Consider the following 144,179-nt stretch of genomic DNA (forward strand, 5'->3'; position numbering starts at 1 on the left):
TGTAGGAGTAGTCGTCATTGTCTTGTTACTGATAGGAGGGGGAAAGCTTTCAACTTCTCACTATTGAGTATGATGTTACCTATGAGTCTGTCATATATGGCCTCTATTATATTAAGGTACATTCCTTCTATACTTAATTTGTTGAGAGTTTTTTTTATCATGAAAGGATATTGAATTTTATCAAATATCCTTTTCCATTTATTGTTGTCATATATTTTAGTGTTATATTAAAACATTACAAGTTGTATCTTTTAGGATGTCGAAGTCTGTTTAGATTTTTTAAGATATTTACCACTTTCTTTGCTGCTCATTCCTTCTTGAAATTAAGACTTGTATTTTGAGAATTCTGTCCAAATTATGTTATTTACATATTTTTTAGTGGAAATTTGTTGGTGGAAAACCTTAAACTTTTTATTTTTCTAAAATGTCTTTATATCTCGCCATTCATGAAAGTTATTTTGCTATGATAATTTAAGACAAGAGTTATTTTCTATCTTTATAGTGCAAATATCATTCACTGTTTTCCTTCCCTGTGGTTGAAGAGAAAACAGCTGTCAGTCTAACTGATGCTCTTTTGAATGCAATCTGCCTTTCGTCTCTGGCTGAGTAAGATCTTTTAACATTCTATAGCTTCAACATTTCTCTTTCTTGAGATTTTTTGGGTTCTTGAATTTGTCATAGTACAAACCCTTAGTTTTGAAAAGTTCATAGCCATTATCTATTCAGATATTACCTTTGATTCTATCTCACCTCTTCTGTTATAACTCCATTAGGTTGTGTTAGATGTTCCCATTTTATCATTCATGTCTCTTGACATCTATTTACCCCTCTCTGTTGTATTCTGAACAATTTCTTCAGTGCTATTAATCAGTTAATTGATTATCTTTTTTTGCTAAGTATAACCTGCTTTTAAGTAAGTTCCTTTAGTTTTTATTTTCTAGTATATCTTGATTTTTGGAAGTTTAAAAGTTATTTTTCAAATTATTTAGCTCTTTACTAATAGTCTCAAACTTTTATTTTATTTATTTAAACATAGTAAACATAGTGGTCAATATATTATTTCTGCTAATTTTAGTATTCAAATTCTGTTTGGGTCTAGTTTTGTTATTTTTCTTTTCTGCTTGGCTCTGCCTTACAATACTTTTGCTCTTGGGTGTTTACTAGCTGTTGAGCATCAGTTACATTTTTTTCTGTGGAAATTTTTTGAGGTATTGGATCAAAGTGAGCTGCTCCATATATAACTGGTGTTTGCTTTAGCCAGATATCTGGAGGCTTTACCAGTCTAAGACTACCTCCAACAAAGCCCTGGCTTGAAGCTCTTCTTACCACCAATGCAGTATGTACTCAGACTACAATGTGAGGTCTGAATCTTGGTTATAATTTCTCAAGGAAGATAGCTTTTCATTCACTGACACAAAGTTTTAAAACCATCAATATTTTGTTTTTGTAGTCTGTTGAAGCGGGGGGCAGTACAATGTTGTCCTTTGGTGATTACTTTTTAAAAGTGGGAGGATCGTCTTTTAGAATCTGTACCTTGAATGGGTCTTAGAATTCTTATTCCTATGCCTCAAGTTTCATAAGGTGGAAAAACCAAGGCTTAATTTCCTGTTTTTGCAAATACTCTCAAGCAAAAACTATTTTAAATAGTCATCTTATCTCCTTAGATTCCTCCTTGACTTTGTTTTTAACCCAAATGTTCCTTATGTTTTTGTTAATTAGTGAATAAAAGTGATTTTTGAAGACTTTCTGTCAATTTAAATAGGTTTCAACAAGATGACCTATCCAGGTCCTTAGCACACCATATTTCTGAAAATAAAAATATAATAATTTTTATTTTCAACAATTTTAAAAAGATTTATCGGCCTTCTCTCTTATGCCTGCCATTGTGAAACGAACTTGGGGTACAAATTTAATACGTTGCAGACCCTAACTTCAAGTTAATCATAATTTGCAAGGAAAAGTGTTCACATAATTATAACACTTACACATGGAACATAGTGAAAATTTTTTTTCACAGAATGTTATAACATGAAAGCAGATCTACCTGCCTTGTTTTGAGCTAAATCAGGTGGCTTCTGAGACTGAATTTTGAAGAATGTAATTTCTGAGGAATGTAAACAGGATGGATATAAGCGTCATGAGGGCAAATACCTGACTTGACTTTGTCAATTTTTTTTTTTTTTTTTTGCCTAGGACAGGTGCTTAGTAAATATTTGTTGTATTAACAAATGTTTGAATAAGATACAATTATTGTCTTTAAAGACAGTAAGATAACTTACTGTCTTTGCCTAAAAGAATCATGACCATTGATAAATCACAGTATGTCTTTAGTTTTCTAAATACATCTCCTAAATTTCTTTAATCTTTCCCGCCCCATGTAAGAAAGCATGTGCCTACTTGTGTATTTCTTAAATATGAAAGAGAAGAAGAATAGAAGAGTGAGAAGTGGCTCTGAAAATCAGAAGGCCTAAGACATATGACAGAGTAAGTTATTTGCCTAGTCCGTGTTTTTTATTATTTAGTATTTCCATTTATCCTTGACCTGCCTTTCTTTAAAATGCATTTTGACTCTTGAATTCGCATTTAAGTGTTTATGTCATAATGGAAATAGCTTTGGAAATTGAGAATTCTTGTTTTAAATTTCAGTTCTACTACTTGTCAGCCACATGAACTCTCTAAGACTCATTTTCCTTATATATTAAATAGAATTAATAAAACTTCTTTGCAGTATTACAACTTTTCAAAATAACAAATATAAATAAGATTATATGTAATATACATATATTATGTAAAGAAAAAGAATATATAATGTATAAATAATATACATATATACACTTCCAAGCACTTTAATGTATGCAGCATTGTTTTTATTATCTTTATTCTTATAATACACCTAAACATTTTTTAGCTGAACTTTCTCTACCTTTTCTCTATTTTCAACTTTATTAAAATTTATGTGTAGATTAATGGTTTCGGAGGTTTTCAGACTTTCCTCAGATAGTCACTATGAGTTTTTGGTGCATAGATCAAAAAATTTTGAGCTACAAAAGTTGACTAAAATCTTGCTACTCTCTTGATTTCCCAAAAAATGGTTTTGGGACTATGTATGGTTTCATATTTCATCTGTATCCATCTGTCTCTCACCAGAACTTTTTCTCAGGGACTCTTCTTCTTTCTCTTTTGCCTCTCCTCAATGTTATTGTTTCCTTTTTTAGTTCTGGAAAGACCTATCATTAATTAGGGAATCCACTCTTCCCCATTTCACTATGCCTGACATACTTGAAGACTTCACATTTGAGGTCAAGGAGTCACAATAAAGAAAGGTTCTAGCTGGTTCTAACCTTCACAAATGAGATTTGATGGCATAGAGAGTTTAAACTCTTTTAGTGGGTGAGACTGATGAGACAAAGAAAACAAACAGAGGAGAAAATAAAGTCAAGGACAGAGCCTTGGGGAATGGTTATTTTTAGATGATGATGAGAGGACAAAGAGCTTGAGAAGGAGATAGGACAGATCAGAAAAGTAGAAGCAGACCTAGGGACAAGGAGAGTCATGGAATAGGAGGGCTGAGGGAGTTGCCAAAGGCATTGCTGGTGAACAGGGCTGACAGCATCAAGGCAGTGATAAAAGAAGCCCACTTAGGAAAGCGACATAGATTAAGAATAAATTTAGCAGTGCTGTGAAGTGGGGTGGGGAACAAATTTTAATAGATGCCAACAGGTTCAAGCCAGGAGATGATGCCAAAGAAACAGAGGTAATTCCTTCCCAATATGATTTCTGGAATGTTGGCAGTAAATTGGAGAGATCTAAGCAAAGTTGTTGGAAGAGAGCAATGGGCCAGGGGAAAGTGAGACTGAAAATGGAAAAGATCAAAGATGAATGTATACAGAAAACACAGACATGAAACATGTCGTTATGGCAGTGGGAGCAGAAAGCTTTGGAAGGAAGACCAGACAACAGGAAGAAACGAGAGAGGGAAAACCAAGACAGAGAGATAGTCATGGTGGAAAATGGTAGGTTGAAGGCATGTGGAGCAAAACAGTGTGCCATAAGTGGTGAAGAGTGCCCTGGGAACAGACCCTCACACTGTCACTAACACTGAGATCTTGTGCATGTCACTCCATCACTCTGAGCCTCAGTTTCCTTTATCTTTCCCCTCAAATGAAGGATAAAGACAACACTTACAGAATTGGAGTAAGAACTAAATGAGATAGAACTTAGAACAGTACTTGGGCTATAATCATTACTAATTCTAACATGAACAACATGGGTGTTCTCTGTAGTAAAGTTTGCATTCAGAACTTCATGGAAGAATAAAGGTGTGAAGGTAGGGCCAGGGGATGAGGATCGTCTGAAATGTTGGATAATGCACTCTGAATGAGTAAAGGGCCAGATGGAACAAGAGCATCACTGAGATCGGGTTTGAGGATAAAGAGATGTGAAAGAACTGGAGGCCAAAGGAGAAAGAAAAAAATCTTATACCTTATACAATCATGTATGTGAAGTAAATATAAAAATGGGGAGCAAATCATCTGCAATAATAACTGATGGATGTTTATAAGTCAGGTAGGCAAAATACTGCCATTCTGTGAATTAAAGATTGTTCAGGGTCTGTCTAGGGGTAGCTTCTCAAATTTCTTCCATCTTGGCTATTTTTCTAAAGAGACTTAAATTAACAGAGAGCACCAGGTAGCTGCTGACCTAATGTGCAGCATAACACTGGAATTCCCCAAGCCCTATGCCAAAACATAGAAGGAAATATTATAGAGCCTCAGGGTTGGAGGATGCCTTTAAAGTTGCCCAGTAAAATCAACAAGCTGATACTCGAGTCCTACATCATTGAAGCAGGTGTTGGTTTGGTTGTTTATTGTTTGTTTATCAGTCTCTGCTTTTAAACTACCAGCAAGTGAACTAATTGCTCTGACTGTTAGAAGGAAAGGGCTAAAATTTCCCTTTAGGGTTAAATTGTCTTTCTATAGCATGTACCCATGGTCATAGTTCTTCCATTTGGCATTCAGTAGAATAGGTGCAATGTGCTTTCCATTGCCAATTTGTTAGCTATTTGAACACAGCTATTTTTTTCTTCATGAATCTTTACGAGGAAGAGAGTAGTGGTGAAGTGGGTTCGACTTACTGCATCACTCTTTCCCTAAAATATTTTGAGTCCCTGTGTTGTTGTGGCTACTTTGAACCACAGTTGGCTTCAGTGTTCTACAAAGGTTGTCCCCAGGAAGAAGAGGATAAAGACAGTGCACAGGTCAGGTTTGATCAGTGAACAGGAGAAGAACTCAAATCTACATTTGTGATATTTGGTATAAAACTTGGCTGTTGACCAAGCCAGAACAGTTGGTAAACAGAATGTTTATGAGAATGTAATTTCCTTACCTGTGAAATGGAGGTGACTGTGCTTACCTCTTCGGGTTGTTGTAAGTAATAAATGAGCCTACATCTTAGAGGCAGAGACAACATCTTAGAGGTACTCCTTAAATAACATATATTATGGTTATTATCATATATTAGCATATATTATGGATATTAACATATCATATTAATATCTCATATTCAATATTGGTGTCACCAATAATGAAAATTAAATCTATTTTTTGTCTGTACATTGAGTAAATTTTAATTCTTTTCTATGTTATCAGTATAGAGATTATATGCATATAAATCCCTTATATATTTTATGGTGTCATTTAATTGGATGTGTGATATATTTCATTTAAAATGGAGATTATTTAAAAAGTGAATGTAATGTATCATCAGGCTTCTTGTTGATCTTCATGTTCAAAATTGGCATCTGTGGGATAGATCACGTTGCCGTTTACATTGGTATGTGAAAGGAAATGGCAGTTCTGTATTTATGACAGCCTGTTTAAAATGGGTAAGAAAGAGTCTCTTATAACAAGGTTATATTGTACTGATTTGCCATTCAAGTATTTATTTATTTATTTATTATGCCATTTCTGGAAAATGTAAAGCACAACAAAAATTCATGGTTATTTCCAGCTTCCGGGGATCCGGACAGATGTGAGAGTGTATTTATGGGGTATTTATTTTCTAATATATGCAATGGAGTTGATCCTAAATGATTTGACTTTAAAAGCAGAATATAAATCTCTACAGGCACAAGTAGAGTTAAGATTTGTACTAAATCTTTGCCTAAAATACTTCAAAGCGAGTTATTAAAAAATTCCTTTCCATGCATCAAATTAAAACTAACCTTATTGGGCAACCAGTGATAAAACAGGACTCTCAGACCACTCTGCATGGATCACCGCATTCATCACCAGTTTATATTTTCTTTGTAGAGAAAATATCTTATTTCCCCCAGTCTGATGCACATTTTTAAAAGACAACATTTTTGGTCTTCAGTGCACCCATATAAGTAAATCTATGTGGGAATAAACTACCATTTATTCAGCTCCTCCACTGTGCCAGGTACTGCTCTGGGCATTTTGATATCGGGTAACATTTCTGTAATGCTTACTATGTGCTCGATACTGTGTCCCAAACGCTTTCTGTACATTATGTACTTAATTGTCATAATCACCATATGACTAAATCTCATCTTCCCCATTTTCCAGATGAGGATACTCAGAATCTGAGAGACTATGGAACTTACCCAGAGGTAACCAGGTTATAATTTGAATCCAGGCTAAGTAATCAGGTGGTATTGATTGAAAGGCCATCTCTTTCCATTATTCCCCAAATTGTTGCTTAACAGCTTTTATCTACAAATGAATATAAATGAGAATTTTGAGAGAATATCCTTTTTCTGTTTTGGTAAAACATGAAAAGCCTCACTTGCTTCATACAGCAAATACTAGTTGCCAGCTTACTTTATACCAAACATTGTGCCAGGACCTGAAGATATAGAGACAAAAGATTGTCGCCGATCCTCACTGACACAAGGTCTTTAGGGAAGACAAACAATTTTAAAAAGTACAATATGGTGCTGCTACTATAGAAACCTTAACAGCTTGGGGCTGCAGGAAGGTTATCAAAGATACAGCAGAGTGGCTGACAGCCAGGCTGTCTTACAGACCTGGAACATTGCAACATGAGAAGGAGTTGGGGGACAACAAACAAAACCTCCCTTTTTTACCCTCTCATTTTAATTAAAAGCTACTTTCAACTCATTCATTTGCAACCCATAGCAGTAGCTTGATGTGAGAAAATCTCTTGGCAGGAGAGAGAAGAAAGGAGAGAGAGAGGAGAAAGGAGAGAGAGAGAGAGAGAGAGACGGAGAAACCCTTCTGAGATTTCACTGTAGTGCTTCAGTTTGGCATTGTCTTTTTATCTGGTTTGGGAAATTATACCCTTTCTGAGGAACTGATTGTCATTTTTGATTTTCTGTAAAGGAGGTTGACAGTTGAATGACTGCTGAACTTTTCTGAAATTCTGCCCTGTCACTTGTTCTCTTCTCCTGCAGTCCTTAGCTCTCCTAGATTGACACCATCAGCCACTGCAAAGGGAGATGCTGATTTCCTTAATAGTCAGATTGGGATTTGACACAAAGGCTGCTATGGATCAGGGAGGATGGGAAGAAATGACCAGCAAGTTAAACAGCCACCTAATTGCATATATTCCTCGGCTCTAGGTTAAACCAGAGTAGTTGGAGAGTGAAATACAGGGTTTGTTGGAAGTGCTGTAAAAGTGAATTACAGTACAAGTGGAGGGCTATAAACCCTCTGCAGACCTCAAAGCTGGCAATTGCCAATCATCTCAATCACAGTGCAGCAGACTTTGCCAATGATAGTACACCCAGCAAGGGGACCTTTTCCTTTGGAATGTTGTACCTAATGGTACCGATGTAAAGAGTGTTGATTCTATGAGTATTGCCATTCAGAGCATTGTCTCCAAGAGCCATTGTTGCTAAGTTCATTGATATTATGTGTTTCATTGCTAGGGCATTGCTGTAAAGTGCCAACAACACTGTTGCTGATATCCTTATTGCTAAGGAGTCCACCCCAAACCCTCCTCTTGCCTCCCTCCCCATCCCACAGTAACTAGTAGAGAGTTTCACATACAATGTGACCACAAAAGATGTGTGCTCTGATAAGTTTTACACCTTAAAGAAAGAATGACAATGCTTCTGGGAAAATGGGAGCATTTTCTTTGCCTTCTTCTTCTGGTTCATTCCCATCTTAGTCCAGCACTGGCACAGATATTCTTGTTTTTACTTTTCCCATGCCTGGGTTTTTTTTTAGGACTCTCATGACAGACTAAGTATTGTTTTCCCTTAGTTCTATTCTTGTTGACTTGCATATTGTCTAATGCAAACCTTATCCTCTTAGGACACCGCAGTCTCTCTTCCTTCTCGCCCCCTCCAGCAGCCTTCCTTCTCTATATTTACACTTTCAATTATGAGCAGTTTTCCTACCTTGTCACAATCCCATGTAAAGACACATTAACTGTAGCATCTGTGTGAATGCCATTGTGAGGTTTTAAATTGCCTGGATTTTTCTCTGAGGCGTAATAATTTTCTTAAGATTTTGGAATTTGCAACATTTGTCTTCTTCATAATGATTTCATTTATTCCCACTTGTTTGCTTTGAATTCATCCTAATGGGTGTTTACTAATAGTTTGACACAACTGTGAAATAGAATGAGAAAGCTGGCTAAGTCATCTTCCCCTTAGACAACACTCCTGCCACCCAAATGCTTTCTTCCTAGGACAGTATTTGGTTAAAGGAGAAAAAATACTATGGGAGAAATATCTTAGGTCTAGGATCCTGTTAATTTTGAAGACAGCTAATTTCAGATGAACATGCAATTTTCTATATTTTTCATACCTCAATCACAGCTTATATCAGATTGTATGTCAATTATTAGAGCAAGGTTCTATCTTTCTGCATTAGTGTGTACTTTAAGCACAGAAGTTTGCTCTTATTCACCTTTGTGTCTCTAGCACCTAGGATAATGTCTGGCACATAGCAGCCCTGTAAAAAGATTCTTGAAAGTATCTTTAATCATTTCACAGGAGTACTGGAGTTTTAATTTTCTCCGTAAATATTATACAAAATGTATACTATTCAGTTTAAAATCATACTTTGTTGATTTTCATTGTAGTGCGAAAATTAAAGCAACTGTTCTACACACACAAATGCCCTTTTAAATGGTGAATATGTTTTGCACAAACACATACTAGAACATGAGAGAATGCATTTGGAAATATGAGCATATGTGATTTAAAAACAGAAAGGTAAAAATTAGCATCTCAAATCTTCTAAGGAAATAAAGTATTTAAGAGACGGATTGTGAGTGTATGATAGCATGTAAAATGTTAAGAAGAATAGTTCAGTCAAATATTTAGATTCCTTACTGTCCTTACCCAAATTTTTATTATTCAACAAATGCCAAAACCTTCAAAGCCAATACTGATGGATTAACTAGCTATTCTGATTGTAACTATCCATCGAAGGAAATGAGATATCCAAATATATTTTTGTCCACTGATTCACCTGGGACAGAGGGCGAGATGAAAACTGTGCAAAGTCTGCATATCACGCATAAGTGTAAAAATGCTATCCTTGAAACACAGAGGTAGAAAAACTGAATAAGAACCCCAAATAGCATTTTCATGAAGACAACAAAAATGCTGCAGTATGAGGAGGAGGAATTCAAACTGAAATGAGCTGGCAGAGGAGCTATGCCATGGAAACTCCTCATCTGCTTCCTGGAAGAGATCTTCAGAAGCCCTAAAAAGGAAGAAAAAGTATCTTCTGTATAAATATGATTTTAAAAATAGAGGGAGAAAAAAATTAGAAGCTATTTGTAAGTAGACATGCATGTCCAATAAGGGAAAGGAGAGGGATTCAAAGAATGAATTCTAGAGGAAGTGCTTTTGGAAAAGACTAAAAGATCTAGATGGCAGGGTACTCCCTTGTCTAGACCATGGTTCTATGGTCAGCTTCTTAACACATATTGCCTGAAGTAGTTCTCTCCAGGTCTTCCGTGGTTTTACATCTTAACTAGGAAAATTCAGAAACAATCTTGTTCTTTATATGCCTTTAGAGTTTTATTTACACAGTACTAAAAAGATCAAATGACAAATGAAAAGCAAGCCTGAATAATTTTCTCCAACTTGCTGATAATAAAGATAGACTTAGGGCCGGGCACGGTGGCTCACACCTGTAATCCTAGCACTTTGGGAGGCTGAGGTGGGAGGATCACTTGAGGTCAGGGGTTTGAGACCAGCCTGGCCAATACGGCGAAACCCTGTCTCTACTAAAAATACAAAAATTAGCCTGGCATGGTGGTGGGTGCCTGTAGTCCCAGTTACTCAAGAGGCTGAGGCAGGAGAATTGCTTGAGCCCAGGAGGTGGAGGTTACAGTGAGGTGAGATTTTACCACTGCCCTCCAGGCTGGGTGACAGAGCGAGTCTCTGTCTCAATAAAATAAAGTAAGAAAATAAAGATGCATTAAGAATGAAGTTAGATGGGTTATTTGGAGTTCCTAAGGGTGGGATTGGGTTATGGAAGAGAATGGAATGTCAGAGTAACAGCATCTTCTTTCTATGGAGTCAGTGGGCCTTTATTTGTTCATTCAGCAAATATTCACTGAGAGTTTATTATAGGTTAAGTGTTGTGCTGGGTTCTAGGTAAAGAATAGAGAATAAAACAGACAAGGTCCCTGTCCCCGTGGCACTCATGGATTAGTAAAAGAGAAAAATCATTAGAAAATAGTCACTGAATGAAGGTACAATCCCGTTTTACTAATAGAATCAAGAAAAAAATGTATCAAGAGAGAAAGACATGAAGGTGTCTGAGGAATTAAGAGAAGTGCTCTAGTTCCTTTTTTGCTGGTTACTTGTGTTTTGATAATGAGAAAGTTACTTAATGCCATTGAGCCTCAGTTTTCTCATCTGTAAAACAGAGATTAAAACAGCTACTTTATAAGGTGTGAATAAAGTAAGAGGAGAGGGGTAAAGGATCTAACAGAGACCTCCTTCGCGTCTTATGAATAACTAAGATTTAACTAGAAAACTAGCTATGTTGCCAACTATCTAATCTATATTTTCCTCTCTTCCCTAAGTAAGTATCATAGGAACTGATTCAGACTAGATTGGTGTCAATTCCTAACAGCCGACCTTCAAGGTCAATTCTATTACCTTTTCCTGTGCTCTTCGTCTAAACTACTGTTTTGTCATGACCAATTAATCATGAATACAATTTCTATATCAAAATGTATCCCAAATCTCTTTGTAATTACTCTGTTTTATCACCAGTAAACAATCCAGTCCTTATTTTTTGAAGTGGTAGAAAGAACCTTAGCTCTCTATTTGTACCAGTATTCTGATTACTCTGTCAGTGGCCTATGTATTTCATCTTTTAAACCACCTCAGGCACAGGAGGTTCATTCTTGGTGTTGGGCATTCTGGAAGACCAGGAGTCCAAGGCTGTCTGCCATAGAGAGGAGTGTTAACATTTTGGGCCTAACGATTAACATGGTGAGGTAAACATCACTGAACACTGCTTTGAAGATTCAGAGTCCTGCAGTGCCCTAGGGTCAACATGCTAATGAACTGATAATCCCTCACACCAAGAGCTGAAAGTGAATGCGACACAAACCCTGGACCATACCTCCAAAGCTGATTTCTTTACAATGGAATCCTTAGATGTTTTGATATTTAATGTTTTACCTCTTTTTCTTAAAGGAATAAATTCTGGTTTATCAAGGGATCCAGAAAATTGAATTCTGATTATTTCAAATTGTAAGAATGGACTTTGAATGAATCTCAGCATTTAAAGCGAAAATTTTTGATATGTATATATACTTTCTCAACCCATGCTTTAGGGACCTATTTTAATGGAAGACACTGTGGATTCAGAGTGAATTTTTCCTAACCTGGAAGTCATTCCTAGTTCAGGCACTGCAACTTACAAGCAGATTAGGGAAGCAATGACTGCCAAATCTTACTGCACGTCATCCAAGAGGAGCTCTAAAAAACAATACTGCTTCCTGGGCTCTGTCTCAGATACACAGAATGATAAATTCTAAGGTTTTCAAATGAAGGATTAAATAAAAAAACAAAAAAGGAGGGAAATTCTAGGGATATCAGGTTCAAATATGTAATACAAAAAAAAATTCTCCAGGTGATTCTGGTTCGTGAGGTTTGTGGATATGCCTTTGTAGCAGAAAGCAAGTGGATAGTGGCTGTGAGTGTTTGTGTTAATGTGATTCCTTTTTGCCCACAGGTACATTTCTGACAGTCATTACAAGCATAATCAATGATTCTGCTGATTGCAGTGATTCCTCTCTCTCTCTCTAGTTATGCCTCAGATGTGTTGTAATTCAAAAATGAAGCTCTATCTCAAGTATTGGGAGGGAAGTTAACACTGCTTACTTATAAATATTCTTTTTTTTTTTTTTTTCTTTTGGTAGTACTCTGCTGACAAAATACCAGAAATAGGGTGTGTATGTGTGTGTATTTGTGTGCATATGAGTGTGTGTGTGTGTTTTTCCTGGAATAACAGCCTTGATGAGAAGCCCTTTCATTAGGATTATAGCATAAGGGGCTATAAAAACATCCTTAGGTAAATTGCCATTTTGTAAGCTTCTCAGTTTGAATTATTCAGCTGTGGTTACTATGGAACCGTGAGCCTTGTTCACTTTGCAGAGGAAAATTTTAATGGTCCCCCAGTGTCCCCAGACTGTGGAAGAGCTCATTAAAGGAAAAGTACTACTCTCCCTGTTAAAGACACAGAAACCAACCACAGAATGTCCACATCAGTGTTTTAGGTGTATCTTCCATTCAGCAGACCTTGCACTTTCAGATGGGGGTTGTTCTTTGAAGTGTTAAGATGCCTCCTTGCTGAAAATAGTTATAATGTTTAGGTCAACTTAATCCTAGGGATTTGACATTTTGGAATAAAGAGCCTAGCTTAATCCTTTTTTATGCTGAACAAGATGATAATTTTTAACCCTTTATTTATTTAACAATTGTTATTTTCTCCTTACCCTGCTAGTGATTTATGTATATAATCTCATGTAATTCTCCTGATAACTCTAAGGAAGGATTACTCCGTTTTACAAAGGAGGAAACGCAGACTCAAAGCAGTCAGGTAAATCACGCAAGTAAGTAAAAAAGCCTAAATTTGAACCAAGTTCTAACTCTAAATCCTGGACTTCACCACTATGTTAAAATATATGGTGTAGGCTTACTGGTATAGAGGTCCTTGATTGCTATTACCTAGTTATTCGTCAAGAACCAGGGGTATAGTAACTGTTCCAGCTAAGGGGAGATTGAGCATATTGTAGCCAGCAACACCAATTCCCTCATCCCAGAGCTGGTGCCAGGAATTTGCAACCCACTAAACGATCACTGCTCTGCTCTCCTCATTTGGGATTATAGAGTCCTGGGACATTGCAAGGAAATGGGTCTGTGCTCCCCCATCTCCCACCCCTACAAAGTAAGTTGGGTAGAAAACAAGCAAAGTCTTGAGGCATGGATGGGCTAACATTGACCTTGAAAGCAGTCAGTCATCAAGACTTGGTAGGGTAAATGTGAGGCAGTCTGCCTAGCTAGCTCAATCTGACTGGTAAGAGATTGAGGCAAAGGGAGTTGAATTTTTCAGGTTTACAAATGAAACTAGCAAAAAAATTAATTCAGCAATGAACTCAAAGCTTCTTTCTGATTCATTTTGTAAGACTAAAACTATTTTATTGACTAAAGAGACTTAGAGATAATCTAATTCAGCTTTATATTACATGGGAAGAAACTGAGGACTGGATAGATGAATAGATGTATTTGAGGATCCAAAGGCTTGGAGAGTGGTGTTGGGGCTTGGTTGGAGAAAGGAGTAGAACCCCAAGCTCCTGCCAGCAAGACCAGCCTTTCTGAAGAACATCATGTCTTTCTGTTATTAGGGGACAGTCTGCCTGAGAATGTGCCCAGATAAGCAACCTGGGCTGTGGGGAGGGAGAACTGGGAATGGAGTGGTGGACTTCAGAAAACAGCAGGAGATATTGAGGAGTTGGGGGAAGCCGAATGTAGATCAAGGCAAGGGGATCCAGATGGCAGGCAAATCGTGCCTATCATTATTTCCAGAGTTGCCTTAGGGGCTGGGGTGATACCTGTGAATTCAAGCCTCCAGGAGGCTATGAAACCTCAGTTAATGAAGCAAATTGCATTCCTCAGAAGAAACATGGAATTATTGTTATATTTTTTTCTCTAGGTTTTATTGCCTCAACTTTCACCTTTTATATGCAAAAGCATCTGCTTAAAAGCCTGGGAGGTTGTCTACAATTACTTTTGTGTCTGTGAGCTGCTTATTTACTTATTTTTTAAAAATATATTTATGTAAAACTGACACATAATAATGTTTCAAATAGCTGGAAGAGAGGATTTTGAAGGTTGTAACACAAAGGAATGATAAAGGTTTGAGGTGACTGATATGCTAATTATCCTAATTTAATTATTACATATTGTATACAAATATCGAAATGTCACACTGTAACCCGTAAATACGTGAACTGCTTTTAACTTCAAGTGTCAGTTTCTGACAAGGTTTCCTCCCAAACATTAAAGGCAGTGCCTCTCCACAAGAGGCTCTGGGTCTGTGTTGCTGAATTGGCTGGTGTCCTCAAAGCACGTTCCAACTTTCAAGGGGAAAATGACAAAGTGGAAGATGAGCAATGAACTGAATTGCCTAAGGTACTTAGAGATGCTATGGGGAAATAATTCTCAAATTTGGGTGTGCATAACTGCTTAGTGAACTTGTTAAAAATATGCATCCCTGGGACCCACCTCCTGACATAGAGTTTTTGATTTAAAAAACCTGGACTCAGAAATCTGTCTGCTGAGGAGGGGCCCCAGGTGATTCAGCTCCAGAGTCCCTGGGCTGAGTTTTGACAAACACATTATTTGTATTTATAGTTTTATTTATATTTCATAATAAATATTGTGTATATTTAAGGTATACAACATGATGTTTTAATATATATATAGTAAAGCTGGGAGTGGCGGTTCACACCTATCATCCCAAGACTTTTGGAAGCCAAGGCGGGAGGATCAGTTGAACCCAGGAGTTCAGGACTAACCTGGACAACATAGAGAGACGCCTTTCTCTACTGAAAAAAAAAAATTAACCAGGCCCAGTGGCATGTGCTTGGGGCCCCAGCTATGCTGGAGGCTGAGGGGAGTTTGAGGCTGCACTGAGCCGTGATCACGCCACTGCAGTCTGGGTAACAGAGACCCTATCTCAAGGGGAAACGAACAAACAAACAAACTGTATATACACATATAGTTCCAATAGTGAAACAAATGAACAAATCCTTTGCTTTACATAGTTACCTATTTTTTCCCATGTGAGGAAAGCAACTATATGTACTTATTTAGCAAAAATTCTGACTATGATACACTGTTATTAACTATAGTCATCAACGTTGTACATTAGATCTTTTCACTTGTGACTTGTTCATCTTACATAGTGGCTATTTTATATCCTTTGACATACATCTCCTCATTTCCTCTCTCCCCCTTGACCCCGGTAAGCACTGTTTTATTCTCTGTTTCTATACTTTTGACCTTTTAAAAAATATATTACATAAAAATGAGATCATGCCATATTTTTCCTTCTGTGTCTGGCTTATTTCACTTAACATAATATCCTCCAGGCTCTCCACGTTGTGGCAAATGGCAGGATCTCCTCCTTTTTAAAGGCTAAATAATATTATATCACATATATGATAAATATGATATTAAGGATACATATGATATATATAATATATATCATATATATATATGCCACAGTTTCTTTAACCATGCATTTATTGATTGAGACCTAGGTGTTTCAATGTCTTGGCTATTCTATATAATACTGCAATGAACATAGGAGTGCAGATATATTTATGAGGTCATGTTTCCTTTCCTTTTGGTTTATTGTCAGAAGAAAGATTGTTGGGCCATATGGTAGCTTTAGTTTTAATTTCTTTAGAAACTTCCACACTGTTTTCCATAATAGCTCTATAAGTCTACCATATTAGTCAGTTCTCATACTCTTATAAAGAACTGCACGAGACTGGGTAATTTATAAAGGAAAGAGATTTAATTGACTCACAGTTTAGCATGGCTGGGGAGACCTCAGGAAACTTATAATCATGGCGCAAAGTGAAGAGGAAGCAAGACACCTTCACAAGGCAGAAGGAAGGAGAAGTCCTGAGAGAAGGGGAAAGAGCTCCTTATAAAACTATCAGGTCTCAGGAGAACTCACTCACTATCATTAGAACAGCATGAGGGGAAACCAACCCCATGATTCAATTAGCTCCACCTGGTCTCTCCCTTGACATGTGGGGATCATGGGGATTACAATTCAAGATGAGATTTGGGTGGGGGCACAAAGTCTAACCATATAATCTACATTTACACCAACAGTGTACAAAGGTTCCTTTTTCTCTCCACCCTTGCCAATACTTGTTATCTCTTGTCCTTTTGATAACAGCAATCATAACAGGTATATGGTGGTATCTCATAGTGTTTGCTTGTGTATTTATTTATTTATTTTGAGACAGAGTCTCTCCGTGTCACCCAGGCTGGCGTGTAGTGACGCGATCTTGGCTCACATCAACCTCTGCCTCCCGGGTTTAAGTGATTCTTGTGTCTCAGCCTCCTGAGTAACTAGAATTACAGGCATGCACCACCATTCCTGGCTAATTTTTGTATTTTTAGTAGACATGGGGTTTTGCCATGTTGGCCAGGCTGGTCTCAAAACTCCTGGCCTCAAGTGAATCACTCACATTGGCCTGCCAAAGTGCTGGGACTACAGGCATGAACCACCACTCCCAGTCTCAGAATGGTTTTGATTGCAGAGAAATACTCATTTAGAGTCTTGCTACTCAAAATGTGGTCCTGATCATCAGTATGGCTATCACCTGGGAGCTGATTCAAATCCAGAATCTCAGGCTTCATTCCCAAACTTCCAAATCAGATCTTCATTTTAGTAAGATTCCCGGGTGATACTTGTGCACCCTAGAGTTTGAGAAGCCCTGGATTAGAGGGTGCACTCATTTGCTAGGGCAGCCATAACAAAATACCACAGACTTGGAGCTCAAAGAACAGAAATGTATTTCTCAACAGTTCTGGAGGCTAGATGGTCAGAAGCAAGGTGTTAGCAGGTTTGGTTTCTTCTGAGGCCCCTTTCTTTGGGTTACAGATGCCTGCTTTCTCTTTGTCTTCCAATGATCTGTCCTCTGCACACACATGTCTGATATCTGGGTATCCAAACTTTCTCTTCTTGTAAGGACACCAGTCAGTCCAGATTAGGGCCCAGCCTGATGTCCTCATTTTAACTTAATCCCCTCTTTAAGGCCCCTCTCCATATAACGTCACATTATGAGGTACTGCGGATTAGCGCATCAACGTAAAGATTTGGGGGGCATATAATTAAGGCCGTAACCGAGGATATGGTAAGTGTTAGTAGCTCTGCTTATACATCATTCTGTCATTGAAAAGAACCCTGAGAAGAATTAGTTTATACATTGGGATCTAATGGGGCCCCGGACCCTGTAAACCCATTCTTTATCTTCTGTTCGTCATCTTGGTAAATAACACTATTTTTCACTTAATTTGTCTAAGACAGATACCTTGGGACCTAGTGCTCCCTCTGCCTTGCCATTCATATTTAATTAGTCGTCACATCTTACCATATTTACCTCTATGATTTTTTTTTCAATAAAATGATTCTGATTTCCAATGCTCTGGTCCTTGCCTTCTCATCTCCCATCACACTAGGCACACTTCTCAACCCATACTGGAAATATTAGCTCACCTCTCTCACTGATATCTTGGTCTCTAGTCTTATTTTGTGAGTCAAGTCCATTATTTCCATTAATGATAATGTTTTTTATGAAAAATTATGCCATTTCATTTTCCTGCTTACAATCCCTCATGGCTTGCTTTGCCCTAAGAAGAAAATGCTGTCTTCCTAGCATAGCTTACAAAGCTACTTATGACCTGGTACATGCTTCCCTTGCCAGTCTAATCCCTCCCTTCTGCCCCCTGCACCCTCCCCACCAACTCCATTTCTTCATAATAATCTGTTCTCCAACCACACTGGACTTTTTTACCCTATAGCTTCTCATGTCTCACATTTGAGCCTTGCAAAAGGCCTCTGCCTGAAACTCCAAAATTTTTTTTCTTCCCTCACACCACTCCTCCCATTAATTTTTTAGTTATCTTTGAAATCTCAGCCATTATGTCACTTTCTTCCTAAATCCTATTTACCTTGATTATTCAGCATAGGTGGCTTTTGGGCTCCTGTGTTGCTCATCACACTTTTTTTTTAACCTCTTTATTTCCTGCAGTTGACTAAAAATTCCTTCAAGGCAATGTAAACACACTTACGACTGTATTTCTGATACCCATCCAGTGCCTGACAAATAGCCAGGGCTCGTATGTTCTTGTTGAATGTGTTAGTGGAGTCGTTGCTTATATGAAGGCCAAAAGTCTAGGGAATGGAGAACCTGAATGCAAGTACAAATAATTACCACTAATGTGATATTCTTACCGAGAAACTTCTGATTAGAAACAGGTGTCAGGGAAGTGCTCAGTATTCTCCTGAAGATTCAGACAATCTTTGTGCCCTCTAAGCATGTGGCTTTAGAACCATGAATGCATTTATGGGGACAAAAGGACCAAATATTTGAAACAAGGATGAACATTGTGCTACCGTAGCACTATGCCATCCCTCAAACTTCTGTCTCCTGTGAACATCTGAGGTCATCTTCCTCACAGAATTGCTGTGAGTCGAGGCCTGGCCCTCTGTCATCATGAGGTGGCACAGAGAACATTTTATCAGGCTTGCTTTGTCAGTCTGTCACAGCAACACAGAGAAAATAGCAGTTTAGTAGGAATCCTTGCTTTTTCCTGGACCCTCTTTCTAGAACTATTATAGTAACTGGATCTGAGATAGATTGTAGTTACCAATATCTCTGTGGAGCAGGGCCTTAAGATATGCTACAAGGTTTAAAATGTAGTTTAATAGCTTTTTCCCAAACAATACCTTATACAATTCTTACAACAGTTACATAGGAAAAGTATTATTACCCCTGTTTTAAGTTGATCAGGATTATATGGCTAGGAAGAGTCGACATTGGAGCTCAAGTCTCTTACTCTGAGGGCTTACTGTTGCTCCTGCTTGGAATGCTGTTCTCCATGCTGTCCACCCCACCTATTTCCCCTTCTGCTAATTCCTATTTATCCTCAAGGTGGAAGTTTAAATATCTCTTTATCAATGCAAAGCCTTAATGTCTAATAGGCACCTCACCCTTAACATGTTCAAAAGCAAAGTTGTGATTCCTGTCCTCTCCCTTATAACTTATCCCCCGCCCCCATCATCTTCCCTAACTCCATCTTTCCTCCACATTTTTGTCCAGATACAAGAATAACCCCTAATAAGGTCATAGTACAAGGGTTTTTATTAAAAGCGTTATTTCAGTTGCTGAGCCCCTAAACCCTGTCATCTCTCTCTTATTTCTTTTTACTGACTCATTAATGAAATCCTGTTACTTCTGCCTCCAACATATATCTAAAATCTTGTGTCTTCTCATCTCCATTGTTAACATCATTTCTTCCTGGAGATGACTGCACTAGCCTTCCAGACTGACCAATTTGCTTTCACTCTTGCCTGTGTCCACCTTACCTTTAAGGCACAGAATAGGAGGAATTTACATTACTTTTAAAAATGTAAGTTAGATCATTTCACCTTCAGGAGCTCTCTCACTCAGAAAAGAAGCCAACTCCTGACGAAAGTCCACCATCTGTGGCTCCTGGGTGCCTTCCACCTCTATTATCCCCTCCCCATGCACTCCTAAATTTGCCTCCTCCACACCAGCCTCTTCCTATTCCTCAAGCACATCAAGCACACTTCTGATGCAGGACCTTTTGCCCTTGCTGTTTCCTCTGCTGAAAGGTTCTTCCTGCAAGTATCCACATTTTTTTTATTTTCTTCAGGTCTATGTTCAAATGTGACCCTATCAGAGAGGTAGTTTTCTGAGCAATCTATATAAAACAGCAACCTCTCCCATTCATCTCCTGTACTTAGCTAGTTTCTTCATAGGATTTATTTCCATCCAGTATACTAAATATTTATTTGCTTATCTCCCTCCACCATAATGCTGGCTTTCCAAGGGCAAGAACTTTTATTGTTCTTTTCTGTACCCTTAGCACCCAAGAGAGTGCCCAGGAAATATCATTTAAATAAATGAATGAATAAATGGCTTTCCTGAGCCTCAAAACTAGGGTAGGTATTTCCACCTTACATTCCCAGTGCACATACCTTCTTCATTTCATTCTTTGCATCATTGGTCATACTTGTTATTTGATAATGGTTCAGAACTATAAATTCCTTAAAGTCAGAGATCAAGTCTATCTTGTTTACCAATGATTAACTAGTTGTTAACAGAACTAGTTAAACACAATGCGAGTGTGCAATAAATACTGAATAATTTTAAAGACTTTTTCTTGGACAATTGGTGGTGATGACACCACTGACCAGGGACAGAAACTGAAGGAAGTACATGTCTGACGAGGGAAGATGAAGCATGGAGACAGGCACACCACAATGCAGACCCAGAACGTAAGAAATATCATGGCCCTGGAGAGATAGGGGTTTAATGTCATGTAATATTGCTGAGATGGAAAGCTTTGGGAAAGTCTGAGGGCTTACGGGGAGGACATATTTAGCCTGTGTAGATAATAATAGTAACATCAACCAATACAAATTAAACATCTGCCATATGCTATGCACTATTTTAGGTGCATTACAAATATCAACCTATTTAACTCTTTCAAAAACTCCATGCTGTAGGTGCAATTAGAGGTTCCTTTAACATATGAAAAAATGGAGATAAAAAGATGTTAAAGCAGTTGTCCAAGTCCACACAGCCCTTTGGTGGCAGAACAAGCTTCAGACTTAACCAGTCTGGCTCATAAGCCAAGATGGCTGAAGAGAGAACAGGGAGGAAGATGGTTCCTCCTATTTCCTCCCATCATATTTTAGTAAGTGTTGATGAAAAAAGTCATCTTTCAATGAAATAATGAAATAAAATTTCAGGGTTTGAAACCTGGTTCCAGCAATGTTTTACTCTTATTCTTATTGGGTGCAAGTCTATGGACTGGCAGTAGCTTTGCCTAAGCGGCTCCAGTTACTGAAATGGTCCATAGATAATGTGATAGCAAAGGCTTTCTATTAAAGCACCTCGAATTGTTCTTGGCAGCTTATCCTCTGAAAGGAAGAAGCAATAGGAAAATGAACTGAAACATGCTTTGCATTGCTATGCCAGCTGCCTGTCACAGTCCAAAATAGCTGAGACTCTCCAGAAACTGTAAAATTGTCTTAAAGGTCCAATTACACTTTTGGCTTATCTGGTTTTCTTTTTTAAAATGTAGTTTAATTCATTCAATGTCACTTTTCTTTAAAAAAAATCTGGTACTATATTCTATTTTGAATTAAGTTAGTACTAATGTAGGCTAAGTGGACTGCATTCCTTCAGGCCAAATCATGAAACTGTTTGAAAGCACCTATTATCGTATTTAAGTCCCAACTGATGTGTGCTTTAATTTTACCCACTTCCTATTTTCATGTTATATATTGGTACACTTCTTGATACCATATTAGATGGTTCCTGTTCCCAGAAGAGCAATAAATACACTGAATGGAATGCTTTCCTGTCTGTATAGTTGAAAATACAGATTTTTGATAGTAAATCTTCTGATCAAATTTTAAGAGAAACACGGTTTTGTTGAAGTGCAGCTTCAGATAGATAGCTTCTCAATAACTGCATTAAGGGGAGAAAAAAACCCTTCAAATATTTGAAGACTGTGGACATTTTAAAGTAAGATTCACAGAATCTGATTTCTTAAGATGTGCCTGGTGAAGCAGACCAGCATGACCACCAGCTTTGTACCTCTTAGAAGATTTTTAGACAGAATCCTGCACCAGGGAGCCTCAGTCAACTGATTCTCCAGTGAAGACATGAATTTTAAAGCATCCTCATATATAGGCTCTAGTAAAATTGGATTTGATCTTTAGTCAGGCTTTTTAGTTAGTCATCCCTACCCAGCAGTCAGTTTTATCTGCATAATTGAGTGATTATTTAAAGAAGGTTTCATTGTTCATCTTTGTGTGTGTATGTGTGTGTAAGAGAGAGAGAGAGAGAGAGAGAGAGAGAGAGAGAGAGAGAGAGAGAAAGAGACCACCAGAAGTCTCAAGAAGAAACGGTAAAAATTGAAAGTGAAAGTCTATCGCTACATTTGTTACCCCTGCTTCATTTTGAGGATCTCTTTATTAATAATATTTAGGTGGGCAGAAGAATGACCACCCAAAGACCTCCCTCTCTTGGATATGAAGATAATAATATCCCTGCAATGAATATGGCGAATACTGCAAAATTCCCACTGTGTTGTTACTAAGCTTAGCTTGCTCTTTCTTGGGGACTTGGAGAGAAGCCTATTTATTCACTTGAGCATTCTGGATATCATTGACATTTTCTTTGACTGCGCCTCAGGCTATTGTAGTGTGAGGACTTTTAACAAGAGGGTTAACTGCCTGAATGTCAGAAAACTTCAACATCCACATGCTTTACCAGCAAATAAATGCACGTGTTTTTATACTTTCAGGTGGATCTGAGAGCAAGTCACATATTAATGAGTTGTGTATGGGGATGGGGCGGGTGGAGTGAGGTCCTGAGGGAAATTTCTAACTCCTGCTGGTTTCCCTACATTTGAGTATTGTTAATTAGATCCCACGTAGGGATTATGGTGATGGGGGAATGGATTGAAGGCTCACAGAACAACTTTGGTAATTATATATTTATACTACCTTATATTCTGTGTACTTCAAAGCCTGAATTCACATCCATCAAGCATTGGTGTCAGGATGGAAATTGCTGGATCCATCAGAGCTCAACTATTCTGGTCTCCAGATTCCTTCTGGCGATTAGAAATGAAGCTTAGCTGCCAGGTTTCTCTTGTTGATTGCCACAGTGTCCTCAACTGAAAAAATAGAGATAATAATAGTACATTGCTCAGAGAGTCGTTGAGAGGATACATGAAGATAATGCATGTAAAAGACTTAGATCACTTCCTGGCACAGAATATGTCTTGCTCAAAGTGTTCTCTCACTATTATATTCAGCATCAGTCATAATTTTATCTTCCTGGCTTTGGCCCAGTCTGTATAGGTAAAGTGGGGTTACCCCTAGCCCCCGACTCTTTAGGTAGCAGAGTGGAAATGACTTCCTTTCTCTTGACATGCACCTAAAATGCTGAGTGTGATACACCGAGGGCTATAAATGAGGTGAAAGGTGTTGGTAAGGAAAACAGGTCTGGTATAGTAGAAAAAATTGTTAGAGGTGAGTGACATCCAGTTTCTTTTCCTGGTTCTTATGTGTGACCTTAGAAAGGTGAAAGTGGAAGGAAAGTATAAGATATGGGAACCCTCTATAGGTGACGTGGTGTACTATTGTTCTGTTTATGTTCTCACATATCATATGTTCCTTTTAACAAAGTTATGAGGTTACTGAACTCCATGAGGTTAAAACTACTGACCCAATTCTCTTGCAGAGTCAGACCTACTCACTCTCCCAAGGTCATCTCTTGGGTGTTTTTGTTGGGAGAAGGGAGATGTTCAATCTAGATATTTCAAAGTGATTCTCAGATGTGCTGGAGGAATTTTGCAAGGTCAGCTGGGATTTCAGCACCATTTAGTAGAATTCCTTTCCCACTCCACATACATGCTATTTTAAAACTTTATTTCTCTCTTATGCCCCACATTCAGAGATGACCTCTACTACCTGAGCTCATGATGCTGCCTCCAACTTCACTGAGCACATTTGCACTCTCAGGGTAGTTACTTTAATGTTCCAAGTCATTCTCATATACTCATCCCTGACTATATACCTTATGATTACCTTCCTTCTAATCTCAGAGGCAAAACAATGTCAAACACTATAATATTTATTGACTTCTCACTATGTGCCAGGAACTTCACATATATTAATTCTCACAACACTTTGAAGTAGGTACTGTTCCTATTCATATTTTATAATAAGGACACAGAACGTTTGTTATGGACTGAATTGTTCCCCCACTCTGCGCTCCACCCAAATTTATCACGTTCATGACTTTAAGCCCCAACTCCCAACTTGATGATATTTGGAGATGGGGCCTTTGGCTGGTAATTAGATTTAGGTAAGGTCATGACAGTGGGCCCCTCTCATGATGGGATTAGTGTTTTTATAAGAAGAGACACCAGAGTGCTCTCTCTCTCTCTCTCTCTCTCTCTCTCCCCCTTTCTGTACCATGTTATGGTAAAGTAATCCCTTACTGGGGAACAGAATTGGCCAGCACATTGATCTTGGACTTTTCGGTCTCCAGAACTGTGAGGAATAAATTTCTATTGTTTAAGCTGCCTACTCTGTGTGATATTCTGTTTTGGCAGCTCAAGTAGACTAATATAGAGATAATTTGTCCAAAGTTAAACAGCTATCACATGGAGAAACTACCACTCAAATCCTGGTCTAACTTTAATCACTCTGCCACATGGCAACACAAAGAGGTTTTTTTTGTTGTTCTGATCAGTCTGAGGCCTCTACCAGGGTTCTTAATCTCCAGTTCATCTTTTAGCATCTTTTAGAACTTGCACTATCATTTTCTTTCTTGCATTTTCAAGTTTACTTTCAAGTTTCTCCTTCCTTCCTTAGACATATATACTCTTCTCTCTCTCATCTTAAACTGCCTCACAGTACTCTGTCCCGTAGCAAGCTCTCTTAATTGCGAAAATCAATGCATTTTGTTCATTTGCTATGTTTAGTGATATCATTTTAATGTTTGACAATGTTCAGTTCATTTTGGGGGAAACACTTCTCTTGAGTTACTAGCCAAGCCATTATTCTCTGCTGATATTCCTCCTTTTTTGTTTCTTGGTCATCTTTATTCATCATTCTTAAATATTAGTGTTTCCCAGGATTTGGTTCTTGGTCCTCTTATCTCCTCTTTTTTACAGCCTCAGCCTCAGAAATCTCATTTTCTCTCACACCACTATAGTGCTGATACTCCAGGGTCTATACATGTGATCCAAACTAATGTGCAAGTGTGGCTTGCTCTCTGTCTTCATTCAGGTGTGTTTTTGTTGTTGCTGTTGTTCACATGATAGCTCCTTATATGGTTTGACTTTGTGTCCCCACTCAAATCTCATGTTGAATTGTAATACCCGATGCTGGGGAAGGGACCTGGTGGCAGATAATTGGATCATGGGACTGAATTTCTCCCTTGCTGTTCTCATGATAGTCAGTGAGTTCTCACAAGATCTGGTTGTTTAAAAGTGTGTAGCACTTGCCCCTTTACTCTCTCTCTCTCTCCTATGGTAAGACATGCTTGCTTCACCTTTGCCTTCTGCCATAAGTGTAAGGTTTCTGAGGCCTTCCAGCCATAGTTCCTGGACAGCCAGTAGAACTGTGAGTCAAATAAACATCTTTTCTTCATAAATTACCCAGTCTCAGGTAGTACTTTATAGCAATGTGAGAGCAAACTAATACAGAAAATTGGTACCAGAGAAGTGAGATATTGCTATAAAATACCTGAAAATGTGGAAATGACTTTTGAACTGAGTAATGGGCAGAGGTTGGAACAGTTTGGAGGGCTCAGAATAAGACAGGAAAATGTGGGAAAGTTTGAAACTTCCTAGAGACTTGCTGAATGGTTGTGACCAAAATGCTGATAGTGGTATAAAGAGTAAAGTACAGGCTGAGATGGTCTCAAATGGAAATGAGGAACTTATTGGGAACTAAGTAAAGGTTACTTTTGCTATGCTTTAGCAAAGAGACTGGCATCATTGTGCGCCTGCTCTAGAGATCTGTGGAATTTTGAACTTGAGAGAGATGATTTAGGGTATCTTGCAGAAGAAGTTTCTAGGCAGCAAAACATTCAATATTTGATGTGGCTGCTTCTAATAGCATATGCTCATATGTATTTGCAAAGAGATGGTATGAAATTGGAACATATTTAAAAGGGAAGCAGAGCATAAAGGTTTGGAAAATTTGCAGGCTGACCATGTGGTAGAAAAGAAAACCCGTTTTCTGGGGAGAAATTCAAGGCTGCAGAAATTTGTATAAGTAAAGAGGAGCCAAATGTTAATAGCCAAGATAATGGGGAAAACACCTCAAGGGCATTTCAGAGACCTTCACAGCAGCCCCTCTCATCACAGGCCTGGAGGCTAGGAAAGAAAAAAATGATTTTATGGGCTATCCCAGGGCCCTGTTGCTCTGTGCAGCCTTGAGACATGATGCTCTGTGTCCCAGCTGCTCCAGTTTCAGCCATGGCTAAAAGGGACCAAGATACAGCTTGGGCCATTGCTTCAGCAGGTGCAATCTTCAAGCCTTGGCAACTTCTCTGTGGTGTTGGGCCTGTGGGTGCACAGAAAGCAAGAGTTGAGGTTTGGATCCTCTGCCTAGATTGCAGAAGATGTATGGAAACACCTGGATGTTCAGGCAGAAGTCTGTTGCAGGGGCGGAGCCCTCATGGAGAACCTCTACTAGGGCAGTGTGGAGAGGGAAGGTGGGGTTGGAGCCCTCACACAGAGTCCCCACTGGGACACTGCCTAGTGGAGCTGTGAGAAGAGGGCCACCGTCTCCAGACACCAGAATGATAGAACCACTGACAGCTTGCATTGTGCACCTAGAAAAGCTGCAGGCTCTCAATGTCAGCCTGTGAAAGCAGCTGCAGGAGCTATATACTGCAGAGCCACAGGGGCAGAGCTACCCAATGCCTTGGTAGCCCTCCTCTTGCATCAGTGTGCCCTGGATATGAGAAATGGAGTCAAAGGAGATCATTTTGGAGCTTTAAGATTTATTTACTGCCCTGTTGGATTTGGACTTGCATGGAAACTGTAGCCGTTTTATTTTGGCTAATTTATTTCTTTTGGAATGTGAACATTTACCCAATGCCTATACCTCCATTGTATGTTGGAAATAATTAACTTGTTTTTTATTTTATAGGCTCATAGGTGGAAGGGACTTGCCTTGTCTCAGGTGAGACTTTAGACTTGGACTTTCAATATAAGCTGGAATGAGTTAAGACTTTGAGAGACTGCTGAAAAGGCATGACTGTGTTTTGAAATTTGAGAAAAACATGAGATTTGGGAGGGACCAGGGGCAGAATGATATGGATAGGCTTTGTGTCCCCATCCAAATCTCATGTTGAATTGTAAACCTCAGTGTTGGAGGAAGTGTCTTGTGGGAGGTGATTGTATCATGGTGGTGGATTTCCTACTTGTAGTCTCGTGATAATGAGTACATTCTCACAAGATCTGGTTGTTTAAAAGTGTGTAGAACTCCCCCCCACCTTTTCTCTCTCCTGCTCTAGCATGTAAGATGTGCTTGCTTTCCCTTCATCTTCCACCATGATTGTAAGTAAGTTTCCTAAGGCCTCCCAACTATGCTTTCTATACAGCCTGTGGAACTGTGAGTCAATTAAACCTCTTTTATTCATAAATTACCCAGTCTGAGGTAGTTCTTTATAGCAGTGTGAGAATGGACCAATAAAAATCCTCACAGAGGAATTCTCTGGCTAGGTAATAAGAAAATAACACCACTGCCCACTGCAAATTTCTCCTTTTTTTTAAAGATGTACCACCACCTGACTTTATAATCTATATTCATTTCTTTATTTATTTGTTTTCCATTTCCCCAACTAAATGAATGCTTCAGGAAGAGAGTACAATAAAGTGATTAAAGACATAGAATCTAAAACAAACCGCCTGATTTGAATTTCACCTTTGCCACTTACTAACTTTATGAACTTGGGCAAGACACTAAACTCCATGAAGTTTCCACATTTATAAAATTGAATAAGGCCAATATGGCCAACTAGAAACAGCTATGATCAAAGACTCCCACCCCCTCATGAAACCACGCCACCAGGGCCTTGGGTCCCAAGCACAGAGCTGTGCAGATTCTCAGTGACCACTTGGCTGAGGACTACCTAAGAGAGTTCCCAGAGGAGGGGCAGCAGCCATCATTGTGGCTGTCTGCTGCCTAAGATAACTGAGCTCCCAGAGGGAGGGGCGACAGCCATCACTGCAGCTCCAGTCTGCGTTTTTTTTTTCTGCTAGTACTAGGGAAGCTGGCTCGTTCAGAATCAGGAGGAATTCCTCACACTGCAGCACAGTGGCTGTGGCAGATCATGGCCAGATTGCCTCTTTAGGCCAGACACTGACCCATCCCTCCTCACTGTAAGGGGCCTCCCTGCAGGAATTTCAGCACTCCAGCCAGCGGTTTAGGAAAAGAACTCTGATCTCCCTGGGACTGAGGCCCTGGGGGAAAGGGCAGCCACAGTCTCTGCAGGTCAGGAGACTTAGGCTTTCCCCCTGCTGGTTCTGATGAATCTGGGCAGTTCAGATAAGTGGAATTCCCCCTATGCAGTGCACCCTTTCTGCAAAGGGGCAGTTAGAGTTTTTTGTTAAGTGAGTCCTGGATCCCGTGCCACCTGACAGGGTGAGATCCCCCAACAGGAGTCACCAGCCATCTTATACAGGGGCATTCCTGCTAACATCAGATCAGTGTCCCTCTGGGACTGAGATCCCCCCAAAAACGGGCATGTGGTCATCTTTGCTGTTCTGCAGCCTTCACTGGTGACACCTCCAGGTGTGGAAGGGACCCAGGTGAATAGGATCTGGAGCGGACCCCCAGCAAACTGCAGAAACCCTATGGAAGAGAGGCCTGACTATTAAAAGAAAAACAAACAGAAAGCAACAACAACAGCACCAATAAGAAAGTCCCCACAAAAACCCAATCCAAAAGTCAGCAGCCTCAAATATTTAAGCTAGATAAACTCATGAAGATAAGAAAGAATCAATAAAAAATGCTGAAAACTCAAAAAAGCATGAGTGTCTCTTCTCCAAATGATTGCCACACCTCTCCAGCAAGGGCACATAACTGGGCTGAGGCTAAGATGGAAGAACTGACAAAGGTAGGCTTCAGAAGGTAGATAATAATGAACTATGCTGAGCTAAAGGTTCATGTTCTAACCCAATGCAAAGAAGCTAAGAATGTGATAAAACATTAAAGAAGCTGTTAACCAGAATGACAGATTTAGAGAGGAACATAAATGACCTGATCTAGCTGAAAAACACAACACAAGAACTTTACAATACAACCACAAGTATCAATAGCTGAATAGACCAAGTGGAGGGAAGAATTTCCAAGCTTGAAGACTATCTTGCTGAAATAACACTGGCAGACAAGATTAGAGAAAAAAGTATGAAAAGGAATCAACGAAACCTCCAAGAACTATGGGATTACCTAAAAAGACCAAACCTACTGCTGATTGGGATACCTGAAAGAGACAAGGAGATGGGAATCACATTGGAAAACATACTTCAGGATATCATCCAGGAGAACTTCCCCAACCTAACAAGACAGGTCAACATTAAACTTCAGGAGATGTATAGAACCCCAGTAACATACTGCATGAGAAGATCAACCCCAAGCCACATAATTGTCAGATCCTCCAAGGTTGAAATGAAAGAAAAACTGTTAAGGGCAGCCAGAGAGAAAGGCCAGGTCACCTACAAAGGGAAACCCATCAGACTAACAGTGGACCTCCCAGCAGAAACCTGACAAGCCAGAAGAGATTGAGGGCCAATATTCAACATTCTTTAACAAAAAAGAATTTCCAAACCCAGGATTTTATATCTGGTCAAACTAAACTTTATACCTGAAGGATAATTAAAATCCTTTTCAGACAAGCAAATGCTGAGAGAATTTGTCATCAGCAGACCTGCCTTGCAAGAGCTCCTGAAGGAAGCAACTAAATATGGAAAGAAAAAACTGTTGCCAGACACTGTAAAAACACACTGAAGTGCAAAAACCAATGACACTATGAAACAACTACGTCAACAAGTTTGCAAAATAAGCAGCCAGGATCATGATGACAGGATCAAATTCACACAGAACAATATTAATCATAAATGGAAAATGGGCTAAATGCCCCAAATAAAAGACACAGAATGGAAAGCTGGATAGAGTCACGACCCATTGGTGTGCTGTATTCAAGAGACCTATGTCACATGACAAGACATACATAGGCTCAAAATAAAGAGATGGAGGAAAAGTTACCAAGCAAATGGAAAGCAGAAATAAGCAGGAGTTGCAGCCCTAGTTTCTGACACAACAGATTTTAAACCAACAAAGATTAAAATGACAAAGAAGGACATTGCATAATGGTAAAAGGATCAATTCAACAACAAGAAGAGCTAACTATTCTAAATATATATGCATCCAATATAGGCACCCTCATATTCATAAAACAAGTTCTTAGAGACCTACAAAGAGACTTAGACTCACACACAATAATAGTGGGAGGTTGTGCCAATATTAGTCAGATCATCAAGATAGAAAATTAGCAAGGATATTCAGGACTTGAACTCAGCTCATGATCAAGTGGACCTGATAGATATCTATGACCTGGAAGCCCCCTCCCCTCTTCGAGTTGTCCCGCCTTCACCTTGAGTTGTCCCATTTCTGGACTGAACCAATGTACATCTTACATATTTTGATTGATGTCTCATGTCTCCCTAAAATGTATAAAACCAAGCTGTACCCCTACCACCCTGGCCACATGTCATCAGGACCTCCTGAGACTGTGTCACAAGTGTGCATCCTCAACCTTGGCAAAATAAACTTTTTAAATTAACTGAGAACTGTCTCAGATCTGGGGGGTTTGCATCACTTAGGGTCAAATCATCCACCGATTCCCACTAAAATTTAATGGAGAATCTAACTTACATCTGAGGTTCAAATGGGCTCTCAGTAATCTTCACAGGATTTTATGGTAGGTTACCAACCTACATTGTTACAAGGTAGAAACCTCAATGTTTTCCTTTAAGAACAGAGCCTGCTTAGCCTGAGTAACCTTTCACCCTTGAGGAAGTAAGAATGTGTACATCCTGGGGGCAAGCTGACTCCAAAGAGAGCCAAAAAAAGGGGTAGAGCTATGTGCACTCATACTTCTTCTTTAACAACCTCTTTAGTTAAAGAATTCATGATTTCTTCCTATGGAAAAAAGTAAGTGAGGTGGTGTAGGGAATAGCAGAGGTTTTCTTCTCAATACTTCCTATTTTGCAGGACACAAAGCAATTTGGATACAGGAAGGAAATTGTTCCCTTCTATAATATACAACCCCAGGTATTAATATATTAATAAAAGTACTAAAATGATAAACAGAGCTCATAGGTAGACATGATGAAATGTTCTAATTCTTTGGTACTGAAACTTTTGGCTATGACTCAAGCCTGGCACATAACGAAGAGGTGGTAGAAACCATTGTGTCATGCTGCCTTTTGTTTTCAAGCTGATACTTACTTATCACATTTTCCCTGATAATCTTTGTCATCTTGGTACTGTACCTTCAGTAACATGGTAGGCATAGTCATGCTTAGTGTTCAGGGGCAAAGCAGACAGGGCAGGTGTCTAAAAATACTGAATGCTAGTATATGGTGCAAGGTGAGGAGACTATGGTTTCAGGGACACATAGCAAGGCCAGTCCAGCAGGCAGAGTGACATTCTGAAGGTATAGCAGTGGTGAGCCGTCCACTACTGCCTCTCCAATGCACTGCCATAGCCTCCTGTACTTTCCTCATTTATTCATTCATTCACCTTGTATGTGCCAGACATTATTCTAGGTTTGGAGAATGGATCAGTGAACTACCTTAACAATAACAAAGTCTCTGCCTTTATAGTGTTACCTCTCTGTCTTATAACTCTCCACTTGCTGTTAAGCTCATTTAGGGTAGAAATTGTGTTTCACTCATTGGTGAATCTCTACTGCTAGCAACTGTGCCCAGGACTGCAGCACTCAATAAATGTTAAATTAAGGTTGAACTCACTAACATTGATTAATGATATGTTCTGACACATGGACAAAGCAAGTAAAAGGGATTCAAGTGGTGTTCTGTTTACATGTGAACCATGATCTCTATGGTTTCCTATTGTATTTATTTGTTTCATGTTGTCAAAATGTGAGTAACATTGAGATATCCAAGGAGGCAGGTAGGTAATTGACATTAAAAGTCTGTCAAGGCCGAGCACAGTGCCTCACACCTGTAATCCCAGCATTTTGGGAGGCCAAGGCGGGTGGATCATGAGGTCAGGAGTTCAAGACCAGCCTGGCCAACATGATGAAACCCCATCTCTACTAAAAATACAAAAATTTGTCAGACGTGGTGGTGCGTGCCTGTAATCCCAGCTACTTGGGAGGCAGAGGCAGGAGAATTGCTTGAACCTGGGAGGCGGAGGTTGCAGTGAGCCGAGGTGGCGCCATTGCATTCCAGCCTGGGCAACAGGGCAAGACTCTGTCTCAAAAAAAATAAATAAAATAAAAAATAAATAAATAAAATAAAATAAAGTCTGTCAGTAAGAGTGAATGTATCTGTAGAGGGCACAAATTGGGGGATATGTCCATCTGCCCATAGATGGACACACACAGATTTAGAATGGCTTAATAGAGGAGGAGACTCTTGAATTAAATCTTGCAAGCTAAGAAAATATTTCTAAAATTAAATACAAAATAAAAGGCAATCATTTTATGTTAGCACATAAAGGGGAAGGGGAAGGCAGAGACCCACCAGGCTGCCTTCTCTAGACGGAGATCTCTGTGTAACTTAGAGAGGCACAGACTACATGTCTGTTTTTTTGGGGTTCTTTGTGTATGTTGTTGATTTTTGTTTGATTTAGTCTTCAGAAAAAGGTGATCACAGTTTCTTTTGCTGATATATATCTGTTATGTCCTAATGGCATCCTTGAAGGTACAGTAATATCTATGTCAAAGAGAAGACATTTGAGACAGAGAAAATCAGCAGATCCCTTCCTTCCCCGACCCCTGAGAATGGATGTTTCTTGGCAGTGGAGAAACTGGGCATCGTGCCAGCACGGAGGTGCCTGGACTGTGTGTAACAGACAGTTTCATTAGATTACCCACAGTTTCTCGAGAGGTAATTCCATTAGACAGTCTTTATCAGTCATCATATGCTTTGCTTGTCATGACTCCACTGTTCAGTAGTAGTAACACCTCCAGAACAATACTCTGTGTGTGTGTGTGTGTGTGTGTGTAAAAACAAAACAAAACTGCCTGAGATGACTTACAGAAGAGGTATCTTCTCTGTAGTAATGAACATAAAAAAGAAAGAGACTGAGTAGGCAGCATTAAAATGTAGGCACCCCACACATAAACATATTATTGTGCTTTTAATTCAGGAATCAGATCTGCAGCAATAACTAGAAAGCACCTGAAAACATCAGACGTGGATTATTTAGGCTGTTTAGGTGATCTAAATTATGCACTATCTTGTAAGTCTTCTGAGGGAATTTTTTTTTTTCTATACTATTTGATTATTTTCTCTGGAATGATTCATTTCCTGGTACACTGGAATATTTCTTTCTCCTGCTTTCTTTCCCTCTCTCCTCGGCTCACGTCTGTAGATATAAGGCGCATGTTGAACAAACCTATCACATGCTCTCAGACTTGAGTGGACAATGTTTCTCTTTGTCTGATGTTTCTGGTCAAGATTTTGGAAGAGGTCTGTGCCCTCTAGTTCATATCTCCTATTTATTCTCTTTTAAACATTTTCCTCTTTATATATGTAGCTTTTTCTTCCTAATGTCACTCATCACTAGACTATAGTTTTGTATGATTTAAATCTGATAACAATTTTTTCTTTTACATCTTTACTTAAACCATAGCCGCTTTATTACCTTTTTCTCTGTTTAGAGATATGAGTACCTTCAAAATCATAATAATTAAAGATTCCCTTCTAGTGGTTAATTTTTAAGCACGTTAGGACATCAAGAGATGGGGGCATCTTGGTCACTTTTTGTTGTTGGTATTAGAAGCTCTTAGTGATATGAACTAAGGGCACCTTATCAAAACAATTTCCTATTACTAACATTCACTGATCTTCAAGTCTAGCTATTCTATTTTACTACCTACTATTCCCAGTCTCCCAGCTGCTTTTTACTGCTTCAACTTTTCCTTATGCTGGTCCTTCCTCCTGCAATGCCCTTCCCCTTTTCTCTACAAAATCCAAAACTTTTCATCCTTTAGGACATCTCAGATTTTCATCTATCCAAGCCTTGTTTGATCTATTCCTCTGAAAGCTCACAGAATTTAATCTGTACCTTATTGATAGGACTGATCAGTAATCTATTATCTACCATAAGCTACTTGAGGGTAGAACCAGTGCCAGATTTAACTTGGTATTTTTTCACAATGCTTAATATTCGGTAGGTCCACAACAATCAATGCTACTTTTGAATAATTATTTCATCAACATATTCCCTTTAAAAATATCCATGAATTCTGCAATCTTTGAGTGTTCTCTGTATATTATGCTATAAGCATCATATTCCTGGTTCATCATGTCGGTAAGACAGTGTATTTTTTTAATATCCCCATTTAAACTGACTAGGGCCTGCCCTCAGTTTCCTAAATTTCTATTAAAAAGGGAAACTCGCTCATGCTATTTCCTTCTTCCAACAATTTGCCCCTCCTCATACCCATTATCTGCTTGCTTCTTTTGTTCATTCTCCAGTGCCTCCAGGAAGTTTTTTGGAAAACTTTTATTTCAGGTTCAAGGTTATGTGTGAAGGTTTGTTACATAGGTAAACTCATTTCAGGGGGGTTTGTTGTACAGATTATTTAGTGACGCAAGTGTTAATCTCAGTACCTAATAGTTATTTTTTTTGCTCCTCTCCCTGCTCCCATCTCCAGGCCCTCCCGCAAACCCCAGTGTGTTGCTCCCCACTATGTGTCCTTGTGTTCTAATCATTTAGCTCCCACATATATCTGAGAACATGTGGTATTTGGTTTTCTGTTTCTGCATTAGTTTGCTGAGGATAATAGCCTCCAGCTCCATCCATGTTCCCACAAAAGGCATGATCTCATTCTTTTTTATGGATACTGAAATTATGTTTTGCCCAGAATTTATAGTTGTTATTGGCAGGAAGTTTGGTTTGTTGGGATGTATTCAGCTATTTCCAGAAGCTGAAACCCATCACATTATTTTTGAAAGCAATCACTATCTCATTGTTCCTTATATTAGGTATAACTCCTTTGAGACAAACAATATTTATGCAGTTAAGTGAGTCCTGATACTTTATAAAATCTATATTGTTTTATGGCCAACTGCCTTTAATATTAATACACACATAATGGATTGTTAATTTCAATTGAGATTTGTGAGATTTTTGACTTTTTTTTTTAGTGTCTATAGAAAATGTCCTAAATGCCTTTGGCTCAATTCTTCCATAACGTACAACAGATAAAAATTAATAAATTCTGTAATAGAATCTTTCATTATTTTTTCTGTCATTTTTGGCCTAAATTGTCCTTTATCAAAAGACAGAGCACCCAAATTTATTTCATCTTTTGTTCTAAAACAACTTCTACTTTTCTAATGTAAGCATTTAAGTCTACAAATTTCTAAGTAATAGATTATTTGCATTTCATAAATTTCAATATCATATCTTCATTTTTGTCTAATTCTTGTACATTTATGATTTATTTATAATTTCTTCTTTAATTCATAAGCTATTTAAAAGTGTGATTTTGAATTCCAACATAGAATTTAAGAATTTTAAAATTAACTTTTAAGATATTTGTGATGTATGAGCAGATAGTTTATATGATGCAAATTCTTTGATACTTGCTTTATGCCACAATTTGTATAAATATTCTTTAATCAATGATATGTAAATAAGAACTTATATCCAATAATTCAAACTTACTGTGTTTTTCAAATATTCAAAATCTTCACTATTTTTTGGTTGTTTATTCAATTGAGAGAGTTGTATTGGAACTTTCCATTTTAATGATGTATTTGTCCATTCTTCCTTCATCAAAATTTATTTGCATAATTTGAGAATTATTTATTATATGAATTGGGTTAATGTTATTATATCTTCCTAGAGAATTGAATCACCTACTTTTATGTAGTAATTTGTTGAACTCATAAAAGCATTTTAAAAGCCTTTTTTGTCTGTTAATATTATATTATTGTGCTTTTTGTTTAGAGTTGTCTGGTATCTTTTTAAATGTTTACATTTCCAAATGTTTTTGTCCTTATGTTCTTGGTACTTCTCTTAAGCAGCATAAAGTGTTTTTTTTTTTTTTTTAACTTAAATTCTGCAGTCTGGTTCTTTTAAATGACATCTGCAATTCATTTGTATTTATTATGAGTATTCACTTATTTTAATTTATTCCCAGTATCTTTGTTTTTATTTTCTGGCCTTTGTTTTCTTTTTTTTTTTTTTTTTAATCATTGAGTTTTGTTGTCATTTTTGTTTGTTTGTTTTTCTGTCCTTTTTTTTCTCCATTCTACTAGTGTGGAAATTATATAGCCTATTACTACTTTTTCATGGTTAACATTAAAATGTTTCTGTGCATGCTTTACCTAACAAACTCAGGAGTTAGTACTTTAACTCCTCCTCCAAGTAATTCAAGGGCCCTAACACACTTTATTACTGTCCCGATATATATGTTATTTTGTGTTTGAGATTTATATACAAGCTTATAAATTTATTTGCTTATCATTTTTTTTTAGATCTGAGAAGTTCTTCCTGGGATAATTTCCTTTTCTAGTAAAATACATACATTAGATATCCTTTAACATAAGAGTGTTGCATAAAAACACTTAAAAAAATCATGTACTGGATTTATTTGTCCGTTATTCTTAAAAATTATGATTTTCTGGGTGCAAAAGTAGGACTTGATAGCCATTGTCTCAGCAATTTGAATGTATTATTTTGTTATTTTTTAGTTTCCATTGTTGATAGTAAGAAGCATAGTATCAGCCTAATTGTCTTTCCTTTCTAGATAAACTGTGTTTTATTTCTCACTCTTTTTATATCTTCTCTATGTTTTTGATTTTCTGCAGTTTCAGTACAATGTTTTTAGATGTGGATTTCCCTTTATTAATTCATCGTAGTAAGTGGGATTCATGTATCATTAATTCACACCCTTTGTCAGTTCTGGAAAGCTATAAGCCATTAAAGCCACACGTGTCTTTATTTTCTCTATTCTTTCTTTCTGGACCTGAAGTTAGCTTCATGTTAGACCTTTTCATTCTGTCTTCCATATATCTTAATCTCTCTTTATTGGCTTCTATACCCTGTCAGTTTTGCATTTTTCAGTTCGACTGCTTCTAACTATCTCTTCAGCTGTAGATAATGTGCTTTTCAACCCCAACCATTACACTTAAAAAAATAATGATTATATACTGTTGATATGGTTTGGGTCTGTGTTCCTACCCAAATCTCATGTTGAATTGTAATCCCCAGTGTTGGGGCCTGGTGGCAGGTGACTGGCTTATAGAAGTGGTGTTCTCATGAATGGGTTAGCACCATCCCCTAGGTGCTGTTCTTGTGATAGTGAGTTATCCTGAGATCTGGTTGTTTAAAAGTGTGTAGCACCTCTCCCCTCACTTCCTTGCTCCTTCTTACTCCATGTGAGACATCTTGCTATCGCTTCATCTTCTGCCATGATTGTTAATTTCCTGAGGCCTCCCCAGGAGCCAAGTAGAAGCCACTATGCTTCCTATACAGCCTGCAGAACCAGGAGCTAAATTAAACCTCCTTTCTTTATAAATTGCCTAGTCTCAGTTATTTTGTTATAGCAATTAGAGAACAGACTAACACAATTGTTCTAGCTATTAATTTTTAAATCTACCTAATTATGTGGGATAATCCCTATTGCTTACTCGTCATTTTTATTCCACTGTTTATTTTTTAAAATATATCATACATACTTATTAAACATTATATGCCTCTCTAAGATCTACTTTTGATGATCACTGAGTTATGAGCTATTACCCTTCTATCATGTTTTCATATGTTCTTGCTATTCTTTGATTTTGAGCCCAGTCTTAGTTGATTTGAATCTGTGCTAAACAATAGGAGCTAAAATTAATTATTGCTTCATTCAGAGATTTAATGTTTGCTTCATTTAACAACAACAAAGTTCTGTCCTTGAACTTCTTTGATCCTTTCCATTGATTTTCCTGATGACTCAGATTCAGCTCCAGCAACTTGCTGCTATCTCAAAGATTAGTCTTTCAATAACTGGCAGTTGCACTGATGACCACTCTGCATTATGCATGTATTTAACACTTATTACTGTTACTTTAACTAATATTTTTGATACTGTTTTTGCTTGGGAATTTCCTTTATCTTCTGCAAGCCTGTAATGTATAAAAATTACAGCTAATGGAGGACTTTTTATTTTGTAGTGGGAGAGCCCTTCAGAGTATTTAGTCCACCACATTGACCTAGCCTCTTACTTTTTTTCATATTTTTTATTTGTTATGTTATTTTTTACATATAGAATATCTACTTACTTTATTGTCTAAATTTGATATTTTCAATTTACAATTTTTTCCATTCTGATTTTGTTGTCTTTTGTCTTTGTTGGTTCACTCTCATAGTATCTTATTTCTTGTCAGTTAGATGATTTTAGACTATAGTAATATTTCTTAAAACTTTATTCCTAATAATTCTTTGAGATCTGTGATGGAAGTATGTTCCTCAAAGAAGATTTGTGTTTGCTTATTTCAGGCACCTTAAGACAATACAAATATGAGATCACTTATAATTAAATTCTTAGCGTAAGATTTTTCACATTATCCATAGTGTGATATCAGTCTCTAAAGACCAGTTTGAGGTCTCAAATTATCAAGAGAAATTTTTATCCCCATTCACTGAGTGCAAAAGTTCAAGGGAATTAGTTTTCCTTTTAAGACCCTGAGGGTAATCTCTAGTTTTCCTTTCCCTGGAAATGCTAATTTACATGAGGATCCCTGATTTAATGACATGGTCTCCTATTACATTATAGATTGACCCCAAGTCTTGTCTTCCAATCTCTGTGTCCATGAAAAACAAAGTTCATGGACAAAGCTCAGGTTCTGTAGCTCAGCTTAGCTGATTTCACTTTGCTTTTGGTTATGTGTGAGTTTTCCTACTTGCTAGTTCACTGATACATGACAGATTTTAAAATATATTTCATCCAGCATTTTTAGTTCTTTATAGTGGGAGTGTCCATCAGGGTATCCAGCTGCCAGACTTCCAGAAACAGAAGTCAACCTATTCATTCAGAAAATTAGATATTTTTCCTAAATAGATTGAGCCAATATATTTAATTTAATTTTCCTACTTGGTTGGTCAAGCAATTAAAAAGTATCCAATCAATTTTCAACTGACAATAGATAGTGCAAATGCTAAATAAATAAGTAATTATGTGGACTCAGTTTTGATTATCTTAAAACAAGGTAGAGCTATCATTACATGTGACAAGATTTGGAGTCTGCTTTCCAAAGTTATTTCATAAATAAAAATAACTTTGTGTAAGAGGCAAGCTTAAAGTGTCAAGTCATTAAAATATGAGGACATAGGGAGAAAGCTATGTAACGTTTTCAGAGTTCTTTTTCACACTTGGACTTGGTGTTTAACAATCATAGGGCAGTTTAGGACATTGTTTTTTCCTGAAGTTGTGGGAAGGATGAATTGTGTACACACATATGTAGTGTGTGTGTGTGCATGTGTGTGTTCATTATGTATATATAGTGTGTAGCATTTTATTCTTCTTAAAGATCAGTTTGTCGGGGTTCTATTATGTGACGTTTTGGCACTATGAAGGGTGAATCCATAGCGGTCCTGCTCATGAGATACTGACACATTTTTAAGGAAACATAAGATATATGCTCTTCCCCAAGTTCCCACCTTCACACCTGCAGTATCCTCACCCATATGCTCAATCTTTTCGTTTTCCCACAGATGAATTGTCTATCCTCCACCCAGAGGTCGACACTTCCACCAACTGTCTACACAAACTCTCTTTTTAAGAACACTTCCCCATCAGTTCTCTGTTGTTTCTCCTGCATCATCAGTTTTTCTTCTTTAACTGATTCATTCTAATTAGTTGGCATCAATGCTATTATTTTTGTCCCCATTTTTCTCTATAGCCTCATTTTTTTAGATCCCTATTAGCTAGTCTCACTTTTCAGATCCCCTATTCACAGGGATACTTCTTAAAAGAGTTCTCTAAGCTTTCTGTCAGCTATGTTCCTCCTCCCACTCTCTCTGAAGTCCATTTCATTGAAATTTCTGCACCCATCATTTCAACAGAATTACTCCCGTAAGGTAAAAGATCATCTCCATGTTGTAGAACCAATGATTGGTTTTCAGTCTTCTTACTTAAGTAGTCTTAAGCAATTGAACAGTAATTCATTCCCTCCATCTTGAAACATTTTCTCCACTTTGCTTCTAGTGCAACACACTGTCCGTTTCTTCTGCAGCATCAACCACTTTTGCTGATTCCTTTGGGGGTCTCTTTTTGGAATGTCCCAAGTTTCAGCCCTTCCTGCCTTCACGTGTTCACTTCCTTAGGGATCTCACTGAATATCATATATTTAAATATCATCTAGATGACTCCCAAATTTAAAGCTACAATCTTGTCTTCTCATCTCAACCCCAGACTGCTTCATCTAACTGCTGTCACAACATCTCCACTGGATGTTTACTTGTCATAGTTAGCTTGGCATGCCTAATACTACTCTTGCTTGTTAAACCCCTTCCAACCAAGTCTTCCCAAACTGAATGAATTACAATTCCATTCTTAAAATAGTGATCTTGTTTTTCTAGTTGTTTAGAGGGAGCAAACAAAGCCACTTTGGAGTCATTAAACTTCTCTCTTTTCCTCACAAAATATATCTACCATATCACAAAATCATGTTTCAAAATCTGTCTAGTTTTTACCATCTCTTTTACTACCACCCAGATCCAAGCTACCATCAATTTCTCACCTGCATTGTTGCAATAATCTTTTACATGATTTTCCTACCTGTACCCAAAATCCATTCTCTCAAAACAGAGCCAAGATGATTTGTCTAAACATAAGTCAGATCATGGCACTTCTGTGCTCTGAACTCTCCAATGGCTTGCCATTTCACTCATAGAAAAAGAAAAATGAAGTCCTCACAGCAGTCTATAAGGCTTTGCATGATTTTTCTTCCATTATCTCCCTAACTTCATCCCCTCTTTCCTCCATGTGCATCTTTTCTAGCCTTACTGGCTTCTTTGCTTCACAGAGCACACAGAATCTTCCTTCGACTCCTAGTCTTTTACTTGCTGCTTTATCTTCCTAGGACATAGCTCCTCAGATTTCCCCTGTTATTAACTCCCTTGCCTTAAGGTCTTTGTTCAAAGTGTTCTTTCTTAATGAGGTATTCTTTAGTTGCCCTATTTAAAACAGTGACCCATACTCTCTTTGTCTCTTCCTGAACTCATTTATCTCCTTAGAATTATATTTTCTATAATTTACTAATTTATTTTGTATATTGGCCATCTCTTGTCAACAAAATATAGGCTTTGTGAGAGCATGGATTTTTATCTGTTTTGCTCACTACTGGATCTTTAATACATAGACCAATCCATGGCATATAGAAATCACCTAGAAGTATTTGTTGAGTAAATGAATAAATGGTCCTCAAATTCCCACTGACTCTTCAATCTCACATCCCTTTCATTCAACACTCTCCAGTGTCCACTTAGCTTATAACTTAGGCTTTTCTACATAAATTTTAGTTAGAATAATACTAATAAATCTTTCTCATCTCGGGTTACTTCCTCTAAGTAGTTTTCCCTGTCCCTCCAATCTAAATTAGGAAAGTCTGTTATTCCATAGAACCCTGTTGTTTTCCTTCATAGCACTTGTGCATAAGACATCTTTATTTCTTTAATTTCCTTACGTTTAGGCTCTGGTTTGTGTTATAAACTCTATGCTTTATGTTGACCACAGTATGGCTCTTCATATTTAAAGGAAGCTTTTAGAATTCAATAACATTTCTCTTTCTCAAGAGCCTGGCTGGAAAAGCTATCACTTTTAAGACTTTATGTCTCCTTTTAGACATTTCAATTAACTTTTTCATTTGGTCTATATCTGTTTTGTCCTTGTGTAAACTATATAGAAAATTATGAATGGCGGGAAAAAAATAATGGAAATAAGGAAGATAATTATCTTGCTACACAAAGAACGTGTGAGATATGCCAGGGCCAACATTAGGTGACAGCACTAACAAAGAGTGAAGGTGATCTACTGGGACAACATCAACTCCAAAAGAGGGTGAAATTTTAAGAGGGTGAGATTAGCATTGAGGAGCTAGGAGAATAATCATGTGACTGATGGATTGTATGGTATAAGGAGAAGGAACTGTCATCATGGAAGAGGGGAGGAATGGGTGCCGGAAGTGCCCCATTAAGAACCACAGAAAGTGTAAGAAATTTGTTAATATTTTGGCATATATGGTATAAAAATATTGGGGCATGTAGTTAGCAGAGGAAAAATTAGCCAAGGAGGAGGAGGCACAAATAACCTGGAGTAGAGTTCTGTGGAAGGTAGACCCTGAGTATTTTGTGCTGTGATCATAACTGGAACAAGTGTGAGGCAGGGTGAGATTGCCCTTCAGCTTCCCAGGGAATGCAAAGGTCCAGTTTGAGTGCTGGGAAGGATCAGAAAAATTAATTCAAGAATCATGGTTTCTGGATAACAAAGTTGAAATGTGGTAAGGACATTAGAAAACATGGGTACAGATACAAAAGCAGGAACAATGAAAAGAATTTAGCTATGAAACATATGGTTTAACTGTTTTCGGTTTTACCAGGCTTATGGCATCCTCTTTATAACAAATATATTTAATGTTCTCTTTATTATTCTTAAATGAAATTTAAGTAATATAACTTAATTTTGTGTATTCTTATAAAATCAATATTTTACCTTAACAGTTACAATAAATATAAAGAAGTATTAACAAAGTAAATGATAGAAAATCAATATATTTCAATGTCTATATTTTTTTGAAAGATCACATTAGAACAGCAAAATTGTTCTGCCAAATTTTAAAATCATGCCTCCTTCCTTGACAATTACTGGTTGCTGTGACTTGGCTCCATGTTTCCACCAAAATCTCATCTTAAATTATACTCCCATAATTCCCACATCTTATGGGAGGGACTCAGTGGGAGATAATTAAATCATGGGTGAAGTTTTCCCCATACTATTCTCATGGTAGTAAGTCTCATGAGATCTGATGGTTTGATAAGGGGTTTTGACTTTCACTTCTCTTTCATTCTATCTTGGCACTGCCACATAAGAAGTGCCTTTTGTCTTCTGCCATGATTGTGAGACCTCCCCCAGCCACGTGGAACTGTGAGTCCATTAAACCTATTTTTTCTTCCAAGTCTCGGGCCTGTCTTTATCAGCAGCATGAAAACGGACTCATACAGTAAGTTGGTACCAAAAGTAGGGTATTGCTGAAAAGATACCCGGAAATGTGGAAGCAGCTTTGGAACTAGCTAACAGGCAGAAGTTGGAACAGTTTGGAGGGCTCAGAAGAAGAAAGGAAAATGTGGGAAAGTTTGTAACTCCCTAGAAACTTGTTGAATGGCTTTGACCAAAATGCTGAAAATGATATAGAAAATGAAATTCAGGATGAAGTGGTCTCAGATGGAGATGAGGAACTTGTTGGGAACTAGAGCAAAGGTGATTCTTGTTACATTTTAGCAAAAAGACTGGCAGCATTTTGCCCCTGACCTAGAGATTTGTGGAACTTTGAACTTGAGAGAAACTATTTAGGGTTTCTGGTGGAAGAAATTTCTAAGCAGCAAAGCATTCAAGAGGTTACTTGGGTGTGTTAAAGGCATTCAATTTTAAAAGGGAAACACAGCATCAAAGTTCAGAAAATGTGCAGCCTGACAATGCAGTAGAAAAGAAAAACCCATTCTCTGCAGAGAAATTCAAGCTGCAGAAATTTGGATAAGTAAGGAGGAACCAAATGGGGAAAAGTCTCCAGGACATGTCAGAGATCTTCAATGGCAGCCCCTCTCATCACAGGCTCAGAGTCCTAGGAGAAAAAACTGGTTTCATGGGTGAGGCCCAGGGCTCCCCTGCTGTGTGCAGCCTAGGGACTTGTTGCCCTGCATCTCAGCTGCTCTAGCCATGGCTAAAAGGAGCCAAGGTGCAGCTTGGGACATGGCCTCAGAGGGTGTAAGCCCCAGGCCTTGGCAACTTCCACCTGGTATTGAGCCTGCAGGTACACAGAAGTCAAGAATTGAGGTTTGGGTACCTCTGCCTAGATTTCAGAGGATGTATGGAGATGCTTGGATGCCTAGGCAGAAGTTTGCTGCAGGGGTGGAGCCCTCATGGAGAACCTCTACTACAGTAGTGGAGAAGAAAAATGTGGGGTCAGAAGCCCTCATACAGAGGACCTACTGGGGCCTTATGGAGCTGTGAGAAAAGGGCCACTGTCCTCCAGACCCCAGGATGGTAGATCCACTGATATCTTGCATGGTGCACCTGGAAAAGCCACAAACACCTAATATCAGTCTGTGAAAGCAGCTGGGAGGGAGGCTGTACCCTGCAAAGCCACAGGGATGGAACTGCCCAATACCATGGGGACTCATCTTTTGCATAGCATGACCTGGATGTGAGTCATGAAATCAAAGGAGATCATTTTGGAGCTTTAAGATTTGGCTACCCTGCTGGATTTCAGACTTGCATGGGGCCTGTAGCTCCTTTGTTTTGGCCATTTTTTTCCCCATGTGGAATGGCATTTACCTAATGCCTTTAGGCCCATTGTATCTAGGAAGTAACTAACTTGCTTTTGATTTTATGGGTTCATAGGCAGAAACAACTTGCCTTGTCTCATATGAGACTTGGACTGTGGACTTTTGAGTTAATGCTGAAATGAGTTAAGACTTTAGGGGACTGTTGGGAGGTATGATTGGTTTGAAATGTGAGTACATGAGATTTGGCAGGTGCTGGGGGGAAGTGATATGGTTTGGCTCTGTGTCCCTACCCAAGTCTCATTTTGAATTGTACTCCCATAATCCCCACATGTTGTGGGAGGGACCCAGTGGGAGATAATTGAATCATGGATGTGATTTTCCCCATACTGTTCTCATGGTAGTGAATAAGTCTCACAAGTTCTGGTGGTTTGATAAGGGGTTTCTGTTTTCGCTTCTCTCTCATTCTCCCTTGGCACCACCATGTAAGAAGTGCCTTTTACCTTCTGCCATGATTGTGAGGCCTCCCCAGCCACATGGAACTGTGAGTCTATTAAACCTATTTTTCTTCCTAGTCAAAAGTATGTCTTTATCAGCAGCATGAATATGGACTAATACATTGGTTAAGTGTATTCTCTTGGTCTAATAATGACCTCAAATAACTTTAAAAATACTGGGCTAAACAGACCCTCAAGACATTTACTTTATGATTCTTTGAAGCCAGAAAGATGGAAGGAGGCCAGATGGAGCTTAGAATAGAATGTAATGTTTTTACATATAGTAAAGAAATCTTTTATTTGATGACTGAGTGACTTCTGCCTGCTAGGTACTTTGTTCACTATATTTATGCTGTATCTCGGTCTTGAATGTTATAATAACAGCAAGAGGGAGTAGGTACTATTATTATTCTCACTTCAAAACTGAGGAAACTAAAGACTAGAGATGTAAACTAACTTGCTTATTTGTCCTGTAAATAGGTAGATGGGATTTAAACCCTGATCTTTCTGCTTTTAGAATCGAATTGCATGGCTACACTGTATTTCTATCATGGCAGAGGTCCCTGGTACAGGAATACTATTTGATAAACACTTGTTGAATGCAAAAGCCAGTATGCAGAGGTTTATGAAAAAGAAGTAGTTGCTCACTTAATAATTTTTAAATGCTTTCCCCAAATGAACCTAAGATTAGAAAACAAAGACAAGAATGAAAGGCTTTGAGACGTGTAAAACATCTTTGGCAATCATTCTGTAATGTCTGCATCAAGTTCCAGCCCTGCCACATCATAAAGCCTTCCAGATTCCAGTCTCACAAGAACATGATCCTAGAAGATTCTGGTGTTCATGGCTTCCACCCACAGTGCAGGTATATAGTTTCAGACCCTCAAATAACCACAGCTAACCCTTTGGGACAACAAACTCAAGAAAGGAATAGCACCTACAATATTAAGAAAAAAGTACTATGGGATTATTAACTTGCAGGGCTCAGTTGGTGTTCAGAAGCCTTTCTCCATCATCACCATTAACGGATGTGATCCACAGAGGAACTGGTGCAGGATGAAGACGGCTGTCCTCCCTGGAAATGATAAAATTAGCCACAGGACTCAGATTGCTTAATCAACCATCTGGAGTTTGTGCAGACTAACTTTCTCTTTTTAAAAAATGTTTCTTTACTTTGCCAGACTAATTAGCTTAGTACTTTGAGTGAACTTAACCAGGAGATACCAACGACACGGTTTTCAGTGCTGAGCCTCAGTAGAGAGTCAGGAAGATCTCATTTGAGGGAGACTGCCAAGAAAGGAAGAGCTCTAAATGTAAGCACTGGACTTGGGAAACACACAAAGAACACAATCTCTTTACCTTGCACCAGGGTGCCCCTTTTAGAGTTTAGTTCTTATTTTTGAAAAAGCAGATTTCTGAAACTACCTCTATTATGGACAAGCAATCTTTCCCTTTTCTCATGTTCACCTTTGGGAAGCCTGTTCATGTGCCATTCTGATCAGCTGGTAATCAGACTTTTTCCTGTTTCTTATGCAGCCACAGAGAAGGGTTAGATTTGTGGAGAAACAGAGTACTAGAGAAGTAGCCAGGGTGATTTAAATTTGTATGATTTTCAATATCCCGGGAGCAGGATGGTCCCTGCTGTGAATCTGGCAGCCAGCCTTCTTTTTTTTTTTTAACCAAACCATCTGGCAGCCTCAGAGCCCAGTTCTTCGGTAATAATTATGCTACTTACTCCATCTGTACTTATAAGATAACTAGTTGTCTTTGCAAATTAAGCCAGCCCCATCTGTTTCCCTACCTTATAAATGAGTACAAGGGCTCCACACCCCTCCTGGAATGTGGACAACATGAAAGATGGAGTGGAGCACCATGGAAGTGGGGAGAGAGCAGGGTTTCCTTTCCTACTGCAAGGTTGAAAAGAGAAGGGCTGCCTTCTGAGGGCTCAGCATTTTCTGTCCTTGGTTTGCAAGGGAGCATGAATCTACAGTGGGTGCTCTGTTCTGTTTGTATCCAGGCTGCTAGACTTTAGAAAAGGCAAAGCAACTCCAACTGATTGGCTGTGAGTAGGGTCAGTTAAGAGCCAAGGTAGAGGTGAATGGTAATGCAGCGACCATTCTGTTTTCCGTAAATGCTGTGGGATTGAAAGGAGAGAAGTTAAGAGAGAAGGTCAATGGGACCTCATTAAGTTGTTCCGATTGTCTCGCTGCTATTTCTCTCTGAACCTGTAGAACAACAGCCTAAACTTGTTTCTCAACAGAGACCTGTAAGAGTAAAAGTTACTGTAGTTTCTAGAGTGACTAACAGAACAGTTTACACATTGTGAGAATCAAGCTTAATATTTGTCATCTTTCTGCTACCAAAGTTTGCACATTGGTGACTTCCCAGGAAAGCTTCCCCTGTGCTCCAAGGAGGGTATGAGAATTGGACAAAATCTCCCGTGTATTAAAGTTTAATTAAAAACCAAACAAACAAAAATTAAAAGCATGACTTCTCCTCTTCCATAAAAATAAAATGAACATATGCCAATGATTTTATTTAACTGATTAATTAGTGAGGAAACCAGTAAGATGTTACAACTGGTTCAAAGGAGAATCCAAAGAGCAGAAATATTTATAGGCAATTAGAATGCTTAAATGAATTTGCTTAATAAATGCCAAACTGGTTTCTTCTGCCAGGAGAGAAGAAAAGTAAATGCACCTCTACCAGTCAAAATCCATTTGGGTTTTATTGATAAGTATTATTTGCATTGTTACTGGTTATGTATAATTTTCAGAGTTGTAAGATAGCTCCAAGTCAATGACAGACAAAGAGATCTCACAAAATCAGGTAATGAGATGGATTTGGGGCCTATAGACTAAAACACCTGGGTTTGGATTCCTGCTGTGTCACCTCTTTGCCTTTTCTTTTTCTATATTAAATTTAATAATTTATATAACCTCTCTCTGAGCCTCTAATTCCTTATCAATAAAATGGGGTTTAAATGACAAGCTCTACCTCACGAGGATGTTGCCATCATGATTTACACGTATAGATTTTTATAAAGTAGAGTTTAGAAAGTGCTTTCCTACACAAATGTTATCAGTAATAGTAGCTAATATTTAACTGAGTTCTTATTATGTACCCAACATTGTGTCAAGCACATGGATGACCTCATTTAACTTTCACTTTGCCTCTATGCAATTCTTACTATTATTTGACAAAATTAAAGTTTAAAGAGGTGACTTACTATTTAATGTCATAGGGTGTCAAAGTATGTACCTGTACTACCCATAGCAGGGCTGTGTATGTAGGAGAGAACTTTGGGTGGGAGGGGTTTTACTTTCTCTTGAAATGCAAATAGTTGCCTAGGGATTTGAGATATCTGCCCATTATGGGGGTCTAGTGGAAGGAAGGTATCTTTGCTGAAGGAATGAGTAGAGAAATCTGACCTTGGAAATTGCACTTTAGATTTATTACTCAGGCCTAGGAAGATGGTCTCCACATGGTGGTGTCTACAGTTCAGTCCTGGCCTACCTCCTTCTCTTCTCATTTTAGACAATGGGCTCTAAACAGAAAAGGGAGAAGTCTGACATATTTTGCTTGAAGAATGCCATCAGTGAAAAATCTTGAATGAATATTCCCTCCTTTCCTCACTTTTTATCCTAGAGTTTCCTGAGAGTTGGAGACTGTTTCCACCCTTCCCCTTGAGAAACACAAAAGAGTATGTCATTTTAACATGGCTATTTTATAAGATTAATAATGTCATTGGTATTTATACTGAAGGCATTAATTGAGTTGTGCTAATATTAACAATCGTTTTTTGTACTTTGATAAATATGGCTTTGTTTAAAAGTTTTTTTTACTCACAGATGAAATCATATAAAAATGTTGAGGAAAAAATTTAACCCAAATGTTAAATTTATTTTTGAAAATAAAAAACAAAATAAAAATATTAATATGTTTAGCAAAACTCAATGAATTTAATTTTCATTGACATGTTTATTTTTTAATGAGCTGAATATTTACAAATGCTTTTTTTTCTTTTTTTGTTTGCAATGGAGTCTTACTCTGTTAGCCAGGCTGGAGTGCAGTGGTGCGATCTTGGCTCACAGCAAGCTCCACCTCCTGGGTTCACGTCATTCTCCTGCCTCAACCTCCCGAGTACCTGGGACTACAGGCACCTGCCACCATGTCCGGCTAATTTTTTTGTATTTTTAGTAGAGGCGGGGTTTCACTGTGTTAGACAGGATGGTCTCGATCTCCTGACCTTGTGATCCGCCCACCTCAGCCACCCAAAGTGCTGGGATTACAGGCGTGAGCCACCGTGCCTGGCCTACAAATACTTTTACAGTGGAAATGAAGTTGTATTAAAGAAAAATAAGAGTGATTAGATTTGGCTAAAGAAAAAGTAAACTGTTTCTTTATAATATTTTTTCCCAGGTTTATTTTGGGTGTTCCTCCAGATGCCAATTAATTTTATAGGGTTCCTTTTTGTCTGTCAGTTGAGATTGAATGATGGACTTTTAGAACTGGAGAGCCAACCTCCTCTTATCCTCCATCACCTTTATAGACAGGTAACTGAAGCTTAGGTTATTTTATTAGCAACATTATTGAAACAATAAATACGGTTTAATTGAGTAGGCTCTGTAAATCCTCCATCGTCATCATGATATATCTATCAACAAAATGATTTATGCATTTTTGAAGCTAGAAATTTCCCTTTCTTTATCACTCTGGAAAGGAAAAACATTGACATTTACTAATTCTAAGCTATTTGATTTCAACTGTCTGATTTTTAAAAAAATGTTGATTACCCAGTTTAGGCTTGTTAATTGTATTATTATTATCAGTCTCTTCCTCCACTTTTCTGTAAATGTGATTTTGAAAATGTATAGAATAGCACCACAGTGTAATTCTTTAGGAACATTTTAAGCACCCTAGAGATTTTTCAAAGAATCATCCATTTCCATCAAAATATTTCCAGCCTAAAGAAATGCATGCTTCAGGAACATTTCCGCGTTCTAGCTTGTGGCTAGCGGATTGAAGCTAGAGCAGCCCAGCAACAGTTTAGAAAAAAATGTATGGCTAGGATCAGGCATGGTGGCTCATGCCTGTAATCCCAACACTGGGAGGCCGAGGAGGGTGGATCATGTGAGGTCGGGAGTTCAAGACCAGCCTGACCAACATGGAGAAACCACGTCTCTACTAAAAATTGCAAAATTAGCCAGGCGTGGTGGTGCATGCCTGTAATCCCAGCTACTCGGGAGGCTGGGGCAGTAGAATTCTTTGAACCTGAGAGGCAGAGGTTGTGGTGAGCCGAGAGATTGCACTCCAGCCTGGGCAACAAGAGTGAAACACCATCTCAAAATAAATAAATAAATAAATAAATAAATAAATAAATAAATAAATAAATGAAAAAGGAAAACAAGAAATGTATGGCTATGAGGAAGCAGCTATCTTTTAGGCTAAATTCAAAAGCACTTCTTTCTAAATTAGTACTTTCAGTGGCACTTGCATGGAGAGATGTTAGGGGAAAATCCTTCAGCTACTTTTGAAATCCTGGGTCAAGTGGAAAAGACCATCATTCTTCCCTAAATTGTAGCACTGCTGCTATTGTTGCAATGGAGTGATGAATTCCTGCAAGGAGAATCATTTGGCTATTTCCAGTCTATTGCCACATATGTAAAAGTTTTTCTGGAAAGTCTTGGAAGTGAACTATAATCATTTACACAAAGAATGGTTCCTGAATCTGAATATCAGCGTGTAGGCACCTGGGTAGAGACTCACATCAGGAGCTGAGGAATGATTTATCACATCAGGATTCTCTCTGAACCCTCACAAGGCCTTCTGCATGAGTTTCTGTAAATCTTTCATCATGGACATGAATTCTTTGTCAGCTCTAGAGTTTTCTCTCTTGCCATGCACACCTTTTTCTCTCTAACAGATTGATCATGTCTCCTTAGTATATTTTTTCTTTCATTGGCCTTTTGCTAATGCTGTCTGTTTTTTAGGTTATTGCAGCAAATCGACTAGGAACTGCAGCATCATTTGTTTTTTGTGGTCCAGTGATTTCAAGTCAAGTGAGCAGGGTATTAGTCTGTTCTCTTCTCACCAGCTCTGTGACCTTGGACAAGTTATTTGAAACCTGTCTCTATACTTTACTAATCTACAAAATGGAGCCAAGCAAGCTTACCTCACGAGGACTGACTGATGATGATAGCCATGCTCCAGTGAGTGCCAGCTTATGTTAGACACCATGTAAAGTGCTTTACCCAAATTTTCCCATCTTCAAAGCAGCTCTCCAGAGTAGGCTGTTATATCATCATTTGTATATATTAGGACACTGAGACCCATAGAAGTTTCTCTAGCTTTTGAAGTCAGACAGGTTTTGAACCCAGATGTCTGTGGCCACAAAGGGATGGTCTTGTGGAATATGACAGTGCTTTCCACTAGGTTTCAAATATTGCCTGTAATCTACCTCTATGGTTGATGACAGTGTAAACCACTTATGAGTTTCCTTCACCTATTGGACTCTGTCCTTTGACCCACCTATTTCTTTTTACAGCTCTAGTCTTTAAAGCCAAGTTGCCAAGTTATCCTATCATTTGGTCCAGGCTTTTCATACTTTCCATGGTAGTAGTTAAGAGACTACTAGACTTTAGACTAAAGACTATAGACTTTAGAATTAGACTACAGACTTTAGACTAAAGACTATAGACTTTAGAACTAGAATGCCCAGGTTCAGATTCCAGCTTCATAGCTCATAACTGTGTGGCCTTGAGCAAGTTACTTAACTTCAGTATGTCTGTTTTCTCATTGGTAAGATGGAGATAATAGTACCCATGTGAAGGTTGTCGGGAAAATTAAGTGAGTTGTTTTAATCAAAGCACTTAGAACACTGCTTGGAACATGGTAAGAGCTATATCTGTGTTGGTTATATAGTAGTCTGGGTTGTGAGGTCTCAGCATGATGTTCCCTCTCTAAACTCATTCAATGTATGACATATAATTATGGTTTTCTTTCCTAACCTTCAGTTGCCATCTTTAAACATTTTATTTTTGTGGTTTCAGGTACAGTGTTAGTTACCTAGGCAGACAGATAACAGCTTGATACCTTCTTTCCTTAAATGTACATTGCACTGTAACTTGGTCTAATGTTCCTTAGACTCCTTTGGCAAAAGTGTTAAAAAGATTCTTTTCAAGTCATATACGTTTGTGTCATTTGTGTGCCACATAAACTTGGGAACTGCAATAACCTATAATATCTGCTTGGGAATTTATAATAAATATGAGCAAATTTACTTCCCTGAGAATTCTAAGAGAAAATGAATGAGTTTAATTTTGTTTAAAATAGTGCTTCCTAAATTATTTTCCCAATTCACCCTTCTATTTATTAAGAAAATATCCACACAGTGTTGACAATACTTGTCTAGTGAGCTCTGACTTTTGTTAGTAAGAGAATGCCTGAAGAAAGTCCTTAGGAAAACCTGTTTTAAATATTGACCCTATAGGATTTCTATTTTTGTAGCAAACTAAATTATCAGAAGGCTAATTGTTAGTTTATCTTGATTCAGAGTTGTTAGCTTATCTTGATTCAGAGTATTGCAGAATCACCAACACCATGTTGCATTTTAAACTTATGAGCTCTATTTATGCTGAATATAGAGATAAGAAACAGTAATTTGAAATTCATTTGAGATATTGTGCTCCATCATGTCGAGAACATTGCCTTTGCTGTGGACTAAAGTCACTATGGCTTGAATATGCCCCCCAAAGTTTAGGTATTGGATACTTAATCCCCCATGCGACACTGCTGGAACCTATAAAAGGTGCTAGGTCACAATGGCTCTGGTCTCATCAGTGGATTAATTATTGATGAGATAAATTATTATGGGAGGAGCTTAGTTACCTTAGGGGTGGATTCTTGATTAAAAAAATTGGGGATAAGCTTAGCTCCTTTCTCTCTTGATCTTGCTTGAGTGTTCCCTTGCCCTTCCACCGTTCATCACATGATGATGCAGCAAGGAGGCTCTCACTAGCTGCGGCTTGGACTTCCCAGCCTCCAGAGCCACAAGTAAAGTACATTTTTCTTCTTGATAAATTACTCACTTTCAGTTATTCTGTTATAGCAGCAGAAAATAGACTAAGACAAAGATCTCTTTTACATATAATCATCTACAGTGAATTTTATTTTATATGCTTGTTGGGGATGATTTTGTTTCCCTTGAAGAACCAATGGAAATAACAGTTTCCTCCTTTCCTTTCTGATGAGAATCTTTTTACAGCAGATTCTAAGAAGCTCACAGAAATAGTTGAAACCTCAGCAGGACAACTTTGTTGTTCTTAGATTTGACATTTTTATATTCTTCTTTTCTCTGGTCCTAGTTTTCTATTTTTATGTAAATATTTGATGTCAGTTTCTTTTATTATAAGCCACCTCAAGATCTTTGTGGAAAGATGTATGCATATAATAAACATAAATATATTAAACAAGAACCACTTTAAAAGTGAAACACTTGCTATCAAAGCAAGCAATTGCAATGTAAGTTTCTGTGAGAGCTAAGTACAAACTCAGCAGCTCAGAAGAATTCAGTGGTGTGAGTTGGGGAAAAATGGAAGATTCAGAGAGGATCTAACAGGTGAGCTGCATGCTGAAGGATAAGACAAAGGGCTTCTTATAAAGAGAATAATATCTATATAGGCAGAGAAGCTGGAAAGTATATTTGCAGTATATTTAGGGATTGGCTGGTATTGTGGCAGATCTGAAACACAGGGTTGTTGGGAACAACAAAGCAGAACTATTGAGTAGTATTGAGTAGAGCTTTGTATTGTGTAGTTCCTTCTTATTTCCAGAGTGATTAGAAACATGCCCTCAGAGTCATGGTGACTCTTGGGTACTAGAAGAGCTCTATCTCCTCTAACCTTTGGTGGTGCTATTTTGTCTGATACCTTTTTGGTAAACTACCATGACAGTGGTTTGTAATCTCCAAGATAGGGGTTAAATTTTCAAAAGAGGAATTAATAAGATGCATTGGAGAGGATGTACATAGTATAAAACAATGAGTCATAAGTGACCTGTGGCTGTATGAAATGTCCTGGGCAGAAATTATATCATAATAGCAACTTTTGGGTTTATTTTCATCTGGTGCTGCTTTATCTGACCTTATACATTGCCTTACCATAACCCATCAAATAGATTTTGTTTATTAAAGGAAGTTAATTGGCTGTGCCATTCTGTGCATGTATTATCTATTTAATAACAAAGGAAGATAGAGTCTTCTTTTTTTGGTGACTGTTTCCTTTGCAAGCTGCTGCTTCTATGTGTTTCATTAGATCACTGTCACCACGGTTATTAACAGATAACTCTTTTTTTCTGTTGTACATTGCGATGAAAAGACATCCTTGCAACCTTGCCAAAAGATGACAGCTTCAGGATGGAGCCAGTTACAGCTGATTTTCTCCAGGTCTCTCCCTGTCTCTCTGTCTCTCTCTCTCTTTCTGTCTGTCTCCCATCAGAGATAATATGATATTTGGGTTCCCCTATCCTGCCACACTCATACTCCCCATCCACATCTATTCTCAGTTTTTCTGCAAGGACATTTTCTGAATTATATCTGATAACTTCTCTGAATTATCAGTATTACTTTTTAAAATAACAGAATATACACATTTGTATCTATTTATGATAAAATATAATGAGTTTGATCCATAAGATTTTTGCTTGTACCAAATCAATTCATTGAGGAAAGTTAATCAATCCACACTGTCATGTGATATCATAGATTTCAATAAGTCTTTCCTGCTTTGTCTGGAATTTTTATTTTTTTAATCCACTTTTAGTCCTCTGAAGATATGAGATACATTACAAGACTCACTATACATCCTGAGAAGAGTATTGGTTTTATATTTTCAAAATTACTAGCTCCCTAGAGAAAATTCTCAGTATCTTAAAGACACTGTATCCTTTTCCATCTGACCTAGGACCCTCTACTAATACTCGAAGCTCCTGGCAGCTGGAATATTCCTCTCATTAATTATAAGAGAATACCTAATGTACTAGGAAATCATTTCAAAAGCATTATTTGGTTCCTATCTTTAGAAAAAATAAAAGTTTAGGGCTATTCTAAATTTGTTCCCAGTTATTTTTGTCTTACTGAATTTTATTTATTTGTGGGTGATATTTAGTCATGTTTTTTTCTTCCAAAGACATACGCACATTTTATATGTTTGTGTGTATAGGAAAGTTTAATCAGAAGCAAGGAAACCAGATTCAAAGTACTTGGAATTTTACGAAAAAATTCTAAATGAAGATGCAAATTCTGTGTTTCACAATGTACTCTACTGATAAAATTTATTTTATTCCCAGAATACATATTTAAGGTAGACAGTAAGTAAAGACTGGTAATTTATGGGACTATATCTTGGCTTCTGATTAGTTATTTTTATTCTCATTCTATGATTTTATCTGGGATATTTTTACTCTCAGATACCTCAAGTTCATTGAAGATTGGGGCTGCTGTCTCAGATTCTTGGAATAGCTGACCTGTAACAGGAACCTTTGCCATTTCAGCATCTTCTACTAAGCTAGGCTTGTTGTTCAGAGATGGCAAAGCGGGAGGTTCTTGTTATATAGTAAGAAATTATGATAGTTAAATTAAAATAGGTTTAAACATCATCATATCAATATTATCATTAAATATGAATGGCTTAATATCCTGATTAAAAGGTAGAGATTGGCATTTGGATAAACTAGAAAGACCTAATTATATGCTGTCAGCAAAACACTTTAAGCAGAAAGACTGACATAAATTAAAAGTAAAAGATGGGGCCGGGCGCAGTGGCTTACGCATGTAATCCCAGCACTTTGGGAGACCCAGGCGGGCGGATCACGAGGCCAGGAGATCGAGATCATCCTGGCTAACACGGTGAAACCCCGTCTCTACTGAAAATACAAAAAAAAAAAAAAAAAAAAAAAAGTGGCGGGGGGGGGGGGGGGGGGGGGTTGGAGGGGGCGGCGCCTATAGTCCCAGCAACTTGGAAGGCATGAACCCAGGAGGTGGAACTTGCCATGAGCCGAGATCGCGCCACACTGCACTCCAGCCTGGGCGACAGGGCCAAACTCGGTCTCAAAAAAAAAAAAAAAAGTAAAAGATGGTAAAAAATACATTTGCCAACACTAATCAAAAGAAAGCTTATGTAGCTCTATTAATATCAAAGTCAATTTGAAAGCAAAGTATATTACCAGGGACGAAAAGATCATTTCTTAATAATAAAGGGATCAGTTCATCTAGAGGACTTAACAACCCTAAAGATTTATGCAACAATCCTAGATACTGAAATACACAGAGCAAAACCTGATGGAACTGCAAAGAGAAGTAGACACATCAACAGTTATACTTGAATATTTCAATGCCCTTTTCTCAATAATTGATAGACCAAGTGGACAAAAATCAGTAAAGGTGTATAAAATCTGTACAACACTGTCAATCAATTTGACCTAATTGACATTTATAAAATGTTCCCCCCAACAACAGCAAAATAGATAGTTTTATCAAGTTAACATAGAATGTTTACCCACATAGACCATATTGTTGGCCGTAAAGCAAGTCTATATAAATTTTTAAATTATTTAAGTCGTACAAACTATGTTCTTTGACCACAGTGAAATTAAACTAGAAATCAATAATGTAAAAACATCTGGAAATATCCCAAATATTTGGAAACGAAATAACACAATTCTAAATACCCCATGAACTAAAAAGTAATCAAAAGCATAATTAAAAAATACTTTGAACTGAATGAAAATAAAAATAAAACATATCAAAATTTGTGGATGCCACCAAAGCTGAATTAAGAGGGAAATTTATAGCACAAAATGTCTATACTAGGAAAGAAGAAAGTTCTCAAGTCAATGATCTTAGCTTCCACTTTAAAGAAATGGAATCCAACTAAGCAGATGAAATAAATAATCAGCACAGAAAATGGTGAAATAGAAAACAAAAAATCAATAGACAAATATCAGTGCAACCAAAATAAGGTGGGAATAAATTCTATCTCATTCTTTGAAGCCAGTATTACTTTGATACTAAAACCAAAGACATAGCAACAATATATAGCTTTAATGAATATAGATGCAAATTTCCTAACAAGATTTTAGCAAATATAATTCACAAATGTATCAAAAGATAATATTTTATAACCAAGTAGAATTTCTCACCAAAATACATGATTGGTTTAACACTCAGAAATCAGTCACTGGAACTTGCTATGCTAATAGACAGAAAGGGAAATTAGTATAATCTCAATAGATGCAAAAAAAGCACTTAAAAGATTCAACACTTTTCACAATGAAAATCCTCAGAATACTTGGTATAGAAAAGTACTACTTCAACCTGAAAAAGAAAATTTCTGAAAAACTTATAGCCAATATTATGATGAAAGACTAAGTTCTGCCTGCGCACGATGGTTAATGCCTGGAATCCCAGCATTTTGGGAGGTCAAGGCCATTGGATCATTTGAGCTCAGGAGTTCAAGACCAGCCTGGGCAACATGGCAAAATCCCATCTCTACTAAAAATTAGCCGGGCATAGTGATGTGTGCCTGCGGTGCCCACTACTTGGGGGGCTGAGGTGGAATGATCACTTGAGCCCTGGAGGTCAAGGTTGCAGTGAGCTGTGATTGTGCCACTGCACTACAGCCTGGGTGACAAAGTGAGAATCTATCTCAATAAACAAATAAATAAATAAACAAATATAAATTATTTCTCATATGAGGCAAGAATATTCTCTTTCCCCACTTGTATTTAATATTGTATTGGTGGTCCTAGCTAATGTATTAAAAACAAAACACAAGAAATAAATGGCATTGAGATTGGAAAAGGAGAAATAAAAACTGTCTTAATTTGCAGATGATATCATGGTCTCTGCCAAAAATCTGAAGGCATTTTCAAAAATGCTACTAGAACTAATAATTATGTTTAGCCCATTTGTAGGACATAAGATCAATATACAAACATCAATTGTATTTTTATATAGTAAAAAGAAACAATTGGAAATTAAAGTAAAAATATTATTTGCTACAGCATTGAACAATATGAAATATTTTGGGGGTAAACATCTATTAGACTTCTCCATTGAAAACCAACTGTGAGAAACTCAAGATGACCTAAGTAGAGATACATCACATGTTCATGTATCAGAAAACAAAGTATTTTTAAGATGTCAATTTTACCTTAAGTATTCTGTAGATTTGATTCAGTACTAACCAAAATTCCAGCAAGCTTTCTTCATGAAAATTGACAAGCTTAGTCTAAAATTCATGCAAAGGAATTAAAATAGAAAACAACAACAAAAAAAGCAAAGTTGGAGGACATTTACTAAGTGAGTGCAAAACTTATTATAAAGGTACAGCAAACAAGGCAGTGTGGTATGGGGAAAGGCAGGCATGTAGGTCAATGGAACAAACTAGAAAGTCTGAAATTAGACAATGCTTATAAGGTCAATTGATATTTTACAAAACTGTCAAGGTAATTAATGAACTTGTTGAGAATACTCAATAAATAATACCAAAACAATTGGATTTTCATGTGTAAACAAATTTTAACCTTTTATTAACACTTTATAAAAGTGAACTTGAAATAGATTATAGACACAAATTTAAGAGCAAATACTATGACATTTATAGAATAACCTATAGCAGAAAAAAGATTATATCTTTAGGTTAGGCACAGATTTCTTAAATAGGACACTAAAAACACAAAGCACAACAGAAAAATAATAATATATTGAACTTCTTTAAAATTAAAACTTTACTCTCCAAAAGATCCCATTCAGAGTATGAAAAGGTGGGAGTTTAGGAAAAACGGGAAATAGGAGACAGGACTAACATGCAGCTCCCAGTTTGATGGACAGAAAAGCATGTGGAGACTCACATTGTGAACTTTTGCTCTAACAACCACCACAAGAACATACTGGAAAAACTGAGTGACCCTTTCACAGACCCTTTGAAAAATGTGACTTGCCACTGCAAACTCCACAAGAGAGCCAAAACACTGTGAGTCCCCAAAGTGACAGGGAGAAAAGTCTGCCTCAAAACACACATCTTCACTGGGATATCTAAAAATCCAGATCATGGGAGAAGGATTTAACCTTACCTAGAACTGAAATGGACTTAGAGAGCCAAGCGAAATATAAAAGTAGAAGCAGCAGTGGGAAGAGCCCTGAAGTCACTACCCAGCTCATGCCCAAGGAACCCATTCCTGGACATATTTCATGGAGTCCTTGGGGAAAGCAGCCAGTGGAATTGGGGAGGGGTCACAGGGTTAAGGAAACGTCTAGCAGAACTTTGTAATAATTTCAACTGAGCTTGAATTTTCCTGAGCAGAATTCCTGGGTGGGGGGAGGTGAAGTGGAGATATCAGCACAGAAGCCACAGCCAAAGATGAGGGCAGGTGGGAAGGGGCAAGACCTGAGATCCCTGCTTGCTTTCTCAGTGGAGAGGCTTGTAGCCTGGGGCAAGATCTCAGCTCTGGTTGCTGGCTGCCTGGATATAAACTGGGTACTGTTGGTGGGGCACGGTGGGAGTGAGACTGAACTTGCTGGCTGCATGATAGCTGGGTGAGGCTTGTCACTGCCGGTGTTCCACCACTGCCCTGGCAACCTGTATGATGCAGCAGAGACAGCCATAATCCACCTAGGAACATAACTCCATTGGTCTGAGAACCACCCTCCCATCCCCCACAGTGGACACAGCAAGCTCTGCCCAAGGAGAATTTGAGCTCAGACCTGCCTAACCCTGCCCCCGCCTGATGGTTTTTCTCTAACCACCCTGGTAGCTGAAGACAAAAGTCATAAATTCCTGGGAGCTCTATGGTCCTGCCCATTGCCTGAGAAACCTGGGTACTTATCCTGGCCAATGTAGGGCAATATTATATCCCCCTTCTACTACTACAGCTGATGCTCTCTTGAAAGCATCACCTCCTGGCTGGAGGCCAACCAACTCAAGCCATTCAAGTAACTCATAACAGAACCCTGCTCTAAAGAAGGAGAAAACAACAGCCAATTCCATCACCCGCAACATCCTGGCTAACCAGAGGTCCTAAGTCTGTCCATGTGACAACTTCACTTGATTTTTCACAAAACTGCCAAGGTAATTAATGGACTTGTTGAAAAGACCCAATAAATGATACCAAAACAATTGATTTTCATGTGCAAACCAGCATTTGAAAAAACCAGTACACAAAACAAATCTACAACCAAGGACTCCCACAGAGTCTGCTTCACTCCCCTGCCACGTCCACCAGAGCAGGTGCTGGTATCCATGGCTGAGAGACCTGAAGATAGATCACATCACAGAACTTTTTGCAGACATTCCCCAACACCAGCATGGAGCCCAGTAGCCCTGCTTTGTGGCTAGACTCAGAAGAGCAATAACCATCACTGCAGTCTGGCTCTCAAGAAGCCCCATCCCTAGAGTAAGGGGGAAAGCACCACATCAAGGGATCACCCAGTGGCACAAAAGAATCTGAATAGCAGCTCTTATGTTCCAGATTTTTCCACTGAAACAGTCTACCCAAATGAGACAGAACCAGAAAAGTAATTCTTGTAATATGATAAACCAAGGTTGTATAACACCACCAAAATATCACACTAGCTCTCCAGCAATGGATCCAAAAGAAGACAAAATCTCTGAAGTGCCAGATAAAGAATTTAGAAGGTTGATTATTAAGCTACTTAAGGAGGTACCAGAGAAAGGTGAAAATCAACTTAAAGAAATTTTTTTTTAAATAAAGGATATGGATGAAAAAGCCTCCAGAGAAATAGATATCATAAAGAAAAGACAATCACAACTCCTGGAAATGAAAGACACACTTAGAGAAATGCAAGATACACTGGAAAGTTTCAACAATAGACTTGAAGAAGTAGGATAAACAACATCAGAGCTTGAAGACAATGCTTTTGAATTTACTCCATTCACCAAAGACAAAGAGATAATTTTTAAAAAATGAACAAAACCTCCAAAAAGTTTGGGATTATGTTAAATGACCAAAGCTAAGAATAATTGGTGTTCCTGAGGAAGAAGATAAATCTAAAAGTTTGGAAAACATATTTGAGGGAATAACTGAGGAAAACTTATCTGGTTTTGCTAGAGATCTAGACATCCAAATATAAGAAGCTCAAAGAACACCAGGGAAATTTATTGCAAAAAAGATCATCACCTAGGCACATAGTCATCAGGTTATCTAAAGTCAAGACAAAGAAAAGAATCCTAAGAGCTTTGAGGCAAAAGCATCAGGTAACCTATAAAGGAAAACCTGTCAGATTAACAGCAGATTTCTCCGCAGAAACTCTACAATCCAGAAGGGATTAGGGTCCTATCTTTAGCCTCCTTAAATAAAATAATTATTTTGTTTTGTGAAGAATTTTGTATCCAGAGAAACTAAACTTCATAAATGAACGAGAGATAGTCTTTTTTTTTTTTTTTTTTTTTTTTTTGTGGAGACAGAGTCTCTCTCTGTCACCCAGGCCGGAGTGCAGTGGTGCAATCTCGGTTCACTGCAAGCTCTGTTTTCTGGGTTCACACCATTCTCCTGCCTCAGCCTCCCAAGTAGCTGGGACTACAGGCAACCGCCACCACACCCAGCTAATTTTTTGTATTTTACTTTTCAGTAGAGACTGGGCTTCACCATGTTAGCCAGGATGGTCTCAATCTCCTGAACTCGGGATCCACCTGCCTTGGCCTCCTAAAGTGCTGGGATTATAGGCATGAGCCACCACACCCAGCTGAGAGAGAGTCTCTTTTAGACAAACAATTGCTGAGAGAATTCACCCCTACCAAGTTAGCACTAGAAGAAAGGCTAAAAGGAATTCTATCTCTTGAAACAATATTCAAAATACACCAAAATAGAATCTGCTTAAAGTATAAATCTCACCGAGCCTATAAAACAATAACACAATGAAAAAAAAAAAAAATCACCCACAGTATTCAGGCAACAACTAGCATGATAAAGAGAAGAGTACTTCACATCTCAATACTAACATAGAATGTAAATGGATGAAATCCTCCACATAAGAGATACAGAATGGCAGAATGGATACAAATTCACTAACCAAGTATTCACTGTCTTCAAGAGACTCACCTTACACATAAGGACTCACATAAACTTAAGGTAAAGGGGTGGAAAAAGGATTTTGCATGCAAATGGAAACCAAAAGCGAGCAGGAATAGCTATTTTTATATCAGACAAAACAGACTTTAAAGCAAAACAGTTAAAAAAGAAAAAGAGGGACATTATATAATTATAAAACAATTAGTCCAACAAGAAAATATCACAGTCCTAAATATATATGCAACTAACACTGGAGCTCTCAAATTTATAAAACAATTACTACTAGTCCTAAGAAATGCAGTAGATGACAACACAATAATAGTGGTGGACCTCAGTACTCCACTGACAGCACTGGACAGGACATCAAGACAGAAAGTCGACAAAGAAACAGTGGATTTAAACTATATCCTAGAACAAATGAACTTAACAGATATTTACAGAATATTCTGCCCAACAACTGCAGAATATGAATTCTATTTATTAATATATAGAACATTCTCTAAGATAAACCATATGATAGGCCACAAAACAAGCCTCAATAAATTTAAGAAAATAGAAATTGTATCAGGTACTCTCTCAGACTGCCGTGGAATAAAATTAGAAATTAACTCCAAAAGGGAAACTTGAAACTATACAAATACATGAAAATTAAATAATCTGCTCCCAAATAATCTTTAGGTCAATAATAAAATGAAGATGGAAATTTAAAATTTTTTACACTGAATGATAATAGTGACTCAACCTATGAAAAACTCTGGGATACAGCAAAAGAAGTACTAAGAGGAATGTTCATAGTATCAAATGCCTACATCAAAAAGTCTGAAAAAGCACAGATAGACAATCTAAGCTCACACCTCAAGGAACTAGAGACAGAAGAACATATCAAACCCAAACACAGCAGAAGAAAAGAGATAACAAAGATCAGACCAGAAATAAATGAAATTAGAACAAAAAAAACACAAAATATAAGTGAAATAAAAAGCTGGTTCTTTGAAAAAATAAACAAAATAGACAGACCATTACTGAGATTAACCAGGAAAATAAGCCCAGTTAAAAACTAAATGGGAGATATTACAACTGATACCACAGAAATACAAGAGATCATTCAAGGCTACTATGAACACCTTTATATACACAAACTAGAAAACCTAGAGGAGATGGATACATTCCTGGAAATATACAAGCCTCCTAGATTAAACCAGGAAATAATAGAAAGTCTGAATAGATCAGCAACAAGTATTGAGATTAAAACAGTAATTTTTTTTAAAAATGTCAACAAAAAAGTCCAGATTCTCAGCTGAGTTCTATCAGACATTCAAGAAAGAACTAGTACCAACCTCACTAAAGCTATTCCAAAAGACAGGGAAAGAGGGGATTCTTCCTAAATCAATCTATGAAGCCAGTGTTATCCTAATGCCAAAACCAGGAAAGGATATATAAAAAAAGAAAACTACAGACCAATATCTCTGAAGAACATAGAGGTAAAAATCCTCAACAAAACACTAGCTAACTGAATCCAACAGCATATCAAAAATATAATATACCATAATTAAGTGGGTTTCATTTCAGGGATACAGAGTTGGTTTAACATATGCAAGCCAATAAATTTGATACACCATGTAAACAGAATTAAAAACAAAACTAATACTGTCATCTCAATAGATGCAGAAAAAGCATTTGACAAAATCCAGCATCACTTTATGATTAAAACCCTCAGCAAAATTGGTATAGAAAGGACATACTAAGGTGATAAAAGCCATGCATGAAAAACCCACAGCCAATGTTATACTGAATGAGAAATAGTTGAAAGCATTTCCCCTGAGAACTGGAAGAAGACACGGATGCCCACTTTCACCACTCCTATTCAACATAGTATTGGAAGTCCTAGCCAGAGCAATCAGACAAGAGAAAGAAATAGATGGCATTCAAATCAGTAAAGAGGAAGTTAAATTGTCACTGCTCACCATGACATGACATGATCGTATACCTAGGAAAACCTCTTCCAAAAAGCTCCTATATCTGATAAATGAATTCAGTAAAGTTTCAGATACAAAATTAATGTACACAAATTAGTAGCACTGCTATACACTAATAGTGACCAAACTGAGGATCAAATCAAGAACTCAAACTCTTTTACAAAAGCTGCAAAAATAAAATAAATTAAAATACTTACAAATATACCTAACCAAGGAAGTGAAAGATTCTACAAGTAAAACTACAACACATTGCTGAAAGAAATCATAGATGTCACAAACAAATAGAAACATATGCCATGCTCATGGATAAGTAGAGTCGATATTGTGAAAATGGCCATACTGACAAAGGCAGTCTATAAATTCAATGAAATTCCCATAAAAAATACCATCATCATTCTTCACAGAACTAAAAAAAAGAATCCAGAAATTCGTGTGGAACCAAAAAAGAGCCCACATGGCCAAAGCAACACTAAGCAAAAAGGATAAATTTGAAGGTATTGCCTTACCCAACTTCAAACTAACTACAAGGCTTTAGTTACCAAACAGCATGATAGTGGTATAAAAATAGGCACATAGGCCAATGGAACCAAATAGAGAACCCAGAAATAAAGCCAAATACCAACAGCCAACTGATTTTTGACAAAGCGAACAAAAACATAAAGTGGGGAAAGGACACCCTATTCAACAAATGATGCTGGGATAATTGGCAAGCCACATGTAGAAGAATGTAACTGGATCCTCATGTTTCACTGTGCACAAAAATCACCTCAAGATGGATCAAAGACTTAAATCTAATATCTGAAACCATACAAATTCTAGCAGATAACATCAGAAAAGCTCTTCTAGACTTTGGCTTAGGTAGAGTTCATGACCAAGAAGCCGAAAGAAAATATAACAAAAGCAAAGATAAATAGATGGTACTTAATTAAACTAAAATGTTTCTGTGCAGCAAAATAATAATAACAATAATAATAATAAGAGTAAACAGACAACTCATAGAGTGGGAGAAATTATTCACTAACTATTCATCTGATGAAGGTCTAATATACACAATCTGCAAGGAACTCAAATCAGCAACAACAACAACAACAACAACAACAAATAATAATAATAATCCCATAAAAAAGTGGGCTAAGGAGATGCACAGACAATTCTCAAAAGGAGACAGATAAATGGCCAACAAACGTATTAAAAAAAGTTCAACATCACTAATGATCAGGGAATTGCAAATCAAAGCCACAGTGCAATAACACCTTACTCCTACAAGAATGGCCAAATTAAAAAAATTATAAAATGTTGGCAAAGATGTGGTGAAAAGGATATTCTTTTATACTGCTGGTGGAAATGTAAACTAGTACAACCACTATGGAAAAAGTGTGGAGGTGGAGACTCTTTAAAGAATTAAAGTAGAAGTATCATCTGATCCAGAAATCCCACTACCGGGTATCTACCCAGAGGAAAATAAGTCATCATATGAAAAAGACACTTGTAGACCCATGTTTATAGCAGCACAATTCACAACTGCAAAATTGTGGAAACAACCAGAATGCCCATCAAAAACCGAGTGGATAGAGATACTGTGATATATATGTGTGTATATATATATGATGGAATACTACACAAGCCATAAAAAGAAATTAATTAACAGCATTTGCAGTGACCTGGATGAGATTTGAGACTATTTTTCTAAGTGATGTAACTCAGGAATGGAAAACCAAGTATCGTATGTTCTCACTGATATGTAGGAGCTAAGCTATGAGGATGCAAAGGCATAAGAACGATACAATGAACTATTATTACATTTTATATATTATGTGGTATATATATTATATATATCACATTTCTTTACTCACTCACTGGTTGATGGGCATTGAGGCTGGTTCCATATTTCTGCAATTGTAAGTTGTATTGCTGTAAATATGCTTGTACAAGTGTCTTTTTCATATAACTTATTTTCCTTTGGGTAGATACCCAGTAGCGGGATTTCTGGATGAAATGGTAGTTCTACTTTTAGTTCTTTAAGGAATCTCCACACTTTTTTCCATAGTGGTTGGACTAGTTTACATTCACATCAGTAGTGTAAAAGTGTTCCTTTTCACCACATCCTTGGCAACACTTTTTGATTTTTGAATTTTGGTCATTCTTGCAGGAGTAAGGTGGTATCACCTTGTGGTTTTGAATTGTATTGCAAAACATTCTGGTTTTGATTTACATTTGATTGTATATACCTATATAATCACATATATATTGTGTATATATGTATATAATTATATAATCAAATAGCAGTGTAATACTACTCAGCCATAAAGAAGAATGAAATAATGACATTTGCAGCAACCTGGATGGAATTGGAGAGCATTATTCCAAGTGAAGTAACTCAAGAATGGAAAGCCAAACATTGTATGTTCTCACTTATAAGTAGGAGATAAGCTCTGAGGACATAAAGGAATAAGAATGATCTAATGGACTCTGGGGACCTGGGGGGAAGGGTGGGAGTGGGAATGAGGGATAAAGGACTACACATTGGGTGTAGTTTACACTGCCTGGGTGGGTGTACCAAAATCTCAGAAATCACTGCTAAAGAACTTATCCTTGTAACCAAATACCATCTGTTCCCCCAAAACTATTGAAATTAAATAAATAAATAAATAAATAAACATTGATAGTGACAAAAAGAATATGAAAAGGTAAATGTATACCAAGAGAAAATATTTGCAAAACATATATCTGACAAATAATTTGTAATCAGGCTATATAAACAACTTTTATGTTTCTAAAAAGAATAGAACCTGAATATTTAGAAGGCTATAGGAAGGGCAAATAAGCCCAAGAAAAATGCTCAGCATCATTAGTAATTAGGGAGAGACTAATTAAAACCATAATGAGTGGAATCACCATCATACCACAGAATGGCTAAAGTTAAAAAGACTGACAGTATTAAGTATTGGCAAGGAAATGGAGCAACTGGAACCCTCATACATTGCTGTAGGAATGCAAAATGGTACAACCACTTTGGAAAACAGTTTGGTAGTTTCTTATACAGTTGAACATACACTTACCATAGGGCCCATTGATTCTACCACAGAGTTATTTACCTGACAGAAATTAAGACATAGGCCTACACACAGACTAGCTCATAGTGGCTTTTTTTCATAATAGCCATAAACTGGAAATCACCCAAATATACATCAAATGGTAAATGGACAACAAACAAATTGTGGTTATATTCATAAGGAATAGCTATATCCATTATTTACAGGGAATTTGGTGATGAGAAGTCCCAGGATTGTTTCAGCAACCCAATTATATCAGGGTGATCACTTGGCTTGTGTGTTAGTATCTTGTCTTTTTTTTATGGTTTTAAGATAGTTTACATAGCTCAGAGCATCACACAATAAGGTCTGAAAGAAGAGAGAGGATGATGTTGGGGTAGAGGGTGTGAAAAGCCTTTTCTTTATATAGTTCTTTATTTTATCCTGAAGCAATGTTATCTCCGTAAGCTGCCAACAGACTTTCTCTAGAGCAAACTACTGGCAAAGAAAAATAATCTTTCTCTGAATGGCTTATGTCAATCATGTTTCATCTCTTAGATCTGGGGTAAGAGTCCACCATTCCTAAGCATATGGGGGGATCCAGTCTTTGTAAAACTTGAAGGTTCTTTAAGTAGAAGAATACAAAATTCCAAACATCAACTTGTTAGGGCCTCCCCACATACACTCTTGCAAGCAGCCAAGCTAGGAAGAGTCTCTGACTAGCTTCACTGGAGTCATGGCTAGTAGCTTCCTTGTAGTCACACAAGGGAGGGGCCCTGACTAGCTTCAATGTAACCTTTACTAGCTTCACTGTAAACTCACTTACCCTTGGGTACTTGCAACTCATCTTCTGAAGAAACTCAAGGCTTCGTTGGTAGGGTCAGGTGGCTATTATTAATACACAGTCGAGCAATACTTTCTGCCACAATTCCCTTATTCCCTTTTTCAAGATCAGAATCTTAGAAAATTCTCTAAGAGTATTGATACAATTTATGGGAACTATGAACTGATAGGTAACATTATTGCTGTTTAAATATTCTTCTCCAGCTAGAATGGAAATGACGCTAAATGTCAGCTCCTGTGTAGGACTAGTAAAAGCAGCAGCATAACAAAAAAACAAAACAAAACCAAAAAATCATAGTTGAGGCTTTCTTCAGAGTTTCCTCTTCACCATCTTTAGTTGCATAGCCTTAAGCAAGTTATTTAATATTTCTGGGCCTTAATTACCTTTTGTGTATTGGGGGTAATGGTGGATAAAAGTCTATGATATTTGTTAAATTTGAAATAAATCTGCTCATAGTTCCCCTGACAGTATTTTTTTTCCTAAGGATGTTACAGACATCTAGGAAGGGGAATCCACTCTATATTTGGGTCCCTAATTTCAGTTCATTACTTGAGGCTCTTTTCTTTTACTTTTCCATATTTCCTGGGCTTTTGCTACAAGTTGATTTTTTTTTCCTAAATGATCACTTACTTCCAAAAAGCCAAGCCACAGATTGTTGGGTGGGTAGTGAGAAGCAGTATATTTTTCTTTCAAGAGCTTATTTAGAGTGATTGTTAACATGTATCCTTAGTGATTAAATCATTAAGCGAGAATGCAGTTTGTGAAATAATGTTTTCTCAAGCTAGTCAATTTTTTTAAGTATGATGCAGCAAACACCAACTCACAGCTTTTATTCGGACTGATCTGAATTCCTATTATCAAACACCTCATAAATAATTCAAAAGGAAAACAATGGATAACTCATGTTATATTTGTCTTTCATAAATAATACTTTCAAATCATTAAGTTGTGTCTGTCTTCATAGCAGCAGCTTGTGGAATGGAGATTTGCCCACTCTTGGATTAAATCTGAACACTGTAGTCAGAGAAGATATGTAATTAATATGTAATAATTAGGGCAGGATGCGTCCACTTATTGGGTACCTTCTGGGTGTAAGGCACTATTCTAGGCACTTCATATCTCCTATTTCACTTAGTTATTGTAACAATCCTGCAAAGTAAGTATTAATTCTTCCAATTTAAAATGAAGAAAACAAAAATTAATTTTAAAAAGTTAAATAACTGGCCCCAGATCATGCAGTTAAAAAAAAAAGAAGTAAAACTCAAATCCCGCCTGACTCCAGACCAGTGCCTTTAGCCACAATGTCCAATGCTCTTGTCACCACTGTGCCGCACTGCCACTTGACAAATGAGCATCATCGGAAAGACGGAAGTTTAGAGTTCTTGGTCATCTTCCTGGCACTAATTTTTGTGGATTCAGAGTGGGATATTCATAATGCCTTCATCCTGCCACTCTATTCCTCTCTGAAGGTTCCTACTGAGAAGTCTTGATAGAAATGATTCTGAAATGATGAGCAAATAGGTATTTTTAATAGCTCAGGAACCTAAAATTTCATGGTATATAGCTATAAGTCTCAGTAATAGGGGCCCCAGAAGAATTTCTTTCCTGACTCTCCCCAAATATGGACAGACATTCTCATGTGTGCCTGAATATCAAGTTCCAACAGAAGACATGAGAAGTGGGTGGAGGGTCGTAAGACTTTTATTCACCCAAATTACATTCACCCAAAACACAACATGGTCCAAGGTGTTAGATTTGTGCTGTGTGCTTGCTACATGAAAGAGGAAAAAATGCAAAAGGCGGTAGAAATATGGACACTGAACATCTGGTCAGGAGGTAAACAGGTCAGAATAAGGTATGAACCAACTTTTACAGTAAAGAATCTTTGCCTTTTTACTGGTCCATACAGTAGCAAATAAAAGAAGAAAAGATAGCATTACCTTTAGCCCTCACGGCACAGCGTTCCTGTCTTCTAATTAAAGTATGACCTCAAAAATATCTTTGGCTCAGGTAATTGGAGGAATATGTCATTTATCTAAGCCAAGAAATAGCATGGTAGAATGGAACAAGTACTTTCATTTCAGGCTTCACTAAATACTGACTCTGTTGACTGTGGGCCAAAGTATTTAGTGTCTCTGAACCTCATTTTCCTTATTTATAAAATAGGAATTACAATATCTGTCCCTTAAAGACATTATAAAAATTAAAATATTAATAATGAAAATATTACCTGGCATATGGTAGGCCCCCAATAAACATAACTATTATTATTGTTGGTGTTACTGTTATTAATAGTAATAGAAAGCAAGTGCCCATGAATCATAATAATAATAGCTTTAGATTTAGAAAACCACCACAATGAATACTTACAGAAATCATACTTGATTCTAGGTGTACATAAAATGCAAACTATTGTTATACCCATTTTATGCTTAAGAAGCCTTACAGAGAGGCTAAGTTAATTACTCAAGGTCACATTGCTAATAAGTGATAGAGCAGTCAAGTTCTTTTGTTATTGTATGCCAGTTTGATGAGTTACTGATTATATTTGGATTGATTCAAACATATGGGAATCTCATTGTCAAAGTTAATGTAATCCTAGCATGTCACTTCTGCCATAAAAATCTTCAATACTCCTCCACTGCTTTCAGGGTAGGACATTGTACTAATCCATTTTCATGCTGCTGAAAAAGTCATACCCAAGACTGGGCAATTTACAAAAGAAAAGGTTTAATTGGACTTACAGTTGCCTGTGGCTGGGGAAACATCGCAATCATGGTGGGAGGCAAGGAAGAGCAAGTCACATCTTAAATGGATGGCGGCAGGCAAAGAGAGAATGAGAGAAGACACAAAAGCAGAAACCCCTAATGAAACCAGATGTCATGAGACTTTTTCACTACCAGGAGAACAGGATGGGGGAAACTGACCCCATGATTCAATTATCTCCCACCAGGTCCCTCCTAAAACATGTGGGAATTATGGGACTACAATACAAGATGAGATTTGGGTGGGGACACAGAGCCAAATCATACCATATATGAACACTTTAGCATGATATTTGAGTATATCAGCACAGCCTTCCCTTCCAACTATATCTCTGGACAGTTACCCTAACCCCAACCTATTCCAGCCACACCAGTCTTCTCACCATTTCTTGAATATGGCAAAGGCCTATCAGGTTTTCACACCTCCGCTCATTGTATACTCTACCTGGAATGTTCTTATAGCCCTCTTTACACCCTCCATCCACTTTCAGACTCACACTCTTTGATTAAGACCTGGTAAATGTTATCCCCTATGTGAAAGCTTTTCTGATTCCTTTGTGCAGGATCAATGATATTCTTCTTTCTCCATGAATTTAGCTTTTCACAGACAATTCTCTGCTTCATGTCTGCCCTTCTTGCTAGAATATATGAGTCCCTCAAGAGAAAGTACCTTGACTTATTCTGCTCTGTATCCTTAATAAATGTCAATGACTGACTGTGAGTATGTTCCCAGTAAATGCTGGCTGATTGAATGAATAAAATTCACTGATTGATTTCCTCACCGTTTCTGTGTTGTTAAGAATGAGTCCAGTAAATGATTGAGTTAGCAGTGACAGAGCTCATATGGGAATTCACAGTGCCACTGTATCCAGCCCCACGTGTCTTTTTGCTAGACCACACTTGGTTAGTTGTGACAAGGCAACATTTTAACAACACTTTTGACAAACAGCCAGTCTTAGAGGAACATATCTTTGTTTGCTCAGTTGCTTAACCTTAATGGTTGACTTTTCTTGTTCTCCATGGGGTTCCCATAGCACTGGAGGAATAGTGAAGCAGGTTCACATAAAGGGAAATGTAAAATCTATCCTGACATTTATCTGCATTTCAGCAAGGCATTTGACAGATTCTTATGATGGGCTGTTGGACCAGATGGAGAAACACTGGCTGGATAAAGGTAGTATTCATTGGATTAGTAGCCAGTTGAATAGTTGTACCTAAACAATCTACACAATAGAATTTCTGCTCCCAGAATAAATGCATTCATTCTTCCTCTCACTCTTTCTGGGTCTACTGAGGCATTTCTCACATTCGGGGCCAGCATTGACTATTTCAGTCTGTATCACAAAAGAATTGAAAAATAGTATTAGAACTATTTTTGTTTGATTCATGTGTGTTAGTTTTATGATCCATAAAGTTCTTTAAAATAGGGCATGTGTCTCATTATTTTGTCTTCTATGGCACCTTTACATGCTTGGGATAATGGAAAGATCAGAGAACCTAGACTCAGACAGGCTCAGATCAACTATCTGCTCTGCCATGAACTAGTCATGTACTAAGCATTTGTTTTATCCCTCAGGTGTAAACTGGGGACAAGAACAACTTTTCCCTTATAAACATAATCATTCTTCATGTCTAGTTTCTGATCAACTTCTCAGGGAAACTGTCCTTGAAGCTTCAGACGATGTTAGCTCCCTTATTAAAATGCTCTCAGACCACCAGGTCCTTATCATATTAGTTTGGTGCAAAAGTAATTGCAGTTTTGGACTGTGAATTTTAAATCGTTATAACTAGACACATCTGTATTTATCAAAATAGGAACCATTACAATCAACACATTTTTGCCAATGAGAAATAAGTTTGTCTATTCCTGTGGTGTAAAAGTCTATGCTTTAGGATTTGACAAACTCTTGGAAAACATTTTCTGCATACTGCTGTTTGTGAAAACATTTTCCCTGCAATAAGTTGTTGAGATACTTGAAGAAGCAGTAGTTGGTTGGTAAGAGGTCAGGTGAATATGGCGGATGAAGCAAAACTTTGTAGCCCAATTTGTTCAACTATTGAAATGGTGGTTCTGTGACGTGCAGTTGGGCATTGTCGTGAAGAATTGGGCCCTTTCTGTTGACCAATGCTGGCTGTAGTTGTTACAGTTTTTGGTGCATCTCATTGATTTGCTGAGCATACTTCTCAGATGTAATGGTTTCGCTGGGATTCAGAAACCTGTAGTGGATCAGAATGACAGCAGACCACCAAAGAGTGACCATGACCTTTTTTTGGTACAAGTTTGGCTTCGGGGAATGCTTTGGAGCTTCTTCTCAGTCCAACCACTAGCTCATTGTCGGTTGTTGTAGAAAATCCACTTTTCATTGCATGTCACAATCCAGTTGAGAAATGGGTCCTTGTTGTTGTGTAGAATAAGAGAAGACAACACTTCAAAACAACAATTTTTTTTTTTTTTTTTTTTTTTTTTTTTTAGTCAGCTCATGAGGCACTCATTTACTGAGCTTTTTCACCTTTCCAATTTGCTTCAAGTGCTGAGTGACCACAGAATGGTCGACGCTGAGTTCTTCACCAACTCCTTGTGTAGTTGTAAGAGAAGAAGCTTTGGTAATTGCTCTCAATTGGTTATTGTCAACTTCCGATGGCCAGCCACTTTGCTCCTTATCTTCAAGGCTCTCGTATCCTTTGCAGAATTTCTTGAACACCCCTGCACTGTACGTTCATTAGCAGTTCCTGGGCCAAATGTCTTGTTGATGTTGCAAGTTGTCTCCACTGCTTTAGGACCCATTTTGAACTCAAATAAGGAATTCGTTTGAATTTGCTTTTTGTCCAACATTATTTTCATAGTCTAAAATAAATATACAATAAGTAGCCCATAATGTCATTAGCAAAAAACATAGTATAAAATGTGCATTAAAATTATGTATAACATAACCACATTTGTTTAAGATTGTATTCCAATATCAAACAGCAAATTTCAACAATGCAAAACCACAATTACATTTGCACCAACCTAATATATGGTCGTTAAAATAAATTATGCTATTTCATTTTACAGGTAATTATTTGTTTAAAGTCTTGCTTATTAAGCTGTAAGCTCTATGAGGTTAGGGACTCTGTTTGTGTTGTACACTTCTGTATTTCTAGCACCTAACCAAAAACATAAACCATGAGAGGCACTCACTCAATGTTTCTTAGATGAATGAATCAACTTTAGCATTGCCTACACAGTTCTGCCTGCATTAGCAGCCCCATTTGAGCCATCCTCCTCATCACTCTCCTGTTACAACCACATTGGCCTTTTCTCAGTTCCTTAAAGGTTTCATGCTTTTTGTTTTTTTGGGACTTTTTCACATGCTATTTCCTCTACTTGGAACAGAATGTTTTCCTGGCTTCCTCCCACTCCAATCTTTGCCCAGCAAATGCCTATTCTTTCTTCAGGCGTCTCCTTTAAACAGATTTTCCTCAGGAAAATCTTGTATTGTATGCCTTTACACCTACCCCTACCCTGGTCCCTGACTATGTCAGGACCCCATTACTACTTATATTGCTTCTTTATTGCTGTTATAATAATTGTACTTATCATTTAATGTAAATTCTCAGGTACATGGTAAGCTTCAGGAAACCATATTGCATTTACTGCTGTAAAAACCCCTGGGATCCAACATAGTGACTACCATATATGTATTAATAAATATCTGTTGCCCAAGAAATTTAGGCTCTTTCACTTCAGGCAAAGAGAATAGAGAAAGGAGACAGAGAAATGAACTGAGTTGTGTGACAAAGAGTGAAAGATGCTCACCACAATCCATGTTGTCTTCTTTTGGGGCACAAGGCTATGGTACATGTTACACCTCACATGCACCTAGGTATGACCATGTGATTTTGTTTTGCAAAAGTAATGTGTACCCTGTGCTCTTCTGGGCCTCTTTCACACAGAATTCCTATTAATTTGTCTCCATACTTTTTCTCCCTTCTGGTTGGCTGAAATGGAGATGATCACAGATCTTGGAAACCACATGTTGAAATTTTCAGTGGTTCCTTTAGCTGAAGTCCCTGAATGTCCACTTGGAGAGGAGCTGCACCTGTATGCTGACCTGGAACATCTGAATTGGACTGACACATGAGTGGGAAATAAACCCTTCTAGTGTTTGAGGCATTCTACATTGTGGGGTATATTGGTTGCAACTCTTATTGTTATGCTAACCAATAAAATGACTAAGATCTCAAAAGCATGAGGAACAAAAACAAAAATAGACAAATGGGACTTAATTAAATGAAAAAGCCTCTGCACAGCAAAAGAATCAACAAAGTAAGCAGACAACCTGCAGAATGGGAGAAAACATGTGGAGACTATACACGTGATAGGGGACTGATATATAGAATCCACAAAAATCTCAGATAACTCAACAACAATAAGAACAACAAAATAACCCCACTGAAAGTGGGCAAAGGCCATGAATAGACTTTTTTTAAAAGAAGACATACAAATGGCCAAGAAGTATACGAAAAAGTGTTTAACATTACTAAGCATATCAGAAAAGTACAAATTGAGACCACAATGAGATATCATCTTATCCCAGTCAGAATGGCTATTTTTAGAAAGTCAAACCATAACAGATATTGGCAAGGATTCAGAGAAAAAGGAATGCTTATATACTGTTGGGGGAATGTAAACTAGTATGATCTCTTTGGAAAATAGTATGGAGGTTTCTCAAAGAATTAAAAATAAAACTACTGTTCAATCTAGTAATCCTACTACTGGATATCTTCTAAAAAATGAAATAGTTATGGATCATGAGGTCAAGAGATCGAGACCATCCTGGCTAACATGGCAAAACCCCATCTCTACTAAAAATACAAAAAATTAGCCAGGCGTGGTGGCGAGTGCCTGTAGTCCCAGCTACTTGGGAGGCTGAGGCAGGAGAATGGCATGAATCCAGGAGGCAGAGCTTGCAGTGAGCTGAGATTGCGCCACTACACTCCAGCCTGGGAGACAGAGTGAGACTCCATCTCAAAAAAGAAAAAAAAAAATGAAATAATTATATCAAAAAGATACTTGCACTAGTGTGTTTATCACAGTGTTCACAATAGCAAAGATTTGAAATCACCCTAAGTGTTCATCAGCAGATGAATGGATAAAGTGTGATGTACATACCCATACAATAGAATACTACTCAGCCATAAAAAGATTGAAATCACATCTTTTGCAGTAACATGGATAGAACTGGAGGCCATTATCTTAAGTAAAACAATTCAGAAACAAAAGTCAAATACTGCATGTTCTCATATATAAGTGAAAGCTAAATAATGTGTATATGTGGACATAAATTGTGAAATAATAGACATGGCAGATTCAGAAGGGTGGGTGGGTGGAAAACCAGAGAAGGATGAGAAAATACTTAAGGACTACAACATGCGTCATAGTGTGATGGTAACACTAAAAGCTTAGACTTTACCACTATGCAACAGATCCTGTAAGAAGACTGTACTTGTACCTCTTAAAATTACACAAATTAAAAATAATGGCTGCTTAAAATATTTAAAGGACTATTTCATGGTGGAGAGAACGAACTTACTTTGAAGTAGGTCAAATATATACTAACTCAGTGGTTCTCAAAGTGGGGCAGTAGCTCCACCATCCCCTGGGGGCTTGTTAAAAATGCACATTCTCAGGCTCTAGTCCAGACCTACAGACTCAGAAACCTTGGGGATGGGCCTGGAGGTCTGTGTTTTTATAGGTCCTCCGGGTGATTTTGATATACATCAAGTTTGAGAACCACTGGACTTTGAGTCTAGAGGGGCTTAACCCTTGAGGCTTTGTGACTTTGGACAAGTTACTTAATTTTTCTGAGTGATGATTTATTTTTTCAGCAAAATGTTAGAGTTATTCACTTCTTGGCATTGTTTTGAGAATTTGAGTGAGTGTATTTTTGTTTTCTATTTATTTATAAAGTACCAGTCACAGAGTATATTTCAAACCATGTCTTCTCTTGTCCTTCCACTTTTGTGTGACTTCTGGTGAAACTGGGCCACAGGGAAAATTCAAGGAATTGGGGAACAAGAATGAACAGAGCGCCATGAGTGTAGTGTGTAGAAGTTAAGATGTCCTGGGCTACTATGCCAAGCATAAGGGAAGAGGTACAGAGCATAATAGATTTGAAATGCTAGTCCACTCTGCTTATAAGGTTAGGTTGACCTGCTCAATGTTTAATAACATGTTTTAACATCATGATTTTTGAACATTTTCTTCAGTTACTAACCTCTTTTTTTCTTGTGAGCTATGACTATCAAGGACTTAGAACAGTTCTTAATACTTATTATGCACTCAGTATGAGTTAGCTAGTTAGAATTATACTGCAAACTCTATGAGGTTGAGGATTTTTGTCTGTTTATATACTGTAATATCCTCAGCACATAAAACAGTACCCTACGCATGGCACGTGCTCAATAAATATATGTTGAATAAACAAATAAAATAACATCTCTTATGGAAATTGCACGATTTCATATATAATGGCTTCTTTTCTCTTCCTCTTTTACCCATGCACTGTGACTTTAGTTTAAAGCAATGCTATGGAATTCTTCCTGACCTCCAGCCTACTGAGCCCCAAAGTTTAATGGGCATATCTACCATAAGGAAGGTTATTAAAATGTAGAGATTCTGATGCAGTAGGTCTGAGGTGGGACCTGAGATTGTACATTTCTAACAAGCTCCCAAGTGATGATGGTGCTACCCTTGCAGATACCCAGTTTAATTCCACGTGTTCAGACTACTGAAATGCCATCAATTTCATTATTCCTGCAAAAACATTTAACAACCATTGACTTGCGACATCTCTGAGAAAGACTGTGATGTTGGTTCAATATATTTTGAGGGAATGAACAACCGATTTTTTAAAGACATTTTTACATTTGAGGGAATTCTGACTTTTTATTATAGAAAACTTCAAATATAGAAAAAAGTAAAAAAAAAAAAAAACAACTCTCACTTAGCCATGATACCAAGTTGACAATTATTAATTTATGGCTAGTATTATTTCTCTATAAACCTTCTGCCACTAGATGTTTTAAAGACAATCCATATATCATTTTATTTATAAATAATTTGGTAATTATCTCTAAAATATTAGAAGTCATAAGGCTTGTAGCAACAATCTGATTCTCTCACACCCCTTAAATTGATTGCTTCTTAAAATCATCAAGTATTCAGCATTTGAATTTTCATGATTGTCTTTTTTGTTGTCCGTTTTTAGCAGTTGTTTTTGTTGTTTAAATTGGGGTCCTATGAAAAGCTGCCACATTGAATTGGTCGATATGTCTCTTAAGATTGTTTTGATCTATAGATTTCTCCTCCTTTATTTTTCTTAAACATTTATTTAGCAAAGAAATGGGATCATTCGTCCTGTACTTTCCCACATTCTAGATCTTCAAGATTGGATTCTCATGATGTCATATAAAATATTACTCTATCCCCTATATTTCCTGTAAATAGGTGATTAGATCCAGAGGCTTAATGTGCTTCATTTGGAAAGAATACCTCGTAAATGTTTGTTAAAGGGCATTCTTTCAGAGACAGCTGAAGGCTACCAGATACCTAAAGGTTGAAACAAGAGATTTGTCAAGTAAGGCTGGGAAGCTTTTGGCCACAAAGGCTTTAGAGATCCTGGTTTTTCTAAAGTGGGTGATGATGGTACTTTGTCAGAGATACCTGATTCAGAGAACTCTACTGGAAAACGCTTGTAAGGCCATGTCTATTGGTTTGTTAAGAAAGTGGTGAGGTTGTCATAACATAGGACTCTCTTAGGTTCAAAAGAAGAAAGGATGCAAGTTTTCAAATGTTAGGTTTTTGGAATTAATACAATGGTTAGAACTTAATAAGAAGGGGATTAAGCCTGTTGGTTTTGACCCAGAAAACCATACAAAGTGCTAATTGTTTTTATGAGCATTCTATAGTGATTACTCCATGCCAGAGGTGATATAACTTGTCTCAGCACTGAGTTAACAAGTCCGTGCAGTTTTCTCTCCTGGAAATGGTGCCTCTCCCTATTTTCTTCTCTATTATATTATGCTAATGTTTACTTATTCTTCTGGTTCCAGATTTTACTGTCTTCTTTCATGTTTTTTCTGACCCTCACTTCTGGGTTAGTCTCTTCTGAGTTCTTGTAAAACCATGTGTTTCCATTATCAGAGTGCTCAGTTATCAGAACTGAACCATATTTCAGTTCCTTGAGTTACTATAGGACTGGAAGATCTGTAAGGAAGACACCATTTCCGCCTCATGCATTGCACTATCCGAGGCACTGTATTGCATGCCTGTTACATAATAGATGCTTGAAGAATATAGTTTGAATGAAGAATGACCAGTCTAGCATTGTTAGAAAGAAATAGGCTTTGGTTGACAAAACTGTTCCTATGGACATGTAACCCTGCTCTCAGATCATAGTGACCTGAGAACCACATACACGTCTTTCAAGTGTCCATCACAAAATGAGCTCCCCAGAAGCTTATCCATTTCTGTGCTCTTTCCTGACACAGTTAATACTTTTGCTGAACTGATCACTTTTGCCTCAAACTCTGTCCAATAAATAGGGCAGACAGAGGCAGCACGTGGGATCTGCATTCCGGGAGTATGAAGACCTCCCCATGGCTGAGAATTTTTAAAATAAAGCATATTTGTACGTGGAGTTGCATTTTATAAAGTCCTGTTAAAAGGTGTGGGGGCAGGAATCTGTGGTGATCATTCATGACCCTGCCCACACAGCAATTTTAAGTTACTTTCAAGGCAGTGATTTTATTTTTATTTTTATTTTTTTCCTTCAACAAACTGATAGTTTCCCAGGGTGCTGGCAGGTTGACTAATATATGTGTTATTGGTGGCTGCTTAGAAACGCCCCCCGCCCCCCCTGCCCCGTTTCCCAGGATCATGTAAATTGTATTATTTTGACTCTCACTGATGAGGTGTGACTTCTGTTAACTTTTTTTTTTTTTGCCAAACTCCTTTCTTTTCTTCTTGTCAAGCTTTCAAAGCACTCACTTCTCAGTAGGACTCAAAATATTACTGAGGATGTTATTAGAGCATATGTATTTTTAGGTATAATACAATCCATAAATAGCATGTATATTATAAGGAGAAACCGAGCCTCTCTTTTCCTTTTCTGTTAAAAAATGTATATGAAATATTTAAATGTAAGAGGGGATTTTTTGTTGGTGCTGTTATAACATAGCTCCCAAAACCTTCCTGGCACAATGCTCACCAACCATGCTGCTGGGATACTGCTGCAGATGGAGATGGTTCTTAATGCCTTGCTAGACATCATCACCCTGGTATTACTGCATTTCCAAAAATCAAGTTTATCTTCAAAGGATGGATATAAATGATGCTGTAATTTTCATGGGCAATGAATCTGTTAAACAATTCCAAAATGATAATTGCCTAGACTGATTAATTCGGATTACAATTTTAATGCTCTTTTTAGAAAGTTAGCTTCTCAAGGAGAGAAACAATGTTTTCTGTATAGTTATATTCCTTTTAGTGCATAGCAGTGTTTCATTTATAAAACAAGTATTCAATATATATTGAATTTAATTGAATATTCATTGCCTTGAGTTCTGTGAAGAAATTTATCCTTATTAGAAAACATTAAAACATAAGTACTTTTAATGATAGAACAGGTAGTTACATAGACATGGTAAAAGCCTTTTAGATATTAAAATATTCAGCAACAATATCTCAACAAAAATATTCTGTTAGTTACTTAGGGGTATTGATATGACTACAATATGCTTTTTGAATGCAGGTAGTTCATAATCAAGCATAGAGATAGATGTGCAAACAAATGATAAGGGTGCTTTTTGATATGGTTTGGCTGTATCCCCACCAAAATCTTATCTTGAATTGTAGTTCCCATAATCTCCAAGTGTGTGGAAGGGACCTAGTGGGAAGTAATTGAATCATGGGAGCAGTTTCCCCCATGTTATTCTTGTGATGGTAAGTTCTCACAAGATCTGATGGTTGTATATGGAGCTTTCCCTTTCATTCAGCTCTCATTCTTCTCCTTCCTGCTGCCATGTGAAGCACATGTTTGCTTCCCTTTCTGCCATGATTATAACTTTCTGAGGCCTCCCCAGTCATGTTGAATTATGAGTCAAGTTGAATTATGAGTCAATTAAACATCTTTCCTTTAGAAATTACCCAGTCTCGAGTATCTCTTTATTAGTAGCATGAGAACAGACTAATACAGTAAATTAGTACCAGAAGTGGTGTGCTGCTATAAGGATACCCAAAAATGTGGAAGTGACTTTGGAACTGGGTAACAAGGAGAGGGTGGAACAGCTTAGAGGACTCAGAAGAAGACAGAAAAATGTGGAAAAGTTTGGAATGTCCTAGAGACTTGGAGGGCTCAGAAGACAGGAAGTTGTAGGAAAGTTTGGAACTTCCTGGAGACTTGTTGAATGGCTTTGACCAAAATGCTGATAGTGATATGGACAATGAAGTACAGGCTGAGGTGGTCTCAGATGAAGATGAGGAATGTATTGGGAACTGGAGCAAAGGTGACTCTTGGTATGCTTTAGCAAAGAGACTGGTAGCATTTTCCCCTGCCCTGGAGACCTGTGGAACTTTCAACTTGAGAGAGATGATTTGGGGTATCTGGTGGAAGAAATTTCTAAAAAAATTTTTAAATATTCAAGAGGAAGTAGAACATAAAAGTTTGAAAAAAAGGTCAACCTGATGATGCAATAGAAAAAGAAAAACCCGTTTTCTGGGTAGAAATTCAAGCTGATTGCAGAAATTCACATAAGTCATGAGGAGCCAAATGTTAATCACCAAGACAATGGGGAAAATGTCTCCAGGGCATGTCAGAGACCATCACAGCAGCCCCTCCCATCACAGGCCCTGAGGAGGAAAAAATTGTTTCCTGGGCTGGGTCCAGGGCACCTCTGCTTTGTGCAGCCTTTAGACTGCATCCTAGTTGCTCTAGCTATGGCTAAAATTGGCAAAGGTATCGCTCAGGACATTGCTTCAGAGAGCGCAAGCCCCCAGCCTTGGCAACTTCCATGTGGTGTTGGTCCCACGGGTGCACAGAAGACAAGAATTGAGGTTTGGCAACCTCTGCCTAGATTTCAGAGGGTGTATGGAAAGGCCTGAATGTCCAGGCAGTAACTTGCTGCAGGGCTAGAGTTCTCATTGAGAACCTCTGCTAGGACAGTGTGGAAACGAAATTTGGGGTCAGAGGCCCCACACAGAGTTCCCACTGGGGCATTGCGTAGTAGAGCTCTGAGAAGAGGGTCACCATCCTCTAGACAGCAGAATGGTAGATCTTGCACCATACACCTGGAGACAGCTTGCACCATACACCTGGAGAAGCCACAGACACTCAACACCAGCTGTGAAAGCTGGATGGGGGGCTCTACCCTGATAAGTCACAGAGGTGGAGCTGCTCAAAGCTATGGGAACCCACCTCTTGCATCAGTGTGACCTGGGTGTGAGATATCGACTCAAAGGAGATCATTTTGAAACTTTAAGGTTTAATGACTGCCCTATTGAATTCCAGACTCCCGCGGGTTCTATAGCCCCTTTGTTTTGGACAAATTATCCCTTTTGGAATGGGTATATTTACACAATGGCTGTACCCCCATCGTGTGTAGAAAGTAAAAACTTACTTTTGATTTTACAGAGTTGTAGGTGGAAGAGACCTGCCTGGTCTCAGATGAGACTTTGAACTTGGACTTTTGGGTTTATTCTGGAATCAGCTAAGACTTTGGGGGACTGTTGGGAAGGCATGATTGTGCTTTCAAATGTGAGGACATGAGATTTGGGAGGGTCCAGGGACAGAATGATATGGTTTGGCTGTGTGCCTGCATCCAAATCTCATTTTGAATTGCAGTTTCCATAATATATCCAAGTTTGGTGGGAGGGACCCAGTGGGAAGTAATTGAATCATGGGAGTGGTTTCCCCCATGCTATTCTCATGATAGTGAGTAAGTTCTTAGGAGATCTGATGGTTTTATAAGGGGCTCCACCCATCACTCAGCTCTCATTCTTCTTCCTGCTGCCATGCGAAGAAGGACCTGTTTGTTTTCTCTTCTGCCATGATTGTAGGGCCTCTGCTGCCACGGTGAACTGTGAGTCAATACAACCTCTTTCCTTTATAAATTACCCAATCTCAGGTAAGTCTTTATTAGCAGCATGAGAATGGACTAGTACACTCTTTACTCTGAAGGCCTGGACATTTCTAAAATTTTTCAGAAGATGAGAAATGGCCACTATTGAGAATGTGCATAGGATTGTGGTCCAGATCCTTATTTTAAGGAGGCTGTCCTAAAAGTCAAGAGTGACATAATTTGCTTGGGGTAGAACTATTGTCTTGCAGAGTGCCGTATGACTGGAGAGAAAAAGAGTGCTTCTATTTGAAATAAGACCATTCTTCAGCAGGATACCTCACATTTATTATTAGCAATCAAGGGAAGGCCAAGAACTCTTCTTGCTCTGGAAAATATCTTCCCTATCCCATATTTCTGTCTCCTATGTACTCATAGCTTCTTCATCACTATCTTCCTTGGGATCTTCAGGACTAATTTCCTTATGACCTTTATCCCAAATCAGGTCAGTCACCCCAAGAAAACCACAATCAAATCTCATTACCCAAGACTCTAATCCCCAGTGGTTCTGAGTCACTTTCTAACCCTCTGTATTAGTCCATTTGGTTTACTATAACAAAATACCTTAGACTGGGTAATTTATAAATAATAGAAATTTATTACTCACAGTTCTGGAACCTGGGAAATCCAAGATCAAGATGCCAGCCAATTTGGTGTCTGAGGAGGACTGTTTCTTATGGATGACACCTTCTATGTGTCTTCACACATGGTGGAAGTCCAAAAAGTGGCCAAATAGAATCCCTGAAGCCCTTTTATAAAAGCACTAACAGCATTCATGAGGGTTGACTCTTATGACCTAATCACCAACTCAAGACCCCAGTGCAATACTATTGCATTGGGGATTAAGTTTCAACATGAATTTTGAAGGGACACAAACATTTAAAACACCACACCCTCCATATCTCCAAAACCTCCCTGGCTCCTGAAACTCTCTTGGGGCTCTCTAAAACTAATCACCAGCAAATCTTTTACCTCGAATTGCCTTTCTTTTATCCTCTCACTCTAACAAAAACCTGGTTTTCCTCAGATGTTTCCCCAACATTCCTCACAATCACAGGCTGTTCTATCTCCCAAAACTTTCCTATTATATAGACCCTGGAAAGAGAGTAGATGGCATCCATATTTCTTTTTGCTAGTTTCATACCATTTTTCCTTTATCCTTCACAAAACCACTAGATGACTCCAGACTATACCACTCATTATTCCATTTCTTGGGTCACTTCGTCTCATTTCTCAGAGATTTTAGCTTCTGGATCATCTTCACTTTCCAACACTAACCCTTTATTACTTCTTTAATAATTTCACACAGTAGTGTGTGAAACACACAGTAATGATCATCACAAAACCATGGTTTTTCAGTCTTTTGGAATCTTCTCTAATAATTTTATTCTGCCTTCCCTTACACACTATCATGGTCATACCCTACATCTTGTCATTACCAATAACAGTAGCTCCTTTTTAGGTGTAAGTTTATATACTGTCTAAGCACCACCAACTTATATCTCTATGGCTTACTACCCTTTGTAAACTCCAACTACAGCAACACTTCATATTCATGGGGACTTTCCATCTTTCAATCCTATATTCTTGTTTCTCACTACTCTCAGGACTTCTTCACTACATCCTAGTTTTGACTTCATTATTGATTCCCTGGAACAGCTCAAATCAATTACTTTATTTCTCTGTGCATTATTTTTTCTCATATGTAAATTAACGAAATTGCTAAAAATAATGGTAATAATAATATGGTCAAATTTATTGGGTGTTTGCTATATGCTAATCAATGTTTGAACCACTTTTTATTTATTAGTTCATTCAATCCTTACAATACATTTTTAAGTAGATGCTATTATTTCTCTTTTAGATGAGAAAAATGAGGCAGAGAATGGGCAAATAGCTGTCTAATGTACGTAAGATATCCTCTCACTTATGAGCTAATGGCTTATAAATATCTGGACATCCTTGGGAAAAGTGTCATTTGAACTCAGTTTTTAAAATAATGTGGTTTATTGCTGTTATTTGTACCTTTCAGTAGCTACAAGGATGAAGGCAAAACTTGTCTTCTCTTCCAGACTTCGATTATTCAGATAATTTTATGTAATATGATGTATGAAATTCTAGGTAATAGGAAAGCTCTCCAATGGAATTGTGGTGTTGCTTCATTTCCACTGTCATTATCTCACATTAGCCAAATCTGGGCTGTCATTATTTTGTATCGGTCATTATAATTTCTTCTTATCTAGTTTTTCTACCTTCAATTTTTCCTCACTTTTGTTTTCTAGTACATTTACTACATGTAACTAAAATGATGCTTCTATTAGTTAGAACCAAAGCAAGTTGCTGATATTTGATTATTTTTGACTAGTAAAAAAAGAGACAAGTTCATATGGTTAAACCTAGTATTAATGTAACATAGATAAAATAGTATTATTCCCTGAATTGCAATCATTTTTATAGTTCTCTATTGTCTTTATGAAAATGTTTAAACTCCTCAGCATGACATAAAAGCACATGCTCTGTTAATGATAGACCCTGAACTTGAGTGCTTGACCAGGTTTCTGAAAGCTCAAACGCCTGCAGGGACCAAATGAATGGTGTAAATGTTTGACATGACTTGGAGTATGACTGAGGAATGGTGCATATAGTGTGTGGTGACTGTGAGGCATCATGTCCTCTTTGAAGGATCTGTTCCAGTAAACTGTTCCCATAGTTTTGATCTTTCAGAAATTTAGAGTTTTGCTGTAATTTTTTTCCATAATACCAGCAAACATGTACATAACATATATAAGGGCTATGCATTATTTCAAGCTCTTTTCAATGCGACAGCTAATTCAAAATTGTAGCAATCATTGTATAGTCAAAACATAATCTGTCTACGAATAAAATCTGGTCTGAAAGCTCCTGGTTATGGCTCCTTCCTTTAAACACTTCTGCCAACATATGGGATGACTCCCCATCTCAGACAAATCAGTCATTCACACATCTCCCAATTTTTGCTCCCGTGGTGTCCTCTGCATTGAATATTTTTTTCCTTCTTTCCCAACTCCCTTTCCCCATCTCAACTTCAACTGACAGCTTTCTCTTCATTTTTTTAAAATCTATTTTTTAAAAATTGAAACTTCCTGATTTTCATCATAGCCTTAAACAGTTATTTCCTTCTTTCTTTCATGACATTTTTTCAGCACACAGCTCAGGGCTTACATGTCATAGGCATTCAGAAATGTTTACTGAGTAAGTGGGTGACTATTCTAAATAATTATATTTAAAGCCCGTTCATTTATTTAAAAAACATATTTGGTCACTAATTATGCCAGGCATTGCTTTAAGAGTCTAAAATCCTTTTATTAAATGTATAAATAATACCTCATAAACTTTATAGGTCTATACTTTCCTAAAGCATCAGTTGTGACATTATTTAATCATTTGCTGAAACTCCTTACAATCTAAAGCCAGTTCCTTGGAAGTACAGCCTCTACTAATGCCCAGTGAATGTTGGATTCCATGCCATCTTGAAATGGCAGTTAGGTAGCAAAATGCAATTTCTGAAAGCTGATTCTTTCCAGAAGCTCAACAAGCATTGTTTGACAGCTTCCACTAGCTGTATGGAAAAACAGAGAGAGAGGGAGTTGTAATCAAATTGCTTATCTAATGCTACACGACAATCTAGTGACAGGGTTTATTTAAGAATACACAGACTACTTTGTTACACACACACACACACACACACACACGGAAATTTAGATAATAAGAGTGACATCGGCAAGATGGCAGAATAGGAATTCTCCAGCTTCACTTACTCCTCACCCCCTCCCCACTGGCCCCCAAATCAAACAAGCAACTATCCACAGGCAAGAATACTACTATGAATAGCCTAGAATTTGGGAATGAGACTCAGAAAATCCCTTGGGCTACAGAGCAAAAACCTATGATTGAACAATAAGAGAATGAGTTTCTTTGACCGTGTCACCACTACCTCAAGCCCGCATAGCTCTACAGAGGATTCCCCTGGACCCATGGTTTCTACAGTGGGAAAAGTGAGTTGGAAGCAGATATTCATCTTCTCCACCATTCTGGGAACCTTTACAGGAGGTTTACTCCATTCTTGTCCCATGGGAGACATTGGGAATCTGGCAGGGCCAGGCCACCTGGGTTCAGTTAGAAACAAAGAACAGGGGTGGGAGTCACATTGACCAAAACATAGATATTGGTGGTTAGTGTGCATTCCAGCCAACAGGGGTGCCACACCAGAGAAGCCAGCCACAGTATTATGTCACAGGAAACATGGTCCATGGGTTTTCTAGGGTTAAATCCCTATCCATCTTCTCCACACAGCCGTGGTGCTCTCACACAGGTCATGAGGCAACTGTAGGTCTGTGATTACCCATGGGTGGAGCATCTGGTCCTGCCCAATGCCCAATCTTAATGACGGAAAAATAACCCAACTAAGTTCTGGTGGTCACGTTAGGTCATCCCCAGATTGGAAAGCAATTGCTGGTCCACAATGACCCACAGAGTGAGCATCTGGCTCTGTCCAAATCTACTGAAGGAGAGGTAATCCAAGTAAGCACATATGCTGTTAAGTCTTCCCAAAGCCAGAATGCAACTGCAGGTCAGTGATTACCCATGAAGAGAGCATCTGGCCCTGCTCAACCCAAGCTGAAGAGCAATGACTCCACAAAACCTTGGTGTTCTGCTTAAGCCCACCCTAGGTCAGAAGGCAAGCCCAAGTCTAAACATATCTGTGGAGAATGGCCTCTGGTCTTGGCCATCTTTTGTGGCTGAGCAGCAACCTCAGAGACCTCATCCAGCCTTGGAACCCATCACACAGTCTTGCCCAAGTATAGATTCAAAATAACAGTACCATTAAGCCAGGGAAAACAACCCGTAGCCCCGCCTGGTCAAAGACCATTGCAGAGTCCAGCCAGCAGTCCCACCTGATGGTAGAGTACAGACAGTGGTCTCAGTGGACCATAGAGCAGCCAGGCATACCATTTGACTTGAGTATAGGAAGTGACCCAGCCTAACTAGCGAACCTGACACCAAGGACTGTATGTCTGGGATTGCTACCAGCTGGTCCATCCAGAATCCCTAGGTAGACTATATTGTAAACGTCTATTACTAACAGATAACACCTGCAAAGGCAAAAAGAGGTGGCCATCCCCTCAAATGCAGGGGTATAAAAATAAAGACACAAGAATTATGAAAAATCATGGAAATATGACACTACCAAAATAAACTAATAAAGCTTATTAATCTGCCAAGAAGAAATGGAGGTCTATAAAATTACTGACAAATAATTTACAATAAAGATCTTAAAGAACTTCAGGGAACTATGAGAAAATATGGGTAGAAAATTAAATAAAACTTGGAAAATGATTCATGAACAATAGTTTTACAAAGAAATAAAAACAATAATTATAAGAAAAACAAATAGAAGTCATAGAGATAAATAATACAATAAGTTACATGAAAATTCAATAGAAAGCTTCAGCTACAAACCTAATCAAATAGAATAAAAAACCTATGAGTAGGAAGACAGGAGATTTTAAATTATACAATCAGAGAAGCAAAAAGAAAAAGGAGTAGGCCAGGTGAAGGGGATCACGGCTGTAATCCCAGCACTTTGGGAGGCAGAGGCAGGTGGATCGCTTGAACTTAGAAGTTGGAGATCAGCATGGGCAACATGAAGAAAAAGCCCATCTGAGACCAGGCTTTTTCTCACACCTGTAATCACACCTGTAATTCCAGGACTTTGGGAGGCCGAGGCGGGCGGATCACGAGGTCAGGAGATCAAGACCATCCTGGCTAACACGGTGAAACCCCATGTCTACTAAAAACACAAAAAAATTAGTCGGGCCTGGTGGTGGGCGCCTGTAGTCCCAGCTACTAGGGAGGTTGAGGTAGGAGAATGGCGTGAACCGCGGAGGCAGTGCTTACAGTGAGTGGAGATTGTGCCACTGCACTCCAGCCTGGGTCTGGGTGACAGAGCGAGACTCTGTCTCAAAAAAAAAAAAAAAAAAAAGAAAAGAAAAAAAGAAAAAACTCATTTGAAAATAGAAAAATTAGCCATGTGTGGTGGAGCATACCTATAGTCCCAGTTACTTGGGAGGCTGAGGTGGGAGGACCACTTGAGTTTGGTACACGGAGGTTGCAGTGAGCTACGATTAGACCACTACACTCCAGCCTGAGCCACAGAGTGAGACTCTGTTTCAAAAAAAAAAAAAAAGAAAAGAAAAGAATAAAGAATAAATAAATAATAAAGAATAAATAAATAAAATAAAGAATAAATAAAGAATGCCTACAGGAATTATGGGATACCATCACAAATTAACCTCCTCGTAATAAGAATGAATGAAGGAAAAGAGAGAAGAAAAGGCCTAGAAAACATATTTTTAGAAATAATAGTTGAAAATTTCCCAAATTTGGGGAAAGATGACATCAAGAAACAAGGAGCTCAGAGATCACTGATCAAATTCAACATAAAGAGGAGTTCACCAGATATATCACAAATTATAAAAAATTAAAGACAATGAATACTTAAAGTAACAAGGCATAAGAAACATATCACATTCAAAGCAGCCCTAATTTGCTTTTTGGGAGATTTCTCAAGAGAAACCCTACAGACCAGGAGAGAGAGTGGGATCATATATTCAAAGTATTTACTCTGGTAAAGTTATTTACCAAGCAACACTGCCCTTCAGAAATGAGGGAGATATAAAACTTGCACAGACACACTAAACCTAAGGGAGTCCATGACCTCTAGGCCTGTTTCACAGGAATAGCTAAGGGTAGTTCTTCAAGCTGAAATGAAAGGCTGCTAATTAATATCAAATACATATAAAAGTAAACAAGTCAATAGTATAAGTAATACCTAGTAACATGCAGAATTCTCTAATACTCTTAAGAGTTGTGTATAAATAACTTTTATCCCTATTAGGAAAAATAAGAGGCAAGATTTTTAAAAACAGCTATAGTTACAACACATTTTAAGAGATACAAATCACAAAAAGTAAAATTTGACACCAAAATCATACAAGATTGGGAGGGAGGGAGTGAACAGGTAGAATTTTTTGTAGGTGATTCAAGTGAAGTTGTTGTCAGCTTAGGGTAGCCTGTTTTGAGGATATGTAAGCCTCATAGTTACCACAGAGAAAAAACCTATAGTCAGTGCACAAAATACAAAAAGAAAGGATTCAAAGCAAACCACTACAGGAAACTATCAAGCCACAAAGAAAGAGAGTAAGAGAGGATGAAAGAAACAAAAGATGCAGAAAACAGTCAGAAAACAAATTACAAAATGATGATAGCAGTTCCTTACATATCAATAATTACTGTGAATGTAAATAGATTAAATTCTCTAACAAAAAGATGTAGAGTGGCTGAATGGATTAAAAGCAATATCTAATCATATGCTAATTACAAGAGATTCACTTTACTAATAAAGACACACATAAGAGTGCACATGAAGAAATGGAAAAAGATATTCCACATAATTTGAAACTGAAAGAGAAGAGAGGTAACTATATTTACACCACACAAAATAGACTGTCAAAAACTATAAAAAGAGATAAAGAAGGTCCTTATGTAATGATAAAGGGGCTAATTCACCAAGAAGACATAATAATTGTAAATATATGTGTACCCAATAGTGGAGCACATAAATATATATGACAAATATAATCAACATGTTGAGATACATGCATTTCCATGTTCATTGCAACGTTGTTCACAATGACCGAGATATGAGAACGACGTAAGTGTTCATCAGTGTATAAATTGATAAAGAAAATGTGACATACAGTCACATTTTTCACTTACCAACAGAGATACATTCTGAGAAATGTGGTGTTAGGCAATTTCATTGTTATGCAAACATCACAGAGTGTATTTATATCTAGAGAGTATAGCCTACTACACATCTGGGATGTGTGGTATAGTCTATGTCTCCTTGGCTATAAACCTTCAGAGAATGTTACTATACTGAATACTTTAGGCAATTGTAACAAAATGGTAAGTATTTGTGTATCTAATCACATCTCACTGTAGAAAAGTTACAGCACAAATACAGCATTCTAATCTTGTGGGGCCACAATCTTATATGTGGTCTGTCATTGATGAAAACATCATTATGAAGTGCATGACTATATTTACACAATGGAATATTATTAGGCCTTAAAAAAAGAAGTCTTGTCATTTGCAACAAGATGGATGAAGCTGGAGGACATTATGCTAAGTGAAATAAGTTGGGCACAGAAAAAGAAATACTACATGATCTCCTTATATGTGGAATCAAATAAAGTTTAATTTATGAAGTACAGAGTAGAACAATGCTTGCCAGAGGCTGAGAGTGTAGGGAAGGAGAGAATTGGAGGTTGTTATTGATCAAAGCCTACAAAGTTTTGAAGAAACAAGAGAAATAGGTTTTGAGATCTAATGCACAGCAAGATGACTATAGTCAATAATAATGTATTACATATTTCAAATAACTAAGAGCAAATTTAAAATGTCTCACTATAAAAATGATAGGTAAATGAGGTGATAAACATGTTAACTAATTTGATTAAATCATTCTGCACTGTACACATATATCAAAGCAGTACATTGTACTCCATAAATGAATATAGTTAATATTTGTCAATCAAAAATAATATTAATAATAAAGTTATAAAAGAAAGATAATGAACATTAGGAAAGAAAAATGAGGCAAAGGGAAAATAATGTTAGAGGCATCACAGGAACTAGGAATGAGACTGCTAAACCAGACACACACACACACATTGAAACACTTTTTAAAGTTGAGTAAATTATTGCCTAAAATCACATTTCCAAGTTGTCAGATTGCTACACCTCAAATGGGAACAAAGTCACTACTGCTATGTATTAGTTTATATTGCTATGTAACAAATTATCTCAGATTTAGCAGCTAAAAAACACATATTTATTATCTTAGAGTTTCCATAGGTCAGGATCCTGGACACAGTTCAGTTGGTGCTCAGGATCTTACACAGCTATAATAAATGTGCTGGCAGGGTTGCATTCTTGTCTGGAGGCCAAACAGGGGTAGAATTCATCTCCAAGCTATTTCAGGTTTTTGGCAACATTAATTTTCTTACATCTGTATGACTGGGGGCCCCAGAATTTTGCTGGCTATTGACTGGTAGTTGCATCAGGTCCTAGAGGTCATCTACAGGTCTTTGACACATGGCTGGTTACTTCATGAAGGCTATGAGGGGAGTTTCTCTTCCTAGGAAAAGCTCAGTCTTCCTTTTAATGGATTAGGTCTGATTAACTCAGTGTTATCCAGAATAATTTTCCCTTAGATTAAATGAAAATCAACTGATTTGGGACTTAATTACATCCACAAGACCCCATCACCTTTGCCATATTCTACTGGATAGAGACATGTCACAGGTTGTTGTGCTGAGTTGTGTACTTCCCAAAATTCATGTTGAAGCTCTAACACTCAGTACCTCAGAATGTGACTGAATTTGGAGATAGTGCCTTTAGAGAGGTAAGTAAGCTTAAATGAGTTTATTATAGTAGGCCCTCATCCAATATGACTGGTCTCCTTATAAGAAGAGGAGAGATTAGGCACAGCCACATATAGAAGAACAACCCTGTGAAGACACGAGGAGAATATGGATATTAATAACCCAAAAAGAGAGGTCTCAAAAGGAATTAACCTTACCGACATTTTGATCTCAGACCTCAAGCCTTCAAGACTGCGAGAAAATTAATTTTTGTTGTTTAAATTGTCCATTCTGTGGTACTTTGGTACTGCAGCCCTGGCAAACTAATATGCAGGTATATTAATCTGTTCTTACGCTGTTAATAAAGACATACCTGGGACTGGGTAATTTATAAAGGAAAGAGGTTTAATTGACTTAAAATTCCACATGGATGGGGAGACCTCACAATCATGGAGGAAAGTGAAGGGGTACCAAGACATGTCTTACATGGCAGCAGGCAAGAGAGAGCTTAGGCTGGAGAACTCCCATTTATAAAACAATCAGACCTCATGAGATTTATTCACTACCACGAGAACAGTATGGGGGAAACCACCCCCATGATTCAATCTTCACCACCTGGCCCCACCCTGGACATGGGGGGGTTATTACAATTAAAGGCAAGATTTGGGTGGGGACAGAGCCAAATCATATCAGCAGGTCCAGCCCAAACACAAAGCCTGAAGGGTTATATAGGGCATCAACAGCAGGGGGCAGGAATCATGTGAGCCGCCTAGGACCTGTTGCTATGAGGTACAACTCCAAATAGCTTAATATGGAGAAGAAGGGATGATGTAGACATTATCAATATTTGTCAATTTTAGGGTTTCCTTGATTTCTACTTGTCTACCACTTAAAAGCCAATGAAATATGAGCAAAAGTATGCAGTATCACTTCCAGGATGAACCATGTAATGCTGGTGCTTAATTCTCTAGCTCTTCTTTCCCTTACCATGGAGTCCCTCAAACCTCTTTTTGCACTGGTAGCATCCTAAAGTGGTCAACTCCATCATCCCGGGGCCCTGAACGGTTATCATGAGCAAAGTCTTCCTTACCAAACCAAGCTAAATATGTGCCATGAGCAATAAATTAGCTTGTGTTATTTTAAGTGATTGACATTTTGGAGTTGTTTATTATAACACTATAATCTAGCTTAACATGATAGATGAATGAGATAAAGTCATATATCATTAATAAACTTGAGCAATTAAAATGACTAAACAGTGAAAACAAAGTACTTTTTATATTTCTACAAAATTGTGAAGGGAAGTGGCTGCTTCTGTAACACCCAATACATTGCTATCAGAAGTTTGTATAACAACTGAGATTGGTGAAATAATAATCTGGAGTTCAGATGAGAGTAAGACACACCTTCCAAAATACTTCCTCTGATAAACAGTTTATATAAACGAACAAATCCTCTGAGTCATCAGTTCCTATGATAGCATTGCATTTAGCATTCTAATGTTGTGGGAGAATAGAACTACATATGACAGTCAGAAAATTCACTAGAGCTTTGAAATGAATAATCCTCAAGGTGAATTAAAATTCTGTACCATATTGCTTCAAACTTTGATTTTTATTTCACTTCTTTGTTTCACTCTCAAGTCTCTTGAATCTTTCTTTTTTCATTTTTCTATAGTGGTTTTTGTCTAAATAGAACACTGAGAAAATAATTGTTTAATTTTTTTCCTGGTTTGAGATCAAGAAAAATGAAGTTGAGGAGGACTTACAAGGGTGTGCCTTTTGAATAACCATAAAAAGGAGTTGCAGTGAGGCACAGCTGAAGCAATGAGAAAGAATTGAAGGAGTGAGATGGAAAAAGCCTTTGTAATGAGATTAATTTTTAATTCCTAACTACCATCCACGAAAGAAAGCAGACAGACCAGTTCTATGGAGTCATCTTTGCCTTTCTGTGCAGTGTGGTCTTCAGATAAATGTGTTCAGGTGGCAATACTTTAGCTTAAATAAAAGGGAGGGTGTCTGTCCGGTCTAATGGAAGGGAAGTCTTGCAATTTATCCCATTTTGGCAAGTGACATAATAATATGTCAAATTCTGTAGCCTATCCCCTTTGTGAGAAGCGGTTCGCTTTCTCATTCCAGTCCATCACACCCACTGAAGAGTACCCTGGAAGTGTTAATACCACCTGGAAAAGATCAATCTATTTTGGTTAGGAGGCTATGAGCAAGAAATGTGGGGAAGCATGGAGAAGAAAGAATATAGATTACACAGCCTGTTTCTCTGCCAATACTTCTCTTCTTTCTCTCTTTCTCTCTCTCTCTCTATATATAATACATATGTGTGTGTATATATATATATATATATATACATAAAATCAATTAGAGAATCAAGCCAGTAAATATTCTTGTTACTATGGAGACCAAAGTGGAGCCTGTAGAAAATAAAAATTTTGATTTTTGAATGTTTACATTTTGCTACGATTCTTGAATTTTTAAAAATTTCTTAAATACTTTAATTAGAAGCATTTAACACCTACTGTGAAATGGGTTTGATTAAGTCTAGACAAGCACAGAATTTTTAATGTGTGTCTCTTTGTTACCCCACAGATGTACAGATGTGTCTACTTTACCACTTTGAAAAGAAAGAAGTTCTGAAAGTACATATTCCACTTCCTGAACACTGAAAAGAAGTACAGTATTTTACCCCATTTGAGCATATTTATATTCTTAAAGTTTGAGTAAACAAATGAGAAGTTTAAGGGAAACCAAAGAGAAAGCTAAGGGGAAAAATGGCAATAAATTACTTCTGTGTGTGATAACTCTGCATATTTGAAGGTTTGTTTGTGCACATGTGGACTACTTTACTCCTAGTAGAAGAGAAACGTACAATGGAAATTGTCATTTTACATCTTAAAAATAACCTGGAAATTGAAAACAAGTTTTTAAATTGCTTGCTTAAGTATAGGATGATTGGTTAATTTTATCTTCAGTAATTTTCAAGCATTCTTTTAGATAAACTGCTTTTTAAACTTTGAACTATAAACCATTATCTTTAGGAAGTCAGATGAAGCACAATTCATGAATGATATTCTTTCTATTATTTATAATAGAATATCTATAGATATTCTTTCTATTATTTTCAGGATTAATGTCATATGCATGAAAAGGAATAATAGGATTTTGGTAGTATTAATACTAAGATTTCTAAGAATGTTCAAATATGGCTGTCAATGTTAATGTCAAGGACAGAATCCTTCTACATTTTCCCCACTCCTATTTGCAATTCATTTCAATTAGTCCTTTTGATTTTTAACATTTAATTTTGTTCACATGTATCTGCATTTCACCTCTATTCCTGTCCTTTTCTATCATCTCATCCCTCCCCCACTGCACTTGCCCCCAAACAGTCGCCATGCCTTTATCATTACCCACCTATAATCCATTTCTCATATTTTGATAGAGTACTACTTACAAGACATAAATGCAATTGGATCAGTTTCACACTTAGAATATTTCAAGGGGTCATCCTTAGCACAAAGAGCAAGATGCATAATAAGGCTTAAGAGTTCCTGCAGGATCTGGTTCTTGCTCCTCCTCCCCAACTCTTGTATCTTGCTTTCTTCTTGCACCTCTGTATGTTCTCTATCTTACAGCCTCTTTGGCTGATTTTCTCTTCCGATGATATATCATACTTCTTCCTTCTTGAGGACTTTGCACTTGCTGTTCCATGTGTGTGAAGTGTTCTTCTTCTATTTTCCTGCATACCTGCCATACATCCTTCAAGTCTCATCCCAAATGTCAATTCTACAGAGTCCATGAAACCACTTCATAGACCCCAGACAAGACCTATTGTACACTTGCATGACACTTTGTACTTTTTCTTTATAGTACTTTTATATGGTAATTATAAATTGTGCTATTATGAATGTTCATAGTCACAAAGTACAAATGTTTACAAAGACATAATTTCCTTCACTTCTGTCCAACAGGATTTAGCTCCTAGGATTCCATTTCCATGTGTGGTGCAATTAGATCTTACTACAATCTTCTTACAACTTTTTTTAGTCCCTTTCACAAAAATACTATTCTTTCAATTTAAAGGCCTTCTCTCCCCCATCTCCTTCCCTTTTCCTGGGAGGATATGAGTTCCTGGATCTGAGAGGGAAAGGGATACCTTGTTCACAGTGGTTCTCTAGTCTCTATAACCTGTGCTGAGATCAATTTTTTCCTACCTATGCTGGAATTTCTTGCTGCTACTCCTGATCCTGCAATGATCTCTTATAGGGACATCCATGCTCTCTGTCCCATTTCAATCCTACCCTGGAGACCTACTGGACTGATTTTAGGACTTGATTTTCTTTTGGTTGGCAAGGGCTGGGAGTGAGGAAGGTTGCTTTCAAACTTAGTTGATTTTCTATTCCTGCTATGGTCAATGTTGGTGCCCCCACAAAATATATCAAAATCCTAACCCTTAAAGTGATGGTATTAGGAGGTAAGGCCTTCGGGAGGTGATTATGTCATGGGGTGGAGCCCATGTAAATGAGATTTGTTCCCTTATTAAAGAAGCTCAAGAGAAATCCCCTCTCAATCCTTCCAACATGCGAGGACACAGTGATAAAGTACCATCTATGAACTAGGAAGTGGTTTAATTCCAGATATTGAATCTGTCTTGATCTTGGAATTTACAGCCTCCAGAATAGCAAGAAATACACTTCTGTCGTTTATAAGCTATCCAGTCTGTGGTACATCATTAAAGCAACCAGAATGGACTAAGACAATATCCCACTAGAGTCTGCTGCACTCTGTGAGGCTGCCTGCAGGCCCATTTCCCTAGACATCTTAGCCACGGGGTTGTGGTGCCATGTAGAATCTGGCTTTCCTGCAAATCTTGCCTTCTTTCCAGGATGCAACAAAGGCAGGGAGATCATGCTCTAGCCTAATTTTCTGTGGTTTTGCCTCAGAGGAAGCAGAGTCAAGGGGCCCTTTCTGTGCAATCCATACTAACGACAGGTTTACTCTTTTGCTCTCTCTCTCAGTTCTGAAGCTCCTATTTCCAGGCAAAAAAAGTGGAAATACTTATTAAATGCTTTTTGTCTGAGATGAGAAAAGATGGGGTGCATATAGGGTGCTATGACCATCAACTTCATTGAATGTCATTCTAATAGAAAGTTATGGATAAACTTTGCACCCACCTCCTTAATATTTTGCCTACTCTTGCTATTCAGAGTCAAGCTTTCATTTTAAGCCTCTTCTCACTGGCTTTCAAGGCAATTATTCCTGTAATTAGCTTTCAAAAAAGCCATTCAGAAACTCAGCTTACTATTTTTTTTCAAGCTGATTAATCCTCTCCTGGGACAAAAAGGATAATTTTGAGAAAAAAACATCAACTTGGTTGTTTAGCAAAATATTATCTTTCCACATATGGTTGATTTTTGAATCGTCTATAGAATTTCAAGCTCTCCAAGGTCAATAGTCAGGTTTTTGTTATACTATTGTATCTCCTAGTTCACATTAGTGTACTTTATTAATAAGAATTTTTGAAGAAATGAATATACAAACAAGTGTCAACTAAGAAGAGGTGAAAGAACAGACTGCAAATGAATAAGACAAGGCATTTATTGGGGTGTTAGGAACTGCAATTTGGGAGGCACAGACTTGGCTGGAAGCCAAATTGTTTTCTGAAGAGAGGGAATGGGGCAGGGATTTTTAAAAGGAAGCAGAGGGTGATTGCATAAGCTTGTTTTGAAAGAACTGTTATTGGTGAAGGCAACTGGCTTAAACATAAGTCCATAGTTTGTTGGTTTTTGCTATTCAAGAGTTGCAGCACTGCTGAAATTCAGCTATTTTTCAGATGTTGGTGTTGTGGCAGTTTGGTCCAGTTCAATGGTTCAACAAAGTTACTGTTTTTTTTCAAGGTTGCAGGTTGTGCAGGCAGTCTTTCTTAGAATGAGTGCTACCCAAATCCATTTTAGAATTCTGAACCAGAATGACACCATTCTGTATATCATATTTCATACAGAAATCACAGCAAAGGGAAACAAATTCAGAGTTCACTGTTAGTACATTGAATCCAATCTTCCAAGTAGAAATATCGTAAACTCAATTAGAGTGGGTTGTTTGACTTGGAGGCAACCTATTTCTACCACTTATCCTAATATTAGAATCTTATGTAACTTTAAGCCTGTTTTCAGGGGAAAAGGCCATGGTCGTCTTTTGTCTTTATCTGCATAGAAAGAAGAAAGAGATAAGAACGTTTATGGCAAAAGGGAAAAACTTATAAGATACACAAAGGGTACAGGAGACAGAGAATATCAAAGGCATGGCTGAGCTTCCTTGCAAATAAAAAAAGGTCATGGGTCATTTTGTTGCAATGACTGTGTGGATAAAAGTTGAAAAGAAAAGTGTCACATTTATTTATTTATTTATTTATTTATTTATTTATTTAATTTTTATTTTTGAGTTTTACTCTGTTGCCCAAGCTGGAGTGCAATGGCACGATCTCGGCTCACTGCAGCCTCCATCTCCCGAGTTCAAATGATTCTCCTGCCTTAGCCTCCCGAGTAGCTGGGATTACAGTTATGCTCCACCACACCTGGCTGATTTTTGTATTTTTAGTAGAGACGGGGTTTTTTCTTGTTGGTCAGGCTGGTCTGGAACTCCCGACCTCAGGTGATCCGCCCACCTCGACCTCCCAAACTGCTGGGATTACAGGTGTGAGCCACTGCACCCGGCCCATTTATTTCATTTTTAATGCACTGATAACCTACAGTTTGGAAATGCCTCTCAACTGGTGACTTGAAACATGACAAATATTCCTTTTTTGGGGGGTAAAAAGGAGAGGTTGAAGAGAGAGCTTCCTTCTTTCTGACTACGATTTTATTTTCATTAGAGATTTATAGGGAATATTAAGCCTAAACTGGCCAAAGAAGCAACTAATCTTTTTATCATGTGTGACAGCAAGCAAATGTTGGGGCATGGCCATCTTATGGAAGCATATAGTTTTGGAACTTAGAATCAAAATCTAAAATAAAGTTCCATCTTTGTTTTTTCACCTATTTTTTGTTACTGGTTTTTATGGTAAGAGGAATTTTTAGTGAAAAGTTTCCATTTTAGAGGTCAGGTCCCTCTTTGCTTTATTTTGACCACATTTCAGATTTCCCAGAGAAAACACTAAAAAGAAAAATAAAACTAAACTGCTTTGAGCCTCACAGTGCAGCACAGTTTAAAAAGAGGTTTGGGAAAATAACCAAAGAAACATTCGGGAGGTTTCTTAAGACCATTAAGACATGTTAAAGGCTTAAAATTCAACTTGGATGATAATATTGGAGCTATAAACAATTGTTGAAGTAATTTTGTGCATTATGCATAGTAATCACTTCATTTAGTGATTTACTTGAGGTCAAACTGTAATTCAGTGACATATTCTTGTCAAAGGTGGGTTTTTTTTTTCCCATTCCCCAATAAACCAGCCAGACTCTCTAGTCAACTAAAGTAAAGTAACGATAAACACGGGCATGGAAGGGGGAAGAAATCTGGAGTCATGTTATTTGACAGACGTGGCCTAAAGAAGATCCATAAATTTTGGTTATAATGCCCATGTGAGCCTTGACTGGTTCTTGTCCTTCTAGAGGGCTTCTTCATTCCCAAGCAGAATCCATGAGCAATCTGTCCAATATCCTTCCAAAAAATTTCTTTCTGGTTAACGAAAGCCTACTTCCATTGTTTACAAAGAAAAATGATACGTATCTTATTGGCATATTTCTTGTACTGCAGGGTTTCTGCAGGGTTTCTCAAAGTTCTTTTGTATGCTAGTGTAAATATTCAAAGGGAGTAATACATGTGGCAATTCCTATATTTATTTGACCTTTTCTTGTAAAATATCGTTTGAGTTTTTTTTCTAGAACACACTCTGGAAAACACTGCATTATAACATTGCTGTGCCCTGAGGCACTGCCTCAACCCTAGAACTGATTCGCAACCTACTTTGAGAGCTTTGAGAGCCTCTCTTATTTACCAAATAAGGGTGCTGCAATTTTATATTATGAGGGTAGTGTAAGCTCTGTGCTGTAATGTTGCAACATTCAGTTAGGACATTGATAACAATTTTACATGAGGCATTCTAGTTGAACTTTCTGGGTAGGGTTCCAGGGTTTCTCTGATTTAGTTTTTGTGTATTATGGATTCATGTACATTCTGGACAATGTTCCATGCTTCAGTTTCCCTTGAGATGAAACAGAAAAGAATGATATTAACCTGATATCTCCCTCAGCACTGGCAGGTTGAATTAGGTAATGCCAGCAATATGGCTTGAATTCTTCAGAGAGAAGAATTTTAAAACACCAGCAATGAATGTTATAGAAATGACTGCAAAGCACTTCTCATATATTTTAATCCAACCTTTAGTATTTGCATAACCAGTCTATTAAATCATTTTGAGTAGGATATGGGGATGACAAAGTCATAGGAACTGCTTCGTGACTGTCTTTTCCAAGAGAAAAGATAAAAATACAAGTCAGAATTATAGTTCACACTGAGCTCTGCACATGCTTGAGAAAGTCTGACCTTGTAGTAGGGCTGTTGCTGCCCACTAACCCTGATAGTGGCGATATGGATTGCTCTACAATTAGCATGAGTGGTGGGTGCATGTAATCAGGCAGCGTTACGGGCCATCTTTATAGCATGTCCTATCTTTACCGCATGCCTGATTAGGAAATACATACATTGTCTTGTTTTTTTTTTTTTTTTGAGACGGAGTCTCGCTCTGTCGCCCAGGCTGGATTGCAGTGGCCCGATCTCGGCTCACTGCAAGCTCCGCCTCCCGGGTTCACGCCATTCTCCTGCCTCAGCCTCCGGAGTAGCTGGGACTACAGGCGCCCGCCACCACGCCCGGCTAGTTTTTTGTATCTTTTTAGTAGAGACGGGGTTTCATCGTGTTAGCCAGGATGGTCTCGATCTCCTGACCTCGTGATCCGCCCGTCTCGGCCTCCCAAAGTGCTGGGATTACAGGCTTGAGCCACCGCGCCCGGCCAGGAAATACATACATTGTCCATTGTCTTTGGCCCAGTACTCTGTCTCCCCATTTTGCAAGTTATTTCAACCTAAGGTAAGGTAGCTGGGGAAAAGTTTGAGTATGAGTCAGTGAAGCATTCTACTCATTTACTTCTAGAAAACCTCTAATAGCCTTCCTGTTGGACAAATATGGTATTGAATATTTAAAAGACTAACATCACTTCAAAGTCATGGCCTCTTTTGTTGGTCTTCACAAAGAGGGTTTTTACAAATGGCAAAAAGCTCTTCGTGGAAGTAAGTCTGCTGTTTTTTCTTGCACCTTGCATGCCCAACACAAAGCCCGCAAGTGAGAACTTCATGACCTCTAAACTTAACAAAATAGAAACAATGAGTGAGAAGCTGCCTGCATCAGGAAGTGGGTATTTACAGTGACACCATGGAGCTTTGATGGAGGAGGTGGAAGTTGCTCACAAAGGTGAAATATAAACTCCTGAATTCTCTTTCTTAGTGGGAATCTTGGCTACTCTTGAAAATGAAGACACAGCAAAAGCAAATAATTTTGTCATCTGTTAGATAAAGTTTACAAACCTACTTTAACTTTTGCTTTTCTGCTTGGTGACTCCTGGGCTAAAGTCACACAGTTAATCAGAAACACTCCTGAAGGAGAAAATAGTGGTTTTAATTCAACCAGAATGTGATAATTAGTGACATTTAGATGGAACTTGCTTCTATTTTTCTTACGGAACTACATTTCCCAATATAATTTTTTTCTGAGGTGAGGTGGTATTTTATGAAGTTTGTTCATTCATTTAGTCTATAAGTACTTATTGGGCACTACTGCATGCCATGATGTTCTATCTCCTGGTGATATAATGGTGACTAACACACATTCTGTAACCTAAGGTGTTTTATATACTAGCTGTAAAGATAGACAGTAAATAGGTAACTTTAATACAGTATGATATGTGCTTGATAAAGAATCTGAAAGGGAAGGTGTAGTACATTAAAGCTGGCCGGCACAGTGGCTCATGCCTGTAATCTCAGCATCACTTTGGGAGGCCGAGGTGGGTAGATCACAGTGGCAGGAAATCGAGACCATCCTGGCTAACACGGTGAAACTCTGTCTCTACTAAAAATACACACACACACACACACACACACACACACACAATTAGCCAGGCATGGTGGCGGGCACCTGTAGTCCCAGCTACTCGGGAGACTGAGGCAGGAGAATGGCATGAACCCGGGAGGCAGAGCTTGCAGTGAGCTGAGATCACACCACTGCACTCCAGCCTGGGTGACAGAGTGAGACTTCGTCTCAAAAAAAAAAAAAAAGATCTTAAAGCATATTAGGTGATAGAGATTGCAGAGCAAATGAGGAAATGATAGCTGAGCTGAGAACTGAAAGATAAATAAAAATTAGGTGAAGAAATGAAGATAAAGAAGATAAATTTCTCTTTTACAGCCTTGGAAGTACAACCTTTTAAAATAGTAATACTAGTCAGTGGTTTTGATTAGTTAATAAATGCTTCATGATTTACATATTTGTCACTTCCTGTAACAATTCTATGAAGAAAGAATGAGTGTGGCAGGTCACGTCTCACTAATGCAGGCCTCTGTAACAACTGTTTTAGCATTGACTGAGTGGTGAAGTTAAATATTAAAAGCTGATAGACCCAGTGCCCTTACAAAGTCTGGAATGTAACAAACGCCCACCAAGAGTTTTGCCCAGGTCTTTCCTGGGTCTTGAAATGGGTCTATGACAAGATAATGAAGGAATTCTTAACAGGACCCAAACAAGTTTTATTGGGGGCCTGAAGAAATTCCCCAGACCTCCACAAACAAGTTTACTGGGGGTCTAAAGAACTCCCCAAACCTCCAGGATTTAGCAGGAGACAAAACAAGGGTACACTCCAGCACCTGGACACATTTGGATTAAGCAAATTTACTGAGGCTCCAGAGGAAGGTCTTCAGGACTCAGATCTTAGTTACAGATCAGAAGAAGTTAACCACGTATGTCTTTAGATGAATGCACATTTACACGTAGACATATAGCTTAGAAGGTATATAAGCTCTGGAAAACTTTGTAATTTTGAGTTGGTCTGGCAATATTTTCCAGGCCTACTCCCTTTACCTGGTTGCAGAAATAAACTCCCTTCTTTCCCAGTTCATCTGCATCTCATTATTGGGCCACAAGAATAAGCAGCCCGACCCTCGGCTTGGTCTGGTTACATGAGGGGACTTCAAAAAATGTTTATGGAAAATATGTATTATAAAAAACTATTCATGAATTCCAAACAGTTTTCTCACAAAAATAAACTTGTGCTATCTCATTATAACATGTTTAAACAGAATGCAGTTTGAGGCACAAAGAAGAATAAGACATCAGTTTTAAAAGAGATCCCATCAGAGCAACATAAATTCTGCTAAAATTGAAGGAAGAACAAACATCAAATTTATCATGAAGCTTGGATGAAAAACAATGAAATGATTAAATGCTTTACACAAGGTTTATGGGGACAGTGACCCAAAGAAATGAACAATTTGTAGATAGATAACTCATTTTAAAGAAGGGACAAGACTACATGGAAGATGAATCCCTCAGCCATAGATCATCCTCATCAATTTGTGAGGGAAAACTTCATCTTGTTTCTGTCCTAATTGGAGAGTACTGATGATTAATAGAAGAAACAATAGCCAACACCACAGACTTCTTACTAACTTCAGCTCACACAATTATGACTGAACAATTAAAGTTCAACTCAATGTTTCCATTCAATGGGAGCAAAAACCATTGCACCCAGATCAGCCACAGACAAAAATGGAGCTTTTAATGTAAATTTTAAACATGTGAATCAAAATCTTGAACTCATTCTTTGAAGAATTGTAACAGAAGATGGAACATGGCTTTACCAGTACGACTCTGGAGACAACTCACAGTCAAAACAATGGCTAACAAGTGGGGAAAGAGTTCCAGTCAAAGCAAAGGCAAACTCGCCAAAAGCAAAGGTCATGGTAAGAGTTTTTTAGGATGTTCAAGGTATTTTGGTTTTTGATTGTCCAAAGGGCCAAAAAACTATAAATCTGCTTATTATGAGAGGGTTGTGAGAAAGTTAGCAAAAGCTTTAGCAGAAAAACACCCAGGAAACCTTCACCATGGGGTTCTTCTTCACCACAACAGTGCTCCTGTTCATTCCTTTCACCAGAAAAGGGCAATTTTGAGAGTTTTGATGGGAAATTATTATGCATCCACCTTCCAGTCCTGATTTGATTCCTTCTGACTTCTTTTTGTTTTTCAATCTTAAAACATCCGTAAAGGACACCCATTTTTTTTTCAGTTAATAATGTAAAAAATATTGCATTGATATGGTTAAATTCCCAAGACTTTCAGTTCTTTAGAGACAGACTAAATGGCTGGTAGCCTCACTTACAAAAGTCTCTTGAACTTGATAGAGCTTATGTTGAGAAATAAAGTTTATATTTTTATTTATCTTTTAATTCTATTTTTCTACAAACTTTTTGAAGAGCTCTTATGCTATTATTGTTCCTGTTTTAAGGGTGAAGTAGAGTCTTATGGAGATTGAGCTGTTTGCTCAAGGTCAGACAGTGTATAAGTAGACAAATCTAGATATAAACCTAAGTTGGTCTGAACAAGGAAATGGAGTTTTCCCAGATTAATATATACTGGCTCTTAGATCTCTGTAACTGGCCACATTTAGCTAGATGTAGGTGGAATGTTGATCCAAGGTCACCAATTTTTCAACTAGGTAGGATCCAATTAGTCTATTAATCTTATGAACTTCATCAAAGAAAGACATAGACATCATGATGGGCTGATGGTGGTTGGCACTGGACTTAAAGCTATGATATTCAGACTAGAATGGCCAAGATGGGACATGTATACAATGCACAAATAGGAGTAAAGAATGGGATTTGTGAAGAATCTTCTGAGATATGGAGAGAAGAGACTTGAAATGATTATAGATCATTTGGTGGGGCTGTAAATTACTTCAATCATTGTAGAAAGCAATGCGGGGATTCCTCAAAGAGCTAAAAACAGAGCTACCATTTGATCCAGCAATCCCAGCAATGTACCCTCTGGGTACATACCCAGAGGAATATCAATCATTCTACCATAAAGACACATGCATGTGTATGTTCATTGCAGCACTACTCTCAATAGCAAGGACATGGAATCAACCCAAATACCCATCAATGACAGATTGGGTAAAGAAAATGTAGTAACTATACACCATGGAATACTATCCAGCCATAAAAAGAATGAGATCATGTCTTTTGTGAGAACATAGATAGAGCTGGAGGTCATTATCCTTGGCAAACTAACACAGGAAGAGAAAACCAAATATCACATGCTCTCACTTGTAAGTGGGAGCTAAATGATGAGAACACACGGGCACAAAGAGGGAAATACCAGACACTGGGACCTACATGAGGGTGGAGGGTGGGAGGAGGCAGAGGAGCAAAAAGATAACTATTTTGTGCTAGGTTTAGTACCTGGGTGACAAAATAATCTGTACAATAAACACCTGTGACACAAGTTTACCTATGTAACAAACCTGCACGTGTACTCCTGAACCTAGAATAAAAGTTTAAAAAGAAGGTTCAATAAAATAATGTGAGACTATTTATTACAATGCCCCAAGTGTTGCATTTTCTTGACTCCTTTGGTTGGTCCTTCCTGCTTGCTACTTCTTTTTCCCCCTTCCTTCTCATGTGTTTTTTCCCCCTTCCTTCTAAATGTGTTTTTTATAACAATTATATTTCAGAAATTATTTTTGAAGAGAAATAAGAGACACATTCCAGAGTTTAATGGTGAGAGCCACAGGAGGAACAGGGAGACAGGAGTTCCTTTCCAATGTCATCCTTTCTCCAGAGCAAACCAGGGAATGGAAGAGATAAGCTAATATGTCATTATCATCTCTAATCTTCCTGATTATTTCTCTTGGAACTGACACAAGGGCCAGATGTGGTTCAGAGAAAAAGTGTACTTTTGGCTCTGGAGGAAGGCCTCAGAGCTTTTAACAATCCCTTAAAATGCCTGGTTCACCTTAGAGAGACTCCCAAGGGACTCCAAAAGACCTATTCCTTGTCATTTTACCATAAAGAGTAAAGATAAAGATTTTGGAGGAGGGGAGATGAGCTAGGAGGCAACAGGAAAGAGAAAGTGTAAGTGTCGGAATGGTTCAAATAAAAAGTATCAATGTCTAATCAGAACAGAGGACTGCCTGATGTACTTCCCAAGTTATCAAGTTGGCTGTGAAAGACTATGAGAGGATAATGAGGATGGCCGATACTTTTAGGAAGACATGGTTGAAATCTTTGACTGTTTATTTAGAGCAAGGCTAAATCTAGAGTCAACCTGTTAAGGGAGCAAATTTCTTAAGCAATGCTATTGCATTATATGGCTACAAGGGGCATCATTGCATTATAATCTATGTGAACATCACTTTGGGGAGCGTGGAGCAGTGCAGTGCACAGCCTGACATAAAGGTCTTCAGTCTATTGCCTCATTTATAGTTGAAAGAGCTGGGAGGCTTAAAGAGCTGGGAGGTCAAGTCCCTGTCTAGGGTCCTATAGGCAGTAACAGAGCTGAACCATAAGTCAAGTTACTCTACTTTCAGTTCAGTGATTTTTTTTCAACTAAACTCGTTACTCTCAACCTGTGGGTTGCAAATCTCTGGGGAATGTGGAACTATTACAAGGAGTTGTGTGTATGTGTATTTCCCAATCAATGTATACTAAAAGTATAATTATCGCACACTAGGTTTTATTTACAATTATTTGCATTAGAGGAGCTCTTCATGCAAGATTATGTTGCCAAAATCACTTTGTCTGCTAATCATACTGCTATTGTCTGCGCTGTTCACATTTTTTTGCAAAAAAGAGAACATAAACAATACCTTTGAAAGATGAGAGCTTGGGATGCTCTTGCCACACAGAGCCTGTATTACGATGTTATCCAATTAGCATCTTTTACTTTATCTTGAAAATACTTCACAATGAGAAAGCATACATGGAAAAAGCTTCAGATTCAAATCTAACTTAGCCACTAACTGCGTGACCTTGGGTGAGCTATTTATCCTCTCTCATTTACTTAATAGGCAATTATTGAGTGCTCACTAGGTTGCAGAAATATTCCTGGTGTACAGAACCAGATGAAAGAACAAGTCATAACTTAAGACAGAGAAGAAAACAGATGAGGAAACTTATTACCATACAGGGCAATCAGTTCTGTGATCATTTTATTACTTGTTCACAATGGAATCCTAGAGGAATGTAATCTTCCCCAGATGTGGGGAGGGATGATAGTTTTAGGATATTCTTCCCAGACTTTTTGAAACTGAACTGTGGAGCAAAGTTAGTCACCATTAAGTGAAAAAGCAGGAAAAGGAACACATTCTGGACAGAGAAGCTGCCATTTACAAAGGCAGAGGAGGATGAAACGCTCCATACTGTCTGGCTCAATTTTCTTACTCTCAATTTGGAACCTAGAGCTGCTAAGAAGCAGCAAATTGGAAATCCATGAGTTATCTTCCATACTTCAAGAATCTTAAATACAATCACAAAATTTTCCACCTAAGTGTTAAGGCTAACTAAAATGTCAAGTTCCTTAGCCTTTAATTTTAATTTTGTCAACTAAGTTCATTTCTCTGAATATGCCATATTAATCAGAAGCTCCATTTCAGAATTGTATGTGACACTAATATCTAATATACAAACACTGTTACTTAATACATACAGTTCGATAGGCAAAGTTATTTCAACTATAAGGTGAATGGAATAAGATGTAAATGAACGCATGAGATCCTACATGAGGCTCTTATATGGATTTTGGAAGCAGGACATTCATCAATATGCCTGGCTTATAGATAGTGCTCAAGGCCACAGGTTGAATTAATAAATTAACAGAGATTTAGGTTGTAGGTGGAATTGCTTGGCAAGCCCCTTCATACCTTTCTTGTACATTGGCTTTCAAATCCAAGCATTACTCACTCCTTTCCTTCTTTGAAACACATAAAGCAAGAAGTGAATACCAAGGAGGCATGTAAAAATGTCTGGGTTGTCATCTCTTTCCTAAAATAGTTATATTTACAAATAATATAGTCAATGAGAATTCAAAGTACCATACTAAGATATTAGGATAATAGGCTTCTTCCTAGGATAAGGATACTCGGATGTCCTTACTAGGTAACTCTTCTGTCTATTCTGAATTGTAATTCAATTAAATGATTATTCATGTAGATTATAGGATACCTAAGAAGTTATTTATAGAATACCTATAAGAAGATACAGGGCCTTACTTTAATTTGCAATTAAATTAGGTGCAAGTGAACACAGATGAAACATTTCAAGATGGGAACTAGATGGTCATGGTACCCTTTTATGCTTTCTCCCTACTATCCTACAACTCTTTTCAAGGAGATGTGTCTCAGTTTTGGCCATAACTCCACTAAATATGTCACTTTGCCATCTGTATCATACGCTCTGTAAAATAATTTTTAAAAAATCTATAAGGTGGGAGTGAATAGTAAGACTTCCTTGTAAGATTTAAGTAAGATAAAATGAAGTCAAACATAGAACATACATTAAATAGTTGTTATTGTGAGAGAGGCAGCAAGGAGTATTGAGGGTGGCTTGAATTTTAAATAAGAACAACTAAGGTTATATTATCTTTCTGCTTGTTACCAGTTTTGTAGTCTTAGGTAAGAAAATTAATCCCTCAGAACTTCTTTTCACAATGTGTTAAGTGAGAATACAATTTATTTATGGAATTTATGTGATGATAAAATTAACTAATACATGATATCAAAGATAATACAATGAAGAAATTTTCTCTTTCCCGTGCTGGACAATGAGAAATCTGGAACCAGAAGCTTTCATGAACTATTTATCATTGTATCTGCAGTATCTAGGACACAGCTTGGAACCTAGAAAGTTCTTAATAAATATGGGTTGAACTGAACTGAATTTTTAAAGCACCTATTCAGTTAGGCTTCTTTAGTGCATAGAATATAAATCCATTCAATTCAAGATTTCTCAAATAAAGATACACACGGATTAGGAACATGAGCAATCCAAAAAATCAAGACGCAGAATTCTAAAGGTCAAGTAATCCATTGTGTTGCATTGTGTCTAAATTAGTAGTCGTTCTGTGTGTAAATCATGGGCTCATAGCAGCAGAAGTTTGAGAGTTTTTGTCCTACTACTCAGATTTGAGGGTTTTTGTCCTACTACTCAGGATTCTGCTGTGCTCCAAATACTTGCTGATCAGTCTGCTCCTGACCAGCAAGTTCCGCCTACTCTTTCAGCTCTGTTTTCCATGGGTTAACAGTGAATTGCCTCAACTCATCTTTGCTAGCAGGCTATGAAATACTTCTCCAATTAGCTTGCGGATTGTCTGCTTTTTGGTCATAAGGCCGTTTCTGGTCTATAGAGGTTATACCTGCTTCTCAGAACAGGAAACCTGGGCAGTGCAGTTATATCCAGAAGAGGGAGTCTGGACACAGCAGCCAGCTCAAGGGTCGTGTTCAGTATACGTCACCCTTTGATTTCATGCACTCACCCTTCCTACCTCAAAGTGAGTTTCTCACCATTTCATCCTGGCTAGAGGAAGGAATGGTAAGAGCAGTTAGCCTCTGTATCAAGGGTCTATTTGAAGAATGTGGTTACATTTCTCATCTGCAACTCCTTGAGAAAGAGAGAAGTAGCAGCGATGCTAACATTTTTGTTTGAAATATACAATAGATAAAGAGGATTCGGAGCTGCTTAGCAGGATCTGGCAAGAGAGATGTTTTGATTTCAATGTTGCCAAATTTGTGTATGTAAGATAAAGAACTTGAACCAATTAAAAACAAAAGTCTTCCACCTTGGGAGAGAGATACCAGAACGATAAGAAGCTAGCTTTTTTTTTTTTTTTTTTTTTTTTTTCCTAATGGTCAGGAGCTGAGAGCGGTGAGGGGTACATTCAGGAAGGCCTCATCCAGGTATGGTTACTGCAAAGCACACCTTGAGAGGATGCTCTAAGACCCAAATTGAACCCTTTCCACTTTCTTCATAAAACAAGCAACTGATAATAGGGTCCAAACAATAGTCAAGTTTTGGTTCTAGAGTGGTCATTGCGATCAATCTGTTGCAGGCTGCAACAGATCAGGGAATACACAGATCAGGGAAATTACCTTGGGACCAAGGGTATGAAATTAAGCAAGGTGTAACTAGTGCCTTTTGATGTTTTCTCCTTTCCTTCTCATTGTACCTAATACATAAGCATTATAATGCATTATTTTAAAAGGGTGTTTAATTTGGTTGGTTAGAGAGAATTAAAATAGACTGCGTGCAAATTAGGTGGCTAAAAGGTATTCTGAGCTGGCTTTCTTCCTCACAGATATACAGATGCCACCATCTCACATGATCCAGTAATCATGCATACAACTTTAATGCATTTGCCTTATCTATAGTAAGAAATTCAAATTCATATAGAGTCCCTGAATTCAGTGGTTGTGATATCATGAAGACTCCCTAAAGTCCTTTGTTTACATCATCCACACAGTCCAGGTGATACTAATTCTTCCTTTACCTGTATCACACTCTCATATACCTATTACTTCGTACCCTTTCATGATCTGTAAATTAAATGGTAGCTAAAACCACCAGTAATTCTCCTAATATATACTAGTGGGATAAAAGGATACCATCAAGTTAGCAATGACTACATTAATTATTCTCATGTTTAAAAAGAAAAAAGAGAGGGGACCAGTATTTTTACTGCCACACATCCTGCATTTCTTTAGCCTTTAAATAATACCTCAGCTGTATAGAGAATTTATTCAAAAGATGTGATCTTCGTTCCTGGGGGGTCTGAGTTCTTGGCCATCTTGCCAATATGAAATTGAGGTCATTTTCCATTAACCTTTTCCTTTGGATATGGTGATACAAAAAAGTTGCCCTGTAAGCCTTGGAGTTCCAGAAATCTACCTACTCCCTGTTGGCATGGAATATAGTAGAAGCCAATTATCTCTTTATATTTAGTTTTATCAATTTGGGCAATACTGGGACTGTTTCTCAGTGGTTCAATCAGTGGTCCAAGAAACTAGAAATGTTCACATGACAGTTTCAACTACTATTTAATCTAAGTATTTTTGTGTGTCTGACCGGAGGTGTCATTTTCTTGGTCACTAAAATCTATAGGATACCAAGGTTTAGATTCACTGGTATGGAAAACAAAATTTGAAAGTGATTGATTCTTAGACCTATATAATTTGGCTATAGAAGAATCAGCACCATACATGGGTCACTGGTTCAAAGTCAAGACAGCTGTGTTTTTAGAGGATAGGCTACCCAATAATTCCAGTGAGACCCAAAGGACATCAGCTTATTTCCTACCCACTTTCACTGTGAAGTAATATCCTTTGGGAAGAGACAATGCCATGTCTTTAAAGCATTTAACCCATTCCTGGATGATCCTGTTCTCAGAAGTATAAAGGATAAGAAAAAATCCAGGATAATAGTTTATTTCAGTGGCAGGTTAGGGCAGGGGACATGCCATTAGAAAATGATTGATATAGCTGGTGTATCAGAAGATAACTGCTGCTGATCTCCTCAATTTTAGGTACCAAATTTAGGTAAGGGGTAAGGATTGCTCAATACCCTTGAGAATTTGCACATTTGGGTGTGGTGATATGCAGGTTAGCCAAGGTATGGTGCTCATAAAAAATTTCCATTTCATCCAATATCAGTTTTACCTCTGGAATAAGTTCTAGTTTTGTCCATTGATTTCTAGTTATATATTTTTTTTAGAAAGGGGGAGAGTGGGGATAGTAGTCATCAAAAGTATCAATAAACAGAATTTTCTCATCTCTAGGGAACAATGCATGTTTTTAGAGTAGATAAAAATGACAGTAAATCCTATATTTCTGGTTCCTAGCTCTGAATTACCGAGATGACACATATTCCTTGAGTTGTTCAAAAGGAACTATTTAGAGGTCCTCAGAGGCTAATTTTGGGGTGGGAAACTATAGAAATTTGATTATAAGACTTGATAATGGAATGAAGTAAAGATTAAAGTAAGTGAACTTGGGCAATTTGCTGGATGTCTCTCTGACACAGGTTGCTCCTTTAACAATAATAAATTAATTCCTTACCCCAAAACTTATGAGAGTAGTTGCCCCTGATATGGTCCTATGCAAGTTATCTGTGTAATTTGGAATGGGACGGAGATTATTACTTTTGTTTAAGATCATCTTGTCCTTGATAACCCCTGGAATTCTGGCCATTTAGCATTAAAGTACATAAATAGCTCTGAAAAGCATCTCTTTGACTCAGAAGGTATATAATTGTTGGCTTTTTGCAAACCTTAGCTAACATCCCACACAGAAAACGCCCTACTGCTGCCAGCCTTGCCAAGGCAGTTCCGTGTGGCCGAGCAAAATGCATTCTGTTCTGCGTCATGCATCATCAACAAAATTGCCACTTAAGCCCTGATTCCAGAATCTTTATTGTTGGTTCTAATTTATGAAGCAAACATCAGAACACAGCTTGATTTTTCAGATGCCAAGATGAGTTGGCAGTTGCTAAAATCTTGTTTTGACTTGCAAACTGATTGTATTTGAGGTTGAAGCCGTGAAGGAGGCACAAATTCAAGACACCAGTGTTCTGTAAAAGTTGTTAGATTTATTGTTCTCACCTTCAAGCCTTTAGATCTGAGTTTTGTGTTATGAAGGGACAGGGACTGGGGAGTACGTTTGCAGAAGTCTTTTTTAAAAACTACTTTCATGTTTGTTAACACCAATGAATACATAACTAAGTAAATAAATAATGTACTAGCACCTGAGTGTAAATTTAATCAACTTCTTGTTCAGCGTAAGAGGCTCCTGTAGGGCTAGCAGCTATTAGTTGCCTGTGAAACCAAGAACCTACTTAGGCCAAACTGTCTGGCATTACTTAGAGGACAAAAATATCAGGGCATCCTGTAGATGGTGTTGAGAGAAAGAGAAAGCAGAGACTTGTGAATTGTGCTTTTAGTAGGAGTTGGCTGCCAATTTTTAAATGTTCACCAGAGACTTCTGGTACAAAGTGGGATTTGAGAAACTGTTTGAGGCCAAGACAGGAAAGGATACTTCAAGAGAAGAACACCCAAGACTGGTCTGCTCATGAAAAGGCTCTGAGTTTGATTCCAGGTATCACGTTACCCCCTTAATCTGGTCATGCAAGGCCTTTTACAACCTTGTTTTATCTTACTTTTCCAGCCGAATCCCTTGTGTTTTCTTCCATGTGTGTATTGTGCATATCACTGTCACAACAAATCAATGTAATTCCTTCAGCCTCTACTATGTACCCCACAAGGAGCATTCCAAGTGTTACCTCAGTTGATTTTTACAAAAAATCTAGATGGTAGAAATTATTATATGCCTTTTTCACGTGAGGAGAAATACAGCAGAGGAAGGATAATTCACTTGCCAAAAGTAACACAGCACATCCATAGAATAGCCAGGGTTAAAAATTAAGCCTGCCTTCCTAGATTGCAAGTGGAGAATAAAAGCACTATAATATAAGTAGTGTTCCAAGAGACAGAAAGAAGAAGGTAGCCCTGCTTGGAAGCCTGTTATAATAGTTTCAACACGACTGTAGAGAGGCTCTCCTTACCCTCAACACCAGCTAGAGCAATACATGTGGTCACCAAGGGCCAGGCTTCCTGATGCAGTTAGTGGTGGAGTATAACAAGGATGTTAGTAGCAAGGTCAATGAGGCAGGGAAAAAGCCAACCAGAAACAAACAAATAAATCCAAACCAACACACTAAGGTCATACCAAGACCAGTGTACACCACTGCTTAATACAGGAGGGATGCAGAATCAAGTAATTTAAAGACATTTCTGATATGAAGTAGAAAGAATGTCTCTAGTGGTTGCAGAGAAAACCATTTATGGCTAAGGCATACAATAATGGTCCTCCAAAGATGTCTATGTCTGAATCCCCAGAACATATGAATATGTTGTCATACATGGTGAGAGGAATTGACAGATGTGGTTAAATTAAGATTCTCCAGATAGGAAGATTATTCTGGATTATCTGGATGGATTTAACATAATTACAAAGGTCCTTATAAGACAGAGGAGATGTGACAATAAAAGCAGGGAGCAGGGAGATTTGATGATGTTATGCTGCTGGCTTTGAAGAAGGAGGAAGGATTTAAGTCAGGTAACTCAAGAAGCTGCAAGAAGCTGTAAAGGCAAGGAAATAAATTATCCCCTGGGGCTTCCAGAAGGAACACATCCCTAACACCTTGATTTTAACCCAGTGAGACCTGTGTTGTACTTTTGACTCCCATAAGTATAAGAAAATAAATTAGTTGTTTCAAGCCATGAAGCTTGTGGTAATTTGTGACAGTAGCAAAATAGGAATCTAATACCATGGCCAACAAGAAGACTGTGAGAATCCCCGAGAAGAAACCATGTTTATGTGGGGGCACGATAGAGTTAAACAATTATTGAATGTTGAATGAAGGAATAATGGGGAACAAAGGATTAATAACAAGATAGAGAAACCCTGTGCCTATTTCCTTCAAAGTACCTGAAGTGAGATGTTGATTCTTTGTTTTACATTCTCCTTCTAATTCTTGAGAGAGCATTCATTTGCTGCAGAAATTACTCAAATGTATTCTACAGTTAGAACAATTCAAAGGAATGGCTTCCTGTGGGTGTATCTGATGTGTCATAGGAAAGGTTTCCCTGTGTGGCTCAGGCATGGAGCTTGCAATGACAGCTGCTATGCCTGTTTCTTTCGCATGCCAGCATGGAGGTGTTTGAGAAGTAGCACTGATCTCAGAGGATAGCCAGAGAAGGCTTCCCTGCTTTAGAACTAAGAGGAAACCTGAGGGATGAATAGAAGAAACCACGACAATAGCAGGGGTTTGGGTGGAAAGAGTATTACAACAGAGGATGCAGAACACTCAAGGCTTAGAGCACAAAAGTTAACCATGAGGCCCTGCAAGGAAGAAATCTTAGTGTGGCTTGAGGTACTGGGCTTTAAGATGGAGTCAGTGGTGAGTGACCAGAGAGTAGCCAGGAGAGTGAAGCAAGTGTTCAAATGTGAAGAGTGGCTGGTCATGGAAGTTTTTATGCTTTAGAAAGCTGGTTCTTGTGAGACTATACGTTTCACGAAGGCAGTGGCCCTATTGCCCTCATTTAGTCCTGGATTCTTAGTGCAGAGGACAGTTTTTGAGAGCTAGTAGAGTTCTGTGAATATTTGTTAACAGAAGAAAAGAAAGGCTGGAAAGGGAAAGAGAGAGGGGTACAGGAAAGGAATAAAAGGAAGGAGGAACATAATGGAAAGAAGAAAGAGAGCAGGGAAAGAAGAAAGGGACAAAGAAAGACAGATTCTACCAAATGCAACCCTGAATGAGTGGCAGGTCTATTAGCTATACTTGCTGCTTGCTTTTGCCTCTGCCCTCCTTTTTTTTTTTTTTTTTTAATTATTATTATACTTTAAGTTCTAGGGTACATGTGCATAACGTGCACGTTTGTTACATAGGTATACTTGTGCCATGTTGCTGTGCTGCACCCATAAACTCGTCATTTACATCAGGTATAAATCCTATGCAATCCCTCCCCCCCTCCCTCCCCATAATAGACCCCGGTGTGTGATGTCCCCCTTGCTGAGTCCAAGTGATCTCATTGTTCAGTTCCCACCTATGAGTGAGAACATGCGGTGTTTGGTTTTCTGTTCTTGTGATAATTTGCTAAGAATGATGGTTTCCAGCTGCATCCATGTCCCTACAAAGGATACAAACTCATCCTTTTTTATGGCTGCATAGTATTCCATGGTGTATATGTGCCACATTTTCTTAATCCAGTCTGTCACTGATGGACATTTGGGTTGATTCCAAGTCTTTGCTATTGTGAATAGTGCCGCAATGAACATACGTGTGCATGTGTCTTTATAGCAGCATGATTTATAATCCTTTGGGTATATCCCCAGTAATGGGATGGCTGGGTCATGAGCCCGCATCTCCAAGACAATCCTAAGTCAAAAGAACAAAGCTGGAGGCATCACGCTACCTGACTTCAAACTATACTACAAGGCTACAGTAACCAAAACAGCATGGTACTGGTACCAAAACAGAGATATAGACCAATGGAACAGAACAGAGTCCTCAGAAATAATACCACACATCTACAGCCATCTGATCTTTGACAAACCTGAGAGAAACAAGAAGTGGGGAAAGGATTCCCTATTTAATAAATGGTGCTGGGAAAATTGGCTAGCCATAAGTAGAAAGCTGAAACTGGATCCTTTCCTTACTCCTTATACGAAAATTAATTCAAGATGGATTAGAGACTTAAATGTTAGACCTAAAACCATAAAAACCCTAGAGGAAAACCTAGGTAGTACCATTCAGGACATAGGCATGGGCAAAGACTTCATGTCTAAAACACCAAAAGCAACGGCAGCAAAAGCCAAAATTGACAAATGGGATCTAATTAAACTAAAAAGCTTCTGCACAGCAAAAGAAACTACCATCAGAGTGAACAGGCAACCTACAGAATGGGAGAAAATTTTTGCAATCTACTCATCTGACAAAGGGCTAATATCCAGAACCTACAAAGAACTCAAGCAAATTTACAAGAAAAAAACAAACAACCCCATGAAAAAGTGGGCAAAAGAAATGAACAGACATTTCTCAAAAGAAGACATTCATACAGCCAACAGACACATGAAAAAATGTTCAGCATCACTGGCCATCAGAGAAATGCAAATCAAAACCACAATGAGATACCATCTCACACCAGTTAGAATGGCAATCATTAAAAGGTCAGGAAACAACAGGTGCTGGAGAGGATGTGGAGAAATAGGAACACTTTTACACTGTTGGTGGGATTGTAAACTAGTTCAACCATTATGGAAAATAGTATGGCGATTCCTCAAGGATCTGCCCTCCTTTTCAAGGGGCCAGTTTTATTACTCTGCTTTATGCAAAGAGTAGTGGATGTAGACAGTTTCTCAGGTTACAGTCCTAGCAAATTCAGTTGTCTATGAGGAGATACTGATCTTATTTTTCAATGTTATATAGTACAAAGGGCAATGTCCCTGAAAAAGAGTTGATTTACTTCCTCACTCTTTTCCACTTTGTAATGCTTCAATATTTTCCCTAATGCTGGTGGGATTAACCATGATGGACACAAAAGGACAAAACAATAAACAGGACCAGGTAGAGAAGACTCCACATGGTACATAATAGGATATATAATAGGTACATAATAGGATACATAATAGATAGGTACATAACAGGATCATAATAGGTACTTGGTAAATAATAGGTACATAATAGGTTACATAATAGGTACATACATAATAGGATCAGCTGAGATCTCATGCAACCTCTTTCCCAGAATGGGGACAACATCTAGTTCTGTACACTCATCAAGGGAATCTTCAGAATGTCTGTTTATTCCCAGCTGTGGAACAGATGTGAAGTTAAGAAGTTTCCCAGTGTCTTCTTTGAAGTACTTTAATTCATAGTGACACATACTGCATGACTGGCTGGAGCTATCTTTCTGAGATACTTATTCTATTATAATGCCTAGATGAATGAATAAATGTAATGAATAGGATACTAGACATGGCACTGGAAATTATATGCTAGAGTCACCATAGTACCTATGAATGTCCTAACAGACTGGTTTGCTAAAATTCTCTATATTCCCAACAAAATCCTATTTTGCAGACTGGGTCCTGGCTGTCCATGGGAGCTTGGCTTGATGTCTGCCTGATAAGTGTTTTTGTATGCCTAAGGCCTTGGGGCATGCTTTACCAGTTTGACCAGATAGTACATGCTAACAATGTGATTTATGGTGAACACCTGTTTTTACTTTGGGGGTCTGGAGTCTGATTAGGTAAGCTAGTCGTGCAGATGTTGCATACTTAAGTAACTAACTTCCAATAAAAACCCTGGACATCAAGACTAGGGTGAGTTTCCCTGGTTAGCAACACTTTACATGTATTGTCACTTACCGTTTCGTGGAGAGTTATGTGTATCCATGTGTGACTCTACTGGGAGAGACACCAGGAAGCTTGGGCTCAGCTTCTCGAAGACTTTGCCTCATGTTCCCTTTTCCTTTGCCGATTTTAACCTGAATCCTTCCACCATAGTAAAATGTATATATAACAGCCTCTGAATCCTGTGAGTCTTCTAATGAATTATGACCCTTGACACAGTACTTTTATCCAAAACTTAAAAACACATTTTAGGCAGTCTGCTCTGGTCTGTATAGTGCCACCTGTATCGAACTCAGAAAGGAAGCATAATTCTTCACTCAGAAATATTAAATAACAAATGTATTAGTATTTTTTCTACAATGAATTATGCATCTTTACATAGTAAAAATTAAAAAATGCATTATCTTAATGGCTGGCACAAGAATTCCTTTTAGGAGATAACTAACGAAAGAGACTTGAAAGCCATTTGGGATACAAACGGGTTCCGAGTGAATGGGTAGAAAGGCAACAGAGAGCTTTACTATCTCCATTAAAAAAAAATTGAGAGGAATATGGTCCTGAGAGAAAGAGGAAATGGGAAAGAAAGAAAAGTGAGTGAGAACTCATTAAGACAGGGAGAATGAGAAAAACCAGTGAGGTGGCCTGAGGTTGACACACTCCTTGGAATGAAGTGACCAGGGTAAAATTCGTCATAGGAAGGACAAAGGAAAATTTAAGACGAGTGAAGTCTAGTACTCCACCGAAAATGTTGGTTTTATTAAAGCGTAAACCCTTTCTTTGTGTCCTCATATATTTCTTTGTGTATTCATATATTCAACAAAATGCACTATACTCAACAATAAGTGTAACTTTTGCAAATATTGAGGAAGGGGTCTATTTAGATTCATAAAGTTCAAAATAAAGACAGTAGGTAGGGCAATAAACTCTGTAAACTAATCAAATGTACAGTGGAGGCCTGAGGAACTCCTATTCCTACTCCTCAATAATTCGTAGAAATCTTGAATAGGGCTTTTGATGTTCAAGTAGCAAAGAATGGGAAGGGGGTTAAGTTGATCTTATTCTTGGTCAAAGAAAAGTTTCAGCTGAATTAAATTTAAAGGAATTTAATTGAGCAATAAACAATTTGCTACTTGGGCAGCCCCAGAATCACAGCCAATTCAGGGAGACTCCAGTGCAGCCACGTGGTGCAACAAGATTTCTAGATAAAAATAAAGGGAAATGATGTACAGAAATGGGAAGTGAGGGAGACAGCTGGATTGGTTACTGGTTGGTGTTTGTCTTATTTGAACATGGTTTGAACAGTTGGCTACATTTGGCCAAAACTCAGTGACTAGCAAAGGTGTGGGCTAACATCAGTTTACACCTCTACTTGTTATAGTTCATGATGCACAGAAAAACCTTTAGGCCGAACTTATATAACGAGGCGGCTTTAGGCTAAACTTGATTAACATCCTCAAGGGTCAGATAGAACTTAGATTACATATACTAGGTTGCAGCTATACCACAAACAGACTACACACTGCCTGTGATTAAAGAAGGGGTATTGAAGATTATATATCCTTAATAGCCAACTTCCTTGTCTGAACTCACCACGTAAAAGGGGGCAATATATCATTGTATGCCACAAGCGGACCAGGCTTCCCCAGGAAACAGATTTTGAGACTGAGATTTGCTTTCAGAAGTTTTATTAGGGAGTGCTGTCAGCCATAACACAGCGGAGCTGGAGGGGAGGACAAGGAAGGCAGGACTGGGTAGGAGGAGAGTGATTGGGATGTGGTGGTAACTGAAGCCTCGGCAGATCCCACAGGATGCTATGAGGCTAGAATGCCCTGAAGAGATGTACTGATGGAGGCAAGGGTCCAGGTCTTTGCATCCTCACATAGATCAGTCCTTGGATTCAGGCTGCTCCTCAGCAGTATTCTTCGTGAAAATTAGCTTCCTAGCAAAGAGCAATCTCTGGGGAGGAACTGGTTGGTAAGCCTCAGCGCGCTGTGAGTGCCTCAATCTTGAAGAGGGGGATCTGGGCTCAGAGTTCCGCAAACTTATGAGTACCTTCTCTGTACCAGTAACAGCTGTTGCTGAGGCTAAAGAAAGTGTTGCACTGTGCTGAGTGCTGTAATGCTGCTCATAGCCCAATAGGGGGAGATAGATGTGTAGAAACAAAGAGAAAATAAAGCAGCAGTGTAATTCACAACAGACAAAACCTGGATGGCGAAGTGTCCATCAACTGGTGAATGGATAAACAAAATACGGTACATCCATGCAATGGAATACTACTCATCAATTAAAAGAAAGAAGGACGGAAATACGTACAGCTGAGATGAGCTTCAAAAACATAATCAGTGGAAGAAACCAGATATGAAGAGCACATATCGTAGATATGATTCCCTTTATGTAAAATGTTCAGAGAAGGTAAATCTTATGGAAACAGAAAGGAGGTTGGGGGTGGGAATGGGGATGGACTATATATGAACATTAAGTTTCTTTCTTGAGTGATGGACATGTTTTAAAATTAGATCGTGATGATAGTTGTACAATTCTTGTAAATATACTAAAAGTTATTGAATTGTATACTTAAAACAGGTGATTTTACATTATGTTAATTATTCCTCATTGAAGCTGTTAATAAACAAATGAGACTGTTTTTAAAATATATGGGAGAGACACAGTTGGACTGGAGTGAGGGATATAGTTAAAGATGAAAGAATGAAGTCCCCGTGATAAAAGTTTTAGGGGAGCAATATTTGTTTTCAATATAGAGATACCTGGAAGAGGAAATCGCATCTGCAAAAGGATAAAGGAAGATGTAGTGCAGGAAATGCTTAGAATGTCTTTGAGTGTGAGGGCTAGAAGGGATGAAGAACAGCTGGCATGTGATTAGCATTTGGAAGCCACTTCATGAAGGATATTTTATATCATGGGAAGAAGACTGAAATTTCTGATTTTAAGGCCTTTGTGCAAGTCTGTTTCTATACCTGAATGCTCTTTCCCTGTTTTTGTTTGTTTTAATGCTTGGCTCTTTCCCATGATTCAGGCATCAGCTTAAAAATAACCTTTACAACAATGTTTTCCCTGATCACTTTATCTCAAAACGTTCTCCTCTCTGTTCATCATTTTTCTCCATTAAAACAACACAACACACTGCTTGTTCATTTAGTTTTGTTTCTCTCTTTCAGTGTCTCAAAGGCAGTAAGTGAGAACTCAGTCTGTTTTACTCCCAGAGTTACCACACTAAGAATTGAACCTTGACTTTCCCACTTTTCAGTGTTTGACCTAGGAACATCTAACTTGACCCACTGACTTTCAGCTTTTTCTTCTGCAAAATCTGGTGGGCTTGATATTTAAGTATTTTTTAGCCATAGTGTGAAGACTTTTATAATAGATGTAAAAATGCTTTGTAAATGTTAAAGCTCCCTAAAAATTTATTGGATTAATGTAGCTAAATAGTGAATAAGGTATTGTTAGTAATAGTTATTAATAATTTATTAAATTAAAAGTTACCTTATCCTGTACATTTATTGAATTATTATAATTGCATAATAAGGTATTATTAATAAATAGTAAATAGCACATTAAAGTATTTAAGATTCAGGGTATATTTTATGCACATCAGTTATTCCTCTGACTTGCCTCTTACTATCATCCCCTAGTATATAAAGATTGTTTGTTCCCACACAAGTGATTCCAATGAGCTGTGGTTTAGAGAGGCTTGTGTTTGCTTTTCATGTTTTGTTACTTCTTGTTCCTTCATATCAAGCTTATTAAAATTGTATATAAACTATACGTTAAAAGACCTCCAAGAGGTTCTCTTATGGGTAGAAAGCATTATTTTAAAAATATATTTATAGTTAAATAGCACTGAACAAGAAAATTGTGAAACAAAAGTGACTTAGATGTGGATCCTATGTGTAAGGAGTTCGTATTCTAGAAAGAATGATAAGCTGAAAAAATTAGAATGGAAGGTAGAAAGAGAAAAGTACCACATGAGAGATGCAAGTGAAATACAATATGTGTTTGGATGAGGAAGAAAGTGTCATTAACTAGAATGAACAGGGAGCACTTCAGTTAAGTATCAGGGTTTAGAGTGACACTTAGATGTAGCCTAGTTTTCCAGTAGGAAAAGTGACATGGGTGTGGTTAAGGAGGCATCCCAGACAGCAGAAATAGGGTAAGCAAACCTGGTATGAGATCTCTGTCCAGACATATTTGTACCCAGATGGCTAGGAACATGGCAGATAGAAATAAAGATAAATATTTTAAGAAATAAGAGACTAATGGATTGTTGTGTAGGGAGCCAACCAATGAATTAAGGGTAGCATTTAAAATGCAGTGCCTCATTCAATTGACAAGCATGTGTTGAGTGTCTACTTTATGCTCTGCAGAAGCCAGATTGCACTAATTGTGTGTATTAATTACATTGTATGAGCTCTGTGGAAGTTACATAGCATGAAAAAGATACAGATGTTGTATAATATTTAAGAAGATTAGACTTTATAAAATGGAGAAAAAAGATGGGCAAACACATCTGCATAGATGCCAGTGCACCATCCTTTGATTGAACAACTCAGAGAAATGTAGGTGTTTTATATTAAATTCTTGAAACGCAATGATACTCTCAGAGTCCCATACCCTTTTTTGAAAAGCTAACAGTTTCTTCTTTTGCTTTTCTTTCATTTTTTTTAAGTTATCCATGGGTCAGCATCTGGCTATCTAGCACTTTTCAATAGCAAGAACAACCACTTTGAATATTTCGAATTCATTAATAAGTAAAGAAAATTGAGGCTTCCATTTAGACTTTATTTAAGAATAACATAGGCTTTTAAAATTGCATTAAAAATGGATTTATTTTAGAGAATGCTTTTAGGCTTTTTAACTATTACCTTTTCTACATTCAGTTCAGAAGAAATATTGGTATTTTTTCAATTAGTGTTTTAGACCAAATACTATGTTTCTACTTTTTACAAACGTTTTTCTTTCACTTGAAGTTGAAATGTGAAATAGAATTTATAACAAAATGTGCAACAATTTCTGTCATATTTTTCCAAACGTCATCTTTATATATTCAAATTTAAAAAGCTCCTCCACTTTTCCACTTAAAAATAAACATGCACACGCACAAACACACACACACACACACACACACACACACAATTTTCTTGGCTTTGGGCTATGCTCTTAACATAGTCAGATATTTGGTTAGAATTCAGCTCAGTGAATATTGCTTTTCTTTTTTATTTTGAGACTCTTGTACCTGAAGTTATATGATTGATTGATTTTCATTAATAAAAATAAGATATCCAGGGCTTCCAAAATATAGCTTCAGGAATTCATAGATGAGCGAAACATAGTTCCTGGTGCACCTTGAATGTAGAACACAGACAAAATAATGGTAAGCCATGGAACTGGAGCTGTGCTGGAGTTAGCTAATAAGGGCTTTACGTGCCAAGACATAGAATATTTTAAAAAGAGCCACTGAAACATTTTTAGTAATTGAGTGATCTGGTAAATTTTGAATTTTAGAAAGATCACTTTGATGCCAAGGTAAATGAGAATAGGATGAGAATAATAGATGGGGTTTGAAATAGAAAGAAACGTTATACAAGGAGAACATTTAGAAATCTGTTGACCTTATGCAAGTGAGATTTGATGGTATCCTGAACCAAGATAATGGTAGTGGAAAACTATTTAGGAAGTACAGTTAACATATTTTTTTTGGTAGTTAGATGGGCCAGGAATAAACAGTGAGTATATCTAAGATGTTTTATAGGTTTCTGAAGTTAATGAAAATAATTATTTTTAATTAATTAGTATACAAGAAGGCAGTTGATGGGAGGGAAGATGCTTGGCCCAGGAATTCCCTAACCTGGCCATAAGCCTTGAGGTTATTATTAGTGATGATGATAAATTTGATCAAAAATTGAAAGTTAGTTTAATGACGATGCCCATGTCATCACTATGGTGACAGGAGCCTTCTCCAAGGGAAGGTTTGGACAAAAGAGGTCTTAAAAGGGTTCCATAGGACAGATTGGACAAAGAAGAGCCACTAAGTTTTACTGGGAGAAAACAGAAAAGAGAGGGCTCAAACAGGTACCATGAGGGATATTAGGCAAAGGAGCATTCAGAAGAATTCCAATAATTGAAGCTCAATTTTATCTAGTTCAATCTTCTGCTCCTAGGATGCGTGAAAGTATCTCTACTCCAAACACCCGCCTGTCCCATAAATGTTGCCTTGTGTTATCTATGGAACCACTGGTGATTTCCAATCATTTAATAGTAATCTTTATCCTGCAACTATCCAACTGTAAAAATTATTATTAACCTTGAGTTTGGCTCTTAGGGCATAGTGCTTATTGCTAATCTGGTTTGAAGTGTGTTATCTTGTCCTCCTGCCTTCTTATTTTATCATCAGCACATAGCCAAAAGATATTTAATGTTAAATGTTATAGAGAAACAATTTTCATGAATTTTATACAAACCATTAACCACAAGCAGGTTAATATGTCATCATCTCTATTCTCCTCAAAAACAATAAAGGTAATAGATATAGTTTAGAACATACCAGGTTTGGGATGATTATGGAATATTTTAATGGAGATGCTTAGTAGGCAGCTGAATATTTAGGTCTGACAGTCAGGAGAGTATAGGAAAGCATTTGAGAATCATTGGTTTATGACACAGAATGAAAGCTGTGTGTATTGATGTCTAGCTTGATGACTGACTGGGAATATAGAACATAATGAAGAAGGTGAAAAATACGCAGTATCCATATCTATAATAACATAGATAAAGATTTATGTCTATAAATAGACATAACATACAGAAAAACAAGAGAGGTTAATCAAGGAGAAATATTAAATTTGTGGTTTTCAAGCCTCTACTATGAATATTTTGGGGCTGATATTAAAACTCATGGCTTTGGCCACTCTTACACATTAAGAACTGGGTTCTGACAGTCAGTGATGATCCCCGTCTCATTGTTATGAATTAAAAAGAAGAGGTGTAGGGAAATAAAGTGACCAAATCCAAGTTATGTAAGTAAAATTGTGTATCTTTTTCTTTCTTTTCATTGTCACTGCCCATCCCCTACTCAATACATTTAGGCTATAAATTACGTAGCCTTAACTAGATTATTAGTAATTAAGGTTAAGTAACTTAAAAGACTCCAGGAAGTATTTCTGACCTTGATTTTCAATGAACTTAGCAAACACCAAGCATTTATTATTTGCCAAATACTGTTAGACCCTAGCTGTAGAGTGCTGTATAAGCCAGATATATAGCTACTCTCACAGATTTTTAAGAAAATAGAAAATACAGACATTGAACAAAGAACTCCGATCATGGTGAAAATTGAGAAAGGGGAAATATAGAGTAATCTAACACTCGTATCCTGAGGATCTAATAGGGAAGTTAGAATTTCTTGGCACTATCATGATTTTTTTAAGACTTATATTCTCAGTAAGAGTTAGCCAAATCACAATGAAAAGAATGATAGTCTGGGGTCAGAGTTCAAAAGGACTAAACAGGGCCGGGTGCGGTGGCTCAAGCCTGTAATCCCAGCACTTTGGGAGGCCAAGACAGGCGGATCACGAAGTCAGAAGATCGAGACCATCCCGGCTAACACAGTGAAACCCCATCTCTACTAAAAAAATACAAAAAGCTAGCCGGGCCAGGTGGCGGTTGCCTGTAGTCCCAGCTACTCGGGAGGCTGAGGCAGGAGAATGGCGTAAACCCGGGAGACGGAGCTTGCAGTGATCTGGGATCGCGCCTCTGCACTCCAGCCTGGGAGACAGAGTGAGACTCCGTCTCAAAAAAAAAAAAAAAAAAAAAAAAGGACTAAACATTAGAGAACAAAGGCGAGACTGAGAGAAAATAGTAGAAGCTGAGGCTTGAGAAACAGTACTAGGAATCAGGGGAGCCTCCTGAGACATGTTTAGTGTTTTGGGCTTTAACAACTATGAAAACCCACTGCAAAGCTTTAAGCTTTGCAAGCAATTGACCAAAACAGCATTAAAAATGATACTTTGATTGTAGTGTGGAAGGAGGCTTTCCAGAGCCATGACTGTTAAGGGGATGCTTAAGGAATCCAGATGTGATTTCATGGTGACCTCCATTAAGTTTTGGGGAATATAGTTGAAGGGAAGTTAAACAGATGAAAAAGATACTTCGAAAGGGGAATTAGCAGGACACTATTACTGATTGTATGTGAATTCCTTGAGTGTTTTGTTCATTAATGTTTTCTTACTTTGTCTCATGCTTTTAATGCTGGCAAAAAAGAGATGTCCAACATGGCTGCAAAGATGAACCTACTCTTCTTCCAATTTTAAGAATTCCTACTTTCATATTTTGGATGTGCAGTGATAACCTTGATTTATCAAAATATCACCCTAGGTAGGCTGAGCTCCAAAAGTAGATCTTCATTTAGACACCTAGGCATTTCTCAGGTTATACATAACCTGATGTTTCAGTGCCTTAACCTAACAAGTATCTTACACATTTACAATTTAATTTCAAGGGACACCAGATTAGACCATATATTAATCAATTTTCACACTGCTGATAAAGACATACGTGAGTCTGGATAATTTATCAAGATAAGGGGTTTAATGGACTCACTGTTCAACGTAGCTGGGGAGGACTCACAATCATGGCGAAAGGTAAAAGACACATCTTACGTGGAAGTAGACAAGAGAAAAAATGAGAGGTAAGCAAATGGGGAAAGCACTTATAAAATCATCAGATCTCCTGAGACTTATTCACTACCATGAGAACAGTATGGGGGAAACCACCCCCATGATTCAATTATCTCCCATTGGATCCCTCCCACAACATGTGGGAATTATGGGAAATACAATTCGGGATGAGATTTGGGTGGGGAAACAGCCAAACCATATCAGAGCAGAAGCAATCTGCCTTACCCCACTGTTGGAGAAACAATACAAATCTGGCATTTGAGGGACACTAAATTAATGCTATTTTCTCTAGGAAAAATGGCTTTATACAAAAAAGGATGAACACAACTCAAACATGATAAGTACCTATTTTAGCTAAATGATCTTTCATTTTTTTCTTCATGAATATATTCCATATTATATACTGTCCAGATATTAACATGAAAGATCCATAACTTATGTGTACCAATGATGCATGGAAACTATTACGATTTCTCATGAGTGCAAGAAATATCATCAGCATCTTTCTCAGTGAAAAATTGCATTACCATGCTCAGAAGTGTTACACATTAAAGTTGATATGTTTGGCATGCTTTTGAATGAGTTAAGAGTGTCAGATCAAGTTCAGCAAGTAGTATCCTTTTGCCCACTCTGAATTCTGTAGGATTACACAAAACATTCAGATTTCCTTTTCATATTTGCTCTGCAGTTCATTGACTTTTTATACAGTAGAATGAGCTGTTTAGAATGTGAGTGGTCCTGAGGCTACACCTGAGAAGGCATCTGCATATTAATATGAGTTTCTTTTCAGGAGAAAAATAACCTTGACCTTCTGAATCATGCCTATTGGGGAAGGCTATGGATCATGAATTGCTAGCCTATTCATATTAATAAGCTGTGTGCAGACAAAACCATATTCATTTGCATAAGCTTCTTCTCTCTGTAGCCCATGAAATTAACATTGTTTAATGGCTGGAAATAAGATCACCTTTAGCTGCACCAGTCATACTATCATCTCAAAAGGGGTGGATAAACAGGTCTTGACTCAATAAACAGAAAGCTGTTTTAAATTTCAAGTACTTTTATTAGGCAACTAGTGTGAGCTCAAGTGACAAAAGCAGTGTCATCACTAGATGAGAGTAGGATTCTAATGCAAATCATAGAATACAAGCTCCTTCCCACCCATCATCTTTGACCACCATCTCATCCAATAATTTTTTAACCCAACACTTACTTATGTAATAAATATTGTAATTGTTCCTAGGACCTCCCTCCAAAGGCCTCACAGTCCATAGTGGGAAGGGAATGACCAACTTTGTTCTAGGAGCTTTGGGAAAATTTTCACAGAGAAGGTGACGTTTGCATTGGGCTTTGAAGAATGTGTAGGAGATCTTGGGTTTAGGAGTAGAGCAATTCATGTAGAAGAATGAATATATTATGAAAGCAGCTTGGTGTTTCAAAGAAAGAACAAGAAGTGTGATGCAGACTGGCTATATAATTTGCAAAGCTCATTGAAAAAATAAATATGCCAGCCCCTTTGTTTAGAAAATGCAGGAAAGGGAAAAGATTCCCTATTTAATAAATGGTGCTGGGATAATTGGCTAGCCATAAGTAGAAAGTTGAAACTGGATCCTTTCCTTACTCCTTATACGAAAATTAATTCAAGATGGATTAGAGACTTAAATGTTAGACCTAAAACCATAAAAACCCTAGAATAAAACCTAGGTAATACCATTCAGGGCATAGGCATGGGCAAGGACTTCATGTCTAAAACACCAAAAGCAACGGCAACAAAAGCCAAAATTGACAAATGGAATGTAATTAAACTAAAGAGCTTCTGCATAGCAAAAGAAACTACCATCAGAGTGAACAGGCAACCTACAGAATGGGAGAAAATTTTTGCAATCTATCCATCTGGCAAAGGGCTAATATCCAGAACCTACAAAGAACTCAAACAAGTTTACAAGAAAAAAACAAACAACCCCATCAAAAAATGGGCAAAGGATATGAACAGACACTTCTCAAAAGAAGACATGCATACAGCCAACAGACACATGAAAAACTGCTCATCATCACTCGCCATCAGAGAAATGCAAATCAAAACCACAATGAGATACCATCTCACACCAGTTAGAATGGCAATCATTAAAAAAATTAGGAAACAACAGCTGCTGGAGAGGATGTGGAGAAATAGGAACTCTTTTACACTGTTGGTGGGATTGTAAACTAGTTCAACCATTGTGGAAAACAGTGTGGCAATTCCTCAAGTATCTAGAACTAGAAATACCATTTGACCCAGCCATCCCATTACTGGGTATATACCCAAAGGATTATAAATCATGCTGCTATAAAGACACATGCACACGTATGTTTATTGCAGCACTATTCACCATAGCAAAGACTTGGAATCAACCCAAATGTCCATCAGTGACAGACTGGATTAAGAAAATGTGGCACATATACACCATGGAATACTATGCAGCCATATAAAAGGATGAGTTTGTGTCCTTTGTAGGGACATGGATGCAGCTGGAAACCATCATTCTCAGCAAACTTTCGCAAGAACAGAAAACCAAACACCGCATATTCTCACTCATAGGTGGGAATTGAACAATGAGATCACTTGAACATGGGAAGGAGAACATCACACACCAGGTCCTATTGTGGGGAGGGGACGGGGGGAGGGATAGCATTAGGAGATATACCTAATGTAAATGACGAGTTAATGGGTACAGCACACCAACATGGCACATGTATATATGTGTAACAAACCTGCAGGTTGTGCACATGTACCCTAGAACTTAAAGTATAATAATAATAATAAAAAAATTTTTTTTAAATGCAGGAAAAATTCTGTTAAAACTTTTATATTTTTTCATGTTTCATGTTTATCTGGAGTATCAGTCCAATTTTTTCAATGTGTTTTCTTAGTGAAAGACTTTTTCTACAGATATATCTACGGTGTTGGTTAATCCCTTTTTTTTTTTTTTTGCTATTTAGCATCTTCCTATGTAAAAAACCCAAACATTCAAATTATTATTTTAAATTTTCCCATTCATCTTTATACTATGTCATGCAAGTTTTAAAAGTAAATATAAGAGCATTTAACTCATAGGCCAAAATTATACAGTTATTTCATGGAAAATACATACATATGTATTTTATTCTTACATGGAAAGAATAGAATGGAAATTTTATACAAAACTAATACAACTGTCTCTATTTCACATATTGATATGTGCATATTATATCAATACTCCCCACCTTCAGCTTACTGATGAGTAGAAAGAACTGAAAGGAAAAAGAACTCTAGGTTGTCTTATCTTTCCCTTCCTTCTATGTCATCATGTTCAATAAGTAGCGGCTTAATATAAGGAAGTAACATGAATAAAAAAAGATATGACAAGATTACTTGATCATTTGTGTTTTTTAGAATGACATTACCATCTTTCTGCATTCAATGGAAGTTCTTGCTAAAACAAAAAGTGTAGGCTCTCAAAGTAAGTGGTTTAAAGAAACCACTTACTTAGCTTTAGTTGTCACAAACATATTGCACTTTCTTAGAGTCCTGCTGAACTTCCATACATTGTGGGTCCATGAAATTCTGTGCTCATGGGGCATCACAAACATTTGCAGAGGCAGCAGCAATAACTGCAGACATCCATAGTGTGCATATCTCCTCTGCTCATGCATGTGCTCCATTATTCTACTAGACTTCATTTCCAAAACACATTCAAATATTCAAAGGCGGAATTATTAAGAATTTCAAGACAGCAATAAGATAGCTTCAGGCCAAGTAAGAGGTGTTTCTGAGGATGTAATCCTGAGCATCTGCCCAGGTTGAACAATCATGATGCCAGCCATAGTGTGATAACTATAGTATGCATGAAGTAGAAATTTAGAATCTACAATGAAGATCGATTGAGCCCAAATTGTAAATGACCATATATAACAAGATACGGACTTTGGAATTGATACCGTTTGATATAAGGAAGCAAAAATTATTTTTAACATATGGAAATGATTAGGTTTTACAAGATAACTTTAGAGGCAATGTGGTAAATGAATTGGAATGGTAGCAGAGATAGTTGGGAAATGAACAATGCCAGTGACCAAAAGACCGTGAGGTGGAGATGCAAAATTTTATATGGGTGATAGTTCTGAGAGGGAGAGAAAGAATCCTTAATATTTGGTGCCTGAATTTAAGAATAAAGTAGAGGGAGAAGTATATGAATAAAACTGGTTTTTGAAGTAAACTTAGCACTTAATTTTCAGACTGCATATCACACCCTGCAACTGCAGGTCTCCTAAATTATAAACGTTAAATATTTAGTATTATATGTATTTTACTCCTTTCAAATTCTTTTAAAAAAATAGATGACAAGTGCTTAGATTATGTGGTAGCACTTATTTTGTGAGAACTCCCTGTGCTCTGACCAGGGAGCATAACTGAGCTCATTGAGGCTTTTCAAAATGGGTAAATCAAGAATGCCATTGTTACTCTGAACTCAAAAATAGGTGATACATATTTTGAACACCAAGGGCAATGACCTCTGCATATTCCAAAAGCCAGCAGTTATACTAGATATGCAAAGCAACAATTGAAATCCATGGTTTCATGTAGTTCACTGATAATGTGGGTCTCTCTGAAGACATATCAAATTAAAAAAAAAAAATCATGACTTGAGCCGATAATTGAGAATGAAAAATATTCCAGCTGCCAGGATTCACTCTCTTCTAGCTGGAGGTAAGGATGTGTTACTCAGTCACTTGATATTTTACCTCAAAGAAAGTGTTAACTGAAAAGGTGACTTATTCAACGTTTTATTTAATTAGCCAAGATGCTTTCTTGGGACTTTTTTCAGCTATTATTTAGTTTAAGGCAGTCTGTAAAATATTATCTTTTAAAAGATAGAATTCTGGGAAAGTGGTGGAGTAGGAAGTATCAGAAATTTGTCTCCCCACCCAGACAACAATTGCACTTGCAAAATTTTTCTAGTGTAATTATTTTGGAGATCTGGAGCCTATTAAAAGCTTGCAAATTTCAGAGGAAATCTTGGACAGTAAATTGTAGTTAATTTTGATTAATTTTAGCTTTTAGCACAGTAGTAGCTACCTATACCCTCTAAGCTGCTGGCAGATAGCTATGCACATGTTCCAGAAACAACTTGAAAGAGACAGGTGGGCCGGACACGGTGGCTCAAGCCTGTAATCCCAGCACTTTGGGAGGCCGAGACGGGTGGATCACGAGGTCAGGAGATCGAGACCATCCTGGCTAGCATAGTGAAACCCCGTCTCTACTAAAAAAATACAAAAATTAGCCGGGCACGGTGGCGGGCGCCTGTAGTCCCAGCTATACTGGAGGCTGAGGCAGGAGAATGGCTTGAACCTGGGAGGCGGAGCTTGCAGTGAGTGGAGATCGCACCACTGCACTCCAGCCTGGGTGACAGAGAGAGACTCCGTCTCAAAAAAAAAAAAAAAAAAAAAAAAAAAAGAAAGAAAGAGACAGGTGAACAAAAAGCATCTTGTCCTTCAAATGTTGGGTATCTGTTGTTTGATTAATGACTGCTGCTTCTGATCATGAAAGTGCAGATAAAGATGCAGGGAGCTATTGTTGTTGCACCTTCCTCCATTGTTGCATGCCCCTTCCTCTCTGGGGATTTAAGAGTCCAGCACCCTTCTCTCCTCTCACTCTCATTTTTCTCTTTTTCCCCTTCAGGAGTCAAAAATTAAAGACTAAAACATTCAAAGGCAATTACCTGTATGAGGAAATTAGAAAGTGGCTATGAATGCCCAGGGAAAGAAACAGGCTCAGACATATGTGAGTAATCCTGATCCTTGGCACAGACACAGCCTACAACAATGAAAAAATATTTACTTAAAGCTACTCAGAGATCTAAAGGAAGATGTGGAGAAAGTCAAGAAAATTTGGTATGAAGAAAATGAAAATATCAAAGAAGAGATAGAAAACCTAAAAGGAAACAATATAATTGTGAAGCTGAATAGTACAACTGAAATAAAAAATTTACTAGAAGGACTACAAGGCAGATGTGACTAGACAGAAGAAAGAAATGGGTGAACATGAATATAAGACAATAGAAATCACTGAATCTGAGGAGCAAAACAAAAAAAAAGATTGACAAAAAGTGAACAGAGCCTAAGGTACCTGTGGGACACCACCAACTGGACCAACACATACATTGTTGCAGTCCAAAAATAAGAGAGAGAAAGGGGAAAAGAGGATATTTGAAGAAATTATGGCTGTAAACTTTCCAAATGTGATGCAAGACAGGAATATGAACATCCAAGAAACCCAAGGAACTCCAAGTAAGATAACCTCAAGGTGATCTACACTGACATAGATAATAATCAAACTTTTGACAGACAAAGATAAAGAGAGAATCTTGAAAGCAATGAAAGGAAAATGGCTTGTCATATACAAGGGATACTCAATAAGAATATCAAAGATTTCTCACCAGATAATTTGAAAGTCAGAAGGCTGTGGACTGATATGTTCAATCTGCAAAAAGTAAAAAGAATGTCAACCAAAAATCTTACACCTGGAAAAACTGTACTTCAAAATTGAGGGAGAAATTATAATATTCCTAACAGTACAAAAGCCAGGGTGTTGGTAACCATGACAACTTTGCTACAGGAAATTATCAAGGGAGTCTTGCAGGATAAAATGAAAGGTCACTAGACAGTGACTTAAAGCTGTGTGAAGAAGTAAAGATCTCAATAAAGAAAAACACATGAACAATTATAAAAGCCAGTGTTACTGTAACAGGAGTTTATTTCTCTACTTTTTCTACAATTTAAGAGAGCAATACATTGCAAAGATTATTAGTCCAAAGATAATAGAGTTAGATACAGTTTGTTTTCTACATAATTTAAAATGATAATGCATTTTTCAAAAATTGTCAGTTTGTGTTTTTGGATACACAATGTATAAAGATATAGTGATGTAACTTTGTGACATCAGTAACCAAAAGGGTGAGAATGGGGATGTAAAGAAAGAAAACTATGGTACAATAATTAAGTTAAGCTGATATAAATTCAATTTAGAGTGCTATAACTTTAGGAAGTAAAATAAAATCCCCATGGTAACCACAAAGAAAATAGTAGTTATTGAATATACATGAAAAGAATGAGAAATAAATGTAAATGTTTCACTGAAAAAATCCTCTAAACACAAAGAAGACAGTAATGCAGGGAGAAAAAGTATAAGAAATATGAAAATCAAATTGAAAATGACAGAATTAAGTTCTTCCTTATCAGCTGTGAGTGTAAATGTAAATAGGTATTAAACTCTCCAATCAAAAGGCAGAAATTGGTAGAATGAATTTTAAAAATGATTTAGTTATATGCTATTTGCAAGAGACTCATTTTAGATCCAAAGACATGTATAAATTGAAAGTGATAAGATGGAAAAGGCACTCCATGCAAATAGTAACTAAAAGACAGAAAGATTGGCTATATTAATATTAGAAAAAATAAACTTCAAGAAAAAGAAGGATATTATATGTTAGTAAAATGTTTAATGCAGCAAAAAGATATGCTAACTATAAACACTTATGGTCCTAGTAACAGACCACCAAAGTTTATGAAAAAAATGGGGCAGAAGTGAAGAGAGAAATAATGCTTGAGACTCAATATCCCACCCTTGATAATAATAACTGGGTCAAGTAATGGGTGGCTCAAGCCTGTAAATCCCTTAAAAGACTTTGGGAGGCCGAGACAGGCGGATCATGAGGTCAGGAGATCTAAGACCATCCTGGCTAACACGGTGAAACCCTGTCTCTACTAAAAATATGAAAACTAGCCAGGCGAGGTGGCGGGCTACTCTGTAGTCCCAGCTACTCGGGGAGCCTGAGGCAGGAGAATGCATGAAACCCGGAGGCATGGAGCCGCAGGAGGTGGTGGATCCGCCACTGGGCCCAGCCTGGGCGACAGAGGGAGACCTGGCCTCAAAAAAAAAAAAAAAAAAAGAACAACTACACAGGATTAAAAGAGAGAACTTGAACAAATACAGTAAATCAAATAGCTCTCTACAGACATACACAGAATATCTATCTAATAACAACAGCATATATATTCTTCTGAAGAGGACATGAGACAATTCCAGTATAGATCATAGGTTAGGGCCAAATTAAGTCCAAATATATTAAAAAAGTATCATACAATTATCTTTCTGACCTCATAAGATTAAGAAGTTAGGAAACTCAATAAATAGAAGAAAACTGAAAATTCCCATAAATTTGTTGAAATTGAACACTAAGAATTTTAAACAACTACTGATCAAAGAAGAAATCACATGGGAAATTAGAAAATACTTGAGATTAATGAAAATGAAAAATGTAACATACCAAAACTTATATAATGTGAAAAGCAAATCAATGTAAGAAACTAGCAAAAGAAGAAGAAACCTAAACCAAAACTAGCAGAAGGGAAGAAAATAATATGGAAGATGAGCAAAAGATAGTAGAGAATAGAAAACAATAAAGTAAATAAACCAAAAAGCTGCTTATTCTAGTGCTGATGAACGAAATTGGATAAATTTTGCTTATAAGTAGTAACCATGAAAAAAAAAAAAGAAGACTCAAATTACTAAAACCAGAAATGAAAGTGGGATATTATCACCACCCTACAGAAACAGAAAACATTGACAAGAGAATAATATGAATTATTGTACATCAGCAAATTGAATATCCTACATAAAATGGACAATTTCCTAGGAAAGAAAAAAGCTACTAAATAATAAAGAAAATCTGAAAAGACCAAAAAGTAAGAAAATAAACAGTCTCCTGACAAAGAAAATTCTCGGACCTGATGACTTCACTGGTGATTTCTACCAAAACATTTAAAGAATTACCACCAATCTCTCCCAAACTTCTTCCTAAAAAATTGAAGAAGAGAAGTACTTACTTCCTCACTCTATCAGTCAGCATTAGCCTGATATAAAAACTAGACAAGGACATTACAAGGAAAGGAAACTATAGGTCAATATCCCATAATTAATGTTGTTGCAAATATCCCAAATAAAAATACTATGAAATCAAATTAAGAAGAATATTGAAAAGATTACACACCATAACCAAGGAAATTTATTCCGAATGTAAGGGATGGTGCAGCATATGAAAATCAATCAATGTAATACACCATATTAACAGAATGAAGTATCAAAACAACTCCACGCGGATTGATCATATCAATTGAGGCAGAAAAGTATTTGATAAAATTCAACACCTTTCAAGGATAAAACACTAATAAATACAGAACAGAAGGAAACTAAATTTCAATATAATAAAAGATGTATATGAAACCCGTGGCAAACAACATACCTAATGGGGAAAGATTGAAAACTTTTCCTCTAGGATCAGGAGTTGTGGAAGGATGCCTATTTACTACTTCTAATTAAACATAACACTGAATCTTTTAGCCAGAGAAAGTGGGCAAGAGAAAGAAATAAAAGCAATTCTAACTGAAAGTGCTGAAGAAGTAAAATTATCTCTGTTAACAGATAATATAAATCTTATATGTATAAAACCTCCAGATTCCACACACAAGAACTTCAGGCCAAACTAGTAAACATATTTATAAAAGTAGCAGAATATAAAGGCAACAAAGGAAAATCATATGCATTTCTATATACTCAACAAGGAATAGTATGCAAAACTTAAAAACAATTCTACATAAAATAGCATTGAAAAAAATATTAGAATTACATTAGCCCATTCTCACAATGCTATAAAGAACTAACTGAGACTGAGTAATTTTATAAGCAAATGATTTATCTGAGTCACAGTTTCCCATGGCTGAAGAAGCCTCTCAGGAAACTTACAATCATGGCAGAAGGCAAAAAAAATAAATAAAAAAAAAAATAAGGCATGTCTCTGTGGCAGTAGGAGAAAGAGACTGAGAGAGGAGGAGGGAATTACTAAACACTTTAAAGCATCAGATCTCATGAGAACTCACCTACCATCACAAGAAAAAGGATGTAGGGAAACCACCTCCATGATCCTACCAATATTTCACCAGGTCCCTCCCTTGACGGTGGGATTACAATTTGAGATGAGATTCCAGTGGGGACACTGAGCCAAACCATACTCAGAAATTAATCATGAGGTGAATGACTTGTACAATGAAAACTACAAAACATTGCTGAAACAACCAAAGACATAAATAAATAAAACACATCATGTTAATGGATAAGAAGATTTTAATGTTGTTAACACCTAGGAATCCAACTACAAGGGATGTAAAGGACCTCTCAAGGAGAACCACAAACCACTGCTCAGTGAAACAAAAGAGGACACAAACAAATGGAAGAACATACCATGCCTGGGCGGATAGGAAGAATCAATATCGCGGAAAATGGCCATACTGCCTGCTGCAATTTATATAGATTCAATGCCATCCCCATCAAGCTACCAATAGTTTCTTCACAACTGGAAAACTGCTTTAAAGTCTTATATGGGAACCAAAAGAGCCTGCATCTCCAAGACAATCCTAAGTCAAAAGAACAAAGCTGGAGTATCAATGCTACCTGACTTCAACTATACAAGGCTACAGTAACCAAAACAGCATGGTAATTGGTACCAAAACAGAGATATAGACTCAATGGAACAGAACAGAGTCCTCAGAAATAATATCACCACATCTACAGCCATCTTATCTCTTTGGACAAACCTGAGAAACAAGAAATGGGGCAAGACCCCATTTAATAAACAAAGTTGAAATTCTGGTCAAATGGGGAAGCAGGAAGTTGAAACTGATCCTTTCCTTTACCCTTATAATTTAAAATTAATTCAAGATGGATTAGAGACTTAAATGTTAGACCTAATACCATAAAATCCTAGAGGAAAACCTAGGTAGTACCATTCAGGATATAGGCATGGGCAAAGACTTCATGTCTAAAAACACCAAAAGCAATGGCAGCAAAAAGCCAAAATTGACAAATGGGATCGATTAAACTAAAGAGCTTCTGCACAGCAAAGGTTCACCATCAGAGTGAACAGGCAACCTACAGAATGGGAGGAAAATTTTGCAATCTACCATCTGACAAAGGGCTAATATCCAGAACCTACAAAGAACTCAAACAAATTTACAAGAAAATACAAAACAACCCCATCAAAAAAGTGGGCAAAGGGATATGAACAGACATTTCTCCAAAGAAGACATTCATACAGCTAACAGACACATGAAAAACTGCCATCATCACTGGCCATCAGAGAAATGCAAATCAGTAAACCACAATGAGATACCATCTCACACCAGTTAGAATGGCGAATCATTAAAAAGTCAGGGAAACAAATAAAGCTGGAGAGTGATGGAGAAATAGGAACACTTTTACACTGTTGGTGGGATTGTAAACCAGTTCAACCATTATGGAAAACAGTATTTAAGGACGATTCCTCAAGGATCTAGGAACTAGAGGTACCAGACAACCAGCCATCCCATTACTGGGTATATACCTAAAGGATTATAAATCATGCTGTTATAAAGACACATGCACACGCATGTTTATTAAGTGCACTATCTCACAATAGCAAAGACTTGAATCAACTCCAAATGTCCATCAGCAGCCAGACTGGATTAAGAAAATGTGGCACATATACACCATGGAATAACTCATGCAGCCACATAAAAAGGATGAGTTTGTGTCCTTTAGGACACATGGATGCAGCTGAAACCATCATTCTTAGCAAACTATCACAAGAACAGAAAAATCCAACACCGACAAGTTCTCACCTCATAGGTGGGAACTGAACAATGAGGATCACTTGGACTCGGAAGGAACATCACAATAACCGGGCCTATCATGGGAGGGGGGAGGGGAGAGGGATTGCATTGGGAGTTATACCCTATTGCAATGACGAGTTGATGGGTGCTGACGAAGCTGATGGTTGCAGCGACACCAACATGGCACAAGTATACATATGTAACAAACCTGCACGTTATGCACATGTACCCTAGAACTCAAAGTATAATAATAATAATAATAATAAATGTCAATACTACCCCCAAACATTTACACATTCAACGCAATTTCTTTCAAAATTCAAGCGATGTTTTTGCGAAATAAAAAAATCCCTATCCTAAGGTTCATATGGAATCTCAAACAGTAAAGAATACAAAGGGCATTGTTTTGTATTTATTTGGCAAAGTAGAAAATTCACGAATGAAGTTTCTTCATAGTGGTTGATCTGGTTTGGATCAGCAATAACCCTTGAATACCACTGTTTTCAAAGGGCATTAATCAGCTGATATTCAATTTCACTGCATTCCAATGAAACATGCTCTTCTTTTCTATTTTCTTTACTCAGAGTCTTATCTAATTGTCTTAGGAGTACTAGTCTAGAACATAAAAGAACATCATCCTCTGAAACCATACATTTCTCTTATTCAGCTACTTCTAAAATTTTTCCTGTTGTTGAGATGAATTGGCAAAGGTCTAAGCATGGAAATTACTATTTAAACCAGGATGATTATAATACTGTAGTTGTCAGTATGGCTATAATGTTGCATGACAAACACCCTCATCCTAATACCTTATAGCAACTAATATTTATTTTTCTCACTCGTAAATCAGTGGGTTATATGGAGTTTTGCTGATCCTGGCTGAATTAGGAAGGACTTGACTCCAGGCTGCAGGTCAGGTCTGGGTCTGTTCCACATGGCTCCATCTGGCACTGAATCAGGAGCAAAGGAGAACTGGGACAGGATCCTCTTATACCAGATTATAGAAGCTCAAGAGAAAGAGTGGAAGCACAGAATGCCTCTTAAGCCCTCAGCTAGGAACCGGTTCAATGTCAATTTCTCCCCTGTCCTTTTATGAGAGAAATTCACTTGGCCAGGCCCAAAATCAGTTGATCAGGCAAATGTACTCTGCCCATAGTGGGAAGCATTACACAGTCACATGGTAAAGAGCTTGGTGTATAACTTTATTAAAGAATTGAGAACAATAATTCAACATATTTTGCCCCTTAAGAAGTGACTTAAGTGTATAAAAGGACAATTTCAAATGAGTGTTAAAAACAGGATCTAAAAAGTTATTCTGGGATAATTGTCTGGGATTGTGCCTAGAATAAATGAGTTTGAAGATAGGGTGGATAATTTATAGAAAGTTTAGGAGGCATAAATCCACTGGTGCTCAATTCAAGACCCAGTTCTGCCATGCATGTGGGTGATGTTAGGCAGTTTCCATAATCTTACTGGATTAATTTTCTTAAATTGTGAAAAACACACAATAATACTTACCCTGCTTATGAGGAAAATATGAGATAATGTACTTGGGCATACTTGGCAAAATCTAAAATACAGAAAAAGGAGTTTGATAGGATTATCAATTTCATTTAGTTATTTCAAAATTGTGATTTGAAATTACATCATTGTATAGTTGAATATGCCTCTGACTTGTTTCAAGAATGACAGATTAAAAAAAAAAAAAAACTAATAAGCCCATGAAAACTTTAGATGCCTAATGCGGAGGTCACAAACTCATGACCTATAGACCATATCTGGTTTAGTTTGGCCCACAGTGTGTTTTGCAAACATATGTATTGATTTTCAATTTTAAGAAACTGGGAGATTTCTCATTGACATCACAATTTTAGCTTCTTTTGAAGCATCAGAAGATTAAGCACCATAGACCTACATGCCCACGTGGCAACACTCTTCTACAGCTATACAGCAACATCTTCTTTAAGGGGTAGAAACTCTCCAAGTCCCCACATTTTCCATTACCTTTTACTGTACTACCCCTACCCACTTAATTCATTTCCATTATCTTTTGGGATCCTTTAAACATGGCTACTATTTAATATGCGTAGCTATAAAAGCCAAGAACCAATCAGAAAGAACATCAGTCATGAGGTGCTGAAACAGTGTTGTGGGGCACATCACACTGTGATGCCAGGCATTAGCCCTTCCAGTGCTGGCATATGGAAAAATTCACACCACAATGGTTTGGCCTCTAGGGGCTCAGGAGTTCATTATTAAGCAGTAAAAATGTATTTCAGGCTGGGCGCAGTGGCTCACACCTGTAATCCCAGCATTTTGGGAGACCAAAGTGGGTGGATCACTTGAGGTCAGGAGCTTGAGACCAGCCTGGCCAACATGGTGAAACCCTGTCTCTACTAAAAATACAAAAATTAGCCGGGTGTGGTGGCACACACCTGTAATCCCAGCTACTCAGGAGGCTGAAGTATGAGAATCGCTTGAACCTGGGAGGCAGAGGTTACAGTGAGCTAAGACAGTGCCACTGCACTCCAGCCTGGGTGATAGAGTGAGACTCCATCTCAAAAAAAAAAAAAAAAGAAAAGAAAAAAAGAAAGAAAGAAAAAAGAAAAAAGAATGCCTATTATTATTTTAATAATAGGCATACACCTGTTGTACATATCCTTGAGTATCAGACCTATTATAAAATTTGCATTTTTATTCCAAAAAATAAAGACATGGATTAAGAATATAAATTATTAATAACCTAAGTTCAGAAAACTTGACCAACTTCCATGGGAGTATGGCTAGAATATGGAAGACCAAAAGAAATAATTGCTCATTCTGGGAAAGCTGTTTGTTTCTTGTGTCATATCGATGCTGTTCCTTTGTCTGTTTTAGGGCAGTCTTTCAGTCATGCATTAAATGAGTTTCTTCTTGGACCTCAGAATTCATTGGCTGTCCTCTGACTGGTCTGTCTCAGACTGGCCCTCTTGTTGTTAGGAGTTTAGGTGGTGTCAACGAGATGTAGGTGCTGAGAAAACTGCCTGACTGCTGTTGATCTTTTATAGATAAGATAGCACCAATTTATGATGTCTCTTAATGAAATATAATGGGTTTAGCATTGGAATTTATAGCTCCTTTTTGATGTTCTCCATGTAATATCCATTTCTGGCTTATAAGTTGTTTAATCTTGTCATCCGTAGAAAAAGGTAAGTATGCTATTTCATTTATGAGAAAGAATATTTTTTTCCCATGATCATCTTGAAGAATTTGTCCTTGTGGCAGGATAAATGAGTTTTTTTTTAAAAAGTCCATTTTATGATTCTTCAAAGAGCATATTTCTCTGAGGTTTCCATTTTTAGAGTGGAATGTGTCATTTAAACAGAATAGTCTACTTTATGGTGAAAAAAAGTCTGATGTCACAGTGAAAAGAAAAAGAGCAATAATTCAATAGTATAGTGTGATGTGCACCAGAGAAGATAGAAGAGGGTGACTAGGGGAGCCTAAAGCTATACCTATAGTCATTTCTCACTTCACATTTCTCAAACCAGGCACCAAAATACTGATGATTTGCTCTCTTGAGAACTGCACAGCTTCAGGGTACTGAGCTCAATAAGCCTTTGTAGGGGAAGATGCACTTGGAATATTTCTCTGGGAGCCCCTTAAAGTATAAAGCTTGGGATATTTTCTTGAAAATTACAGTAAAGAATCTGGGCAATGTGATGTGTACTGCATTGATTTAAAGTCTCCATGAAATCAAGGAAATTAGCTGGCAGATTAAACCCACCACTCCAGACTTAAAAAAAAAAATACAGTGTGTTTCTTGAAACTGCAATAGGCTGTAAAAAGATTTGATGTTGGTTTACTCACTTTGCTAGCACAAATTCGCTATGGGTAGTTATATCTGTGATAACTTTCCATATTTCTGAAGAGTCTTTATGGCATGCTGGAGGATGTAAAATCAATAAGTAACTCTAGAAATCTGTCCATACTTTATTATTTCCTCATATTTTTCTCTTTTCTCTTTCTCTAACCTCTGTCTTGTTTCTTCCCACTTTCCCTTACAATCTTTCTTTTCCTCTCACTTATTTATTACCTGTTTCTTAAACTCCTTTGGTTATTACTGAACAGGATTTGAAGCAATTGGAAGTGAAATGAAGTTGCAGGACCATGCAGAGAAGTGAAGTGAAAAAGAAACAAAAACACATCATTGTGAAATGTCAAACAAGTTGTGTTATTTCATCCTCAAAAATTTACATGGAAGATACTATTATTAGTATTGTTATTATCATTATTATATTTATTTTATCAGTTGAAGAAACTGAAGCCAAAGGACCTGAAGTTAAAAGGCCCAACCCTGGTATTTGTACTCAAGTCTATGTTACATTAAATTCCCTTTAATTTTATTTCTTTCCTGGAAAGAAATTAAATGAAAAAAATCTTTATTTCCAATGATCTTTCTTCTACCTTTTCAATCTACACTTCTCTTCTGTTTCCACTTGGCCTTTCTTAACTCCTAAGTAGAACTGAGAAATAATTCTTATGCTCAGTAGGGTGACAAGGAGCTCCAATGTAAATGTAAAATGAGTGAACTATGGGATGTTGTAATCCTTTACTCCAGAGAGCAAAGAGTAGACAAATCTATTCCCAAAATAATTTTGGGATTAATTGGATGAACTTACTGATGAGCATCTACCATGAGTAAGATACATTACTGGGAATATGAAGATAGAAGAGTAAGATAGAATTTGTCTCATTAGGGATAACCTTCACATAGAGAAACACATATGAAAATCCTAGCCTATAATGAAAGGCCAATTAAAATAAACATTGGAGATACAATGAATTCATTGGAGAAGCACAGAGAAGAGAGGAGATTCATTGTCATGGGAGTTCATTTGTCAAATATGTGGCATTTGAAATTTCCCTTGAAAGATAAGAAATTTGATAGGAGAAAAAGATAAATATCCATATCTCCAATTGAGAAAAGAGCATAAAATAGAAAATATGAGAAGTTGTTTGGCTCTGGCTTGAGAATAGTAGGGTTTGTAAATGACATAAGGGAAGATACTACTGTAAAAATAGATTGAGATCAGATTTTGAAGAGCCATATGTAGCCTATGTTTTATTTAATAGACAAGTAGGAATTAGTATATAATGTTTAATTTTGGGAAATAACAGAATTTGACCTGTGCCGAAATACTTCTAATACTGTATAAAAGATGTACTAGGGTGAGCTGATGGGCACAGTGATGAGTTATAAGGCTTTTGTGGTTATGTGAGTAAGACATGAGAGACAATATGTTAGCAATCCATTGCTGGACAACAGACTAGT

General features: G+C 37.6%; 1 long non-coding RNA gene across 1 annotated transcript; it reads left to right on the plus strand.

Moving 5' to 3' along the window:
- Positions 1–44,950: 44,950 nt before the first annotated feature.
- LOC116276402 lies at positions 44,951–95,252 on the plus strand. The gene is made up of 2 exons (XR_004185922.1): positions 44,951–46,416; positions 95,041–95,252. It is a non-coding gene; the product is annotated as an uncharacterized LOC116276402 (long non-coding RNA).
- Positions 95,253–144,179: the final 48,927 nt, after the last annotated feature.

The sequence above is a fragment of the Papio anubis genome, chromosome 1, assembly GCF_008728515.1.
Source record: "Papio anubis isolate 15944 chromosome 1, Panubis1.0, whole genome shotgun sequence".
NCBI lineage: Eukaryota > Metazoa > Chordata > Mammalia > Primates > Cercopithecidae > Papio > Papio anubis.